This window comes from Mustela nigripes, chromosome 12, assembly GCF_022355385.1.
Source record: "Mustela nigripes isolate SB6536 chromosome 12, MUSNIG.SB6536, whole genome shotgun sequence".
NCBI lineage: Eukaryota > Metazoa > Chordata > Mammalia > Carnivora > Mustelidae > Mustela > Mustela nigripes.
The window spans coordinates 49,236,811-49,380,989 of record NC_081568.1 but is presented as its reverse complement, the minus strand read 5'-3'; the positions used below and the strand labels follow the sequence as shown (position 1 = coordinate 49,380,989).

Below are 144,179 nucleotides of genomic sequence, written 5' to 3'. Positions count from 1 at the left end.
CCACACAAGAGCCAGAATGATCTTTTTAAAAACAAATAAGGTTCTAAAATTAGATCATGGTGATGGCTGCCAACTCTGTAAATATACTAAAAATCACTGAATCGCATACTTTAGATGCATGAATTTTAGGTTGTGTACATTTGATCTCAATAAGGTGATTAAAAAATTATCATTCCCCTACTTAAAACCCTCCACTGGTTCCCCCTGTTTCACTTAGAATTCACCAGGTTACTTATGGTGACCTGCAGAATCCTATCCCATGGGCTCTGGCTACCTCTCCCACTACCTCTCCTACCCTCTTCTCCCACCAGCCATCACTTACCTCTCACTAGTCTCTGAACCTGCCTACCTTGCTCCTGCCTTAAGGCCTTGCCCATGCTCCTGGCTCTACCCGCACTACTCTTCTCCATAATATTATGAGTGATGCCTCTTTGCATTCTGGTCTTCCCACTCTGGCCCATGCTATTGCCAATCACCAACCTCCCAACTCTACTTTCTATCATATTGTTTTTATAGCACTTCTCACTCTCTGAAAATTACCATATCATATTGTTCCCTTTACTCAAAGACAAATTCTGTGAGGGAAGAGAATCTTTTTGTGATTACCTCTGAAGAACGGCACCAACATGCAGTAGGTATTAACAAATGTCTGTTAAATGTGGACTGCCCGGTTCCTGCACAGTTTATTCTGCCAAGCCTGTCCAGAAAAAACTAGTATCTACCTTAGTACAGCTTTACAAGAAAAATAATGTTTAAAAAAATTCTTATTGCTTTGGAATATTTATTTTTTATATGCATAGCAAAATTAGTTAGCTTCTGTCTGCAAACAGCTGTTCCCCAAATTTTCCACTATCACAAAAGTGTGAAGTGTGTAATTTTATATATACACATATATGTGTATATATAAAATATTTAAAATTATACACTTCACACATATATACGTGTATGAGTATATATATACAAACACATATACATGTGTATATATATACACATAAACGTGTGTGTGTGTGTGTATAGTGTTAATATTCCACTATACAAGCTGTAATTACCATGCCCCTAACGTTTCAAACATACCTATTTTGGGGGGTTAGGAACAGGGCTGGCAGATCTTCTAGTCCAGACAATTACTAAAAGCAGCTGAATACTTAGAAAAACATGTAGACTGTAAGAAGTTGTCCTCATTCTACTTTCCTTGTTTGGAACTCTCAGAAAGCCATGGTGATATTTGTAAAATACACGTATTTACAAAAACATATACATATTTACAAAAAGTTTTCCTTTTACTACTACACTCTTGGTAATTATCACTTCAGGAATGATGTAACTCAATCACAGTTACATCCTCTGAACCACTTCTAATAACATCTAAGATTCACATAAGCTCGATCTCCTTCAAAGTACTTCCCCATGAATTCTCATTTGACCTTTGCAACAGCCTATGGCAAAGAAAAGTGTTATTACTAGTACTTTTTTGAGGAAACAAAAGTTCAAAGAATTAGAGAGACTTGTGCAAGATCCCACCACTCACTGTTAGGAGGGATTCTAGCCAAGGGTTTTTCTGACAAATCACTTGCCTTTTCTTCTTAAGGCCTCATCTGGGAAACTATAGCTGTTGCTACATATTATGTAATAAGTATTAGCAATCAAAAGTGCTCCAGGGAATTAAGATTTGGTAATAGGATTAAGATGGATTTATGGGGCGCCTGGGTGGCTCAGTGGGTTAAAGCCTCTGCCTTCAGCTCAGGTCATGATCCCAGGGTCCTGGGATCGAGCCCCATATCGGGCTCTTTGCTCAGTGGGAACCTGCTTCCTCCTCTCTCTCTGCCTGCCTCTCTGCCTACTTGTGATCTTTGTCTGTCAAATAAATAAATAAAGTTTAAAAAAAAAGAGGGATTTATATTCAATTAAAACGGTTTACTTCATTTTAATAATCTGTATTTTCCTAAAAAGTCCTCAGCTTGGCCTTTACTCTCACAAATTACACACATACAATGTAACTCTTTGTTGTAGCCATACTGACTTATACTGACTTATGGAAATAGCACTATGTTTAAGCAATCTGTTTTTGTTATTTTTAATGACTGTGTTCCCATTGTTTACAAATGGTTTTATAAACAACAGGTTGAACTTTTAAAGGAAATAAAGTTTTAATAAGTAACACTTTATATCAGAAAGTTATCTTTATATCAGCACTTGAGAAGTACTTGCTTACTTCCAAAGAGTTTTAAAAAATCATTAGTGTCAGAGATTTTGTACGTTTTACATTCTACATGGAAACTCATGGATATTAAGTAATTGACAGTCTTTTTTTAAAACCCACAGGATGTTTGACATTTCTTTTCTAGTTCTTATCATGCATTAATTTCTCATAAGTCTTTGATAAATCTGTCAACCTAATCTTCAAGGATTTCTCCTTAAGCTCTAAACACTTAGCATTCCCATCAAGACCGACACAGCTTCTCCAAAGCAATTCCAAAAACTAGTATATCCTTACATAAATTTCTAAGTGTTTATCCTCTAGAGATAACTCTTGGGCTGTTATTCCAGTTAATAAGAGTAAATTCTGATGTAAAAAATACTTCGGGGGAAACTGCAACAATTTCCACCTTGAGAGTTCTGTTGATTACCTGGGATGAGAAAATCCCTCAACCAATTTAGTCACTATTGGCGTGTTTTATTACTATTCTTGGCAACCAACTGTCATTTTAAAACCAAGCAATAACCTAAGTAATTTCCGTTTTCCTTTTTTCCTTTTTGCATATCCTTCCTTCCCAGCCCCGCTCTCTCTACACAGCTCCACCTCCTCCACAAACTGTGAGTCATTTCACTTTTTGTGAATTAAGAACATTTCAGTTGCTCACTGTAATGATCCGTGTATCTATTCTTTGCCTTTAAAATGGAGTAACCCCTATGGGTATCATTAGTCCAAATAACTGATTTTCATAAAGGACTTGAGGAGCTACTAGATCTCAAAGTGCCCTCTGAATCAAAGTTTTAATGGTGTTCTGCAATTTTTAGATTAAATATACTTTACTAAGAGCCAACTGCTTAAAAGTTTGGAACGTAATATATCATAGAACTAACTTGCTGTTTCATCAGCCTATGAATCTGAATTAAGTCATCTCCTGGTTCTGTGGTATGAGCCACATACACAGAGATAGACTGATTGATCTGCTCAGTAAATCATGAGATGCAGAAAACAAAGTAAAACTCCAGTACTCTATTAGAAAACACGTGATCTCAGTAAGTGACAACATTCCCCCAGAACTGTTAAATTGTGCTTATCAGCTAATAAACTTTGGTTTGAGCACCACCTAATGGCAGAGGATGTTTTCTTAAAAAATCCTACTTTGCTTTCTGAGGCTTGCTCACCTTTGTATTTTATATTCATTTAGAAAACGTTCTGTTCTTTATTGAACTAAAGAGTTCTAAGTGTTCAGTTTTCTCAACAAGATTAAAGCCCTTTCCATGCCTACCTTGGAATGATAAACTGCCTTTTATAATGGGAAAATGCCCCAGTGAAAGGAATATTCCAAAAAATTCTACTCCATCTTTTAAATATTTAAATTTAGCCTCATAATTTACTAATATGTTTTTAATTGAATCATTTTAATTATTTAAGTGTTCTCAAACTCTTCTGCACCGTATATCTTTATAATAACTTGTCACAAAGAAAACAGCTTATCTTCTGGAAAACATGGTACTTACTAGAACTAAGTAATTTAACATATCTAAGTAGCTGCTAAAACCAATTCTGAATGAATAATGATAGGCACACTTTTAAACCATACACGTTCAGTTTTTTTTAAGAGGTCCTGCTTCAGCCTAAAGTTTGTTTCACTTTGTGATTCAACAAAGAGGCAAAATATTTGGGACAGTAGAGAGCAAAACCAACGTTTTAAAAAAAAAGTATTTATTATTTACACCACTGAAATAGTCCCGTAAGAACAATATACACCAAGTTTATTTGAAAGGGTCAGATTCCTTTCAAATACAAGAACTGTATAAAGCAATACTGTCAAGACAAAACAGTGGTCACATTACATATCTGCAGGCGTAAGCATTGCAAATAATTTTTTTTAATCTTATGGCTAAATATTTTCACTGAGACACCGTGTTTGCACTTAGACAAGATATAGGTGGAACAGAACAAAAACTTTTTGTTCATGCTTTCTAGGGCTGAACCAGTGAGATGTCCCCTTAAAAATGTATTGCCTTTAATTGCTCTTATGACAATGGTTTTAGGCAGAAGTGCTTCTACTTAGCCACCAAAAAAATAACTTTTGTTCCTTAGTTTTTATTCTTCAGTCTTATGTTTTCTATTTCTCATACTATGAGACACACTTGTATCACAGCTGACGTTTTCCAGTTTTACTCAAAGAACACAGACACACATATAGACCAAGCTGGGACAGCTCAAAATTTAGATATGTAAATAGTGCACAGTAAGAAGAGAAACTGTGTCTATGACAAAAGAATAAAAAATTCTTGGTGATTTTAAGCATACCAAACTAGATTCCTTACACACAAAAAAATTTTTTTGGTTTTAAAGGGAAAAGCAGTAGTTTCAAGATGGATTTGGTCTTAGATTTAGTCAGACAATAACACAAGGAGACAAAAAAACAAGACATAACTTGTTTCCAAAGCCACAAAATGACATTGTTGAGTATACATTTTTGTCGACTTGTGTGTGTGTGTGTGTGGAGGGTGAGGGGGGGGACTCAGTACTCAATGCTGGAGAAAATATTTTTTAAGAGTAACAGTATATTCATATAGGGGAAAAAAGGATTTTTTTTTAGCATATTGCTATGATCTTCAAAAAATATAAAATTAAATTTACAAAAAACTGGAAGACCAAGTATAAGCAGTCTGATATTCACTGCAGTGTCCAGCACTATCATAATGATTTCTAGCATAAAAGCAGGAAGTTCGTGATCTCAAGTATCCTCAATAACTGCCAGTACAACTTGTAACTACTGTCCTTGCTTCTTTGACAGATACCTGCAAGAAACAAAGATGTCTTAGCTGTATCATGATATATTCACAATAACAATCTAACTCTCCTCCCAAAAGCAGAGGTTCATTTTAATAATAAAACTTCTCCAGATGAGTAATAATGGTTAGTAATCGCTCATATGCTGACTGTTTTTATGTGCCTATCACTATTTTAAGTACAGGTATTAATTCATTCATCCTCACAATAGCTCTATGAAGAGTTTTCTTTTAGAACTTATTCCTATTTTACAAGCACAAAGAGGCTAAGCAATTTGCCCAAGTTCAACCAACTAGAAAGTGGCAGAGCTGAGATTCAAAACAAGGCTCTGAAAACTGTGCTCCGCTCCCTTTGTACTGTCCGACTTCCTAAAGTGAAAGTGATCTATTAACAGTATAATATCTGAAAAGAACCTCAAACTCATTTAAAGATCTTATTTTTCTTGAGTAAAGATTGTGGGAAACAGACACTAAAGGACTCTGATCAAGAGTGTAAAAATAAAAAGATGTTTATTTACTAAGTAAACAATTTTTCCCTCATATTATTTTACAGGAATCTACCATTAAATTCAAATTTTTACATTTCTATTTCTCACATTTACAAATTACTATACTCAGTAGTATGGGAGGTGGGGAATGAGGTCTTAAAATCAGAAGACCTGGACATGTTTTAATGGAGCAAAACTTGCTTACTTTGTGGCATTTATTAACTTCATGCCTTTGTTACATCATCAATAATAAGATAAGATAATAATAATAAGAGAAGATAAATAATAAGATAAAATAAGGATAAAAATGCCTGCCTTACCTTCCTAATAGGATTATGAGAATCATCTAATAAGAAGCTATCTATCAGTGATCTGAAAAGCTAAACTGTTGTTATTACATGAATAATTTCTTTTGTTGCTGTATTAATGCAAGCAGATCTTTAAAAATCAAATTCCAAAAACTGACTTGCAGTATACTATAACCCTGTCCACTTCCCCAGAGATATTCCCTGCCTCAGAATCTTGATGTTCATATGCATGCTATATGTAAATGTGTGCATATGTTTGTGCTTAGAAAAAAGACTAGAAGACCACACATCAAGATAATGATAGTGGTTCTCTTCAGAAAGGAAAATCATTAAGTAATTGTTTCAATACTGAATTACAGTTTTGTAATTTTTCTGCTATACAGAAAGGTTACCTGTAGAGTTATTTTAACAGGAAACTTTTTAGTCTGTTTTATCGTGACTTTATTTTATAGTATGAGAACAGGGACTACCTTCCCATATGATTCATAAAACAGTGACCTATCCAGTGTCACAAAATAATTTGTAAGTAGCAACACAAATGTATACCAGTCTCAAATCCTCTCTCCTTGAAGTATTAAAGATCTTAAGAGATGCAGGTTTATGAACAAGGTAGAGAATAAGATGAAAGGGAAACAAACTTTTAGGAGAACAGTTATTGCATTAGAAAATAGTTTTAGAATTCACCTATCTTAAATAAAAGTTCAGAATTATGTGTATACCAGGGTCACCAGACAATGTTTTCATTCACTACCATGAAAGGGAAATGAATAAGCATTTAGCACTTACCTTTCCCAGTATTTGTGATTAAGGTCCAAAAAGTCATCTAATTTTGCTATCTCCTTGAGGTACTGAGTTAACTTTAAAAGTTCTTTGTCTTTATCTCGATTTAGGTGCGCTTTCATAAAAGGCCTTATCTGTTAGAAAACAAATATTCAACACTTCACATTGCAATAAGGAAACTAGCACAAATCTACACTATCCTCTCATTCAAATTCAGTTAACAAGATGAAAATATTACTAAGGATGTCAGTACTAAAAATGACTTCTGCACTATCTCAGTGTAATAAACTGATAGTCCATGTACAACATTTACAGTGCTCACTTAAGAACCCATCTACCTCATGTACCTTACTGTTATCTTTGCAGTTTGAACCTGACAACACCAACTTTCTTCTAGCATTTGAGCCCTATGTGGCTTCTTAGTTTACAAAACTGCTAGATTTTTTTCTCTTCTATCAACTCAGCTGCTTCTTACTAAATAAATACCTTAAATTATGTCACCCAGTTTATAAAAAGTTAACCCAAATAGAAGCATGATCCAACAGGGGAGTGAGATAAATTTTAAGAATAATGATCTTCATTTCAGTATTTTTCTATAAAATTTTATACAGTTAATATATCATACATTTATATAATGTGTCCTCTCACATTTTATCACATTATCATTAAAGTCTCCATAAAAATATTTTTTAATTATACAAGAATTTTCCCATAAAAAGAAGTCTATTTTCCAAATTTTAAAGGCTGATATATTTTATGATTAAAAGTATTCATTTCAAAAGCATGAAAGTCAGGATGGTAGAGCAGAATTGTAATTAGTAAGGGATATTAATACCTTGACTTGGGTAGTAATTATAGATAGATAATAATCATTATCTTCTTAATGATTTATTAAATTACAGATTTTTTAAAAAATATTTTATTTATTTATTTGACAGAGAGAGAGAGCACAAGTAGGCAGGAGAGGCAGACAGAGAGAGAGATGGGGAAGAAGTCTCCCTGCTAGGCAGAAAGGCCAATGCAGGGCTCAATCCCAGGACCCTGGGACTACGACCAGAGCCAAAGGCAGAGGTTTTAACCCACTGAGCTACCCAGGTGCCCCTTAAATTATAAATTTATATATATATATAATTTTAAGCACTTTTCTTTATGTCACAGTTCAAACAGTTTTGCTTTTTCAGATATCAGCTCAAATATCTTTATAAAACTCAAGACAGCCTTCCAAAATTTTTTAATTAATTTCAGATAAAACGATATTCTGGGATTTGCTTCAAAATATTAGAGAGGGAAGTAGGTAGCATACTGAGCAAACATAATCATCTGTGAATTTATAAGTCGTTTAAGCTGAATGATGCATAGGTAGGAGCTCCTTGCATAATTCCTATACAGTTCTATTTATATTTGGATTTTTTCATTTTATAAAAATTATTTTTTTATAATCATGCTCCTAAAACACACATATAAGGACTGAATAAATCATACTTAGTAAGGCATTAATATATCCTTATTGTAATTTAGAGAAAATATAAACTGCCTATTAGTTATTAATTTTACACAGTAACACTGAAAAACAGATGACATTTAATTCTGTCTCTGGTTGAGAACAATGAACCTAAAGAAGTCCATACCCTATCAAGAACAGGAAAGGTTTTAAGTATTTCTTATATACTTTTCTATTATTGGAAAAACACACCACTATTCTTCCACATGTTCTACTCCCATCAGAACAGCTTGGTGCCAGGGACCTCCACAGCTATCAGTCAGCCAGGCTCCCATAACTTTAAGGGCACCAGAGTGAGTCTGTGCAGAAGCAAGCATCTGTAGGAGATCCTGCTTCCAAATAGGGAGAGTGGGCAGTGCTGCTTCACAGCAGCAGCAATGAATGTGGGAGATCAAGACAAGGTTCTCTTGAAGAATCAGACCCTGCTTAAGTCCTGGGGCTGGAAGTAAAGAGTAAAGAGGCATGATATCATGATTTGTGAAATGAGCTTCTACATAATCCTGAGTAATATTATAATATTTCAAAGTATTCCTTCATTCAAATAAGAACTGTAACAACAACATGGTAACTTTTAAACTATTAAGATACAATGTACAATGTGATCCCTAGTTTACCAAGGCCCTGCTAAGTTACTTTTACTTTCTATACATTTGGTTGTAAGCACTATTAAATTGCAAAACTAAAATATTCCTATGACTCTGGATTCAAAAGTTAAACTAGTTAAGTGGAAAAAAGTCTACTATTCACTTAACTTCACTTGTTCTAGCATAATCACTTATTACTCTATCATTCTTTAAAAATGATCTCACTAGGGGCGCCTGGGTGGCTCAGAGGGTTGGGCCTCTGCCTTCAGCTCAGGTCCTGGTCTCGGGTTCCTGGGATCAAGCCCCACATGGGGCTCTCTGCTCAGTGGGGAGTCTACTTCCCTCTCTGCCTGCCTCTCTGCCTACTTGTGATCTCTCTCTGTGTCAAATAAATAAATAAAATCTTTAACAACAACAACAAAAAAGATCTCACTAGTAGGGCAGAATATATATGACCACTGTAGTCTCATATCAAAGAAATTTTTTTTTTATCTCATATCAATTTTTAGGAACTTAAGATAGTCTAGATTATCTGCATTCTCTTATATCATCATTTCCGTATATAAATAAAAATGAAATTTTCAGGGTGCTGATTAATCCACGACCAAAACTTAAGTTTTTTTTTAGTTCAGTACTGTACTCATAATTCACAATGCCTTCTATATTCTGTGTCAAACTTTAGGATTAGCAAGTTTATATTATTAGAAGTTTACTGTTCTAAAAATAAGCAGTCATCTTTAAGATCTCTGTGAAATCTCTTCTATCAACATTATGAAACCATGACAATAAAACACAGAATAGTTCTCAATTTCAAAACTGCTTCTATGTCAATGTGGGCAAATCATTAATAACTACCTTATTAAAAGAGGTCTTCAAAAAGAGACATGTGAGAGATTATCAGTGGAATGTTTAAAAATACCTCCCCTGAATTAAAATTTGGGGGGATTGTAGACATGTATTTTTAGAAATTCCTTCAATGATTCTATGGAATACCTAGTTAAAAAAAAAAATCCTGCTCTAAAGCAATATGAAAAACTAGACATTTATATCACCTCTACCTCCAGAGATAAGTAGGGCCTAAATATGGGCTGGGAAAATAAAGTTTGTTCTAAACACATATGAAACTAATGATTTTTTTTTTTTTTAAGATAAAGCTTTCCTCAAAAAATCATCCTTGAAGATCATTACTTCATCTCTTTTCCTGAACAGGTATTAAACATTAGTTTCATAGAGAATTTGGTTTCGAGCAATTGAAACTTTTCTCAAGAATTTATTCCTATACCTCATACCTGGTAAACTACACACAAGACAAACACTTCACCCAAAGCCTCAAACAGAAACTATTTTTAGAGAGCAACATAATCACCAATCCACCTCAAGTTCTCTTCTTCCAAGTCAGCAGCTTTTATAATGGGGGCAATTCACAACCAAGATCAGCATTGTCTCTAATCTTTCCTCACACACTAAAGACCACATCCAGAAATGTCAAGTTTCAAAAGTTTATCTTACCAATTTTATGTGCTACCAGTATTAAATATTACTATCATGCCTACACAAGATTGCATATGACTTCTTGCTAAGATCATCATTGGCCTTAGGAATCAAGTCACTTAAGATTCTAACTCAGATTCTGTCACCAACCAGTTACATACATGATTTTGGGCAAATTACAAATTTTCTGATCCTCAGATTGTTTATATAAAGTTAAGAAGGGAGACAAGGTGTCTGAAATTCCTAGCTCTGGCATTTTATAACTCTAAGATATCTAACTGACCTGTATGAATTTTCAAAAACCTTAGTTTCAGTTTAAAAAAGAAATAATAAACCCTTACTGCCAGCTTTCCAGCTAACCAGAACATCAGAAATCCTAAGATTTGTATCCCTAATAAACTGTCTGCTGCTTTTACTTGAGATGCTGAAAGTCAATGTGAGTAAGCCTATGTTGTTCCACAGACGTAACTAAACAGAAATCACCTGGGTGAGTTGGCAAACCAAGAAGATATCAATGTGGGAGAGAGAATATTCAACTGTACATGAATTTTCTAAAGATGTAAGCTTTCTTGCCTGTGACCATAATACAATAGTTCTGAAAACGTATGAAATTCAACAGCGCTCAAGTTCTAGTATAAACCCCAGATTACACAGGCATAGCAAGCAAAATTATGTCTTACCTTTAGTCCATTCTGTGGGTTCATTAGAAAATTTCTTCCTATGTCATCAAACATTATGGTGTTTTTTTTGCTGTAAAACTCTGAAAACTTCCCCCATATAACACCAAGAGGCTTTACCTTAGAACAAAAGTTTAGATTTAACTCAAATTTTATCAATAGTTCATCCTTTCTTAAAAGCAGATATACTTCAAAATGCCCAAACTATATCAGAGGACTCCGTTCCTCCTGCAGGACACTGACCACTCGCTGTGTGAACAGACCACAGCTGAGACGCAACACACCGGAAAGCACAATGCATCTCACAATGTTAACTTCTGAAAGGTCTGCTCACGTCTACCTAACTAAACCCACTACAAGACTTCCCATAATTTTAAAATGAAGATTTGGGGTCAAAGGAGGAGTAATTATTTAAAATATAAGAATTTAAAGTAATTGTCTAATTGTCTGCTGAGCAGTCACATGACTTCCTAGGCTAATACATGCCCCTCAGAGCTTGAGTGTCACATGCGGGTGTGTTTTCAAAACTAGCAAACCGTTAATAACAAACAATGTGCCCGGTTCTATTAATACAGAACTTAATTATTTTGTAGAGGAAAACCGATTGTCTTAAATTCAGTGGCACAGGTGCACAATTTCCACAGGGCAACTGGTTAACTTCAAAAGCACTATAATTTGCAAATTACTACTTCTATTTCTGAGTTGTTAAAATGAGCCTTCAAAAAGATAACTCCTTACATATTCTTACCTGTTGGTACTTGCATAAAGTCTCTGTAAGACCACACAAGAACAGTAGGAAGAGAAGACTAAGTGGCTAGGACCAGGGGGAGGAAGACTTCTCATTACATACTTTATTTTTATTTTTGAATCATATGAGTTTATTTCACACAATCAGACAATTTTTTTTAATAAAGTAATTTTTAGAAAGTACTTTTTGCTGAAGACAAGAGTCTATTTTATGGTAATATGAAGTTATATGAGAATAATAATTATAGGAGATTAAATGGTAGTAAATAAAGGGTTAAAAGGTTGTCATTTAAAAATGTTTCTTTTTCTTTCTAGAACTTATTTTAATATAGAGAGACACTTTATTCTTAGTGTCCTAGCTACCTTAAAGAATGTTTTTTAAAATTATTTTATTATTCTAAAATATTTTCATTTGCCTTAGTTTTTACTGTTTACTACTGAAACAAACCCCCCAAATACTTCAAGATAAATATGGAACTGACACAGTAAACCAGAGTCTTCATTTTCTTGGCTAACAAAAGCTTCAAGAAATAGGACAAGAACTTTAGTTTATGACACCCAGGGTTAAATTCCTACATCCTCTTAAATAGTGCTGTCATTTTCTAATTATGCCAAGTGCCATTTGTTCCCTAAAATGTGGACTACTTTGTTCTCAGTTAAAGAAATAATACTGCTGACTGTTAAAAACAAAACAAAACAAAACAAAACAAAAAAACTGAAAACACAGAAAAGCACACAGGAAAATTTTTAATTACCTATAATCCAGTCATTACCAAGGATATATTTACCTCTGGTCTTTTTTTTCTTTTAAAGATTTTATTTATTTTAGAGAGAGATATGGAGAGTGCAGGAGCAGGGAAACGGGTAGAGGGAGAGGAAGAGAGAGAATCTCAAGCAAACTCCATGCCTACCACACCCCTTGTGGGGCTGGAGCCCAGAACCCTGAGATCATGACCTGAGCCAAAACCAAGAGTCCAAGTTTAACTGACTGAGCCATCCAGGTGCCCCTCCTCCACTCTTTTTTATAAACATCAATAGCTTAGAATTCATAGATCTTTTGTTAAGGGGAAACCAGAATGGAATAAAGGTTAAAAACTACTTCTAGGGGCACCTGGGTGTCAGTAAGAGTGTGCCTTCGGCTCAGGTCATGATCCCAGGATCCTGCAACAGAGCCCCGCATTGGATTACCTGCTCAGCGGGAAGCCTGCTTCTCCCTCTCCCACTATCCCTGATTGTGTGTCCTCTCTCACTGTCTCTCTCTCTGTCAAATAAATAAAATCTTTACAAAACAAAACAATTTCTAACAGTCTGCAAATATTGCTAAGTACTTCTTTATGAAGAATCATGAAAAAATTTTAATCACTAAATATTCTGTTATATCAAATGGCTTCATTCCATTTTATGGATGAACAAAAATTTTTATATCCAACTCCCTACTACTAGATATTGAGGATTTATTCATTTTTTTCTTTAAGTATAACAATCATACAGTGTTATATCAGTTTGAAGTGTACAACATAGTGACTGGACAATTCTATACCTTACCCCATGCTCACCATGATAAGTATAGTCACCCTCTGTCATCATACAACGTTATCACATTACTGACTACATACATTATTCTGTACTTTTATCTCCATTATTTATTTCATAACTGGAAATTTGTCTTTCTTTATACCCTTCATCTTTTTCATCCATCCCCTCACCTATCTGCTCTTCAGCAACCACCAGATTTATTTTTATTTTTCTAATTTTTCACTATTATAAACACAACTACATTTAACATTCCCCCAAAAAACAGTGACTATCACAACACCTTCGAGTAAGAACTCAATAATAGGACTGGTTACTTGATGAGGAGTAAGAACTCAATAATAGGACTGGTTACTTGATGAGGAGTAAGAACTCAATAACAGGACTGGTTACTTGAGGAGTAAGAACTCAATAACAGGACTGGTTACTTGATGAGGAGTAAGAACTCAATAACGGGACTGGTTACTTGATGAGGAGTAAGAACTCAATAACAGGACTGGTTACTTGATGAGTAAACAAAGTAAAGAACCCTCATCTTTTTAGCTCAACCCTTTTCTCTGATGGTAATTGTTGCACTTCTCCAGGGTTACACATATATCACACCAAATTACATGATTTCTGCTTTTATTTATCAGTTTTATATAGGGCAGGGTGAGTATGTTTTGGGTTTGCTTCTAGTATCTTCCTTGATGGTATTTCAGTATTTTTTCTCACCTACTCTGTTTTGAGCAACACTGTGCTACCATCATCAAGGGACAATTATCCATGATCATTCTTGACAGTCTTGCTCAAGATCCTTAATTCTATCATTAATATTCCAATCTATTAACCTTACATACATCTTTCCATGTCCAACTCAACTGATACTTTACTATCCACTGATAGTTAACTGATACTTTACTAGTATCCAGATGTACTTCTCAACTTTTTCTGTACTTAACTGCATCAACATAAATACAAAAAGTATACTAGAAAAAAGTCTTTAAACAGAAGTAAAATGATTTCTTACATCTATTAATCCTCTCCTTGGAGTATGCACAGTTATCATAGCAGCACTGTCCAACATGAAGGTAATCTTATAATTTGCATTTGTGCTCACTCCCAGCTCCTATAAATCCAAATATCCATGTGGTTAAAATATAGTATGAAAAATTCCAGGTTTTCTGAATATTCCAGCTATAATTTCCCACAATGCCAACTTCTTACCCAACTGGCCACCACACCTTGCTCAACAACTACCAAGGTTGTTAGTTTTGTTTAAGCCAACAAATCATAGTCCAAAGAATATAAACTAGAAATAGATTACATCCCACTATATATTTCAGAAGAACATCATTTCTTCATTACACACCAAAGCAAAAGTAGGCAGAAAAAAGGCATTGTTGTAAAATGGGGGTAAAAAGGAGTGGAGCTCTGCTGTACTTTTTGTTGAAAAACAATTACACAATACATTCCACGATTAATCAGACTTTAAACACACCTCTACTCCTGATAATGGTAATTGTTTATCTATTAAATGCCCTCCAATGAGAATGAGATTAATTCAACTTGGAACTTCTAAAAAGACATACGCAATTCCAAAACATTCTTAAATGGATTGTCTAACACTTACTTTCATTTTAGCTTCAATCCACTTCATATTTGTTGCGGCTAAAATATGAAGAATGATAATACGATACAAATGAAAAGCTTGAATTTCGTTTAAAAACTTTTTCTTCTGTATAAATAAGTTTTCTAAGCAAGATTAAAAGTTCAAATGCATCACAAATAATAATTTCTAATATATTTAGGATATAATTAAATTTTATTTAGGATAAAATATATTTATATATAATTCCTAATATATTTATGGTAATTTTAAGTTTTTATAAACTTACTTTTAGTGCATCAATGCAGAATAGAATGTTAACAACTTTCAACTAAAAGATACAGGTAACCAACGTTCAAACGAATTTTGAATCTAGGAAATTTATAAATCAAGACCGAAATTCCTGTTTAAAAACAGCCCTGACACAATTCTCTACCAATCCACATATATATAGGGTGCCTGGATCTTCAATTTACTTCCATGTCGCCACGGCCACACAAGGCACTGGCATATATGTCAATATAAGCAGATTAATGTTATGTGCCAAAAGTTGATGTTAAATATCACTAGGTCCAGGGGCACCTGGGTGGCTTAGTGGGTTAAAGCCTCTGCCTTCGGCTTAGGTCATGATCCCAGGGTCCTGGGATTGAGCCCCGCATCAGGCTCTCTGCCGAGCAGAGAGCCTGCTTCCCCCTCTCTCTCTGCCTGCCTCTCTGCCTACTTGTGATCTCTCTCTCTCTCTCTCTGTGTCAAATAAATAGATAAAATCTTAAAAAAAAAAAAAATCACTAGGTCCAGTAAAAATCAACATTTTGCCAGGCTCAGGAAACTTACTCAGTCTAGGAACTTTAAATAATGAGACTGAGACAACTAAATTCATAAATTCTGTTACATACATATCTGCTCACTGTCAGACACCACGGAGTTTTGAGATCACTGATATTAAAATTCAACCCTCAGTTTTACATACCCTTCTGGTCCCAAGTTACTGGATTAAACTACATAGCTATTACCAAGTAAAATGTTTAAAAAGGGAAAAGGAGTTAAAATGTTTACAGCATGTTTATGTGTGCATCTATTTTTTTAAGGATGAGAGAGGTACATGAGTTCTCAAAATAAAAATCTTTAGTACACAAACACAAACTGAAAGAATCACATTACACATGAAACTGGTCAGTTGAACTAAAATTTTAGAGACTAATATATCTATGATGACAAGTCATGAGATAGCAAAAAACAATTTTTTAAATTCACTATCTATTTTAGGTCTACAATTTCCAGATGAAAAGCAAAAATATTCATAGCTAATAAAAAGGGTTTCCAATTAAGTAATTATTATATGTCAGACATAGTACTAGTTGTTATACTGACACTTATTTTTAAAATTACCCTATAATACAGTTTACTTATCTTCATTTCTAATGAGGAACTTATGGCTCAGAGATAACAACTGACCTGTCGAGTATCGCAAAGTAAGGACAAAGTCAGAATTAAAACTTTAATTTATTTAGCTCCAAAGTGAAGTGCCCCTTTTCAACATACTACCATAAGATATCATAATTTACACAAATAACTTATTTTAAATATAAGATTGTAAAAAGTTTTCTAAATTTCTAAGTCTACTTTAATAATATTTAGAAGAAAACTTTTTTCTCAAATGTTATCTCAGGTGTCAGCTGAAGAAAAATTTGTTCCCAAGAAGCTTTCCTCCCTTAAATTAAAAACCAGAAAACCGGTATTTATTCTAAATGGTTGTGAACTCATATTCATACTGAACAATGGAGATACTCTGATTAAAAAGAAAAGTACAAAGAAAATTTAAAGACTGAAGTATTATCTTTGTGGTCACTCATCTAAAACCTAGTACAATTAAATGTAGCATTTTTCATGAGATTTTATTTAATTCACAATCAGGATAGCTCTTTTCTGCCTACGGCTTGCCAAGAAGCAACTTTAAATGTCTGTGGGTAGGTAAGATATAAATTAATGCACTGTTTTCCTTCTCAATAAACTCTTGCCACAACAAAATGTCCATTGAACTAAACAGTGTGCTCAGCAATGTAGTAAATTTAGTTTTTGGAGCAAACTCATGATCTTATCACAGACCTGTTAAGTTCCTGGAATGGTCCACAGACCACAATTTGAGTAATACTGCTTTAGTCCGTTTAATTTTCCTTAAGTTAATTCATATTCCTTTAATTCTGAAGAACATCATTGTGATTTTTTTTTATACGTCTTTCTCCAAGTGTTTTGAAACTAGAGTAATAAAGAAAGGATAAAGCAACAAAATCCTGAAGCATCAAAGATTCTACAGTAAAGATAAGAAAGAAAAGGTCCTAATCAAGGAGGGGTTTATGAAAATAAGATCATTTTTATTCTGACACCACAATCTACTCTTTTCCCATATTTATCTACTTCAGTGGTACTGGCAAATACACGTATAAGTTTATATTGTGATGCAAGAAAGTCAAATACGTTTCATCAGCAATTTGCTGAGACAAACGAAAAATTTATCATATTTAACCACAAGTCATTTTAAGTCATATTTTACAAAGCAGAATAAGTTATAGAACAAGTTTATTTGCATGGAAATCTAAACAAAAACTATAGCTTACACCAAATAACAATGTCATAATCCTCATATGCAGATGTTAGGAACTCGTGAAGATATGGCCGCATTAATTCTACTCCAGTCTCTGCACAAGACCTATGGTCTAAAAGAAAACCAGTCATAGATGATTACTAGTTTGTTATCCTGGACAAGTACCTGATATATGAAAATTATGAAATGTAATATAAACATTCAAATGCAAACTACTTGAGACTGAATTATATTGGTTGACAAACAGAAGTCTTTGAAAACATACAATTTAGTATCACTGTGATTCCATTTTAATTAATCAATTTTATTTATTTTGGAAAGAGCAATACCCAGAATTCAGGCTTATATAGTAAATTGCAACAGTAATAGTAAATTGCAATAGTAATAGTAAATAGTCTATAAAATATAGATGTTATTTTGTGATATGAAAAACAAACTGCTTGTGTTCTGTCAAATAAATAAAATATTTTTAAAAAAAGGATCTGAACATAATTAAATGAAAAATCAGTGGAAAAATATAAAAAATGATTTTTAAATAATCCTCAAAAAATTTAAATGTTAATCAACCGAGAATGATGTGGCTAAATTAAGATACATCCATAAACTAGAGTAGTGGTGACCAAAAAATATGTAACTTTAATTCATAATGAATAATATTAAATGACTGAGATACTCAAAATATCATTAAGCAAAAGTAAAAAGGATATAAATACAAACACACCCTAGAAGACACACTTCAGAATATAATAGTTATTTCGGGGGTTTGAGATTACAGATGACTTCAGTATCTTCTACTTCTCTTCTATATTTTTGTAATAATGTATTAATTTAAAATATAAGATATTTTATATTGGAAGGAAAAAGATGAGCAAAATGTACTTCAAAATATAATATACATATACACTTCAAAATATAAGAATAGTTATTTTGGGGGTTTGGGATTACAGATGACTTCAGTATCTTCTACTTCTACTTCTGTATTTTTATAATAATGTATTAATATAAAATATGAGATATTTTATATTGGAAGGAAAAAAACGAACAAAAGGAAAAAAGAGAATTGTTATGGGTAACAGAAGATGCACAATTTTAGCTGACTTACCAAATAATGTATAATCAACATCTAGTACCAAAAGCTTTTTTCCTTCCCTGGGAGGATTCAAAATTTCCACTTTATACTCTTTTACTCTGCGAGAAATTTTCAATAGGTTTTCTTCCCTAATGGAAAAATAAAATCAGGTGAAACATTCACTTTTTTATCACATTACAACCCATTTCCTTTTATAGTATCAAGCACTTACCTATTTTCTACTTCAACTACTTCATCTTCAATATCAAAGTCGTTAACAACATCATCATTGTCAGGAGGTGGACCTAAGACATCTTCCTATTAAGATGAAAAAAAAAGTTTTGTTTTACTAGATTGTCTTCAACATAACAAATACATGCACAACATAAAAAGCAAATAAAAGAAACAGTCTGAGTTCAAGAATCTTTCAAACACACACTGAGAAAATTTCCATATTTTGTGATTCACCGTACACATTTACTGGGCAGATTAACCATGTTAAATTTTACCATTTGTACTACTACTATGCTTATGGCTAACTATATAGTAACAAGTTCCCTAGTATTTGTTTTCTGCTGAATTAATACCACGTACACTGAAGTTTTTTTCACTGACTGCCAAACTGACAATTTTACCACAATTAAAACCATGATACAACAATGTAATATAAATCATATCTTCAAAGGGACAAATGGTAACAAAAGTAAACATTTACCAAGCTCTCCTCACGAGTTCCCATCATCATGATTTTAGTATTTGGTTTCAGTTTGAGAGCTCCAAGCTTAACATCATTTTCTGCAGGTTTGCCTACAATACAAGCAAATGACTGTTTTCTCACTAAAGTTCAGGTGCTAGTTTCACTATCCCATTATACAAAACCCTAACATTAAAAGTTTTCGTACAGATTTCACAGCAGTTTTTTTTCCCTTAAATTAACAAACGGTCACTGCTGAATTAGCAATGCCTAACACACTAAGAAGTAGCAACTAATACAAGATTTGTTTTTTCCCCAACTCCATCTCAGAGGAACACCTTTATTCAACCAGCTAAACAAAATAAATCCATGTTTTATTTTGTTATTCAAGATAAAGATGTTCTCCAGAAAGTCCTGAACATTGAGCACAAGATAAAACTAGAATTTACTGCTATCCAAGATTCACCTTTCAGTGATATGACAAACAAACACCATGTAAGTCCCTTTCAGACTGGATATGAACACTACTTATAATTTTTAAATCATCATTTTAAATCATCACTACTTCTGAAGCAAAAAAGATAATTTAGGGAGAGTACAAGAACCAAGCTGTAATGAAAAATCTGTGCTAGAACACAGATGTCAGAAATTAAACTGTTTTGCCTGAGACTTCGTGGGCCAAAGATTTAACCAGCAAACACCAACTGTCACAGGAATCAAAAGTAATCTTAATAGTGGTGGTATTTTCAAGTAATTTTTAATATTCTGACTTTTATCATAAAACAATTTTAGGAATATCCCTAACAAAGAAATCTCCAAGGGGAAAACTTAATAAAGAGAAAATATAACTAACATAAAAATTCATAAATATATCAATGCAAAAAGTTTAAAGTGAGGAGAGAATTACCTTTAACTTTAAGTCCAAGTAACTTTTGGCGTTCTGGTAGCACTCCTGTAAGGGTCTTCAGAAACTGCTTGAGATCTAGCACGGTATCATCTTCTGAAAGTGTGGTCACTGAATATTCCTGTCCACCCCATTTTACGATGATAGGGAGGGCCATCCTTGAAACATATGATCAAGCAGCTTTCCCTCAGAAAAAGATACCTAAAAAGAAAGGGACATAGAAGTAATTAAGTTAAAATAGATATAGCAAAGGTGTAGCTAAACTTGTAATTAAGTTTTAGGAGCAATGCAGTTTGATGGTGGAATTTACAATTTGATGGTGGAAAAATAACATTTTCTCCTTACAGAAATGCTACTAGAACACCCAAAGTAGTTAGGGCTCAAAGTTAAAATAACTCTACCCTCCCAATTTTTGGCTTAAAGTTACTACTTCCTAAAGATCTGTCCAATTCTCCCTGTTCGACTGTTAAGCTGCAATGATCAGCTACCTATCCCTCCCTCTCTGACCAGGTTTATGCTATAGGTAAGTTCCTCCATGATGGAACTTTCATACCCATTTAATGCTTGAGAAGTGGCACAGTGAGTTGTTAAAACTCTAGAGCCAGAGTACCTAGGTTCAGATCCCAGCTATCCCACTTATTAGCTATTTGACTTTGGGAAGTTGTCTAGGTTTCCTTATCTGTAAACTAAAGATGAGAATACTATCTACTTTGGAGTTCTTACGAAAATTAAATTAGCTAATATCTATAAGTCACAAAGACCTGGCACATAGTAAGCACTACATAAATAAGTACTGGCTAGATAAATTTTCTTAACAACTTGAGTAGAAGTGTTCCAGGCACTGTTCTAAATGAAAAGTACAGCCATTACGTGTTTCATATTTAACAAACTGGACAGTTTTAATACAATGTCATTTAACAAGGTTTATAAGAATTGCCCCTCTTTTATAATTAAGGAAATGGGACTTCAGAGAGGTTAAGTAATCTGCTCAGGGGCACACAGCTGGTAACAGGTCTTCTGACTAAATCTCATGTTTCTTCCCCTACATCACAACTGCTTTTAAATTGGGACCTACAGGAGGCAAGGTGTCAAAGATCAGTAAATACAAAACCCATAGGCACAGATACAAGCACAGATAAGTCAAGTCTTGGGTGTTATACTCATCAACAATAGCATGTAGGTCTCTTCTTCCTTGAAACTTTCTATCAATTTTCCTAAATCCATTCCTCCACCTCCAGTTCAGAGAACTGAATTTCCTAATCTCCATTTCCAAATGTTATTGCTTGTTTAATGAAATATTTGATGGCACTCTCCCTGGATTATGACCAGCTGCAGGAAGGCAAATTGTGAATCATAATATGCAAAAGTAACTTAGAAACTTAAGATGTCTTCAACATGTCCATTGGAAGAGAACACCAGAAAAATCATTTATACTTATGCTCTTATGTGTTTGTTTGTTTTTAAATATTTTATTTGACAGAGAGAAACTAGGCAGAGAGGCAGGCAGAGAAAGAGGAGGAAGCAGGCTCCCTGCGGAGCAGAGAGCCCGTTGTGGGGCTCCATCCCAGGACCCTGGGATCATGACCTGAGCCGAAGGCAGATGCTTTAACCCACTGAGCCACCCATGCCCCCTCCCAACCCAATTCTCTTATGTTTTATCTGCTCTACTGAAATTTACATAAGGGGTTAATTTAGGGCAATGTATTGTTAGAGATAACTTTCCCTAGCAAATGTTATGATTCTCAATAAAGAGCCAAAGAAGCCTTTTGAGCCAAACTAAAATATGGTTTAAATATTACTTCTCTGTGAAAGTGGAAATAAAAATGAAAATCTCTAAGAGCTGAGAGTACAAAGAGCACTTACACAGTTTATTGGGGGTAGGGGGGGGTGTTGGAGATCACTTGAGCTCTGTCTGGGTGAGCCTGGACAAGTCATTTCACCTCTAGACCAGTATTCTCAAAGTGTGGCCTCAGATCAATCAGCAGCATAACCCTACACGGTAACTTGTTAAAATTACAGTTGGGGTTGGAGAGAAAGGACCTAGCAATTTGTGTTTTAACAATCCCTGCCCCAGCCTCCCCCTCACCCACATCTCGAGACATACTAAAAGTTTGAGAGCCAGTGCTCTAGACTTCAATTTTCTCAGCAAAAAAAAAAAAAAAAAAGAAAGAAAATCTGCCAGATGGCGTGGGCTCTGCATGCTTAGTAAAGTAGTACACAAATGTTATACATTGTACACCTACACCGCTAGTGGGAATTCCAAGTTGGCAACTGCCCTACAGGACCAAGCATAAAAAAAAACAAACCCCACCCAAATTTTAAATGCACAGTCCTTAGAACTGCTTTTGAATCTCCTCTCTTCAATATTCAGATCATTCACAACAAAACACACAAAGCAAATCCCTGAGTCCTTTTATGTTTTCACATTTGACCTTCTTACTCACACAATTCGAATATTTTGTATCATTCTAGACCCTATCAGATTTATAAACGGAAAACCGATTGGGGGAGGGGATGGGAGTGGTTGGCAATTAAACCCACACAAGCAAGGATCTCATCTTTACGGTGAACCTCGAGTCAAGGGCAGCTGCTGGGATTAGTTCTTCTGCCTACCATACGGTACTGACTTGCCTCGTCCATGCCAAAACTCCTGCCTCGAAATGAGGCGACTGATAGTTACTTCACAAGAAGAGTTGCTAAGGCGCGAGGTACCACCCGTGACAGCACTTCGCAAACTCTGCAGATGAACGGTGGCGGGGACGGAGGAACGACAGCATGCTCCACAACCTTTCTCCCTTGGTTTTCGCAATCCTCATCTCATGACTGCTGTCCGCATGAGACACGTTAGAAAACTGAGAAGGAACACAACTTGTCCCAGACCACACGACTAAAACCGTACAGCAAAGGCGAAAATTTGAAAGTAACAGCAGCAAAAGTTAACAGCTGGGGGACTGAGACGGGAAGTTCTCCACAAGCCTACAGCCCGCCGGCCGCCCGCCGCGAGGTAGCGCAGAGACGACGGCTGTGGGGAGTGAGTGGTCTCGGACAGCACACACGCAGGGGAGAGGCTCCAAACCCCCGAGGCCGGTGAGGGTGAGGACGACGGACGCACAAACCCCAGAGGGAGGGAGGAATGAAGTTAGGGGATGCAAGACCCACTGGGGATCGAGAAGCCCACGACAGAAGCGAGAAGGCCGGATGGGCGGGCGGAGGCCCCTGCGACGAGCTGGCCGGGGCCGGACGCCTGGGCCGCAGACTGGGTCGGACGCGGCCCAGGGCGCCCAGGAGCAGCCTCCAGCCCGCCGCGGCCCGCCGCAGCGGTGGCCGCGGCGCGCGAACAGCGGTACTGCGCTGCGGTCCCCCGGCCCCAACGGCCTCTCCATGGGCAGCGCCCCGGGGTGTCCTGCGTCCCCTCACCTGGAGCGCGGCGGAACCGGCAGCAGCGGACGCAGGAACCGGCCGCAGCGGAACCGAGGGCGACCGGAAGTGAAAAACGGGGCCCGGAACCGGCTCACGAACCGGAAGTTCAGGTTGGAAACGGAAACGCGCTGGAGACCGCGCGGTTCTTTCCCGCGTTGGTCTTTGGTGGGGGTAATCCTAGAGAGCCGCTGCCAGGGATCTCCTCACCGGGCGAGGGAGCCAGGCCTTTCCGAGACTTTTAACCACGGTGCAGATAGCTAGGGCCCCGGCCGGCTGCCGGACCGCCCCTGTTTGGCGCATGCGCCCGGTAAGGGGCGCCGAGCTGGGCGGGTGCTTCAGGTGTGTGACGTCTCTGGTATTGTTTCGCCGAAAGTCGGAGGTGGGTCCGTGGCGGTACCCAGCCAGCGGGCTGCTGGCTTCTCAGGTGTGCGGAGACCTTCGTAGGACTCGTGTGGCTTTGTGCTGTTCCGGATGAGGGATGAAAGGTGACTTTTTAAGACTGAAGACTTCACACACACACACGCGCACACACACACACACACACACACACACACACCGCCGCCACCCTCCCTCCCGCCCCCGCGCGCCGGCACCGGAGCCTCCAACCTGAGTAATTTTAGGAGCTTCGACTTCTACCCATTTTAAACAAAGCAAGGGTAAACTGAGGACCTGCGGGGAAAGGGAAGGGGCCCATCTAAGTCACTCAGAAAACCAAAGACGCAAATCTCAATACGGCAGCTGCCTTCGAGATCACTAAAGTATTGTATCGAATTTTATCTCCCCTTGCCCATCCCCGCCCCACCTCTGAATTTGAGGAAGCCAATTACAAACCCTGACCAAAGAATTGTAGACTTTAGTGGAAATTCAGAGCAGTCCCCGTCTGATTCGGACAGCAAGCTTTCGGCAGAAGAAGAAAAAAGTCATGGCAGCTAGATTGTTCTTTATGGCACCAGACAAGACTTCGATTTTGAAAAGGAAGAGGAAATGCGAACATAGTACTGGCTTCAGATATGCACCTGTCTTTGAGTTACGTATATTTTTCCTTCTCCTGACAGTGATGTAACTGATTCATGTTTCCCTTTTGGCTGTGATGGAAGGGAAGCAAAGAGCCAAGTTTTTGTGTCCTAACAGTTTTTTTAGTTAAGACAAACACTATTTTATGTTCTCCGTACCTCTGTCCGTTGGTAACTTTTATTGCATGAGTAGTGCATGAGAAGCTGCTCATTTTTTAAAATGAAACATTTTCAGTGAAAATAAAAAAGCACCTTCTCCTTAAAAGGGGCGGGGGGTAATGTCTGAGTGGTTTGGTTGATTAAGCATCCCAGTCTTGATTTCAGTTTAGGTCATGATCTCAGGGTGCTGAGATAGAGCCCCCCACCCCACCCAACCCTCTTGGCTCTATGCTGGTCTTGGAGCATGCTTAAGATTCTATCCTTCCTCTCCCCCTCCACCTTGGCTTCCAAGTAACCCACACAGATACAGACACACACACACACACACACACCCACACTCACTCTCTCAAAAAAAAAAAAAAAGGAAAAATCCCAAATTAAAAGAATTTGTAGAAAAATCACACTTTAACAGTCCAGTCAAAAGATTGTCAAAAAACAAGGGACTGAACTTCAGAATTAATTGTAGTTTTCTTTCAACCCAGTCTGTTCCTTGTTCATGTGCTAACCAGCTGCTTGGCCACATTATATTTTTTAATGTTACTAGAGAACCTTGGTTTTGTTAATCATAAATGTCAACTAAGACCATTTAAATTTTAAATTAAGCAAAAGAATACATAAAAAATTCTTTTTAATTATAAAATAGCCATTGTGCAAAGAATCTGATAAGTTTGATGTTACTCAAGTGTAGATAATTTAATGATTGCAAGTGTTGAACAATGATATTTCTTAGAGAATAATGGTAGCAGCCTATTTTGGACAAATCATCCATTTAACAGATGATTTGTCCCTATCTCTGTTTTTCCAAGTCCATTTCTGCTTATCTAAACATTCATGAAATAAAAAATTATCTTAAGAATAAAGGAGCTGGAGTATTACGAAGAAAGAAAACAAACGTTGGTGCAAATGGGGAGAAATGGGAGCCCTCTTACACTGTTGGTGGGAATACAATCTGGTGCAGCCACTATGGAAAACAGTATGGAGGTTCCTCAAGAAGTTAAAAATAGAGCTACCCTATCGCCCATTCTACTACTAGGTATTTACCCCAAAGATACAAATGTAATGATCCAAAGGGGCACGTGCACCCCAATGTTTATTACAGCAATGTCCACAAGAGCCAGACTATGCAAAGACCCGAGATGTCCATCGACAGATGAATGGATAAAGAAGATGTGTTATATACACACACACACGCACACACACACACAATGAAATATTATTCAGCCATCAGACAGGATGAATACTTAAAATTTACATTGATGAGGATGGAACTGGAGGGTATGATGCTGAGGGAAATAAGTCCCTCAGAGAAAGACAATTACATCGTTTCACTGGTATGTGGAATATAAGAAACAGCACAGAGGATCATGGGGAAAAGGAGGGGGAAATGGGAAGTCATCAGAGAGGGAGACAAACCACAGAGAGTTAACTATAGGAAACAAACTAAGAGCTGCTGGAGTGGAGGTGGGTAGGGGGTTGGGTAATTGGGTGATGGGCATTAAGGAAGGCATGTGATGTGATTAGCACTGGGTGTTACATGGAACTGATGAATTATTGAACTCTACATCTGAAACTAGTGGTGTAATATATGTTGGCTAGTTGAATTTAAAAAAAAAAAAGGAGCTGGACTCCTGGTAACTAGTAATAAATACAAAATGAACTTTTAAAAAAAGGTGCTCAGAGCAACTCACAAGTGTCGTTAGGAAGAGAATAATTAAATTTCTGCCTCCTGTTGCTCACTAGATCTTTCCTTCTAATGTGTGGAGAGTAATATACTTGTGCCTCACTCGTAATTCTTTGCAACAACTAAAGATGCCTAGGAATTCTTCCCTAGGTTTCACTAAGTTGTTAGTTCTAAGAGACTAGAGGAAATATGGAACTGATTTCATAAAGCCAGATGATAAACTGCTGACATCACTTTGATCATGTTTGGATTAGAAGGCTAAAGGACTTTCCCTGCACACAAACCAGAAATCCACCACCACCTTACTTTTATCCCCACGTTCCCCTAACCCATTTATTTCCTTACCCTTTTCTCAGGATATTTTCACTCTCCTCCCTACTGAAAACCTATCCTTTCTTCCTCCTTCCCTTTCTTGTCTCTCTCTTTTCTTTTTTTCTTCCTTCCTTCCTTCCTTTCTTATTTAGTTACTATAGCGTTTAGTTTCTCCTGATACCTGTTCCCTTGCCTTTTCTCTGACTGCAGTCAGTGTGCTGAAGATGATTAGAATCTGCCCCGTAGGGCACACTCTACAGGCTCTTAATTCAGCCTGGCAAGTTTACTATCTTTCTCTATTTAGCTTGCTTTCCCAAATGACAACTTAAAACCACAACTCTCTTTAAACCTCAGATCTTCCAGTTTACATCCTTGTTCTTGGCAGATGACCTTGTCTTATATTTTTTTATAAGAAAGTAGAAGGTCTCTGGGCACCTGGGTGGCTCAGTCAGTTAAATGTCTGACTCTTGATTTCGGTTCAGGTCATGATCTCAAGGTCATGGGATTGAGCCCCATGTCAGACTGCACTCAGCAGGGAGTCTGCTTGAGGTTCTCTCCTTCTCCCTCTTCCCCTCCCCGCTCAAGAAAAAAGAGAGAGAGAGAGAAAGAAAGAAAGAAAATAGAAGATTTCAAAGAGGAATTGCCTTAACTTCAGACCTCTGAATCTATGAACTAAGTTACATCCTGCACCTGTCTTTGCTTATTTTGCTTCTGTTTTTATATGGCAATTTCCTTCTACCTGAAACCAGCCCTTATACTTGTGCTCTGGCTCCTTACTTGTCAGCCTTCTTTAAATCTGGCACCTGTATTTTTAATCTTTCTACTGGTTCATTTCCATCAATGATAAGCATGTGATGGTATCTTGCCATCAAGATATCTTTCCTTTCACAGTTGGACATTTCAAAACATTGTTTACCTTTGTCTAAACTTGACACAATCTGTAATTCCATGTTTATTTCAGAAGATTATTTTTAGTGGCAGTCTCTCACTGTACTGTAAGCTTTGTGAGGAACCAGACCATGTCTGATTAATTCACCATTATATTCCCAGAGTCTAGCATGATGTGGGTTAAAGCAATGGATGAATGTTCATGAATAGAATGTCAAGTAATGAGAGCTTGTTATATATGATGCATATAATAATGTATATCCATGAATGATTATAATATGTATATGGCTCCTGATGCACAGGAGTTCTGAAAGTTCTGAAATATACACCAAAATATTAACAGTTCATGGCACCGTAGGATACATTCAGTATTCATTAGTGAGTGAATTGAAATTATCTCTTGATGGTATCAGAGAAAGTGTTTTTTCATCTTGTTTATGTTTTGCTATATTTGGATTTTCTACAATAATTTTGCATTCTTTTTCTTTTTAATATAAAAAAATTCATGAAGGCATTTTTTAAAAATTCAAATAATACAGATATATCCTTAACACATAATTTTTATGCCTATCCTTGCAAATCTTTTTTATACTTTAGATGTATGTACATTTGTATATACAGTTTGTATATACTTTTTAAAAATAATTATAGATTTATAGGAGGTTGCAAAGAGATCATGTGCACCCTTCACCGTTTTTTTTCTAATTATTATTTCTCTCATAGACTTAGTATCAAAACTTGGACATTGGTACAATAGTATATGCTTATAATTCTATATCATATGTTATCAGACATAGATTTACAAAGCCACTACAATCAACATACAGAACTCTTCCATCACTACAAAGATACCCTTGTGCTACCCATTTATACCAACCCCCAACCCCATTCCTCTTACCATTTCTAACCCTTGGTCAATAATCTCTTTCCCATCTTTACATTTTTGTCATTTCCAGAATATTATGTAACTGGAATCCTACATATATGCCTTTTGAGTTTTTTTTTTTTCACTCAGTATAAGACACCTGAGATTATTCAAACTATTGTCTGTAGCAAAAGTCCATTCCCTTTTATGGCTGAGTAGCATTTCCTGGTATGGATTTACCACAGTTTGTCTAATTATTCACCTGTTTGGATTTTTTTTTTCAGTTTATGACTTTTATAAACAACATAGACTGTTTGTATGTAATATAATTGATATGTTAAGGCTTCCAATTCATTGTTTAAGTCTGCCAGTTGTTTTCTATTTGTTCCTTCTGTTTTTGGTTTTTCTGTTTTCTTTTTCATGTCTTTCTGTTGGTTATTTGCACATGATTTTGCAATTCCACTTTGATTTGTCTGTAGTGTTTTTGAGTATATCTCTTTGTATGATTCTTTCAGTGGTTGCTCTAGGTATTCCATTACATATACCTAACTTAGCACAGTTTACTGGTGATGGTGTTTTACTAGTTTGAGTCAAGTATAAAAACCTTAACTCCAGGGCGCCTGGATGGCTCAGTTGGTTAAGCATCTGCCTTTGACTCAGGTCATGATCCCAGAGTCCTAGGATCTGTCCTGGGATTGGTCCTGGGATGGGGCCTGCATTGGGCTTCCTGCTCATGAGGAGCCTGCTACTCCCTCTCCCTCTGTCACTCCCGCTGCTGTGCTCTCTCCTTCTCTCCTTTTCTCTTTGAAATAAATATATAAAATCTTAAAAAAAAAAAAAAAACCTTAACTCTATTTATGTTTCTTTACTCTCTACGGTTTATAATTGTCTTAAACATTTCTTCTACATACATTGAAAGCCGTATCAAACAATATTACAATGTTGGCTTCTATCATCGATTATAATTTAGAAAATTTGAGAACAAAAGTCTATTTTAGTTACCCATATTTTCACTCCTTTCATTGTTCTTTCTGCCTAATGTCTCAAATTCCTTCTATCATTCCCTTGTTGTTTAGAGAACTTCTTTTAGCCATTCTGTTAGGATAGGTCTGCTGGTGAAAAAATGCCTTGAGACTTTCTTCATTTGAGAATGTTTTGACTTCCCCTTTATTACTAAAGGATAATTTCGCTGGATTTAGAATCTGGGTTGATATTTCTTTTGGCACTTGAAAAATGTGCCACTCTCTTCTGGCCTCCAAAGTTTCAGAAGAGAAATCTCATGTGAACTGTTCTTTCCTAGTCTTTGTAAGCTGTTGTTTCTTTCTTACTGCTTCAGGGTTATTATTGCTATTATTATTTTTGTCTTTAGTTTTCAGAAGTTTGACTAAGATGTGTCTTGGTGGAGATGTATTTAGATTTATTGTTTGAAGTTTACTTAGCTTCTTTAATCTTGGCTTATGTCTTTTTCTAAATTTGGGAAGTTTTTCTGAAATTATTTAAATACCTTTTCACGCCCACCCTCTTTCTCCTCTCCTTCTAGGACTCTACTGGAACAAATATTAGATCTTTGAGAGTAGCCCACAGGGGCCCAGAACTACTCTACTTTCTTTATTGTTCAGATTGGGTCATTTCTATTCTCTGTGTTCAGGTTCAGTGATTCTTCTATAATCTGCCATTCTTCTGTTGAGCCCATCCACTAATTGTTTTAAAATTTCATTTTAGGATATTGTAATTTTTCAGTTCTAAAATTTCCATTTGCTGCCTCTTTATATCTTCCATTTCTTTTCTGAAACTTTTTTGTTTGTTTCAAGCATGTTCCTAATTATTTATTGAAACATTTTTATGCTGGCTTTTTTTTTTTTTAAAGATTTTATTTATTTATTTGACAGACAGAGATCACAAGTAGACAGAGAGGCTGGCAGAGACAGAGAGAGGAAGAAGCAGGCTCCCCACTGAGCAGAGAACCCCATGCAGGGCTTGATCCTGGGACCCTGGGATCATGACCTGAGCCGAAGGCAGAGGCTTTAGCCCACTGAGCCACCATATGCTGAACCACCCAGATGCCCCATATGCTGGCTGTTTTAAAATCCTTTTTATATAATTAATTCCAGCATCTCTCTTATCTCTGCTGACATCTGTTGATTGTCTTTCTCATTCAAATTGAGATTTTCCTGGTTGTTAGTATGACGAGTACCTTTCTGCTGTAGACGGAATATTTTGGATATTATGTTATGATACTCTGGATCTTATTTAAATCTTCTGTTTAAATAGGCCTTCTCTGATACCACAGAGTGAAGTTAGAGAGATGCCACTTTATAACTTCCTGTTTGGGGTACAAACTCATATCCCTGCTAGGCCTTCTTTGTTACCCCCAAATGAGTAGGAAAGGGCACCTCATTACTGTTGTGTAGGAGTGGGAGTTCAGGTTCTCCACCAGGCTTCCACTGACGCCACCTGCCTAGTTGGGAGATTGAAGGATGCCTCATCATTACTCCCTACACGGCCTCCACTGACATTATGGGTAGTGTGGGGGAGGACCTCATTACCACTGGAAGATGGTAAAAGTTCTGGCTTCCCACGCAGCTTTCTCTGACACTATCCTCATAGAGGGGTTGGGATAACTCATTATAGTATGACATGAGTGAAAGTCTATGTTCCCCCAGGAGCTATTGCTGATAGAGGTAGGGGTGGGACCATGACTTTTTCTGTGATATTTTGTTGGAGTATGGCACTGTGGTGGGGTCTCCACGAACACTCTTGTGTACTCACTGGACTCAATGTATGGTTGTATTCACTGATGACATTTTCAGCAAAAGGTTACAAAGCACAATCAACAAAGGGAAAAGTTTTATAGAGTGAACTCGAGCCAAAACCAGGCACAAAATTCTAAGAGTTCTCTCCCAATAGAATTGCCCAGGATGCACTTAATTTTTCCATCAGTGAATTGGGGCAACAAGTATTGAGTATTGTATTCCAGGGAGGTTTTTATTTTTAATTTTTGGGGGGGAAGTTTTTATTTTTTAAGATTTCATTTGTTTATTTTACAGAGACCACAAGCAGGCAGAATGGGCAGGCACAGGGAAAGGAAGAAGCAGGCTCCCTAGGGAGCCTGATACAGAGCTCCATCTCAGTGATACCCTGAGCCGAAGGCAGATGCTTAACTAACTGAACCACCCAGGCACCCCGAGTCTTCCAGGAAATTATTAGAGACTCAGTACCAAAGGGTGTTTAGTATAGTTTTGTTTTGTTTTGTTGCAGTGTCCTATATATACCCACTGCCTAGCACTAATCCCAGACCCCCAGAAGGAAAGCAGGTGTACAGCATAAACCATTATCATTTGCATGAATAGTCTAGGCATAGTGAGATATCCATATCATTTGGAGAAAGTTTAGTATCAATGTAGGGAACAGTTTAATCAGTGATGCTTCTAGACTGCCTAAAGGCCAACCTTCAAGCAAGATTTTCTATGGCTCAGGCCTCCCCTGTTAATTTTTTTCTGCATGAGTGGTTATTAAACAAATGTTTTTTTGTTTTTGTTTTTCCTTGTTAGGCTGTGCCTTTCCCGGTCCTTTGTCTAGAGAGAGCAGACTTTTGGGAGCATTTTTTGTCGGAGCCTGCTGACATTTCTAGGATGCCTGCATCTATAGCACCCAGTCTGAGGAATATGAAGCAAAAGGAAAACCTAGGGAACTCACTGCCATGTCTTTTGAGGTAACTAGCCAGTCTGCTTTGTCTCTATCTTTCAGAGTCTTCATGTTTTTGTTTCCTAATACCATCCAGAGCTTTTAGTTGTATCTAAGAGAAGGAATGGGGAGAAGAGCAACAACTCCATCTTGTCTGTGACCTGCAAGTCTCTGTATTACTTTTATAATTAAGAAAAAAGAGATTTTAAAATTTTTCATTGAAAACAAAATGTGTATATGACATAGATTTAATTTTTTTATAGAATTAAGAACACTTAACATGAGATCTCTCCTCTTAAAAAAATTTCAAGTGTACTTTATAGTACTGTTACCTATAGGCATAAAGTTGTATGGTTGATCTCTAGAACTTAATTTTAAACCTAAAGTTGATAGGCTTAATTTAATATGGGGTCTAAAAATTACCAGCTCTAGGAAAAAAGTCATGATTTGATTCTACTTATGCTAATAGTAAAGTTTATTTTTCCCAATTATGAAAATCATACATATTCATCATAGAAAGTTGATTTTATTTTTCTTCATTTAGTAAATGGAATGAGACTTTTAAAGTCAGGGTGACAGATGATCCAGATTCATTTAACTTTGCCATCATCTTATAGGGAAAATATTAAGAGGAGTTGAAGTATAAAAGTTGAAGTATAAAACCTTAAACACAGCCCCATATTTGACTCTGCAGACAGTTTCCTATACCAAGTGTTAATAGCAAAACCTGTGCTTCTTGTTTATATCCAAAGTTCATGCATAGGAGATAATACCTTTTCAACCATGGGAGAAATAATTATGAATGTCCCTATCCACCAATTATAGACTAATGAACTATTTCTGAAATGAAAATTTTAGTATGATATATTGCTAACTAATCAACATTCAACTTGAAATCTTAAACAAGAACATCAAATTGTCATTATGTTGTAGCATATCACATTATGAGGCAATTTCATTTATTTGTTTTTTATATCCATGGTGACTCATAAGCGGATAAATTAATATCTCCCATTCTTCAAGATATATTAATGAAATGTCTAGACTGTTACAATCTAAACATTTACAGCATGACAAAGCAAGCTTTGATCACCAATAAGCTATCTGTAATGAATAGGCTACCATTATTTTATTCATTATAGTTCTAATTGTCAGGAAACATTTCTTTAGCAATGTGTTTATGTCCAAAGAGCATTAGACAGGATTCTAGAAGCATCCTTGCCTAAAATTATCCTCCTGACCTTGAGGTAGTCAATTTCCCCTGACCTCAATCCCTGTTTATAAAAATGAGCTTATTGAATAACCAACAGATTTTTTAAAATTCTGTATTTCAGAATCTCTAGGGTTTAATTCAATAGTTCCCAAACAACAAGTTATAGACCTCTACTAGATTTTAGCATAGTTTCCATCAGTCTTCCACTTACAAAATGAGAAAAAAAAAAGATCATGTAATGCATTGGTCATAAAGCCAAATGGAAAAACCATGTTCTTTCTTTTTACTGATAACTATTATTACCTCTCTCATCCACATTTATCTTTCCTGGAATTTCCAGAACTTCATTACTCATTTTGAAATAAACTTCATAGAGAATCTATATTTACTATTTAGAATTTCATTGGTAATGTAAAAGTAGTACATTTTTTGATGCTGTTTATTACTTCAAATGATTTGTTTTTAAATTTTGTTTTAAATTTTTAAATAATAGAAACTTAATCAGCTAGCTTGGCCTAAAAAGATGGGGCTGGAGAGAGAAGAGAGGTGTCAGGAGGGCACAGTACCCGGCATAGGGAATTCATTGAATGTTGTTGAACCAAGAGCCAGGGCAAGTTTAAGGTCCTTAACAATAAATCTATATAACACCTGATTTATCCCTAGAGTACCACTACTAATATCACTCTGAGTCCCAGTCTCTCTGTCACTCAGCTCCAAATCCCTAAATCCTGAGATAAGATCTTAGTAGCCTAACTTAGATCACACTGCCTCTGAACTGATAACCTCCTCAAAGTGCATCCGGTTCTGACTGAGCCTGCCCCTGATTACTGGGGAGGGTTCTTGGGGAAGAGGCTTCTCTGCAGGCCAAACAGCCATTCCTGAAGTGGCCTCTACACTGACAGTTAATGGGGTCAGTTCTCTTCCTGACCATTCTCAATATTATTCTTTTTCTCTTCTTAGCATTCTAGCTAAGTCAGTATTCATTTTTCCATTCTCTCGTTTAATGATAGTTACAATTTATCGATAAGCAAATCATTCATTTTCTTTCTCTCCATCCATATCGCAGCTTTTGAGATTTACATTAATTTTAAATTTGCCACCTGCAAATGTATTTTATGCTGTCACTTACTAGCATTTATAAGAATTATTGAACCATTCCAAATTAATTCATGGTTCTCAAATATTAAAATGTTTCATATTTTAAATTAATGTGAGTCTCTCCATTAACTTTTCCTTAGAACTGTGCCCTCTGAATTTGATTACATTTTAATCACTTCAATTTTGACATGAGTCACGATTACTATTCTCTTTTTGGTATAGTGAATCTGACCTGTAGTTTTTTTCTCTTCATTACTTTCCCATAATAACATTTCTAACAATGATAGATCTAATAATGATACTCCTGCAAGCACCATATTTGTGTTATTTCATTTAATTCTCACAGCAGCATTATGGATTCAGATTAAATTTTTTTTGTCCCAAAACAAAAAAAGGCGGCAAACTATGTTCTGTATTTGGCTATGGTTTGAGAAAATCATTGGCAGCAGTCTGTTTAAAACTAGAATCAGTTGCTTGGTACTCTGCTTCTGACCTTGATTCAATTCAGTTTCTACTGGGGAATGCAACCTTAGGACTCCATTTAACATCCACAGATATCTCATTGGCATTGCTTTTTACATGTATTGATTTTTATTTACAATCAGCTGTTAGCACATCTGATGTTCGATACCATTCCTTCCAGATTTCTTTCATAAAGAACTAATATGGACATGGTACTTTTATGACCATATTACTGGGAAGTTTAAGTTAAACAATTGAAATACTATCTTCAGACTATCTAGACACAGAAAAAATGACATTCACTTTTAAATAAAATTATAAACACTATCTTAAAAATTACAGTTCTATTGAGCTTCCATTTGCACAGTTGTGTAATCACATAATGACAGCAGAAAAACTAAAGAAGGGAAAATTGAAAAATACTTTAGGAGACAAAATTATTGTGTTTTTCTGAGTCAGTAGAAGAGGCTTGTTGAGTAGCAACATCAAAAATACTATACTTTATGTAGAAATTGAATAAAATGCAAGCAATTTACTAATGAAATTCACATTTATGTATTGTATATTTGTGAAACACTGTCCTAAGAATTGTAAGTCTATCATGTTTCCACTTGAGCACTTGTGTATCACTTAACTAATGGTAATAAAGCTAAAAGAGAAAATACTCAAAATTATTGTATAAGGTAAAATTCTTGCTGTGTTCCTGGATTATTTTAGTGGACTTGTCAACAACAACAACAAAAATAGTGTAATAACCATACTTACAAACAGAATAAAATGGAAGCAATTTCCTTTTAAGATTCATGCTTACATAATCTACAATGGTAATACACTATCTTAAGATTGGCAATTCTCTCCATCTTCCACTTGAAGGCTGGAATGATCACTTAATAGCAGTGAAACTAAGAGAAAATATAAAAATTACTTTAGGAGAAATCAAAAGTGCATTTTTCCTATGATTCTGATTTTCAGAAATATTAGAAAGCTAGATACATTATGATTTCTGTTTTCATGTAGTGTTGGCAAAAAAAAAAAAAAAAAAAAAAAAACCAAAAAACAAAAAACCCAAATCCAGCACTTGTTTAGAGGTGTTTCTTGTTGCCAGTGGAAAATGTACTAGGCTATGACTATCCCTCTGTGGAAAGGATTCTTGGGGAGGCCCAAATTGGATTTCCAGAAAAAATGACCATGAACAGGAGGTCTCTTGTCAGGAACCGTTAACTGGGACCCACCTGTGATACCTGACCTCTGATAGGCGGATGACTTAGAAACTGGGTCAACTGCCTTCCATTCAGGTGAGAGGATTGAATTTGGCATATTTAAATGGCCAAAATCATATGTTTTATCTTTCTATTGGCCTGTATTTCTGAAAATTTTATATTTCTTAGAGTTGTCCAAGGAAGATCTTGAGCATGAGGCCAGCATGAGGAGCACCAAGACAAGTTTTCTGTCTTGCTATTATGTTCTGTCTTGCTGTCTTGCTGAAATGTGTCAGGATGGAGCTGGCCTGATTTGAGGAATGTGATCCACACAGGCACAAGATTCTAGATCTTTGAGCCATCATAATTTAAGGACATCCTTCCTCATACCAGGGAATTCCAGCACCTCTTTGAACCTCTTCGAAGTCCTCTTTTGGAACCTCAGGGACATAAAGATACTTTTTGCAAAGTTGAGATTTAAATTCTTCCTAAATCATTATTGCTCTGAAGTATGGATTTTATTTTCTTATTGAATTTTTTTTTAGCTAACAGGTACCTCACCAAATATCATGAGCCTTTTTTCTCATGATAATTGATAGTCAAAGACTCAATGATTCCTTCTGGTTTTCTAAAAGGATTTGACTTATATTCTGTAGATGTCCACCTCTTCGCATGCATAAAGGATATTCTCCTCTGCTTTGGACAGATTGTTTTCTTCCTTTCCAAAGTAAATCACTTTAGGTGGAGTGCTCCATAGTCATTTTAATTTATTGATACAGTTTAGAAATTACTAAGTTTCTGCTGAAGCTCTGGAATCTCATTTTTCTTTCTTTTTTTTTTTAAGATTTTATATATTAATTTGTTAGAGAGAGAGAGAGAGAGAGAGAGGCAGGTAGAGAGAGAAGCAGGGAGCCTGATACAGGACTTGATCCTAGTACCCTGGGACCGTGACCTGAGCCAAAGGCCGATGCTTAACCAGCTGATCGACCCAGGTGCCCTCCAAAACTGGATGTTCTGACTGCAGTGAAGCTTGTGAGTTTTTGCTGACTATTTAATATGATCTCTAAGTACACTTACAATTTTTACTTCTTTGGATAATTTAATGTATATTTTGTTGCTTTTTTTTCTTTAAGTCTTTAAAGTCACATTTACTTTAGCCACATAAATCCAGTTTATTCAAAACTCCAGTTGGCCAACATAAATAAATCTTCATGACCTTAGATTAGGCAGTGGTTTCTTAAATATGATACCAAAAGTGCAACCAACTAAAGGAAATATTGGTAAGTTTCATTTCACCAAAAGCAAAAACCTTAATCAAGGACAGTATCAAGAAAGTGAAAAGACAATCTACAAAATGGGAGAAAGTATTTGCAAATCCTTTAAATCCTATATCTCATAACAGTCTAGTATCCAGAATATACAAAGAGCTCTTACAACTCAACAGCATAAAGACAACTCAATTACAAATGATCAAAGGAGCTAAATATTTCTTCAAAGAAGACATATAGATTACCAATAAACTTTAAAAAGATGCTCAACATCATTAGTTGTTAGGGAAATGCAAATCATACCTATAATGAAACTTCACGCCCATTATGATGGCTATTAAAAAAAAAAAAATAGAGGCGCCTGGGTGGCTCAGTGGGTTAAAGCCTCTGCCTTCGGCTTAGGTCATGATCTCAGGGTCCTTGGATTGAGCCCTGAGTCGGGCTCTCTGCTCAGCGGGGAGTCGGCTTCCTCCTGTCTCTCTGCTTGCCTCTCTGCCTACTTGTGATCTCTCTCTGTGTCAAATAAATAAATAAAATCTTAAAAAAAAAAAAAGATTAATGTTGGCAAGGATGTGGAGGAAATGGACCCTTGTAAACTATTGGTCAGAATGAAAAATGGTACAGCTAGGGAAACAATCTGGCACTTCCTAAAAATGCTAAACATAGAGTTACCGTATGATCCAGTGATTACGCTCTTAAGATGTATACCCAAGAGAATTAAAAACATATTTTGAAACAAAAATGTATATGTGAATGTTCATAGCATTATTCATCATAGTCAAAAAGTGGAAACAACCTAAATGTCCATCAGTGGATGAATGAGTAAACTGTAGTAGATCCATGCATTGGAATAGTATTTGGTCATAAAAAGAAATGGGACTGATACATAGATAAACCTTGAATGCCTTAGGTTAACTAAAAGAGGCCAAATACAAAAGGCCACATATTGTACGATTCCATTTATATGAAATGTCCAGAGTAGGCAAATCCAGAGAGATAGAAAGCAGATTAGTAGCTGCCAGGTGGTGGTGGGGGCAAGACTGGGGAAGCAGTCGAGTACTTATTGAGCCTGCGGTTTCTTTTTGAGGTGATGAAAGTGTTCTGAAATTAGAGAGTTGGGATGATTACACACATTGTGAGTTTAGTAAAACATTGTAAATTGTAGTGTTGTAAATTGTAAACTTTAAATTGGTGAATTTTGTGTGAATTTTACCTCAGTTAAAAAAATTTGTTAATATCCTATGAACTCTTCATTGTCTGATGCATTCATTATATCCAGTTCCAAGATCTTATTCATGTTCGTTTTTTCTAAGAACAGCAACCCTGTCTCCCATCTTTTGCAAGTTTTTTTTTTTTTAAGTTCATTCACTCTTTCTTTCCATCCTTTAGCTTCTTAGGGAAGCAGATTTATGCTTTGCTGCAGGTATGCATTTTCATCCAAATCATGCTTTATTGCCACTTTGAGTTGTTCATTAGCTGTTGTATTTTTAATATTGTTTTGGTTGCAGCTACTTGAAACTGGATTCATTCTGATGCATTTTTTTTTTTTTTAAAGTAGGCTCCATGCCCAGTGTGGAGCTCAACGCGGGGGAGTAGGGGGACCGGGGGTGATGGGGAGGGCATTGAGCTCACCATCCTGGGATCAAGATCTGAGCTGAGATCAAGAGCCAGATTCTTAACCAACTGAGCCTTCCAGGTACCTTGTTCTGGTGCATTTTTAAAAGATTAAGTCTCTCTTATAATATCAACCATCCGCTTAACTTGTTCCAAATGCTTCGATAATCTCTTCAAAGTCTCTCTTTTAGCCCCAAGTAAAGAGTTGGATATTTCCAGGTATTAATTAGTGGCCACCAGTTTTTGTATTGATGATCTTGTTGTCAAGCCGGGTTTACAGTAAAAAAGATTGAAGACCCCCAAATTCTCTGTGAATAAGGCTAAGCTTCTGAAACTATTGATGCCTTTTCTCCATAAGGGCAGGAACTCTGATGGGCAGTCTTTTGTTTTTATTTGCATAAAACTGTATTTTTAATGAAAATCTGACTATGACTAGAATTACCATTATATCTCACAGTTACTGGTGGAGATCTGTGAGAAGCGTTGTTCTAATTGACTTTTCATTCTTCAGCTCTTAGCTCAAATCCCTGTTCCTCATGTAGGCTTTTGTGAACTCAGAGACTAGATGATTATGAGCTCCAGAGAAACACAATACTTTCCTTCAGAAACTTAGCATAGTTCATAATCACATGCCCCATCTCCACTGAGAGATAGCCATCCTCCTGAATTTGGTGTTAAGCATGCCCTTCTTTGCTTTAGAGCATGCCACGTATGTATGTACTTCTAAACTATTATTCAGTTTTGTCTAATAAGCTACATCAGTTAAATCGTGTATGGCATTCTCTGACAACTTTTACTCTTTCAGGGTTCAGCCATTTTATGGGTGTGCTTGTATTAATTTTCACAGCTGTATAAAAAAATCCATGACATTGATAGATCTCAATTTTATTGTTTATTTTATTGTCCATAGAAATTTAAATCTTTCCAAAGTCTTTGCCTATTGGGAACTATTATGAGCTATTATACATTGGAGTTTCTTATGGTGTCTTTTGCTTTACATGTAGATAGATATTTTAAATTGATACTTAGGGAAAGAATTGCGTGGTATATGATCCGTGCTTATTTGACTTTACCGGGTGATGCCACATTGCTTTCCAAAGTTGTTCCAACCTTTATTTCCATGGAGAGAATATGAGTTCACCCTGTCCTAAAAACCTTGGTAGTGTCCCATTTGTGCCAGTCTAGTGAGTTGAGTGGTTTCTCGTCATGGTTTTAATCTGCACTTCCCTGATTACAGATGGGATTAAGCTTTTTTCCCCCCATTATTGACATTTTGATTTCTGCTTCTGTGAAGAATCATTTTGCCTATTTTCTATATGGTGGTTTGTCTTTTCCTTATTGGTTTATCGGAGTTGTAGATTATGGATACTAATATGTTGTGCATTGTATGTGTTGTGAACTATCTTCTTCCAGTTACGCTTTTCCTTTTCATTCACTTTATCATGTCTTGTTGAACAGGAGTTCTTAATTCTGAGCATGTTCAGTGTTTTACCTTTTCCATTATGGGTTGCTCTCTTTGTATCTTGTGTAAGAAATTTTTCCTTAGCACAGGTCATAAAGATATTCCCTATTTTCTTTTAAAGCTTTTAAATTTACCATTTATATTTGATCCATGGAAATTAAATTTTGACTATGGTATTAAGTAGGAATCCATTTTTACATGGTCTTGTTTCTCTCTCGTGTAAAACAAGTCTGAGGGTAGGCAATCTAGCAATGCTACTCCAAGGTATATACCCTGGAGAGAGAGAGTACTGGACAGATGGACCAGGAGACATGAACAAGTTCATTGCAACATTATTCATAGGAGCAAAAACAAAACAAAACAAAACAAAACAAACAAACAAACCCTGGAAGCAACAGAAAGAATTTAGTATTTAATATGGAGAACTAGTTTAGAGCACAGGCAGAGCTGAAAATGAGGTGAGGCATCTCCAAAATCAACAACTGCAGGGAGCTGCAGTCTTCCCTAGGGAAGAAGAAAGACAAAAGGAGAGAGAGTGTCATTAGAGCCTAGGAACCAGGGTATATGGCAGGATATGGAGGTTAGAGGAAGCGCCTCCAGCACCACTGGAGCCTAACTATGCAGTCAGAGTTGCCCCAAAATGCAGGAGCCATGGTAGGGTATGGACAGCAAGAGCTGGACTGTGGTCACTGCCAGAGCTGCTGCCCAAAGCAGAGAGGGAAGGAGAAATACTCTGCCTTCTCCCCCTCGTTCTGCCATCTGTTACCTCTATTGGCCAAACCTAACCAGAAGCTAGTGGGTAAGGCAACCCGAGAAATGTGGGCTATGAAAGTCAGCACCCTGTGATACAGAGGTAAGCAGAGGGACGGGGAATGGATCTGAGCACTAACAGGCCCATAACAGGCACAAGAGACCTCTCACTTCTGGCCCTGATGTATCTTCCTTCTCATTTCTATCACTCCCTGCCCCCTTGTACTATTATCTCAGTCATATCAGGTTACTCAATGTTTCTAGGCTATTCTGTGCATATTCCCATTCTCTAGCCCTTTGTTCAAACCATTCCCTCAGCTTGGAATGCTTCCTTGTTTCCCTTGAAGTCTTACTCATCCTTCAAATATTAGTTTATGTCCTCATCCTTGAAACCTTTCTTCCCAATCACATTTCTAAGTTTCTCCCCTTTCAAACATTTTTAAAGTATTGGAGTTCCTAGGATTCTGTCTTTGGTCCTCTTTTTATCTCATGTAACTGGGTGACCTTAGTGAGTGATTTCATCCATCCCCATGACTTTCAACTTCCACTAAATTGTGATGATTCACAGATTGTGTCTTTCCTAAACACCAGACCCACATATATAGCTACTGATTAGACATTTCCACTTGCCTTTTTAAATAATGCCTCAGACTCAGTATGTCTAAAACTGAACTACCAAATTTCTTCTCCTTGTATACTTCTACTACATTTTACTCAGTAGCCCATGGCCAATATTTAGAAATCTCCCAGTGCTACTCCTTTCCTTTACCCTGCCCCAACTATAATCAGTCATACCAGGTTCCATCATTGCTACCTCAGTTGCATTTCTCAAAGATGTGCTCTAAAAATTTGGCAATGTATATTAGGGATCTTAAATATATGTCATGGGTTGAATTTTGTCTTCCTAAAATTCATATGTTGGAGTCCTAACATTTAACACTTAAGAATATCATTTTTTTTAAGATAGGGCTATTGTAAATGAGGTCATACTGGAGTAGGGTGACCTCCTAATACAATATGGCTGGTGTCCTTAAAGAAAGGGAAATTTTTGACACAGAAAGGCAAATAGGGAGAATGTCATGTGAAGATAAAGACAGATTGGGACAAAGCAATAGAAGACAAGGATGGCCAAAGATTCCCAGCAAACCACCAGAAACCAGGATAGAGTCATGGAACAGATTCTTACACACAGCCTGCAGAAGAAATCAACCTTCTGACAGCTTGCTCTTCAATTTCTAGCCTCCAGAACTATGAAACAATAAAATTCTATTGTTTAAGCCTCTTGGCTTGTGACAATCTGTTCCAGCAGCCTAGAAAATGATTATAAATATGTGTACTCTTTGACGAGAATTATCACACCTAGTAATTAATCCTTTGAAAATAATTGCACAAATGAACAAAGGACAGCAATAGTGTTCACAATTGTATAATGGGAAATAAGTGTCTTAACAGTGGGACACCAAGTTCATCAATTATAGTATATTCAAACAGTGGGATGCCATACAGTTTTTAACAGTAAAGTACATATAATGGTTAAGAGAAGAAAATATTCACAATATAATTAAGTTAAAGTGGGCTACAAGAGCTATTATGAGGCTCTTGTGTTTTTGTGTAGCTTAAGTGTATGTGTGTTATAAGTGCATAGGAAAAATTCAAAGTATAGTAGACATATTTGCATCATTTATTATAGACATTATTTAGAGTAGTAGAATTTCAGGTAATTCACATTTTCATCTTTTTGTTTATCCACCTTCTCTTAAGAGATGTGGTTTAAAAATTACCCAGTGTTTCTAGTTTTCTTTTCCCACTAGTCTTTTATAAAAAGGATGTGGTCTTTGCCTGGTTAGAGTCATAATCTCTCCCTACCTTGGGAAGGAGGAAGGAAGAAAGAGTAGGAGGGAGAGGAGAAGGGGAAGAAGGAAAGGGAACTTAAATTGAGTAAAGAATTAGGATACAAAGATTAGGAATTTAGAAAGCAGACTTGTCCGTGTGAACTGTAGGAGAAAAAGTTTTGGGGAGGTAGAGTTATGAATGAGAGAATCCAAAGCAATACAGGTTGTGGGAGAAATGTGGAAGAAAGAAAAAGGACATAGGAAGAATGCACCTGGGGGTCAGAAATGAGATCCTCTGAGGATGCCTGGGTGGCTCAGTTGATAGAGCACATGACTCTTGATTTTGGGGTCATCATGAGTTCAAGACATTGAGCCTAGAGCTTGTTTAAAAATGAAAACTCTAGAAGAATAATAACAAGGGGGGTGCGATCCTCTGTAAAGATTTTTGAGCAATGGCAATTAAAGCTCAGAATTTCATTTCATTTTTTAATCATTCTTAGTTGTTTAGACTATACTTTTTTTTTTAGATTTATTTATTTATTTATTTGACAGACAGAGATTACAAGTAGACAGAGAGGCAGGCAGGGAGAGGAAGGGAATCAGGCTCCCCGCTGAGCAGAGAGCCTGATGTGGGGCTTGATCCCAGGACCCTGGGATCATGACCTGAGCCGAAGGCAGAGACTTTAACCCATTGAGCCACCCAGGTGCCCCTAGACTGTACTTTTTTGAATGAAATGTCCATTGAGAGAAAAGACCCAATGAGTCTAGGATTTATAGTTTATTATCTTCTATAATAAACATACAGACTCCAGTTCACAAACTGAAGTATGCAAGAAATGTGATTTTATTTTTCTTTATCTGAGCTTAATTTTTACTTTTTTGTAATTATGCTACCAGTGGCAGATGTTGCAAGTTTTCTGTGGTAACATTTAAGTGGAGGTAGGGGGTAATCACAGGCTTAATTAGTGTGATCATATAGGAGGCCCACCTGGCCTTCAGTTCTTAGGACAGTGGCATCTTTGAGATGGGCATCATCCCACCTTCTCTTTGGTCATTGTCCACCCATGTCTTTTCTGGTCTGGTGAATCTCTTTGCTAGGGACATGCTGTTTTTGAGGCAAAGAGGACACTCACTGGCTCTGCTTTATTCCCTGAACCACACTGGGCCATTTTTACTTTACTCCTTACCACATTGGGCTGTGGGTAAACTCTGGGGTCTTGTCACATTCAGAGCTTAATATGGGACTGGAGTAGAGGCCCATAAATCCACTTAAGTTACCAAATGAGAGTCTGTCACTCTCAATTCTTTCTAGGGTTTCTGCCATTACATCTTATACTCCCTAGCAACCTCCCAGCACATGCCATGAGTCCTTCTGACTTCTTTCTCAAGGACACTTATCAATATTTATCTCTTTTGCATTATCTCCAATTCTCCCCTGCCCCTTGGCCCTGGGAAGTTTTGTCACAATTTGTGCTTTCTAGATTTGTCTTAAGCTTCTGAGCATCCCTACAGTGTCTCTTTCTTAGACTCTTATTCTGTCTTCTGTCCATTAAATACTCAGCTTCCTAGCATTCCATCATTGGCCCACCAACTCCCTGTTTTTCCAGGTTCCTCTTCCACTCCCAGAGATTTAACTCCTATTTCTATGCTGACTCCTGAACGTACAGTTCCAGCCCAAAATCAATGTCCAGTTTTTATATATCTCTTCTTGATCTTCCACAAGCCAATAAAAACTCAACTTCTTTCTGTCTTTGTCCTGCATATTCTCTCTCTCTCTCCCCGCCCTCTCTCACTTGGATATGATTTTAAATGATGAGGTTATTAAGGAAAAGTGCTTAGTGCTCTGAGGGTGTTCAATGGAACTATTTGTTGGAGACAGGGAATGGGGATGCAAAGAAAGGATTTCTTACTTAGATATAACTGCAGCTGGAGTTTCTGTACCTGTACAGCTCAGGAATATGGCCATGTAATTTCTTTGCTCTATAACTTGAGGAAGAACATGCAGTGGTCTACCCAGGGGAGTGGCCACTTGACAGGCTATTTTATCTTGTTTAGAATTGTTGGTGATGTAATCATTCTTAGTATTTTTTTCAAATATTCCATAGACAAATCACCCCATTTTTGTCTTTTGGTCCACCCAGGATGGACCATTCTTTTTTTTTTTTAATATTTTATTTATGTATTTGACACAGAGAGAGAGATCACAAGTAGGCAGAGAGGCAGGCAGAGAGAGAGGAGGAAGCAGGCTCCCTGCTGAGCAGAGAGCCCGATGCGGGGCTCGATCCCAGGACTCTGGGATCACGACCCGAGCCGAAGGCAGAGGCTTAACCCACTGAGCCACCCAGGTGCCCCAGGATGGACCATTCTAGTTGCCTTCTCTTTGGTATGCCATTGAGAACCTGGAGGTCTCCAGCCTCTTCTCCTTATTCCCTTCTGCCTTTCCAGTAAGGATCTGAAGATTGCTTTGCTATTTCTCATTTCTCTGGTTTTTATCATGCTCTCTCCTCTGCCTGAAACTCCCCCATTCCATATACATACTTCATTTGGTTTCCCCCTACTCTTTAAGATTAAGTTCAGTGTCCCCTTATCCAGGAGGCTGCCTCACTCAAATCTGAGTCCTATGCCCCTTCTTGGGCTTCCATAATACCTTCTAAATACTGAACTCCTGCATTGTCCACATTGTACTCTAATCTGTTCATGACTCTGTCTTCCTTGGTTATTATGCACAAAACCAAGACAGTCTTATTTATTTATATCTCCAAAATCTAAGGAAATACTTGTCACTTAGTATGCCTTCAACAGAGGCTTACTGAAAGAATGAGAAAATGAAACCATTTTTTATGTTTCACTTTTTTATATTGATTAAGGGTTAACACATTTAGTGTTTCTGAACTATTAGATGTACAAGCTGACAATAAAGGGTGTTCAGTATTATTCTTAGGACATAGGTTATAAATTCTACAGAACACTTATTTTCATGGAAAAAAAATGTTTGGAGCAGTCTCTTAGTATCTTAGATACTTCTTTTCCTGATGCCTTTTTAAAACCCTTATATGAACTTTCCAGATATCTTTTTTTTTCAAAGATTTTATGTATTTATTTGAGATAAATCACAAGTAGATGGAAAGGCAGGCAGAGAGAGAGAGGGAAGCAGGCTCCCCGCTGAGCAGAGAGCCCGATGCGGGACTCAGTCCCAGGACCCTGAGATCATGACCCAAGCCGAAGGCAGCGGTTTAACCCACTGAGCCACCCACGTGCCCCTCCACATATCTTTTTAAGGCCTGGGTCAGTCTTTACACAGGCTTCCTTGATTCTGCAACATTCACAAACTGGAGGACATTTTTGAGTTTTAAAGACTGTTCTCTAGACCTCTACAGAGCTTTTGTTTTAGCAATACAGTTATGCTCAATGACTGAAAGTTTGGGATTTAATTATTATTCCATTCATTTAACTATACCAGTAAATGGTGATAGAATTCAGAATTCTGAGCTACAATAAAGTGAAATTTTAAAGAGACACTTGAAATCCTCATCAGCTGAAGCAGGGAAATTTAAAATACACATGTCAGAGAACCAAATTTTGAAATATTCTCTTTGTAATCTTCTCCAAAGAGATGTGCTTGGAAATGACTCCTTTCTCCAGGGGAGAAAATACAATCTGCTTCTCTTTCTCTATTGCTGCCATTAAGAAACCACCAAGTCCTAGAGATTTTTTCTCCCAGTGTCCCTCATAACTATCTCATGTATTTTAACTACAGCAGCCTTATGAATGTTCCACCACTTCTTACCATATTTTATGTAGTGATTCTTTAGTGTTGAAATATTTTTAAAAAGCTGGAAGCAGTGGTGTTCTAGTAAATATATCACAACTGGCTCTTTGGGGAAAGAAGCTCTGTTTGTAGCACTTGCCAATTTCCATGGTGTAAACACTCCCACCAAGGCAGATTTCAAGCTACCAACTTAATGTCATTGAATGAAGAGTTGGAAAGAGGTGCAAACATTCAGCTTTCACGAGCCAGTGCAAGCCGCTACAGGTCCATTCCAGCACACCACTGGTCTGGAGATTAATTTTTCTCAAGCACCATTTAAATCAGGCTACTCTCAAATTCAGGAATCTGCCTGGACATCTAATGCTGATTGTGGAAACTGCAAATATGGTCTGTTCACCTTTCTCTATCACAAGTCCTATGCAGGCCACTTGATTGAAGACTGCATTAGCCATTTAGATGACCCCTCCCCCCACTCTGGCCATAAAATTCTCCAGACAGCACCCAGAGTGATCTTTTAAAATGCCTTATTTGATTATGTCACCTGCAGGGAGGCAGTGTTGTGCCAAACCAGGGACTCTGCCAGCTGTGTTCCGTGAAGTTCTGTAGCCCCCAGGCTATACACTCAGCTTTTCTTAGCACCTCTGGCCTCTGCTTAAAATCCTTGGTGGGTTTTCTTATCTTCTGGGATTGTGTAATACTTGTATTTGTGTAATAGATGGTGTAACGTGGCCTCTGAGGAGCTATATGATCTGACCTAAGGCCCCTCTCAATCCAGCTCCGTCTATTCTGTTCCAGCACATCAGGCCTTTCCAGGACCCCACCTCAAACTCCCCTCTCCTTGATCTTCCCATGGCAATTCCTTTTTCTGAAGTCTCTGCTCTTGAGACACTTTCTAAGGGAAGCCTTCCTTGAAGCCCTAATCTAAATTAAGTCCCTTTAATTAGTCTCCTTTTTCTTCTAGACAAAGACTATTTATTAAAAATATGAATAATTTTATTTTCACAAAAGCAGACTTTGTAGTTTACTGTTGTCCGTTCTTACATGTAAGTTAAAATGAATGCAGGGGCTCCTGGCTGGCTCAGTCAGTGGAGCCTGTGACTGTTGATCTCAGGGTTGTGAGTTGAAGCCCGATGTTGGGTGTAGAGATTTCTTAAAAATAAAATCTTTAAAAATAAAATAAAATACAATCTAGGATTTTTTTTCTATTAGTCTCTTCCATGACACCATATTCTTTCTCTTTCAAGACACTAGAGTGGGTACTGTCAGTATGAGTTTTTTGGTGTCAATGGCAGTTATGTCCTGTAAAGATTTTATATGATTAGTTTTTTTAAAAATATTTTATTGATTTATTTGACAGACAGATCACAAGTAGGCAGAGAGCCAGGCAGAGAGAGAGAGGAGGAAGCAGGCTCCCTGCCGAGCAGAGAGCCCGAGGCAGGGCTAGATCCCAGGACCCTGGGATCATGACCCAAGCCAAAGGCAGAGGCTCTAACCCACTGAGCCACCCAGGTGCCCTGATTAGTTTGGTTTTAAAAATTAATATTCTCCTTAAGGTTATAAGATCAAAAATCTATTCATCTATAAGCTTTTAAATTCCAAATTAAAATGACATCATTCTATTTATAAGTAAATAAGACTTTTAACATTCCCCTTTATTTAAAAAAAAAAATTTAATAGCCAATACACAGTGAGTATTACATTAGTTTTAGGTGTACAACTTAGTGATTTGACAAGTTTATATATTATTAACATTTGCTTTTAAGAGGGACTTGATTAATATGTAAGCCCAGTTACAAACTTAATTTAAGTTTCTCAAACATCTAAATTACATTTATAAGTTTAATGTAATTGTTTTTACTTGAAGACATTCAGTGCCTAACAAAGATACCTTAAGTAGGTGTAATATATTAAACACATAGATATGGCGAATATGAGGTTCTCTTAAACATTCCAGTGCTGTCTTTAATAAAATTTTCTTATTAACTGAACTTAAAAATCACAAGTCTAATCAACTGTTCAATTACATAGTATAAATTGAAACCACAATTGTTTGATTCATTAATATACTAATATCTAAAACATAACAAGTATTCCAAATAGTAAGCATACCCCTATTATTCCTCTACTTACCACGGATATATAAATACAAAGGGCATGAATTAATCAGTCATCATCATTTATCCCATTATCTTTAATCTCAATTCTAAATCTTGCTGGAATTAAAATGGACATATAGAGCAGACAGTTATACTATACCACACAATTTAGGGTTATCTTTTGAGGAGGAGGGCACTGGAGATACTTTGACCCATGATTTGCCTGGAACTCGGGACTTTGTGTTCTCCCAACACGCCAAGGCCTATCTGAGTTCACAGTAACAGGGATTCCATAGCCAGCAAGGGTCCCATGTGCACTTCTCTAATTCTTGTCAAATCTGAATCTATAGCCCTTCACCTAGGTTGTTTCATTTAATGATTGGATTCATTTAATCTCTTAAATTGTTTTCTAAATTAAGTTATTTCTAAATTCTTATTCTTCCTAGCATGCCAGACTCAGCTCTTTCTGATATTTAAATAGGATTTTACCTATCTCCTGTAGTTTTGTTCACTATTTAGTCACAGGGTTAGATCCCAATCTACAAACTCAGGTACGCAAAAACTCTTACTTTTTATATATACATAACACCTTAATCAATAATTTGACTCTTCATTCAACCAGGAATTGAAAACAATATTTAAGTCAGTACTCACCCCTCCTTTTCTTCCTGCGGTTTTATCTAGGTTCCTGGGAGCTTATTGAGTGCCATGACATTAGGGAAGAGGAATCTAGTCTCTGACAGCCATCCATTCAAGCTCATCTCTGCTGTGAAGTCCCTCATCCCCTCAGTTTCACAGGAGCAGCTCTGCCTTGCTCCTTCCAAGCACCCTGTAGACCTGAGACGATCCATTCTGCTGCTCCTGCACCTTGCTGAGCTATGGAAAATTCTTTGAAAATCCTTCTAACAACCAGTATGTGCTATGATAAATAAAAGTATATGTATTTGGCCTTTGTTTCTGGTTCCTGGCACAGTGCTCCTAAAACTCTAGAAATTTCCTGATAGTATTTAGTGTCTTTGGTCATTCATAACAAACCCCTTTCCACCAAACCTGAATTTATTCTAATGAGATGATTCTTGGCCTTTAGATAGCTCCAGGATGGGGGCTGTTTACCAGAGGAATCAATTACATGATTAGAAGGTTGGAAATTTCTGCTGCAGCCCCAACCCTGGTCAGTGGAGAGGGGCTGGAGATTTGAGTTAATCACTAATGCCCAATGATTTAATCAATCATGCCTCATCATTAAACTTCAGTGAAATCGCTAGAACAAGAAGTTTTGGCGATCTTGCAGGTTGGTAAACACATTGTTGTGCTGGGAGGGTGGCAAGCCTGGAGAGGACATAGAAGCTCTGTGTACCACTCCCCACTCCTTGCCCTATGCATCTCTTTCATTTTGCTGTTTCTGAGTTACATCCTTTATAATAAAACTGTATCGGTAAGTAAACAATAGTTCCCCCCCTTATCTGTGATTTTACTTTTTGCGGCTTCAGATACCTGTTGTCATCTCTGGTGGTAACCACAGTCTGAAAGCAGATGGTCTTCCTTCTGATGAATGATCAGGATGGTAGTAGCCTAATGCTATATCACAATGCCTATGTCCTTCACCCCACTCCATCTCATCACATAGACATGTTTTCATATCACATAATCACAAGAAGAGTGGTGAGTATAGTACAATAACATATTTTGAGAAAAAAAACACATTTATATAACTTTTTTACAGTATATGGTAATAATTGTTCTATTTCATTATTGTTGTTGCTCATTTCTACTGTGCCTAATTTATAAATCAAATCTTATCATAGGTATGTGTATATAGGAAAAACACAGTATATATAGGGTTAAGTACTATTTGTGGTTTCAGGCTTCCCCTGGGGGTCTTGAAAAGTATCCCCCATGGATAAGGGGGACTACTGTAGCACTTTCCTGAGTTCCTTGAGTCATTCATTCCAGTGAATTGACAAACCTGGGTGGGGAGGATTCATGGGAACTCCCAAACAGGTAGTGCCCTGGGTAGGTGCAAGTAGCGTGGGGACCCCATTTGTGGCAGGCATGTGAAGTAGGGTCACTTTTGTGGGACTGAGCTCTCAACTTGTGAGTCTGGCTAACTCTAGGTAGTTTGTATCAAACTTGAGATGGATTGTTGGATGGCCAGTGAGTATTAGAGAATTAGAGAACTAGTCATCAGGAAATAACAAGAGTTGCTGTCAACAAAACAATGCAATGCTTCTTTGGAATATTACTCCTTTTTAGATCACTTTGAGTTTCTGCACCAATGGGAAGCACAGGTGATTCTCTGGGGCTCTAAGGGTCAGGTGCTTAGACCTATCACAAAGCCATCTTCTCTGAGGGTCAACTTTCTGAGAAGGGGAGCATTGTTCTTCTCCACTCTCATGTGCCAGAAACCTATCTTGGATTTCTGTCACTCAATGAAGTATGACATGGGCAAGGAGATAGGATTGAGGCTCCCTTTTCCTGAGATCCAATAGCACCTAAGCTCTAATGACTTCCCTTCTGACCTACCTCTTCTCCAGTCTTTGGAAATATTTCTAGTCTGTAGACCCAGAAGCCTTTCTGACTCATCAGGTATTTTCCTGTTCATCCCATGTTCTGTGCCTTCTGAGACCTAGATTTTGAAACTCAAGAGCTAGGACAAGATTCCTGTTAGTTGTGTATTATATTCCACTGTGTCATACCTTTTTTGAGTCATTACATACAGAACACTGGGCTGAATGAATGGCTAAGGGCCAAAGGGAAACAGATAGTACTAGGGATAAAAAACACATTGATTAATGTTACAAAAATATTAACTTAGCATACACTTTGGCAGTTTGTTTGGCAATTCCAAAAGTTCACAGAATACTAATATTTGATGTCAGGGTTACACTAGATTATAAACATTGTGAGGGCAGAGATCATGTCTCTTGTTTATTATTGTATTAAAAATACCTAGAATAGTACCTAACACAGTAGAAATTCAATATTTGCTGAAGTCATAAATAAACTTAAACCCCTTAGGTTGGTATTCAGTATGTTTAACCAAATGATGATAAACCCTTGCTTTGATAAGTTAATTTTACTTCCGTATTGACCAACTTTCCGTGTCATGGTCTAGTTATAGCTTCTGTTTATCACTTATTCAAGACTACCATCACTATTTTGTTTTCCTTGCTAAAATTATCTCTCCTCTTTAATAGTTAATCAGCTTTTCTTCTTTCAAACTATGCCTTAAAACTCACCTTCAAAAAACTTTCTGTGATTGACCTTACTTGTCTACTAACTCAGTTTCATTCATTCTTCCTTTTAAAATATATATATTAAACAGTTGCTATGTATTAGACAGTTTGTGGCATTAGAGACAAATATAGCATGGAGAAAGCCTTTGTTCAAATAACCAAATACATAATTAAGGTATTTCCAAATAGTAGTGAATGCTTTTAAAACAGAAACATAGGATAGCGTGTTAGAAAGTGACTGGGCATAGCATTAGGTCAGGATTTAGGTTGAGAACCTCTTGAGTTATGCTTGAGGTGATGTTTGAGCTCATGGGAAGATGTGACGGTGCAGCATTTTCAACAGCATTTCTGGAGTGAAAGCGAACAGGTGCAAAGTGGCTGGTACAGGCGTAAAGAGCTTCTGGGAATGTAGGGGTGAGATCATGACTGGAGCTGCATAAGCAAGAAAGGGAGTGGTAGGAGTCAGGGTAGAGAGGCAGACAGTGCTGGATCAAGCAGGGACCTGTAGGTTAAGAACAGGAGTGTGCATTTTGTTCTCAATATAAGCTGGCATTTTGAACTCTTTGAAACTTGGGCATGTCACGTTCTGATTTATGTTTCAAAAAACTCATTTGGCTTTTGGGTTGGTTATACAGACTGCAAAAGTGGAAGCAGAAAGACCAGGTAGAAGATACTTGCAGTCACTTGTGAGATGGAACTAGGGTGGTAGCGAAAATGGAGCAGACAGATTGGGGATCTATTCTAGAGGTAAAGCAAATAGGCTTCCTTGGAATTGTTGGGGGTGGGTGGGAATGGAGGCTGGGATGGATGTGGAAAGAGAAAAATCAAATTTGATTTCCAGACTTTTTTTATTTGAGCAACTGGGGATTGGTGCCATATACTAAGATGTGGAAGCAGGGAAAGAAAGATTGAGATGGAAATGGTGGGAGGGCGTGTCAAGCATTCTATTTAGTTCATGCCTATGATGCATATTAGACATGTAGGAACAGATGTCAAGTTTGAAGTTGAATGTATGAGCCTGGAGCTCAGTGGAAAGCCAGAGTACGTAGCGGTCAAGAGAAACAGCTATGGATCCTGCCTACCAAGTTTTAAATCCTGGCTCCTTTTATGTGGGCCTGAACAATTTACTTAACCTCCTTATGCTTCCCTTTCTTCATGGGGGATAAAATAATATGCCACAATTTTTTGTAAGGATTAAATAATTAATATACGATTAACTACAAGCTTACAAGCAGGTCTGGCACATAGTAAGTATTCAATAAGGGTTAACTACTATTAACAGTATGGGTACAGGTAAGGACCAGAACATAAATTTGGGATGATGGAACATAAAATTCCATCAGTGGAATTTTAAAACTGTGGGATTAGATGATTTCCCTCCAAGAGAGAATGTATTTAGAGAAGGCAAGGGGCCCTGAGCCAAGCCTTATTAGGTACCTACAACATTGCTGAGATAGAGGAAGCAAACTAGCCCCAGAAGGAGAATGGGGAGGAGCAGCCAGGAGGAAGGAGGAAAACCAGCAGTGTGCAGTTACGGAAGTTATATTGAGTTGAATAGGGCTTGCCCCAAGTCATGTCCATCTGGAATCTCAGAGTGTGACCATATTGGGAAATATAGTAGTTAATTCAGATAAGGTCATATTGGATAATGGGATAATGGTGACCTCTGAATCAATGACTGATATAAGAAGACCATTTGTGACAGGCAGAGATTGGAGTAATGTATTGTCTCTAAGTCAAGGAATGCCAAGGATTTCTGGGAGCCATCAGAAGCTGGAACAGGTGATGAGTGGTTCTTTCTTGGAGCCTGGCCCAAGAAAGAACATGGCCCTGCTGATACCCTGATTTTGGACTCCCAAGTCTCCAGAACTGTTGAGAGAATAAATTTCTGTGGTTTTTAGCCTCCCGACTTGTGGTTCTTTGTTACAGCAGTCCTAGGAATCCACTGCAGAAATCAAGAACTGGAAGTGTTTTCGAAAGAAGATGACAGACTCTCTGGAATGCTATTGATAGTAGAAGTGAGTAAGATGAGGGCTGGCCAGGGACCACTGGGACTGCTGATGAGGAAGTCTTTCATGACCATGCTGGGAATGGCTTCAGTGAGGTATTTAGGGTGAGTCCACCCTAAATTGAGTTCACTTCAATACCAAGTGAAGTAGGTTGAGAGGCAAATGGAAGGTGAGGAAGTCAACACAGTGCCTGTAGGCAACTTCTCAGACAACTTTGTACTGTTTTTGGGGTGGTGGTTGTAGGACATGAAGTTAAGGGAGGGATTTTTTTAAAGCTTGCCATCCTAAGCACGTTTGTATGCTGGTGGCAGTAATCTATGAGAGATGAAGAGAAGTTCATGGTACACGGAAGAGGGGAATTATTGCAGGTTCTAAGTCCTTGAGACAGCAAGAGAGGCTGTGATCCAGATGGCTAGCAGAGGGTATGACCTTTTAAAGGAGCCAGGAACCCTCTCCTATGGAGGAGAAGGAAGGCCTAGAATATCACCACAAAAGCTGGTCAATCATAGCAGAAAGACGAGGAATTTGATTGACTGTGTCCATCTTCTTAGCTACTTACTAAGCTACTACTACTAAGCTACTTACCACGCTACTACTTGAGTGGAGGAGAATGGGTGATTTTGGAGGTTTGAGAAGAAAGCAGAGTGAGCCACTCTGGGGAGTAGAGAACAGTCTTACCAAGGCAATGCAGTGGGTTTGTGGAGCAGTGCTGAAGGATAAGCCTTGAGATTCATGGTTGCTTTTGTGGTTTATCCAGAAATAGTAGCCTCTCAGGTGCAGCTGCCCAGCAGATGGTGGGGAAGAAAATTAAGGACCTTTATAAGTGAGAAATTTAAAGGATACACTGTAGAGTCTATGCTGGGTACGGAGAGATGTAAGGACATAAATGTATGTAAAGAGTTGGTAGAGTCAGTGGATTAGAAGCTTGAGGCTGAGAAGAAAACATGAGTATATATAGAAAAGAATCACAATATTTATAGGAGTGATCAGAGAAAAAGATGCTCAAAATTGAGGGTTTGGAAATTGATGTTAATGACAGTTTAGGACATAACTATGAGAGAAAATGAAAGGGAGGAAAAGATCATTTATGTGAGAGGGTTAAAGGAAGAGATTAATAAGGGGAGAATGAGAAACAGCTGCTTAATAGGCATGGGGTTCCGTTTGGGGGCAATGAAAAATGTTTTAGAACTAGGTAGAGGTGGTGTTTGCACAACATTGGGGATATATTAAATACACTCAGTTGTTCACTTTAAAATGGCTAATTTGATGTTAGGTGAATTTCACCACAATCACAACCACAACCCTTTAAAAAAAAAAAAAAAGAAGGAAAAGAAAAATCCCTATATGGATTATCTATGTTGAAGTCAATAGGGCAATTATCTTCATCCTAAAAATGAAGGAATATAAAAGTCAAGTCACTTGCCTAGTGTCACACAACTAGTCAAGAGTAAAGCTTAGATTTAACTGGAGTTAGGGTTCTAGACTCCGAGATGTGGGGGCACCTAGGTGGCTCAGTCAGAAGCATCTGACTCTTGGTTTTGGCTCAGGTCATGATCTCAGGGGTCCTGGGATTGAGCCTCCTGCATTGAACTCCTGCTGAGTGCAGAGTCTGCTTGTCCCTCTCCTTCTGCTTCTCCACCTACTCATCCTCTCTTCTCTCTTTCAAATAAATAAAAATCTTTTTAAAAATTAAAAAATTAAAAAATAGACTCAGATGCGACTCTGCGATTAAACTAGTTACTTCTGGTATGGTTAGTCTGACAGGAAGCAGGGTACAGTGTGGTAATTCATGTGAACCACCTAGTACAGAGCCAAGAACACAGTAAATCCCCAATAACAAACTCTCTGGCACAAACTCCTCAGTATTGCTTCATTTCCAGTTAAAGGCAGACTCCATAGCATGGCATGGAAAGTCTTTCCCCAGGTTCTAAATTTCCTTCATCTCTCCTAACATTCCCTCTGTATACAAAATCTTAGATCTGGTCATAATTGTATTGCTTTTCATTTCTTGCATGTACTTTACACTCTGAGGGGTATCTGACTTTGTTACCTGCCAGCCCTTAACATTTTTATTCAGAAAATTTATTTTATTTTCCCTGCCCTCCAGTGCAAACTTGGACAGATTCCAAGACTTCTTAATTAATAGGTAGTCCTACTCACTTTAAGTTACAAACCGCAGTCTTGATTTGGTAATTAGAATGTGTCTAGTCAAGAGATTAATTAAATGCTTCAATCTCCCTTCAAACATTGAGGGTTCTCTCCATATGTGAAGTGGTGGACTTCTGCTCTGTCCCCACCTCCTTCCTTCCTTTGTACCAGCAGCCCCATCAGACCCCACCTGGGTGGAAGCTGCCCCAAGCAGGGCAGGTCAGGGATGGGGAAGTTCACACTTGTTGGTGGCCTTCAACTTCTCTGAATCTGGCAGGTAGCTAAACTTCAATCTTTCTCTCCTGGTGACTGGTACACATTCTTCTTCCTCTTTTTTTTTTTTTTTTCCCCACTAGAAGTTGATTGAGAAGTATATATGGATAATACACCAGGAAGTGACATAATTGATGAGAGAGGACCGACAATATCTCTGATTTGCTAATAGCTCCAGGATGCTAGCCCGTGCAGTAACTTAGAAGGAGGACCTGGTTATAAGTGTACTTAGGCTGCTTCTAGAGTGGTTACTAGTTATTTTGTAGAGTTGGAATGATCAGTGACTGCTACTGATATATCAACTAGGAGAAGCTAGCTTGTGTTTTATAACTGATCAACTAAGGCAAGAAGCTGGTGACACTTCATGGGTTGTTTGAAGATTCCTCATTATAGTATCATGGTATTGGTGGAAGTATTGGTGGAAGCATCTCAATTCTAGGTGGTCACATGTGACCCTTGAAATTTTTTTAAATCTCTATCCAACTTCCTACTGTCAGGCCCCTCTTCTTTTAGTCCTGTTGTACAGGACCCCAAACAACTGGGGCCAGACCTGTTTCCCATGTGGTGCACATCTGTCCCATGGGAAACACCCACATACCTCTTGCTTCCTTTGACAAACTCTAACAATGATCATCTCCCCCAACAGCCAAAGGTGGCTTTCTCTCTCTCAGATGTGCAGCAGGCACCAGCCCTTTGCAGGGGACGCCTTTCAAACTCTGTGAATGGTCCCATTGAAGATCTCAGCACCATTAGACCAGAGGAGGAGGCAGTGTCCCCCATTATGTCTCCTTTGCTTGGCAGTACTGAGAGCAGTAGCTCTCTCTAAAGAAACCTTTACCAAAAGTGCTCACACTTTTATACCATTTAATAACCTCGTCTGGCTAAATCGGTCCAGGAATCTTGAAACTAGCTTGCTCACATTCCTTTTATAAATTATGCCCACAGGAGAATTTGCTTCACACCCATGCTGACATCTGATTCTATTGTTTTGGCACCTCACTTGACACCGAGGCCGGAAGTGTCCCATGCTAACATCCTGAAACGTGGATGTGAAATGTGTGCTCTTCCCTTCCTTGCCTCACTCTTTTCTCACCAGCTGATTCCTATTTTTCAACACTTAGAATGCCTTTCCCTTCCTTCCAACCCAGGACCCCACAGAGTGGGCAAGTCCATCCCATTTGTATTTCCATGGTCACTTTTGCCCACCTTAGTATAACCAGTCCATTTCACTTTATAGTAAAACCATTTATGTATCTGTCCCCAAGCCCAAGAGATTGGAAGTTGTTGGGAACAGGGACTCTTGAGATTTATTGTTACATATTCAAAGACTAACATAAAATGTAAATTACCATTAGCAGTAGCACCCAAAACATAAAATTCTGGGCGCCTGGGTGGCTCAGTGGGTTAAGCCGCTGCCTTCAGCTCAGGTCATGATCTCAGGGTCCTGGGATCAAGTCCTGCATCAGGCTCTCTGCTCACCAGGGAGCCTGCTTCCCTCTATCTCTCTCTCTGCCTGCCTCTGATCTCTCTCTGTCAAATAAATAAATAAAATCTTTAAAAAAATCTTAAAAAAAACATAAAATTCCTAGGAATTAATGTGATAAATGGTAATATAAAATCTCCAGGTTGAAAACTAAAAATCTCAACTAGATCTCAGGAGACTTGACAAACTTGACAAGCCAAAATTCTAAATTTGATTCTAAAAGTGACAAGAAAATGAAAAGAACCCCTTCTTTCTCTTGAAGAAAACAAAATAAAACAAAGAAACTCAAGGGAGAGAACTTGCTTTACCACTTCTGAAGAATTCTTGTTTAGCTATAGTAATAAAAACAGTTTGGTATCCACACAAAGATAGACAAAAAAACCTGTGGGATGGAATATTAAGTTCAGAAACAGACCTACTGAAATATACACACCAAACTTGAGATGGCACTGTGGAGCTGGGGGGAAACAGACTCAAAAGAAGCATTCAACATAAAAAAATACATTAAATTAAGAATTTATGTTCATTAAAAACACCTTATAAGGAAAGAAAAGGAAGTTATGGAACAAGAGATTTCTGCAGTGTATATATTTGACAAAGGGCTTGCATTCAGCATATAAAGGATTATAAAACAAAAAGCAAAAGACAACCTAGGAGAAAATTGAGCAAGAGACCTGAACAGTTCACAAAAGAGGAAGTCCAAAAGGCCAGTAAACATATGAAAAGGTACTCAACCTCATCAGCAATTGGGGAAACGCAAGTTTAAAACCCCACTAGAGTGTTTAAAATTTGGAAGATTGACAATATCAATTGTAGGTTAGAATATAGAGCAATAGGAACTCTGAGGGATTGCTGTTTGGAGTGTAAATTGGTGTAAGCACCTCAGAAGACAATTTGGAGTCATGTAAGAAAGCTGAATACCCGCAGACTATGGCCCAGCCATGCTCTTCTAAGGAAATGTGTGCCCGTGTGCACTGGAGACAAGTGCAAAAATGTTGATAGCAGTGTAATTTGCAGTAGCCCCAAACAGGAATTTGGGTGTTTGTGAACCCAAATGTTCATATATAGCAGAATGAATCAATACATAATGTTCTCTGTGTGTGAGAGAATTGTATGGTGCGATGAAAATGCTGAGCTACAGTTTCACATAAAAATATAATTGACTCTCAAACACAAGGTTAAGCAGAAAAAGCTGGTCACCAATCATACATACTGTGTGAGTCCATGTATATAAAATTCAAGTACACGCAAAACTAAACAACATTGAGAGATTCACACTTAGGTGGTTAAACAAAGAAAAGGAAGTGACTATATTAAAGTCACTTGGTGACTTTATGGTTACCTTTGTGGTGAGATATTGTTATGGGAAAGAGTATGTGGGGGATTTTCCAGAGTATTAGCAAGCTTCTATTTCTGGAGAGTGGTTAAATAGTTGTGTCTTATAATTTGTTAAGTGGTACAACTGTGTTTCTACTTATCATAATTTTTTAAAGTTAAATCCTATGTCTGTAAGAGCATATTACTCTAAAAAATTAAGAGGATTGAATGCCTTAGGATTCTTTTAACTGCAAATAACAGAAAACACAACCCAAACTGACTAAACAAAAAAAGGTAATTTATCAGCTATTATAGTTAACAAACAGGAGGGGGACATGCTGGCTTCAGATGAGTTTTAGAACAGGACTCAAGACACTATGACCAGGTCCTGGTTTCTTTTTATGTTCTTTTACCTGCATTGAGACATTTTCAGATTCTTACCTTTTGGATCCAAGATGACTGCCTGTAGTCCCTAAAATTATAGGATTCCTTTTTTAGATCTAGCAGGAGAGAGAAACTTTGTTCTCTCAATAGTTCAGTCACAAGTTCTGGTGTTAAGTCTTGCCCTGAATGACTCAGTTCATGGGTTTTTCCCTGGACTAATCCCAGATGGGATAAACTGATTAATCCACCAAGAGATATGGCTAGAATCTTCAAGGTGGTATTAAAAGAGAATAATAGATGTTGGGGAGGCAACTAACAAATGTCTATGACAATCAGTATCCACTTTATTTAACTGAATATCATCATGCTTGAAAAGCAACACACAATTTTGTATTACTACCCATCTCAATCTCCATCAGAATCAATACAGAGAATGTGTCTGGGTTAGGATAGAGGTACAGCAGCAGAGCTCAAATCTGAAAATAACAACAACATACATTTTCTGCCCTGGTGATGTTAGTGATTCAAAACAGTGACAAGCACTCAGGTTGACTAAAAGGAAAGCCGGTTTGTGTAAGGTGTACCAACTTGAAATGAGCAAAACTTAATTGGATCTTGGTTAGGACAAAAGTTAACCTTTAACAGGTATTTCAGGGAGAGCTGTGGTAGATAAGTAGTTAAAAGTAGTAGGAAATTAGTAAAAGATGAGGGAATTCTAATTCATTTTTTTAGGTGTGGTAAGGTCATTTGGTAATATTGGAGAAAGCTGTTATTTTTAGAAGAGGCAGGCTGGAGTATTAAGGGGTACGGTGTGATGTCTGCAACTTACTCTCAAATAGCTTAACAAACAACACACACATACAGATAAAGCAAATACTCAAAACTAACAATTGTAGCATCTAGATGGTGAGTATATGAGTGTTGATTGCAATTTTAAATTTGCAATTTGAAACTCTTCAAGATAACAAGTTGCGGCAATAAAAAAAGTTTGGGGGAAAATCTGAAAAATCCAAACCAAACAAAAATAGGACCTGTTTCTGTATATTTTTTTCTTCCTGTAGTCTCGGGCATTAGGTCTACAGGAGGTAGAAAAAGATAAGTTTATTTTGTTATTAAAACAGGATAGGGGCGCCTGGGTGGCTCAGTGGGTTAAAGCTTCTGCCTTCAGCTCAGGTCATGATCCCAGGGTCCTGGGATTGAGCCCCACATCGGGCTCTTTGCTTGGCAGGGAACCTGCTTCCCCCTCTCTCTGCCTCTCTCTCTGCCTACTTGTGATCTCTGTCTGTCAAATAAATAAATAAAATCTTTAAAAAAAAAAACCCAACAACAGTGTAAGTTCTATTGCTTTTCCAGTTGTCTATGAAAAGTATTTATTTAGCATCAACTGTTATTTAGCATTTCTTACTGTTAATAGGGAGTTATTTTATCTCTATCTGATTTTATTACAGAATAAATGTTGCCAACCAGATGCCAAAGACAGAGGGAGCCACTAATAACATATATTGAGGGCTTATTTTGTGCTAGGAATATTAGCATACATTGTTTTATTTTTTATTGTAATCCTGTGAAAATGTCATTATCCCTGTTTTACAGATGACACATGGAAATGTTTGTAAATTATGAACACTTGGCATAACACTTGGGTCCCATGTCTAACAGGTAGGGGTATATGAATCTAAGAGTAAATCTCTCCTCATACACTGCTGGTGGGAATGTCAAGTGGAGCAGCCGCTTTGGAGACTAAACAGTTCCTCAAAAAGTAAAACATAGAGTTACCATATGAGCAGGTAATGCAATTCTACTCCTAAGTATATATCTAAGACAAATGAAAACAGGTGTCTGCACAGAAACTAGTACATGAATGTTTATAGCAGCACTATTCGTAAGAGCCAAAATGTGGAACCACCCAAATGTCGATCAACTGATGAATGGCTAGGCAAAATGTGATATAGCCATACAAAGGAATGTTACTTGGCAATAAAAAGAAATCGAATAATTATACAGGCTACAATATGGATGGACCTTGAAATCATCTTGCTAAGCGAAATAAGACAGACACAAAAGACCACCTCTTGTATGACTTAATTTATACGAAATGTCTGGAATAGAAGGATTAGTAGGTGCCTAAGGTTGGAGAGAAAGGAGGTTACTGTTAAGGGATACAGAGGTTTGGGGGTTTTTTTGTTTTTGTTTTTGTTTGGAAGGGGGGGTAGTGTAAATGATCTGAAATTGATTGTGATGGTTGCACACCTCTGTGACTCTATTAAAAACCATTAAGGTGCACACTTTAAAAGTGTATTGTATGGCATGTGAATTATATCTCAATTATATGGCAAAAGGAGTTAATTTCCCCTTTACTGAACCATGCTGCTGAAGAAAATATAGTTTTCCTTTTAGAACTGACTTTCAAAATCAAACCATGAGGGTAGTCAGGTTGAATGAAATTTTTATATTATCATTTAGACTCTTCTATTCAAGAAAGGTAACTAATTTTGGAATTACATAGAGAAAACCTCAAGGTGCCCAGAGGAATAAAGTGTGGAATAAATGAATAAATAAGTCTCATTTCCCCCATATTTCCAGTGTTGGCTGTCTGAGTTTTTTGGATTTGGGCCCCATTATATGAAGTCTGCTACATGAGCTCTTATTTCTGGATCTAGAAGGCATAGTGAATTGGCTTTCAGTTATCTGCAGATTTTCAACAGAGGACAATTTCCATGGGATTATTAGCAATAGTTTGTTTTAAAAGGCATTGAGGGGTTAGTCTTTTGGAATGGCTAGGGCTGTAACAAATACGCTCTCTTCTAAACTTTATGCTGACTTTCCTTCTCAATGTTGGATACATTTAGTGAACAGGAAGATAACCTTTGGATTCCTGAATGGTCTTCCATTCCACAGTAATAAACATTCCAGTTCTTTCCTTCTAGTCCTGAAGCTAATTCCTTTTATGACTAGGTTGTGGCATTTGGGCATTTTCTTAAGCCTGGCCCCAGGTACATTTTGTTTCTGACCTTTGCTGTTTTGGGTGCATTTGGGTGCCTCTAGAAAGTACTTTCTATACTGTGACTGCTTTTCATTTGAGCAGTCTTCTCTACAGCCCCACCCCCAGTTTTTCTCTCTGCTTTTTTCCTTTTTAGTTTGATTTGGTTACCTGCATCTGGCAATGGAGAGCTTTCCCAAAACTGGATTAGCAGCAATATAATAGCAGTAACCCTTTCATTACCAGAGTAATTGTCTTTACTTGTTTTGAACTTTAGCATTTATAGGCAGCTGCTATAAAATTCAAAGGTGAAAAAAACATGTGACTTTTTCCTGCTTTTACAAGTCCAGAGTACTTATTAGTGAGGGTTATAGGACTTTGAAGCCATTTTTTTCCTCTTTAAAAAAGTAAATGTGAGAGCTGAGGTAAACTTTTCCTCCATTTAAACAAAACATACAAATCTGGTAACCATACTAAAGGAATATTTTAAAGATTCTGCAATTTACCCTAAAAGTATAAATAAATCCAATTAGAATTTAAGGTTATGTAGATTTTGACTTCTTTGAAATCTGTTTCTTGCCTTACATTTTCTTGCCTGAGGCAATAGTAAAGTTGTTAAAATGGGAAGGAAACCAAGGAATAAGGCTTTGCTATCTTGGGCAGTTTTCTAGTCTAGTCATTAGTCATGTGGCCTCTGTAATTTCTTACTTACTGGGGTACATATAAAGAGACTCATAAAACTGCCCCTCTAGGCTTGATTATTCTAAAGTAGTCTAAGGCACCAGGATGGAAGGTCTCTTTAGAGAGTTATGAACACACTTCCCAGAAATTCTAAAGCTTCATTTCTATAGAGCTATCAAACTAGTGGAAGTTCCTCTGAATCTGATTGATGCCTCCAGAGTTACATTTGCTAAATGTAGAGCTTGCTTTTACAATTTTAGTAAGATACAAAGGTTGTGAAGAATTGGAAGTTTAACATTTTAAAACACAGGACAGAGACATGAATTTCCAAGGAGGGACCCCAATGCAGAAATCTAGATTAAAGTACATTAATTTCTCTAGTAACATGCAGAAGTTGAGGTTTCACAATTTCAGGATGATCCAATATAGTGGCAACCTTTTACCTACTACTGGGTGTGTATCTTCTGTGTACAGAAGTCTCTGCCAACATCAAAGGCCAGACTAGTTTCTAGTAGCGACTGGCTCTCCAGGAACTAACTGAAGACTCAGCAAGGAACAGTGTAGGGTTTTGTTTTGTTTGTTTGTTTGTTTTTTTCCGGGGAGAGGGGGTCAGGCGGGGGTGAGGAATTTGTGGAGAGTCGGTGAGGTCCTAGAAAAATTGGGGAATAAGGAGTCCTGGCAAAGCTCAGAAGGCTAGTAACATTCTTGTTTTGTTCTGTGCACGCACAACGTGCTTCAGGGCTTTGTTTTGGGAAGTGGGGAACAGTTTCTGCCCTTAAAGATATGCTGACATTTAAATTAAGGGAGGCATGCTGGTCAGTGGGGCCCTCGGGAAGGGGTGTATACACTGAACTGTTTTGATCCTTGAAATAAAATAAATACTATTTGATTTCATACTACAGTAAATTTCTTTGAACAAATTCTTTAAACCAAGGGGCGGAAATTTAAAATTAAAGATCGTGAACATTTACAATTCATTTATTCATGCATCCACTCACTTAATTCAACAGAGGCTTATTCTGTGCTAGGCATTGCCGAGCCATCACAGACTTGGTCCCTGACGCCATGGAGCTGACAGTCTAGCCCAGTCAGTGAGGGAGTTAAAAAGAATTCTGGTATCATTGGTACTGCGGTTGCACCGAGTGAAGATCAGCCCCTCCAATTCTCCCACGTGGTCCCGGCAGGTGAGTGTGGGTGCGAGCGCGTGTGGCTGCCGGTGTTTGAGGAGTGTGAGAGCACACGTGTGTCAGAATGGCGCGTGTCACAGTGCGCGTGCAGGTGTCGGCGTGGTATGCGTCTCCATAGCTGCCTGAGCCCCGCGGCTTGGGCCGCTGGAGGCGCGTGTCTCCCGCCCACGTACTGGGGGCGGCACGGGAACCACCCGGCCCGGGCGATTGTGAGTGAGCGCGGGCGCGCGCGGGTGCGCGGGCGGGCGGGGTCAGGGGGGAGGGGCGCGGTGCGCGCAGGCGCAGAGCGCGAGAGCGGGCAGCGGCCGCCGCAGAGCGCCGGGGGCGGGAGGAGCGAGCGCAGTAGGCCATGGCTGCCACCGGCTGCTGAGGGGCTCGGCCCGCGAGCGCCTGCCGCCGCGGACGATGGTGACCGCACGGGTCGGGCCGCTGCCGCCGCCGCTGCCGCCGCCTCCCAAGACGCTGCAACCAAGGCCCGGCGCGGAAGAACCGCCGCTGTGAGCCGCGCCGTCCCGGCCCCCGCCGCCCGAGGAGAACGGGAGGGCGGGCGAGAGAGCCGGGGAGTTGCGGAGCCCGCCTGCCCGCCGGCGGCGCCGCCCTGCGGGGAGGGAGGCCACAGCCCGAGGTGACCGAGCCGTCCGCCCCGGCCGGCCTCATCTCATCCCGGCGCGTCCCCGCCCCCCGCCCTTCGCACATCCTCCCTTCTCCCCTCCCCCACCCCTTTGCCGGCTCCTTCCTCTTCTCCCCCTTCGCCCTTTCCTTGGTTCACCTCCCTCCTTCTTCCCAGCTTCGGCGGCGTCCCCATCCCCTTTTCACCCGTTGCGTCCCCTCCCTCTCGTCTGTCCTCCCGGGGACCTCTCCCCCGCCCCCCCGCTCTTTCCGACTTTGCCTTCCCCTCCCGGGGCCCCGCACTAGAGCCCCCTCCCCCAGCTTTGGTCCTTGTGCGCCGCCTTCCCAGCTACCCACCCTCCTGCACACATCCCTCACCTACCGCGGCCTTCCTAAGATGCTCTCTCTCTCTGAGCTCTGCTCCGTCGCCTCCCCAGGACCCCATTTCGAGGCCTTTTCTAAGCCCCTTCCTGAGCTACCCATTTCCTAGCTGCGCCTTTCCAGTTCCTTTTCTCCAGTTCCACTCCCAACTTTACGTCTTAGGCGTCTTTGTCCACTTTGCTTCCAAGCTTCCCTCCCATTTTTCTTTAGACTTCTCCTTCTTTGGTCTACTCAGCCTCCTCCTTTCTCTTTTTGTGCGGTTTGAGGTTGTTTGGGAGTTCGGAAAGGCCTGCCAAGCCATTCGAATGGGGGCCCATTTGTTTTGCATCCCATCTGTCAGCCCTGTTTTACCGTGAGAGCGCTCCTTATCCTTTCCTTTTTGTCCCCATCGCTTCCTCTCTCGCCTGCCATCCCTTCCTTCTCCACCTTATTCCTGTTCTGCTTTTTCCACCCAAGACCCTTGCCCTCCCTTTAGGAATGAGTCCCCTCGCTACTCGGCGATGATGAACTTCGCCCGCGTCTGTGTTTGCAAGCTTTTTGATGCGTGGCGCCGCGGAGCCAGCACCCTTGGCCAGACGAAGGGAGCTCCCTGGCACGGGCCTCTCTACTGGCGGAGTTTTTGCGAACGTAATCCCCTAGCCCCGCGGCGGCAGCGGCCCTGCTGCTGCGCTGCCTGCTTTGCAGCGAGCTGGGTTGGGGTTACTATAGTTCAAACGCCGCTGAGATCAGCAGGCAGGGCGCGGGAAGGGGCGGGGGAGACGGGGGAGGAGGTTCGGGGAGAGAGGAAGGGGGCTTTGCAGTGAGAAGGCATCAAAGATTAATGGATGGCTTTGCATCGCCGTCTGCAGTAAACAGGAAACTAGTTTGAAAGGAAAGGAGAGGACTGTGTGTCTTTATTTTTTAAAATACGGACTGTGCCGTTCTACTGAATCTTGAATCGTGCCCAAAGGATGAGCTGTCGGTGCTGCAGTCGTGACCCAGGCTGAGCGCCCAATGGCAGAGATAGCAGTTTTTATTCCCTGTCTGGCCTCTTAAGAATTGAAAGATGGTCCGGTTATTCAGAGTGGACTTCATATTTTTGCCACTTTGGAGATACCGAGAAACCACAGAATTGCTAGTAGTTTATGTGGAAATCAGGTACATACAAAGTTAGCTGGCAATAGTGTGGGAGTGGGGAGGACCAGCTATATTTAACACATGTGCCAATGCTTATGTAAGACGTGGCGTTCTCCTCCCGGGTATCTCTTTGGGGCTGAGTTTACTTATGATTTTAGCCTCTAGTTTTGCCCTCTAACATTTTCAGGGCTTACCGTCCTAACATATGGACAGCCAGAAAACCTTTCTTGAGATGGGTTTTAGCGATGGTAGAATTTTTTTTTCATTGGATGGATAAAGAAAAAATGATGATTTTTTTCTTTTGATGGGAGAATAAGGTGTAGAAACTTCCAATCTTAAATTTTCTATTGTACTGAATTTAAAATTGGATCATACAGCTTTCTTATATTTGCTTTTTTCTTTCTTTCTTTCTTTCTTTTTTTTTTTTTTTAAGGAGTTTATCTAGGAGATGTGAATATCCTCTTTTTGGTAAGATCGAATTTTCTGTTTCTTTTTCTTAACATAATTCTTCAACAGACAGGCTATGATTTTAAAAATGTACATTTTCCGAATTGTTCAGGATGATTTGTTTGATTTCTTCATATTCAAAACCCAAACACAGTGTTTTTAGGAAAGTGTAGAATGAGACTCCTGTGTTTCTTAACCCACAGATATGAATGGTGAACTGTGCAATGTTATACTTGCACAGGACATTACTGTGTAAGTAGTGATTGCTGCTTCCAAGCCTGGGAAAGTCATTTAGGGAAATCATTGTGGTCGTTTTTGGTTAGCATTTGTTGAGTCTTTTTTTGCTGTTTTTGGAAAGGATTTTTTTTTTTTTAAAGCCGTCCCTCTGTGTAAACCATTTTTAAGTTTGAGTCACATTTAGTTTATATTATTTGCTGAGATGTTGTTTTGGCATATTACTTTCCCAGTTCTTAAAACATGTAAGGAGAAAATACAAAAATCTTTCATGGAGGAGAAAATTTGTGTGACTGTACAGGGCAGGGAATAGCTTATATATTTGGCTATAGGACTATCAGGGCTTTAAATTTTCTTTGCATTCAGTACCTTTGCTTATTTTTAAGGATTATCTAGTATTGTTTTGATTTTAAGAGAAATTTAAGCTCCTTCTGACTTGGAATATGCTCATTAGTTCTGAGAATAAGTTTCAGAAAAAAATAAATTAGGCTTGAACCAAACATCATAGAAGTACAATCTTTTTTACCCCAGGAGAGAAATCTCCATTTTTCCTTCATGCTTCTAATAGAGTGGCTTGGCAAATGTGGATGATTTCAGTGATTTTATTTTATTTATTTTTAAAAAGATTTATTTATTGAGAGAGGGAAAGGGGGCAGAAGAAGAGGAAGAGAGAATCTCAAGCAGACTTCCTGCTGAGTGGGGAGCCCCAGTGGGAGGACCATGCTGGGCTGGATCTCAGAACACTGACATCATGACTTGAGCTAAAATTAAGAGTCAGACACACCAACTCGGCCACTCAAGCACCCGATTTCAGTAATTTTAAACAAGATACACGTTTCCATGTTTTGTTTAGATGTTAATTTAGTGTGGGGTGCTGGAGTGTAGTATGTGGTATTTATTTGTGATGGTGATCAACATACCATGTGGCCCTTATACTTCAGAAAGGCTCAAAATTATAAAGTTCAGAGGGGATTTTTTTATTTTAGTTTTTAAATTTTTTTGGTCTTTCCACAGCTTTTATGGGTAGCATTTTAGATTTTTTTTTTTTTTTTTTTAAAGTAAGTTCAACATCCTGTGCTGGGCTTGAACTCATGACCCTGGAATCAAGACCCGAGTTGACATCCTGTTGGATGCTTAACTGACTGAGCCTCCCAGGTGCCCTTATGGGTAGTGTTTTAGATTTGGTTTTCCATATATTGAATTTGTTTCTCCTGTGTCCATATACAGGGCCAGCTTGCCAATGACTTGCTAAAATGTCACTTACATACAGAAATAAATGAAATGTTTAATGAGCAGTAGAGTTGTTATTAAGTGGGCATATTTCTATCCAAGGTCCTCCTTAATTCAGACATTTGAGTCTTGGATATACTATACAGTAGAATTTGGGGATCATTCTCCAGTATTCTTCGGTAATGAGAGCTTTAGGAATTCAAAATTTTCTTTTTATTCTATTTGTTAGGCAGGAATGGTGATAATTGAGAGGGGACTTCTCCTCTGCTAATGGCCCGCTTGTGATAGAGATGATCTTGTGTAAGAATTAGGGAGCTTCCCCGCCTTGTTCAGATCTTGATTTGTGATACAGGAGTGGTTATTTATTTATTTATTTTTCCTTTCCCCTTTTGAGAGCTATAGCAAATGGTGAAAGTGGGTATATTTAAAAAAAGAAAAACATTTAAAAAGAGATAAGGCTCCTTGGGGCGCCTGGGTGGCTCAGTGGGTTAAGCCGCTGCCTTTGGCTCGGGTCATGATCTCAGGGTCCTGGGATGGAGTCCCGCATCGGGCTCTCTGCTCAGCAGGGAGCCTGCTTCCTTCTCTCTCTCTCTGCCTGCCTCTCAGTGTACTTTTTATTTCTCTCTGTCAAATAAATAAATAAAATCTTTAAAAAAAAAAAAAAAGAAATAAGGCTCCAAGACAGATGAAATAAATATAGACTATAAGTATTAACTGAGTAGTAGTCCCTACCAAAAAACAGTAGTGATTAATATTGGATTCTAGAATATGGGAAGAGTTACTTTTCCGTTATAAAGCCTCTCAGTGATGTTACTATCTCAGTCTATGATAATTTTCACACATACCTGGTGGTTTGTGAGAAATATCTGTTGTTTTTTGTACTTTGAAATAAACCTAGCTGAGTTATCTGTTTGACCACCTGAGTAAGTAGTTAGGTTCTGTGTGTTTTCTTAGTCATCTAGATAGCTTAGATATATTAACACTTTTTACAAAGGAATTTCTATTTTTGAAGCCCAGTAATGGATATTCTACAACATTTGGCAAACAGAAAAAGAAGGGAATAAAAATCACCGTAGCCCTACTATTGAAAGGATGTTAATGTGATACTTTGGTGTATTTCTTCTCAAAAAAAATTTTTTTTTTTTTTAGTAATATCATGAACTTTGAGAAGTTGAGGTTCCCCAATGCTGTAATTTGCAATAAATGTTGATTAGAGTTTTTATTTTTCAGTGCTTTTTTTCCTGTTAGGATACAACATTCAGTTTTGACTCTCACAATATTATTTTCTTATGTAGGAAAATTATTAAAGTGGTCTTGTTCATTTAAAGTAATCAGAGTTTAGTTTATGAAAATGTTTATTTTGCAGTAATGGGAATGATAAATGATCACTCAGTGATCAGTACACTCAATCAGTTTTTCAGTGAATGAAGAACTTATAATGGTTTGTTGAACTTTTTTTTTTTTAACTGAGCTAGGAAGCTATGAAAATTAGGGGGTAAAATGGAAATACTGACAAATATTTAACCATGGCATAGCAAACTGTCACTGTAATTTTCTTCAGAAGTAAATATTTTCATTTGTCCTGTAATGTCTGAAATTACTGCCAAAGCCGGAAATTTTAGCTCTGTCAGCAAAATACTTAAAAGGATACTTTCAGAGCCAACAATCCAGAATTATCATTACTCTTAAAATTGTCTTTAACCCACTTCTGTTTGCCTTAGTCTCATAATTTCTTGGATTGATTTAAAGCTCTGTCTTATAAAGGAGTGTTGCACAGAATTGTCCTTTAAATAATGGATTGTCCTAGATATCTTTCATTACCTTTCTGCCTCCCCACCCCACTTTTTAAATTGTTTTAAAAATTCTACTCCTACAACTCATCAACAGCTGAGCAAAGATAGGGCTACAGACTCTAAAGCCTGACTTCTTCTTTGTGCCAGCATATCTCTGAATCACAGGAAGAATTTGATGAGCATTGTTTCCCCACTTTGAAGGCAGATTATGGGAATTTCAGATGGAGATTTTAACTTTAATATTGAAGGAAACAATATTGCCAACTATGTTGTCTTTACCTGTATCATGAGTTCTCTGAATTATACCTATGTCATGTAAATTCAGTACTTCAGTTTTAGTTGTAATACAGCAAAGAGGATAGACTGTGAGATACTGCAAACTAAATATGTAATCATCAAATTTTTATTGAATCTTGGGCTTTTTCATATAATAACCACTTAAAATTTGCTCTTTTTTTTTATAGCTACATAAATCTCAGTTTTTTAAAGAGCTACATAAATCTCAGTTTTATAGGAGTGAATTTTTCCTTTCAAGTTAATTGGACAAATGCTATAGTATTATTAGGGTGTTTTATTGCTAGTGCCCAGAGTTGAAGTTAAGCGTTTTAAAAATAAATTTTGAGGCCGTACCACTTAAACAGATGGGAAGACCTAAAAGGGTCAATGTGAAAACACAATACAAGGCTTATTTTATGGATACCTGGAAGTAATAGATGTGATTAAGAGTTTTACACGTTGTATAGTATGTGACAATCCATTAGATTCGTAAGAGGTTATCTAAAAGCTATTTGAGGTGACTTATTTTTGTATATTATGTCTCCTGAATTTAGGTCTGCTCCAAGAAAAAACATGGCTGCAAAGGAAAAACTGGAAGCAGTGTTAAATGTGGCCCTGAGGGTGCCAAGCATCATGCTGTTGGATGTCCTGTACAGATGGGATGTCAGCTCTTTCTTCCAGCAGATCCAAAGAAGTAGCCTCAGTAATAATCCTCTTTTCCAGTATAAGTATTTGGCTCTTAATATGCATTATGTAGGTAAGTGTCTATATTACCTTTTCTTTTCTTTTTTATTTGTTTGCTTGTTTGTTTATTTTTTTAGAGAGAGGGAGCATGCTTGGGGTTGTGGGGAGCAGAAGGAGAAGGAGAGAGAATCTTAACTAGGCTCCATACTCAGCACAGGGCTCCATCTCACAACCCTGAGATTGTGACCTGAGCCGAAATCAGGAGTCGGACACTTAGCGGACTGAGCCACCAGGCACCCCTACATTACCTTTCCTAATATTTTAGTGAGCATTCTGATTGATGTCTATATAGGTTTTAAAATTAGAGTAAAACTAAATTTGTTTACATTGAGATGACAGTGATACAGTCATTGATGAATGATTAGGAGTCTTGTTTGTAGTATAATTTGTTTTACCATTGCATATGAGTTATTAAGGGTAGAAGAAAACAAGAGAGTGTTGGATTTATTTTACTGGATGAAGCTAGAAGGCAAAAAGAAACATTTTAGATTTTAATATGATGAAATGTAAATAATGAGAACTACCTTTTAGGCATTTGGCCTGTTCTGATTTGTCTGTTTTGGGTTTTGTTCGTACTTCAGAGCTTTTTAAATATAACTTTCTTTATTGTCCCAGAACATTAACATCAATTGAACACAAGGCATTTATTTCAGTTAAATGAAATGTTGGAAATAACATTTATAATATTTAAAAAAATACTCCTTGGAATATAATTGATGTGATTTGAAGTTAGTAGTAAAAGCAATATTGAGAGGTTAAAGAAGTTAAAGTCAAGAAAGTACAGGCAGGAGGGGCACCTGCTTGGTTAGTCAGTAGAGCATGTGACTCTTGATCTCAGGGTTGTGAGTTGGAGCTCCTCCCCCTTGGGTGCAGAGATTACTTAAAAAAAATCTTAGAAAAAAGAAATACAGGCAGGAAACAAAAAAATTCATCTAGAATGAAAGTCCAGATTTTTAATTTTTAGGTTAATTTTTCATTTATATGTAATTGATAGCAATAATATAATTTAATTTGACATTGCTGTTGTAGAACCAAAGATGCGGTTTGAGTGATGTACTATAGTGGCTTAATAATATTTTTATTACTAGAATTGCCCATGCAGGTATATGTTTTATAAAATTGTGAAGGGTTTGTCCTGTTTCTATGAGATTTATATTTATGTATGGAAGGACTTTTTAGGGTTCCAGATCTTAGTCCTGAAACTCCCTTATAGCTCTAAGAGATTTCCAAGTAAGCCATTGTGGGAAAAAGTGTGGTATAGTAGAAAAGGCAGTGCACTAGAAGCAGAACATCTGGGTACAATAAATACTTCTCTCTTAGGTGGCACTACCTTGGGAAATTCTTTGAAATGAGAAGGTTCTTTTATGCTGCAAAACACTATAATTCTCAGCCCTTTATTAAATGCTTTGTATGTTAGCCAATTTATGGAAAATAATTCCAGTCTGTTATAGAAGAACAATTGGGTACTACTTGGCTTAGATTTTTAGCTTAATCAGCAAAGTAATTCACACTGTGGTTTTAAAAAATGTGCTTATCACATACATTATTTCTGAATAGATTGAAATATTTATTTTAAAAACAGCTGCCTAATAACCAGAAACATTAATTTTAGCAATTGAATGGGTTATCGTACATTAAAGTTCATACTCTGGCTTATAACTTTGGGAACTCAACTGAGCCTTCTTAAATACACTTATTACATGCTGTGGTAGAATAAGCTGAGTGATTACATGAGTAGACATTTTCACCTTGAACAGTTTTTTGGTTAGAGTAACTTCTGTGTCAGAGTATTTAGGTAGTTACATAATAATGTTCCAGTTTACTAGATTTCACCCTTAAATACATTTTTAAAATTCTTTTTCTTTTTCAAAGATTTTATTATTTATTTGACAGAGATCACAAGTAGGCAGAGAGGCAGGCAGTGAGAGAGGAAGAGAAGCGGGCCTCCTGCTGAGCAGAGAGCCTGATGCGGGACTCGATCCCCGGACGCCGAGATGACCTGAGCCTAAGGCAGCGGCTTAACCCACTGAGCCACCCAGGCGCCCACATTTTAAAAATTCTTTTTTATAAAAATTAGTAATGTGCTTATACATTTATGTTAGAAAAATATCAAAACATAAAAAGTGTTGAGTGAAAATTGTGTTCCTCCTTATCTCTGGTCATCATCCACTAAGTTTTCTGAGCCCAAGCAAGTAGCTATTTTTATTTCCTTGTGAAAAATTCTAGAGATCTTTTTATGTATATATATCAATATAAAGATATTGGTAAATATAAATATGTAGCAATAAATGTATGTATGTCTTCCTTTTTGTATAGATGACAGGATAATATACACTGTTCTTGACCCGTTGTTTAACTTAATGATGTATCACAGAACCATTAGTACTGCTTATATTATATTTCATATTCATGAAATAAAGCTTTGTACTCTGTTTTTATGTTGACTCTTTCTATTATGCCAAATTTTAAGGTTCTGATTAAATGTTAAGGCCTCATTCTCCCCCCAGCCCTCCAGTTCTGTTTCTTAGTGGCAGAGTATCCTTGTATGGTTATATCATAATTCATTGAACTAATTATTCTTTTTTGCTTTTTCATTTAATGTTGTACTAAATAATTTTATATAGCTATAATTTTGATAGGTGCAAATATAGCCTTGAGATAAATTACTAGAAGTGAAGTTTCTGGATGAAAGAGTAGACACATTTGTAATATTGACTGATACTGCTCTCCATAGGGTTTTACTGTTTTGTACCTATAACAGACAGTGGTTGAGAGTTCCTGTAGTTTTATATCCTTACCTAAACAGTGTTATCAAACTCTTACATTTGGTTACTCCAGTAGGTGAAAAATGGGTGTGTTCTAACTAGTTTTTATTTGTTTTTCTCTTAGTATGAGAGAGATTATATTTATCCACATGTTTAAGAAAAATGTGTGAGTTGTCGGTTTATGTCCTTTGTTCATTTTTCTATGGGATTTTAGCCCATCCCCCCTTTTTTCACCATCCCCCCCTTTTTTCAGCTCAAGCTGAAAAGAGACATGGCACCAACAGAGAGTAGTTAAGCTGGCCTTCTCTGGATTTTAACTTTTTCTTGCTGATTTGTGGGAGTTTGGTATACATTAGGGAAATTAACCCTAATGTAGGGAAATTACCAGGTTGAATTTCAATTTGGGTTGAAATTATTTTTTCCAGTGTTGGTTGTCTTGATTTTTGGTTTATGATATGTATTTTTTTAATGCAGAATTTGTTTTAATGTGGTCGAATTTTTTTTTAATTTCTTTTTTTGTAACTTGGAATTTTGACTCAGTTACTAGAAAAGACTTCTTTATCATGTTCTATTCCATTATTTTTGTTTCATTATTTACATCTTCTCTTCACTTAGGATTTTATCTGCATGTATATTGTGTTACAGGTAAAATTTTTTTCCTCAGATAACTATCTGGTAGTCTCCATGTATTTATTAAGTAGTTCAGCTTTTCCTAACTGATTATTATATATTAAATTGTCATATCTATTTGGTTTCATTTTTGAATATTTTTTTCTTGTTCTTTCAGTGTGTGGGCTTACTGAATACCTAGACTATTTTATTGTCTGGACTTAGTCCCTTTGTCTTTCGGAGTTTTTCTGACACTCTTTGCTATGTGAACTTTAGAATTACTTAGTCGAAGTTAAGATGAAGAGATAGCTTAAAGATGCTAACTCTACTCTGTATATGAACATAGAGAGCCTCCCTATGTTCCAGATTTCTTTTGAGCCTTCTGGAGTGTTTTAAAGTTTTCATAATAGAGGTCTTTGGCATTTATTGTTAAGTTCATTCCTAGATATTTTATTTTTTTTATTGCAGTTGTGACTTTTCCTTTTCCCCTTTTTATATCCTTTGTTATTAAGAGCTTAAAAATCAAGGTGGGGTGTGGTTAAAAGTTCATGTTTATGGAATATAATTGTACCTTCAAATTGAGAAGCTTTCCAGTGTGAGTTATGAGAATAGCAAAAAGAAGTGATTGTTTAAATATAATTGGTGGAATGTTAATTATTGAATTGTATTGTAAAGTGTAGGATATAAAAAGGGAAACAGAAATAATGTTGAAATGTATTGGGTATTACACTTAATTTGGTGGGTAGTGATGGTCAGCAAAGGATTTAGAGCAGGTGAACCGCATTTTAAGAAGAGTGATTAGTGTTGTACAGACTGCTGGTTTGGGGGTGGGGATGGGGGGGCAAGTGGAGAAACCAGAGGTAAGAAGACCAGTTAAGGGGCGCCTGGGTTGTTCAGTGGGTTGGGCCTCTGCCTTTGCTCAGGTCATGATCCCAGACGAGTACCGCATAGGGCTCTCTGCTCAGTGGGGGACCTGCTTCCCACTCCCCCTCTGCCTGCTTCTCTCCATACTTGTGATCTTTCTCTCTCTGTCAAATAAATAAAAATAAAATCTTAAAAAAAAAAAGAACAGTTAAGATTTTAGGCAAGAGGTAATGAGAGCCAGAATTAGCCTTGTTGAAGTTGGAAGGGAAAACGTGGGTATGAGAATAATTCCACTGAAACTGCAATCACTAATGTGATTAGTGACTAACCTAAAATGTAAAACTTGAGCTTTATTTGTGTCCTCATTCTGCAGACCCTCCCATGTTTATGAAGTTGTTGACTACTTCCTCAGAACAGTGTTTCTGTTTTCTAACTTTCTGACCATTCCTTCTGACTCTCTTGGTTTTCTCTTTAGACTTCTTAAGTGTTGATAGGGCCCAGACTTTGTGTTTAATTTTCATCTTTTGTTGTGTGTGTGATCTCACATAGTTTGGCCTGTAAATCTCTATGTCCACTTTCCATTGCTTTTTTGACCACCTAGTGTGTTAGTGTTCCTCCACTATTATCCAGTGGTACCCAGTTTGTTCCTCTACTATGCTGCATTCTACAAATCCTTGTGTTATTCTACCTTCTTAACTAGATTGTGAGCTCCTTTAAGGTAGGAATGGGGTGGTTTGTTATCTCAGCATTCCTAGCACCTCGCTAGTGCCTGGTACTGAATGGATTTCTAACTACTGTTAGACATCTTCACCTAAATATTCTGTAGATGCTTGAGTTTATGGTCACTGAACTCATCATCTTTACTTCAAACCTCCTCCTCCTTCTGTGTCTCCTGTCTTAATAGCAAAGCTGCCCTCTTGATTACTAGCCAAGCTAAAACATCAGAATCATCTTCACTTCCTTGTTCTAAGCCACTCACCCATAGATCTCCACTAAGACTTATTTAAATATCTTATAGCTGACCCTACCAACTCCATACCAAAGTTGCTGATTTATTTCAGGTCCTCAGCTTTTTCCCTCACTACTAAAATCATCCATAAATAGCAGAAATTCATACATGGTGTTAGAAACATTCATTAATGTTATTTTAGGTAGGTCATCATTTTTAAGTGCTGCTGGTCTTGGGTTTTAATTGTAAATTACTGTTGCATTAGCTTCATCATTATCAGTAGAGTTTGTTGTAGTTTGTTGAAGAGTGACTAGTGATGCATATTTGTGTTAGCCATAGTTTTGGCATTTATTTTTCAAGTAGCTAGATTACATACATGTTGTAGTTCAGATAACTAATTCATATTGTTCTTGGTTTAGCAGAATTCATCATTGCTTAAGAAACTTCTCGTGTGATATATTTTGTAGTTATCACAGTTATTTTCCCACTGGAATATGAAATGGGCATATAGGTGAGGCATAGCGTTTTTGTTGTTTTGGTTTTTGTCTTTTTTTTTTTTTAAGATTTTATTATTTATTTGAAAGAGAGTGAATGAGAGAGCATGAGAGGGGGGTGGGTCAGAGGGAAAAGCAGACCCCCTGCTGATCAGGGAGTCAGATGTGGGACTGGATCCTGGGATTCCTGGATCCTGATATGAGCCGAAGGCAGTGGCTTAACCAACTGAGCCACCCAGGCGCCCTGTTTTTTGTATTCTTACCTCACCTATAGTGTATCCAAAGGATTTGAGAACTGATGGCCTAGTCTGCACTCCTTTATTATTGTGTACGTTACTGAAGTGTTTAGTCACCAGTTCTGTTAGATCATCTGCCAGTACTTTTTTATTTTATTTACATGAAACTCTAGTGTAACCTACAGAGTTAATTGTTTTCTGAAAATATCCTTTATTTTTTTAATGGTTTTCATGCCTGCTATTCTCTTATCCAAGGATGCTGCTGCTTTTTCTTACCCTGGTAAAGATCCATTCACCCTTCTAGGTCCAGGTCATACTTAATCATTTAATCAACCACAGCCCTTCTAATATTTGTTTATTGTAACACACTTTTGTTCATGTTTATTTTTGCACTAGACTATGATTACTTTATTCTTTGATCTTCCATGTCTAGGAATGCATATGGGTCATACTTTACATGTAATAATTGGTTGAGTGACTGGATAATTGAAAGATTGAATAAATCATTATGTTCAGTCTATAGGATCTTTTTTTTTTCTTTTGAGATTTTATTTATTTATTTGACAGAGATCACAAGTAGGCAGAGAGGCAGTCAGAGAGAGAGGGGGAAGCAGGCTCCCTGTTCAGCAGAGAGCCTGATGCGGGGCTTGATCCCAGGACCCTGGGATTATGACATGAGCAGGAGGCAGAGGCTTTAACGTACTGAGCCCCCAAGCGTCCCATCTCCAGAGGATTTTTTATGAGATGTGCGTGAGAAGGGAAAGATAAGAATATCTGGAAACGAAAATGATAGTTCGTTAAAAGAAAATTTAAGGAGAGATTTCATGCAGTAGATTGAATCCTTCAGCTACAACCACTGAACATGCTTGCTTAATGTAAGAAACATCCTTTTAAATACCTCTGAAGTCCTTTGAGATGGGGATTAACAAAATAAATTGGAAAAATTATTTTAGGAAATTAAAAGCAAATAGGAATACCTATCTCTAATTTCTGTTGGATTGTTCTTAAAGTTTGGATGTGCAAGAAATCCGAATTCTACCTGTTTAGTCTCCAGCATATTGCTCCTGTTTCCATAGCTTTAAGCATGATTGATTTCTTAGCTTTAAGTATGAGAGGAGCACTGGGTACTGAGAAGAGATAACCATGCCCTAATAAAGACTCATTAATAAGTAGAAAAGAGAGAAGATTAGACTGGAACCAGATGTCCTAAGACCTATAGTGTCAGACTGAAAAGTTAAGAATTTTTGAAGGTTTTTAGAACAAGAGAGTTGTCTAGACAAAAGGGTTGGTTTTGTACTTAAATGCAGGATGAATGAGGATGGAAAGAGATTGCAAGAAGAATGGCATTTGGTACACTGCCTATTACAGAGTGCACTGGGTAGGGCATAGGGACTGGAAAGGATGGGTGACACGAGAGACTTATGGGGAAGACTTGGTGGTGACAGAAAAGATAACTTGGGTTTGAGTCTGCGTGAATGGGATTTAGGAGAAAAAGAGGCTGAGCTAGCCTGTTGAGGGAGGAGGGGGGGAACTCAGTTTGTACATGTATGTGAGATCATTTAAGCAGTATATGTCTGGCATCATGAGACATGAGATGTCTTAGAATAAGAAATGATGCCTTTTGTGTGTGTGTACTAGGTAGGTTCTCAGTAACTGTTGATAACATACCTTTGGAACAGGCTATTTGAAGGAACAACATAAATTCTTTGAGTTAGATACTTTTTGGAGAGAAAAGCAGTTGTTCAGGGACTAAATTTCCTGTGTTCATTTGGGGGATTAAAAAGAAAGTGGAGGGTAGAATTTGGAAGTTTAAAGAAAATCCAAGGAGCCAGTTTTGAGGGTGGCTGCTTGAGGTGCTGGGACAAGGATAAGCAGGATGTTTTAGATTTGACAAGTAAGCAGTTGACTGCTGAGGTTTTTTAGAGTGGACGTTAGTAAGCAGGGCTCTGTAGAGTTTGTAGGTTGTAGAGAATAAAGAGGGAATGGTGGATGGCTAGAAAATGGAAGCACTAGTAGAGATAGTTTATAACATTGTCTGTGGAATGAGAAAAATAGGTAATAGAAAAAGGAAAAATCAGCACGAAGAGAACTTTTTCTTCAAGATTGGAGGAAGAGCATTATACATCCATTGAAAAGAGAGGTGAGCATTGGTGTCAGGGAGAAGGAAGATGTAGGAGATAGGGGTGTTTAGGAGTTGGAAAAGTAAGACCTTGAGTCAAGTGGAAGAGGCAGCGTCAGGGACATTAAGGACAGTTCTTCCTCTGGACTAGAGAATAAGAGAATTGATACAGAAAAAATAAGCAGACATCAAGGAAGGGTAGATCATGAGAGGAGTCCTTTTGTACCTTTTGTGTTGTTTTGATTATAAAGTAGAATAATCTACAAAAAAGTGAAAAATGCTTTATTTTCAACAGATAATCCATAGCGGTTTTTACTGTATTAAACTTACTTTGGTAGTGAAGTAAAAAACTCAAAGTTGTGAAACCTAATTGTAAAATAATTTACTTTAAGCTCTTTTTTTTAGTGTGATTAATTGGGAGACTAAATTAGCATCATATTTTATTTATAATCTCTTTTTATTTCTATTCCAGGATATATTTTAAGTGTTGTGCTATTAACCTTGCCCAGGCAGCATCTGGTTCAGCTTTACCTATATTTTTTGACTGCCCTGCTCCTCTATGCTGGGCATCAAATCTCCAGGTAAGAATGTGATCTCATTTTTGAAATGTATGACTGAATTTAAAGTTTTTCATTACTGAAAATATAGGTTTCGTGAACACTGTTAAGAAGCTATGGCTTTGCTAAGTATCCCAAACTGTTTTTTTAGTATTTGTTTCCTAAATAAATATTTTTGTATTGAATTAATAGCTGGGGTTATGCTTAAAATTTTATTTCTGCTTTTAAAAAAACGATCTTAACATGAAGTAAGCTTTGAGATTATGTTTACAGAGATACTTATGAGCTTTTCTAAATTACCTAAGAAAAGAATTTATAAAGACAAGCTGTAGAACATTTGAGCAATTATGGACTTGATTACTTTCACCATTTTAGGAAGGCAGTTTATGCTGCTTGAGAATCGGTGCAACCATGTATATAGTGGATTTATATAAATTATTTGGTGAGGTTCATGGTATAGCCCAGATGTTCTGCAACTTTTAATACTGTGTTAGCTTAGGTCTGCTAGTCTTAATTTTTAAGACTGTGGTCTGCTAGGGAAAATGAGCTTCCTCCTTTGGAACAGAGTGTTAAAATACAGGGAAACTAAAAGCCATACAGTAAATGTAATGGGCAGAAATAAATTTGCTGGGTATAATTTCTTTTCTTTTCTTTTCTTTTTTTTAAAGAGAGTGCATGTGTAAAATGTGGGGGGAGGGGACAGGGAGAGAATCTTAAGCAGACTCCACAGCCAGTGCAGTGTCCCATGCAGAACTTGATCTCACAATCCTGAGATCATAACCTGAGTCAAAATCAAGAGTCAAACACTCAACTGACTCAGCCATCCAGGCACCTCTAATTTTTTTAATCTTGTTTGAAATGTATAACCATAATGAAATATATTTCCAGTCCTAAAAAGAATGATGGTTACTTTGCATATTTAACAAGATGTAGCTGTCTGGAGGTCTGAAAAACAGATTTTGGTGTGGGCTTGAAAATCTTAAAATAGCATTTTTATATTACTAGAATTGAATGGTAGAAACTTTATTTACTCTCTGATTATAAAATAACATTGTTCACTATAGGTGACTTGGGAAATACAGAATTTAAAGGCAGTAATAGTCAACTGAAATTACACCACCCAGAGAGAGACCTGTTAAAATTTTGGCATTTCCTTCCAATTATTTTTAATATCTTCCAGTTTTCACCACTTTCATGGATATGAAAGAGTGAAAGTAATAAAAGTCACTGACTCTCGTCTCTTGTTGTTCAAGTAGGACCTTCATCCTCCTTAATACTTACCCAGTTATTTCTCAGAAGTGCCAAAGTGCTCTGTAGAAACTCAGTCTTCTCACATTCCATTCCTCTCTTCCTGTCTGGCCAATTTCCTCTACTCAAAATGGTACTTGGAAGGTGGTGTTTTGCTCACTGACATCTGCAGTTTTGCCCAGGATATGTCCTCAGGTGTCAAATTTGCAAAATCTGGAGCTACCAGGGTAGTTCTACATTTCTTACAATCCTAACAGTGCTTCAACTGAGCTGCATTTTACCCTAAAGTGAAGACATGAGTTTTCTAATTTTGTGTCACACGAGTATGTCTTTGTGTCTTGGACTCCTTCATGGGAACATGAAGTAGATTTGTAGCATCTTTTTCCACATAGCTTAGAGTAGGAGTCCAGGGGCTAGTACTAACACAGACAACATGATGTCCTTCCCACTGCAGCACCACTGCAGCACCAAACCCTACATAGTCTCTTCCTGTGGCCTTTCCCAGGACACCTCTGAATGTGAGCTCAAGCTCCAGAGGTAGAGATACTTCTCTATCTTTATTCATTTTTAAGCAAAAATTGTGTCTGTAGAGTATAATACAGTAGAGTATATATGCTTTTGATTCATCATTTTTGTGTGTAGATATGTGCCTGGCCACTTATAAGTGCCATATCTTTTGGATAAGTGGATGGGTGACTGGAGAGTTTCAAATACCATGTTCCTTATTTATTACTTTATAACCTCAGTGTCACTTACTAGAAAGATAGTTCTCAATTTCCTTACCTGTAAAATAGTGGTAATATCTTAAGGGGCTATTATAAAGATTCAGTAAGATAAAGCATATAAAGCTCTTAGCATAATTTTTGACATGTAAGTTCTCAGTGAATCTTTTTCCTTTTTTTGAAAAGTTTTTTTAATTCCAATACAATTTTAATATACGGTGTTATATTAGTTTCAGGTGTATAGTACAGTGATTCAACAGTTCTATACAGTACTCAGTGCTTATGATAAGTGTACTCTGTAATCCCCATCACCTGTTTCACCTGTTCTCCCTCCCTCTGCCCACATCCCCTCTGGTAACTTTCAGTCTGTTCTCTATAGTCTGTTTCTTGTTTTGTCTCTCACTCTCTTTTTTCCCTTTTGTTTTGTTTCTTGAATGCCACATATGTTTTTTAAATGTCTTTCTCTGTTTTGCTTAGCATCATACTCTCTAGCTCTATCCATATTGCAGACGGCAAGATTTCATTCTTTTTTTATGGCTGGATAATATTCCTGTGTGTGTGTGTGTGCGCACCACATCTCCTTTATCCATTCATCCATCAGTAGACAACTTGGGCTGCTTCTGCAATTTGGCTTTTGTAAATAATGCTGCAGTAAACGTAGGGGTGCATATATCCTTTTGAATTAGTGTCTTTGTAGCCTACTGTGAATACCCAGTAGTGTGATTACTGGATTGTAGGGTAGTTCTATTTTTAAATTTTATTTTTTTAAAGATTTTATTTGACAGAGAGACACAGCGAGAGAGGGAACACAAGCAGGGAGAGTGGGAGAGGGAGAAGCAGGCTTCCCGCCAAGGAGGGAGCCTGATGCTGTGCTCGATCCCAGGACCCTGGGATCATGACCTGAGCTGGAGGCAGATGTCTAATGACTGAGCCACCCTGGCTCCCCTATTTTTAAATTTTAGAGGAACCTCTATACCGTCTTCCGCATTGGCTGCTCCAGTTTGCATTCCCACCAGCAGTGCAAGAGGGTTCCTTTTTCTCCACATTCTTGACAACCCTTGTTGTTTCTTGTGTTTTTGATTTCAGCCATTCTGAAATGGTATGATGGGATATCTAGCAGTTTTGATTTTTTTTTCCCCCCTGCTGATGAGTGAAGCTGAGCATTTTTTCATGTGTCTATTGGCTATCTGTATGTTGTCTTTGAGAAATGACTGTTCGTGTCTTTTGCCCATTTTTTTAGTTGGACTACTTGTTTTTTGGGATGTAGTGCTCAGTCATTTTTTTTTTTTTTTTTAGAGAGCAAGAGCTCGAGTGAGCAAACGGGTGGAGGAGCAGAGGGGGAAGGAAAGGGACAAGCAGACTGTGCACAGAGCACGGAGCCTGCCATGGGGCTTGATCCTGCGGCCCCTGACCACGACCCAGGCGAAAATCAAGAGTGCTCCCTCTGTGCTCAGTGAATTTTAACTAACATTCTTATGTTTTGTTTTTATTGAGCAGCAGTGTTTTATGAGCATTCTTTTAAAAATGACTTTAAATCAGAGTATTTCATGGTACCACTATAGAATGATAGCCCTTTAGAGTTGATATGGTTTCTTTGATTAATCTTCAAAATCCTAAACTTGAAGATAGAGGTATGAAAATTGTTGCTTTTATTATAATTCTGGATGAGAAAACAATGATCCTACCCTCTCCCTCATGCTTTTTTGGTTTCCATGTGGTTTAATGGTGTAGTGATGACTGAAAAACATGTAGCTTTGTTTTTATATATAGTATTACCATACAGACTTTTTTAGAGGTCAAACTTCTGTTATGTAAGGATAAAGAGAACCCTGACAATGTCACAAATGAAGACCAGCCTCTTTCTGACCATTCTTTTGGTGGAAGTTTTAACTTTTTATTTTTAATTTATAGGAATGTTTCTTCTAATGTTTAAAGTTTATTTTTATTAGAAAATTAAACTTATTTTAAGTAAAAAGAATTATAATAAAATTTTACAGTATACAAAAATATTTCCCATTTTTAATTTCATTTTGATCCTTATTAATAATCCTTTTGGATTTATAGAAGAAAAAAAATGAAGTGGGCAAATAGCTGGGAAGGAACAATCTCAGACTTTAACTTGAATAAGTTTTCTGATTGTTAGTGTATTCCTCATAGGGAGGCACATTGTTAAGGGAAAGAAAATGAATTTTAAATTCAGACTGGGTATGAACTAGTTTCACTACTTAGTATGTTACTTTGGTAAGTTGCTTTTTTGAAAATGTAAAGAAAGACAATGCCCATTTTATGGAGTTAAACTAACAAATTTCAAGATGTTTTAGAATTTTCTAAATTCTAAGCATGTTTAGAATTTTATTATGCTGTATAGTATATGGTGCTGTCTCAAGTTTAGCAAGGATGTATTATCCTTAAATTATTCATAATATGTTACATTAATAAATATTGAGGCTTGAATGTATTACATTTATGAAATACTAAGGAAATACTAATTATGAAATTCTAAGGCTGAAGTTTTTAGTTTTAAAAAATGTAATGGTTCAGATTTCATGTGGCAACTTTATAACTATAAAGTTATAACAGCTTTTTTTTTTAAATAACAGTTTTAATGAGATAAAATTTACATACCTATTTAAAGGATACAGCTCTACAGCTCAATGGTTTTAGTATGTTCACAGAACTATGGAAACCATCACTATGATTGATTTTAGAACATTTTCATCACTCCAAAAAGAAACCCTGCACCCATCCATGGTCACTCCCCATTTTCCATTAATCTTCTTCCCCTCAAGCCTAGACAACGGTCAGTCTATTTTCTGACTCTATGGATTGGCCTATTGGGGACATTTCACAGAGACACAGTATGTGGTCTTGTGCCTTGGCTTCTATCACTTAACATGTTTTTAAGGTTCATCCATATTGTAGCATGTATCAGTACTTTTTCTGTCCAAATCATATTCTGTTATATGAATATACCACACTTTGTTCGTCTATTTATTGATGGACACAGGTTCTTTACACTTTTTGGCTAATATGAGTAGTGCTGTGAACATTATGGGTAGGTTTTGTATACTGTTTTTTCTTGGGCATATACTTTAAGGTGAAATTGCTGGATCATATGGTATCTGTGTTTAACCTTTTGAGGAACTGCGGTACTATTTTATCTTCCTCTTTTTTTTTTTTTAAGATTTTATTTTTAATTTCTACACCACGTGCAGCTCCAACCTACAACCCCAAGATCAAGAGTTGCATGCTCTACCTGCTAAGCCAGCCAGGTGCCCCTGCCATTCTATTTTCCAAAGTCGTACTATTTTTACCAACAATGTATGAAGGGTTCAGTTTCTCCATATCCGTGCCAACACTTGTTAAAATCTGTCTTTGTTAGTATAGCCATCATAGTAAGTGTGACATGATATTTCATCTGGTTTTGATTTGCACTTCACTGTAGGCTAATGATATTAAGCATTTTTTCATGTGTTCATTACCATTTATAAATCTTTTTAGAGAAATGTTTATTCAGATCCTTTGCCAGTTGTTTAATTGGATTGTCTTTTTTTATTATTGGGTTGTAATACATCTCAATTCTAGATAGAAGTCCTTTATCAGTTATATGATTTACAGGTATTTTTTACCATTCAGTCTAGTTATATCAAGGCAGAGTGTAGTATGGTACTAAGAAGGAAAATCAGTATTTGGCTAATTTAAGTAATTAATTATTTAAGTAATTTATTTGGTACTTCAGAAACTGGCTATATAAAAAGTTATTGCAAATTGAAAATTTCATAAGCTCTTGAAAAGCTGGGTTTCTCTTTTCCCTTAAGGCATGTACTCAGATAGGGGCACCTGGGTGGCTCAGTTGGTTAAACATCTGCCTTTGGCTCAGGCCATGATCCCAGGGTCCTGGGATCCAGCCCCACATCGGGCTCCCTCCTTAGTGCACTGAGTCCGCTTCTCCTCCTTCTGCTCCTTCCTCCACTCAAATAAATATATCTAAAAAAAAAAAAGACATGTACTCAGATAATGAAGCTGATTACCCTTAAGTGAATAAAAACTTGTTTAGAATATGTCTAGAATGGATATTGCTTATAGTTCAGAGGAATTAAACTTTAGAAAATCTGTCACCTCAGTTGATGTAGTATGAACATTTAATATTTTATTTTCTATGTTTCAGGTTCCTTAACTCTTAAAATTACTAAACGTGTTTTTCATTTTGAGTAATGTAAGGAATATATTTTCCAGGATCAATCCTACTTTAAAATTGAGACTATCCAGAACTATAGGAGAAAAAAGAAAAACTTGACAACTGACATGACCTTTCCTATGGGGGTATGGTCTTGATTTACATCACAGTTGTGTGTTTTTCTCTAAAATTTTTAAGCTCTAGTATTCTTTTTTTAAATTATTTTTTAAAGATTTTGTTTATTTATTTATTTGAGAGAGAGAATGAGAGAGAGAGAGAGAGCATGAGAAGGGGAAGGGTCAGAGGGAGAAGCAGACTCCCTGCCAAGCAGGGAGTCCCCTGTGGAGGACGATGTGGGACTCGACTCAAGGATCATGACCTGAGCCAAACGCAGGCGCTTAACCAGCTGAGTCATCCAGGCACCCCTAAGCTCCAATATTCTTAAATTCCTTGTTTTATTGTTAGATTTATGAACTAACATGTCTGTTTTGTATGTGTGTAAGTTGAATTAGGAGACCCTGGGTTTCATAAGATTGAAAGTATACTCCTTTTCATCCTGGTCTCTGGTATATAAGTAGGATTTCAAATGTAAAACTTCCCCAAAAGTTATTTGTATGTAAAATACAGATAATAAGCTCCCCATTTCACGAAAGTTTGTCTCATTTAAGGTTTCTCTGTTATAGGACTATTAGCATTTCGGGCCAAGTCATGCTTTGCTCTGGGGACAGTCTTGTGTATTATAGTATGTTCTGCTCCCTAGATCACAGAGCACACCCTCTCCAGCAGTTGTGAAACCACACAGTATCCCATTGCCAAATGTGCTTACCTGAGGAACAAGATTTTCCTCTGTTGAGAACCACTGCTGTTAATAAATGATATAAATGAATTTTATCATTCTATACCCAGCTTTTAATTTTGACAGGAATAAAATTGACACATTTCAGTGTTTTATATATTTTCTTCTTTTGAACATTATCTGCTCCAGACATTAAATATTTCTGTAGGGGGTCACAAAGAAGCTAAGAAAGAACAGTGTAAGTAAATGAACAATTACTAGCACATTGTTTAGGGTATAGTAGATACTCAAATCCAGTGTTAGAACATCTCAGTATCTGGGATCCCTTAAATTGCAGTGCCTTTTGTTTGCACATATTGCATAAGAAAGCTTTGAGAGCTCACGGCTTAATTCTCTGTAAAAGTAGATTAGGTTTCTCTGGAATTAACAGTGTGAAAGCATTAAATGGCCAGAATGTACAAATTGTTCTAGGTTGTTAGGTTCCTTAAGAGATTGTTACAGGGTCAGTTGGTGAGTTTTGGTAAGCTTCTAGATTTTGTTGTTGTTACTTTTTTTTTTTTTTTTTTTGTAATTTGTATGCTTCTCCTTATAGCAAGAATTTTTCTAATTGCAAGCTATCCTTGAGGCCCTTTTCATATATCTCACACATTCGTATGCCCCCAAACAGTTTTAGTCACTGGAGAATAGGCTAGCACCAGGGATCAGAGAAGTAGATTTTCAGTGTTTATTAGTGCTCGGGGTTGATTGTTGTATTGCACAAATGAAAAAAGTTTAAGAAAGGAAGGATTTTTTTCAGTTATAAGTAGATGGCAGGGATTCTTGCTTCTGACCAGTCTAATATATTTTACTATTTAAATGTTCTAGATTAAAAAAAAAAAAAACTTTTAAACAGCTTTAAAAAAATCTAAATTGAAAAATCAAATACTGCTTTTGAACGTTTCATCTGATTCAGTTTTTTTTTTTATTTTGACAGACAGAGACCACAAGTAGGCAGAGAGGCAGGCAGATAGAGAGGAGGAAGCAGGCTCCCTGCTGAGCAGAGAGCCCGATGTGGGGCTTGATCCCCGGAGTCACCACCTGAGCCGAAGGCAGAGGTTCAACCCACTGAGCCACCCAGCTGCCCTCATCTGATTCAGTCTTAAAAGAATTGTTAAATTTTTTTAAAAATTAGAATTTCATGGCTATTGCATCAGATTAATTTTTGGCCTAAAATGACTCATGGAATTTTGCACAATACCTTCTCTGGATCCTTCTTATTTGGCTTACCATCTTATTTACATTGTGAGTGACCCACTCTATTGAGACACTTGAGTAATCAAGTTTTCATTCTCAGTGTGGGGTGCTGTGAAGTCGTTCATAACTTAGATATAGAGATCTTTGTTCAAACATTGATTCGTGTTTTAGTTCTTCCATACAGTTTGGGATGCAGTCCAGATTCTTCTTTCAGAAGGGACAGCTCATTGTTCCTTCTGAGACCAGTAGTTCAGCCCTCACTGAAGCCACTGCCCTGGCTCTAGCAAGCCTAGCTCAGCTGGCCCAAAGAGGGATTACAGGCTTTCTGGGCCTGGCCCTCTTTGCTGAGGTGGGGCTTACTGCTGAGTCAGCCAAACAGGGAGGATTTTGAAGGACTGTCTTGATAGATAGGAGTTGAACAAAGGAGAAAGGGTCTAAGTTGTCTAGAGAAGGTGTTAATTTCTATTGGTTCAGTGGCTCAGGTCGCACATAAATAGGGGAGGTTGCAGCATTGAGGAGAGCTATTCTTAGGGTCCTAGAGGATTGCACCACAGAGAGCTAATGGGAGGAAGCTGCTTAATACCATGGTGTTGTCATTAGGGCCTGAAGGTTGGTTATTCTTCTGGAAGGCACATCTCCCTTAGTGTCCTATAATCTTGTCAAATCACAAAGTCATGAAGTATGGATACCGAAAAAGAATTAAAATGAAAATCATTCTCTGTTTTTATAGCATTTATCACAACTGTAATTAATTATTAGATTAAATAGTATGTTTGATGTTTGTTTTTCTTTCTGGTTTGTTAAACTCCATGGCTAACAGGTTTGTGTCTCTCTTGTCTGTTGTAGTGTTCCCAGAGAGTAGCGGTGTGCTAGCAACATATTATGTATATAGTAAATTCTTTTTGAGGTTAAAAGGAAAAAGTATAGAGAATGTTAATTTTCCTTACAAATTTCATTATGTGAAGTTAGAATTTCTTAAAAGGCAAAGAAGCTGTAAAAAAAGGTAAACTATAGTAGGAAACAATACAAAAGAGTTAAATGTTTCAGCAATAAGAAATTGTGAATAGTGTTTGCTGTGTTATATATAAAACATCACTAATATGATGACAAAAGCAAACAAGGGAGAGAGGACATGTCAAGGAACCCAACCCTGCAATTTCTCTTCCCTCCCCCATCCCACTTGAGATTGCTCCTGGGGACTGAGCCCTTTGGGAGCAACTTTCGGCTCTTCCTGAGAGAGAGAAGTAGAGCTTTTGTAGGTACCCCTATTGCCCTTTTATTGAATTGACATAAAATTGAAGTGAACAATTCATTGGTATATATTAAATTCGTAATGTCATGCAACCATCACCATTATCTAATTCCGGAATATTTTCATCACCCCATGGTAAAACTCAGTACCTGTTATGTGTCCTTTCCATTTTCCTATCCCCCAGGCCCTGCAAGCATCCATCTGCTTTTTGTCTTTGTGGGTTTTCCCTCTTTGTAAATGGACCTATTGGAGAGGGTTCTGCTGTGGCCACAAAGAAATTATTTGGCTTTAGAGGCCTAGGACTCAGGTTAGAGCTCTTTCAAATATAGATTTCTTTCTTTAATAGTATTTTCAAAGACTTCATGAATGTTAAGTGATATTTTATGTGTATTTTAATTTATATTTCATAATTCTCTCAATTCTTCAGTTTTCTGTCCCCAAACTTTGTAAAATATGATAAATTCACATTGATAGTTACCTAGTAATCAGGTATGCATATGTAATTTGCATATGTAGTATTTATGCCTCTCACAGTTTCAGCCACTGACGTCTGGACTGGGTAGTCCTTTGTTGTGGGGCTGTCCTATGCACTGTAGAATGTTGTGGCAGCACTCTTAATCTAGGCCCTCACAGCAGCCCCAGCCCTTCTAAATTGTGACAACTAAAAATGTCTCCAGACATTGCAAAATGTCTGTCAGGGTCAAAATCACCCCTGATTGACAACCACTGCATTAAAATCATTGTTCTTGAGAATTTCAGTAAAAAGAGACTATTGATTTATTATTTGCTATAAATAGTCATCAAAGAATGATAGAGAATTGCCAAATCACCCATGAATCTAGGTCCATTATTGATTTTTTATAATTGTCTCCCAAACTACTTCCATTCATAAAATATATTTTAGTTTTTAATTTTGATTTTTTTTTGTTTTTTTTTTGTTTTTTTTTTGTCAGTACTCTCCTTGCGGATTATGTAAGAGTCATGTCTTATTTGGCTGTGCTACCCTAAAGGATTTCAACTTTATTGCCTAATAGGAAGTAATTTCATGATAAAAGTAAATATAGCCATGGGTTTGTTCAGATATACTAGAAACATTCAAACTGTTTTAAGTACAATGAACAAAACATTCAATAATTGAAGAAGAGAATTTTTTTACACAAATTTCCTTATCTGTTGTCAGGAACTTAAGACCATAATCTTCTAGTGTTACTACTTAGCTTACTGATAGTAAGTTAAGTTTTTCTTTCCTGTGCTTCCTGGATGTGCACTGGAAGTTCTGTTTTCACTGGAAGTTCTGTTTTCTGTTTGTAAAGGCTCTTTCCTACGTATATCTTATTTCTCAGTACTCACATGTTAAATGAATTCAATTTTAAAAGAAATAGTAGATGTGATTTAAAATTTATTACAAAATGGGGCGCCTGGGTGGCTCAGAAGGTTGGGCATCTGCCTTCAGCCCGGTCATGATATCAGGGTCTTGGGATTGAATCCGGCATTGGGCTCCTTGCTTAGCAGGAGGCCTGCTTTCCCACTCTCTGTGCCTGCCTCTGCCTACTTGGTGATCTCTCTCTCTGTCAAATAAATAAATTTTAAAAAGTCTTTTAAAAAAATTTGCTTCAAAATAAATCTTAGCTTTCTTACATGTTATAAACCTAATTATAGATTCTTGAAAGAATCAAAAGTGACAGTTTTTAAGGGTTGTTCTGCTGTGAGCCAGTTTTCTAACTAGTTTGTGATTTACTTGTAACTAAGTACAAGTGGGGATAAAACTTTGGGGAAAATAAGATAGACAGGATGGTGGAAGGGAGCCAAAAGAGGGGAAATTTGATGTAATACTATTGATGTAGTATTATCAGTTAAGCAGTAGGGTTGAGGGATGGTGTCTCAGTGTTTTTTGTTTTTTGTTTTTTTTTTTTTTTACTGGGAATAGTTATTTAATAATGCCTTGGGAAGAAAGAAAATCCCATAAAGTAGTGCTTTGGCTGTCTTTTCTGCATCATAAAATTCACTTTTTGGTAAATTCTGATCCAGTGCATAGAAGAAGGAAATGAAGTCCATCCTTACATAATTCTTTATACCTAATTTTTTTCTCATATATACGGAGAGAGATGTCATTAACATAATACTATGCTTTTTATAAGAATACTGTACTTTAGCTGCTTTTCTTTTCCGTATGTGCTTGGAGTGTATCTAAAACATTTTTACTATTTTACTTATTTAGGGACTATGTCAGGAGTGAACTGGAGTCTGCCTATGAAGGACCAATGTATTTAGAACCTCTTTCCATGAATCGGTTTACCACAGCCTTAATAGGTAAGTATTATAAAAGAATTAAAAGTATAGGTGGGGATCAGTTAGTTTTACTGTCTTCTTTACATGCTTAAAATCATACATAGTCTATAGGTACTTGTGTTTTTTAATGATATTTTAACTATTTAGAAGGTTAATAAAGCTGGTTATTATTTTGTGAGATTAAAATTAAATATATAATGTTTTAAAGTTATTTATTGTTATTGAAAGCCATCACTGTGGTCAAAAATAAATTGCCAGAAACATCAAGAACTTGAGACATGATTGAAGTATTTAGGTAGCACAATGTTAAAAATAGGCATGTTGGCTAATAACCCCAAACAATGTAGATACAGTCCAAAGTGACACTACCTATGTGACAATTGCAAAAAAGGAAGTGAGAGAAAACCTATTTTGTGACTCTTAAACTCATCCATCTAGAGGATGATAAAAGGTTGAATATTAGAAAAGGAGGATTTCTGTTGAGAGCTCTTTTCTCTGAAATACCTCCCCAACCGTTCACATGTCAAGAATTCAGCAGTAGACTATTTGGAGAGTCACATGTCTTCTGTGGCTTAGGGGGGATACTGTGAACTGGTGTCTGACCCAGCCTGTAAAATCTCAAGCTGCGCCATCTAAAATTAGCTACATGTAGCTATTGAAATGTGGCTAATCCAAATTAAGATACACTGTAAGTCTAATACACCCAATTTCTAAGACTTCGTATAAAAAAGGTTGCAAAATGTCTTGTTAATTTTTTAATGTATGTTGAATGTTTATGTGATAATATTTGGGGTATATTAGGTTTAATAAAATATATTGTTAATTCCACCTGCTTTTTTGTTGTTGTTGTTCTTGTTTTTTTTTTTTATAAAATGAGGCTACCAGAAGGTTAAAAAATTAAAAATGTGGCTCATAATATAATTCTAATAAGATATCAGTGCCAGCAGTGGGCTGGCTGGCTCTTGAATTTTCTGACCGTGGATGTAGTGAAAATGTCTTGTGGAGTTCTCTTGTATCTTCTAATGTATGTGGGCAAACGGTATTAGTTTCCTGTGAACTAGAAAAGGGCCCCCAAGAGTTCATGGGATTTTTTTAGGTCCTTCTAAGAGAGCCTTTAGAAGGATAAGAAGACTTCAATGGGGATTGAATTTTCAGGAGTTAAGACAAGAACTGAAAACGGAGGGTATATAACAAGCAGTAAGGTTAGGAGAGCCACAGTGATGGGAACAATCTCAGAAGAACCCACACAAATGCACAGGAGAAAAGACAAGGAGTTAAAAAAATTTTTTAAGTCAGGGGGCAGTACGTATGGGGAGTGAGTGGAGGGTCAGAGGGAGAGAGAATCTTAATCTAAGCAGGCTCCATGATGGGTGCAGAGCCCAGCGCAGGGCTCTCGATCTCATGACCCTGAGATCATGACCTGAGTAGAAATCAGGAGTCACAGCTTAACTGACTGAGCCACACAGGCGCCCCAAGGCGATTTTTTTATGCTCCAGCTTCATGTGCACCCACACCCTATCATTGTAAGAGCATAGGCAAGTAAGAATTTCCTACTTCTCTCTCCTTCTTCCCTACATGCTTCAACCCTGGATAAGTTAGGAAGAGTGGGCATTGGTGCTCTTAGAGAAAGAAGACAAAGCCTGTCATCCGCTTCCCACCTCTCTCACAATTGTGGGTTTTCAGTCTTTAGCCCTGTAGGAGGCCTGAGCTGTGGAGTAAGGGAAAGGCCTCAACTTTAAATCAGTTTCAGAGTATTGGCTATTGTTCAGTTGAGACTATAACCTCAGCTAGATGAGAAAAATTACAGGACTTGCCTTAGGGACAGGGGAACACTAGTCTTCACAGAGTGGATTTTAAAAGACAATAAGAGAAAAAAATGCTGAGTTATGACTGTATCCTAGGAGTTGGTATATTCAATAGTGGTAACATTCAGTGTGAAAATACAGCTGACCCTTTAACAACACAGATTTGAACACGTGGGTCATCCACTTAAAATCCAGTACTGTTAATGTATTTGCTTTTCCTTATGATTTTTTAAAATAATATTTTCTTTTCCTTAGCCTGCATTATTGTAAAAGTACAATATGTATTACATATAAAACACAAAATGTGTATTAATTGACTGTTTATGTTACTGGTAAGAATTCCAGTCAACAATAAGCTATGTTAGCAGTTAAGTTTTTGGGGAGCCAAAAGTTATGCAGGTGTTTTCAACTGTGCAGCTTGTTGGTCCCCCAACCCTTGCATTGTTTAGATGTCAGCTATATTTGCTAGGTCAGAAAGCTTGTCAAATATTATTTTTTATTCTGTGATGGATGCAATATAGTATAAATTTGAAACATCTCCTTAAATTTTCCTATCAGTGGCTATGATCCTCTGTTTAACCAATTAAGATTCAGTTAATTGGAAATAAAATCCATAAGTAAGTATTTTCTACTCATTTTTTCCACTTCATTAATGAACTTTTAATGAAAAACTGAGTAATATTGATATGCCATCATTTCTTAGAGTTGTAGACTTCTTGGAGCTATTTCTAATAGTGGAATTTTGACATTAAGAGCTTACTTTGTGATTTTGATTTATTCAGAATTGCTGATTGGAATAGGCACATCAACTTAAACAGCTTCCAGTTCTTCTGTTGCTGCAGGAAAGATTTCCACTCCTTTTTTTCCACCTAAATAGGAGGAGAAGTGGTCTTCTCTTATAGAGGATCCTAGCCTATGAGTCATATTCTTCTATGAAAGAAGATAAATGAAGGCTGTAACCCCAGAGTTGAGTACTGAATGTGCTGGCTTAGACTTGGGGGAATTTTCGGAGTGTAAAGGAAGTTTACATCATGCTGAACAAGGAAATTTAAATATCAGCTATGAGTACAGTGAGAGAAATAAGATATGCCAGGGTAAAAATTCCTAATCATTCCTAATGTTAAAAGCATTTCCTCCAAGTACTTTCTTTTAGAGTTTTTGCTAATTTTTTTTAAAAGATTTTATTTATTTATTTGACAGAGATCACAAGTAGGCGGAGAGGCAGGCGGTGGGGTGGGGTGGGGGGTACAACAGGCTCCCTCCTCAGCAGAGAGTCCAATGTGGGGCTTGATTCCAGTACCCTGAGATCATGACCTGAGCCGAAGGCAGAGGCTTAACCCATTGAGTCACCCAGGCGCCTCGAGTTTTTGCTAATTTTTTAATCAAAGAAATACACTTATTTTTAAAAGCCAAGGCCTACCACAATTTTATGATGAAAATTCGCTCTGTCCTGCACCACACCTCTCTACAGTCCTGTATCAATTCTCCAGAGGCCTTTCTCCTTTCTAAGTCACAATCATATCTTCCCTGCTATTACCTCTTTTGTTCTCTGGAAATTCTGTCAACTCCTCCTACATTGACTCCCTAATTATCTTACTGTTCTGTTTTCCTTCCTCTCTCTCTGTCTTTTGTTTTACTTTCCGAGGTTTCCCAACTTTATCTTCCATCCCTTTTGTTGTACCTTTTTTGTTTTATATTTTTAATATCCAGGAACTTGTTTTCGTTGAATGCTTCTTTTTACTAGGACAGCCTTTTTATTTCTTCGATATATCATTTATCTATTTGAAGCTCTCTTTGATTCCTTGAATTATCCATTTCCCCTGAGATCTTTCTTCTCTTTGTTTTGGTCTTTGTGTGTCATGGGATAGTAGTGTTTCTCAAACCTGGATTTGAAACACCTGGTTATATTAAACAAGGATTTATAAATCCTGATGCCTAGGCCTCACTGAGGCTGATTAAAGCATAAGTTTTACTTAAATACCTAGGAGTCCTTGACTGATCATTTGTATTAAAGTAAGTTAAGTTGTTGATTGGAATCTTTAGATTTACCAACTGGCATGTTTCACAGTTGATGTTCAAGTGGAATTGGCTGGTTTTGAGTATTTGTATGTGTTTTTACTTGGACTTGATCATCTTCCCGGAAATGGAATCTTTCTGTCTGTCCCTTGTAGGGGAGGCTGTTGTTAGAGACTAGAATGTGTGACAATAAACATGGCAGCAGTGCTTGGATATCTAGAGAGATCTTATCTCTCAGGGTGCAGGCTTTTGTGTTAATCCCCTCTTTTCATATGGGCATCTCACTTCTGCTTTGGTGTCCAGGAACCTGTTCTTGTTCTCTTCAAGGTGTAGGCTTTGGTCTTCCTTCTAGGGTATGGGAAAGAGTAGTGGCTGGTAAAGTTAATTGCCTGCTATCTCTTCATTCTCTGTTCTTTAAAATGTTCTCCTAATTCAATTGATGGCCTGTCCTCTGCTTTTTGTTTTTTGTTTGTTTTTAGTAATATGGGTTTTCCTCCTTTTATGCCTTTATGGCTATTTTTCACATTATTTAAATATCAGCTCTTTAAAGGTGAAGATTAATACTTTGTGGAAGAAAATACTACATGTTACAACATGGTCTTTTTTTTTTCTTTTTTTTTTTTTACAATGTGGTAGATTTTTAATAAATGTTCAGCTTTGTGTAAAAATGAATGCCATTTTTGTATTCTTTTTTTTTTTAAGATTTTATTTATTTATTTGACACAGAGAGATCACACGTAGGCAGAGAGACAGGCAGAGTGAGGGGGGGTAGGCAGGCTCGCTGCTGAGCAGAGAGCCTGATGTGAGGCTCGATCCCAGGACCTGATCATGACCTGAGCCAAAGGCAGAGGCTTTAACCCACTGAGCCAGCCAGGCGCCCCCATTTTTGTATTCTTTTAATAGTAATATAGACTGAACACAAAACTAAAATCTCAGAGCATTGTTTTGCTTTTCATTGGCAAGAAGGAAGAGAAATTGACTCAATGATTCTCAAGTTAATCTGGCAGATAACAGGTTCAGGGATTTTCACAAAATTCTAAAGGGATCTATGGAGGTTTGTCTAGTGAGTGAAATGGAACAAACAGTATGGTACTGTCATCAGAGTAGATCATTGAAAAGAATAACAAGGGGCAATCAATAGCCATATGTTAATACTGTGTCATATGGATTTAGTGTAATAAATCATACAACTAAAAACAACCATGTATGTATACTTCCTGGTATAGAGAGAGACATAAATGCATTATATGTATTACCTGAAAAAAACTGATTGTAAAATCGTACGTACACTGTAATCTCTTAGAAAACATTTTTGTATGTTCACATGCATAGAATAAATCTGAAAAGAGTAATAGTATGAATAACTGATTTTTAAAAAATATTTATTTGAGAGGGTGAGCGAGCAAACTTACATGAGCAGGAGGGGCAGATGGAGAGGGAGAGCCAATTTCAAGCCAGCTCCGCACTGAGCATGGAGCCAGATGCCGGAGCTTGATCTCACAACCCTGAGATTGTGACCTGATCTGAAACCAAGAGTCAGACACTCAACCACCTCTGCCACCCAGGTGCCCCCAAATACTAATTTTTATTGAGCATACCTAGGTTTCAGATACAATGCTAAGGCTCTCTATGCAGTGCTCCGTTTAATGGACCAAAGGTATTAACAAGCTATTTTTGTGTGATAGGATTATAAGAGATTGAATATGTTTCCTGTTTTTATTTCTCTGTATTTTCTAACTCTTCCATAATGATCATACATAATCCTCTGGGAAGAATTTGTTGCTTGAATTTTTTAGTGTTGACTTTCACTATTGAGTCATATAGAAAGAGGGCTTGCATAGTCCTGTAAAAGCAATTAAAGCTTGAAAATCTCAGAATGAGTTTTGTTGGAGGGTGATCTTAGAGAAGTAACTGTATCTCTGGAATTTTATGCTATCACCTATAGACCAGGACAGTTAAATATTGAGGACCCTTGTAAAAAGAGCTGTATATAAACACTAGTAACTGAATAACTATAATATTTAGTTAGATGTTAAAAAAGCCTTTTTCTATATTATATATGTCATCCAAAATGTGGTGAAGACCAGTGGATATTTTTGCTGCTTTTTTCATATCAGTACCTAGCTAGGGAGTTGATGCTCAAAAGTGACAGAGCCTGTGAACATGTGATTTTGGTCAGGTGAGGTAAAAATTTGATTTAAGTTATTAACTAAGAGATCTTAATTAGACTTCTTCAACAGCTGTGTCATCATTTTCTTAGCAGTGTCTTTTGTTTTTATTTTGTGGATACCAAATCTTAAATATGTTCTCCCCATTTTAGGTCAGTTGGTGGTGTGTACTTTATGCTCCTGTGTCATGAAAACGAAGCAGATTTGGCTCTTTTCAGCTCACATGCTTCCCCTGCTAGCACGACTCTGCCTTGTCCCTCTGGAGACAATTGTTATCATCAACAAATTTGCTATGATTTTTACTGGATTGGAAGTTCTCTACTTTCTTGGGTCTAATCTTTTAGTACCTTATAACCTTGCTAAGTCTGCATACAGAGAATTGGTTCAGGTAAGACTGACAACCACAGACAGCTAGATAAAATTCTACATAAAAATTAGTTCTATTAAAGATTTAGTTCATTTCACAGTGGTGGTCATGGTAACGTTCTGTTAGACAGTTTCTAAGTAGCAACTGTTTTCAACCTAATCAGGAGTATCTGCGATTATGAAGAAGTGTTCTGCAGAGAGGCAGTGAAGTAAAGTGAATTTGTGGAAGCAGAGTGTCTGGGTTTTTATTCTGGCTCTACTGTTTACTAGCTGTGTAGCCTGGGGATGACGGGTAATCATTTAAGTTGGCTTATTCAGTAAAATGGAACTAATAGTAAGAGTCCTACTTAACTTGTAGGGCTGCTGTGAGATTTAAATGAGTTCAGTGCAGCAGACAGTATTCAGTCTGTATTAACCATTACAGTGAAGATGAAAATAATACAGAATTGAAAACCTAGAGGTAAAAATCTATATTTTTCTTCTGTTTAAAGTCCTACTGTGATTACAGGTTTTTTTCCTTGTATTTGCCAGTTTATGTAAACTGAGAAGTTAAGTAGTTCTGGGCTATCATGTGATGGATTTTGTTTAGATATACTGATTTTGCCAACAGGATATGCATCTGCCTTTCCTACTTCTTTAGCCTTTGCTCTAAAACAGATTATTCCCAGATAGAAACAATAGATAAGTATTTCTATTTGACTTAATGTTAAGTATAAGTATGTAAAATAGATATTAAAGCTGACATTGATATATAAAGAGTGCTAAAAGGGACATTCTTTTCTACATTTTGACTGTGTGTATATGGCCTTAAAGTACAGGAGGCTCTCAGATTGATAAACAAACTACTGAGAGAAGTGGGTTTTTTTATTGTTGTGCTCCAGGGCAGATTTCCCAGAAAAATTTCCCTGAACTCTTGGCTTTAGGCTGATTCTGCCTTCTTTGTTCATCTTATGTAATGATTATCTTGAGCAATTTTCTTGAAAGTAGGTCTTTCAGAGAAGAGGAAGTTATTTTCATACTCCATGAAGAGCTTTTTTATGAGGAATGGTTATAGTTGTATTCAAAGTAAGAATGACTAAAATATGTATTTTTTCTTTGAAATAAATCTACCCTAGTTTGTGGGAAACAGAAGACAATCAGTAATCATTAATTGTATACTGTTTATTTAATCACTATAAGGACAGAGCCCTCATTTCTCAGTGTCCTGTTTACCTTTTTGTTGCCTTAAGATTCATGCATCAGTAGATGTCATGGTTGAAAATAAATTCTAGGTTATGAAATCCACAACTTGGAAAGGATTGGATAGGTAAAGAATGGAAACTATCAGGCTTTTTAGTCCTCTTTTCCTTGAATGGAAAGGAGAAGAAGTGCCCTCTACCTCTCAGTGATCAATTTGCTGCTAATAATGATTTTGCAACTAGTTGGACAACTTGCTTTTTCTTTCAATATTTTTTAGTAGGGAAAAAATAGAAGTTAATCTTGACTGGATTTTAGAGAAAGCATTTGATTTATAGATCAAAAATTTAAATTTGGATTAACTAGGTCATTGCATTTTAACTTAATAAAAAGATCTAGATCTACCTAGAAATAGGTGTTAATTAGAAATCAGAAAAACCTGAAGTCCATGTATTTTAATTTAATATAGTTGTATTTTATTGAAACATTGTGCTATCCTGTTGAGAGTTCTGGCAAGATGATTTGGCTGTGTAGGTTAGAATTTGTAGCCTGCCTTGCAGAACCCTGTTGTGTTACCAGGGTCTAGTCCCTGGCATAGTAACTCTAGAAACTTGGTTACATGTATGCTCTTAGGCTTAATCAGATTATGAGAACTAATTTCTCCTAATTAATCGCATAAGAGATTGTTTTACAAACTGGAAAGCTAATTTACTGATTAGTAGATTAATAAACCTTTTTTTAGTTGTACCTTTTTTCCTGGTGTTAATGCACTAAGCAAATCAAATAAATTGAGAAGTGTTTGATAAATACACAGGAGTAGCAAGGGGAATTGATCTGTCTGGGGGAAAAGACTTGCTAACTATCTCCAGTGGAGTAAACTCCAATGTTTATTCTGTCTTCTGTCGATCAGTTTCTCCCCTGTGACATTTCTTGAATACACCCGGAAAAATTCTTCCTTTTACATTGCCCCTTTTTCTGGCCATTCACACACTATTGCTTCATTTATGGTAGTCTGGATCATTTTGATTTAGAGATGAGTAAGTTTACAAAGTCTACTCAACCTACCTTTGATGCAGTTTTACTTTGAAAGTAACTTTACTCTGAACTGTAAGGGCAGTTTATGGTTGTCATTTGATGAGTGTGTGCAAGTGTTAATAAGAACGCAACATCAGTGAATTTTAGAGAATGTACTAACTGTATGTACAGAGCTAACTTTAAAGGAATTTAATTGAAACAATCTTAAAGTGAAAGAAAAGCAATTTAACTTCTCTCTTTAAGTACTTTAAACTCTTTTGTGTTTAAAAGTGTTTATTGAAATGATAGAAGATGTTTTCCTATCTCATTTTCTTATTCAGGTAGTAGAGGTATATGGCCTTCTAGCTTTGGGAATGTCCCTGTGGAATCAGCTCGTAGTTCCTGTACTCTTCATGGTTTTCTGGCTCGTCTTATTTGCTCTTCAGATTTACTCCTATTTCAGTACTCGAGATCAACCTGCATCCCGGGAGAGGCTTCTTTTCCTTTTCCTGACAAGGTAATTAATGGGAACATGTGATACTATACATAACCTTAGGAAGAGAAGACTTTGATCTAGGAATAGCTAGTTTTGCAAATTTCTAGTTACATTAGAGTGTACCCTATATTTAATTAAGACGGGATTTTCACTTGGTGGATGCCTGGGTCTGGCAGTGCAGGCAGGTGCTAAGGTAATGGTGGTATAGGTGGCTTTAGCAAATGATTTGTGGAAAGGTACATAGCAAATTTTAAAAATATTTTTCTAATTTCAAGTTAAATTATTGGTTGGGTAAATAAAGCATATGTTACTAAAAATAATTGTCAATTATGGAGTATTTAATATGTGCCAGCCACACTCGTAAACACTTACCTTCACACATAATCTTGACCACAATCCTGAGAGATAAGTGCCTTTATTATCATTTACCATTTTCATAGCTGAAGAGACTGTCCTGAGAGTACTTTGCCCCAGGTGTCAGAACCCTTCTGAGTTCATACCCTATGACTTAATCTTGCAGCTAACGCTCTGTTTAATGTTTTGCTTCATTCGATATCGTCAAATAATTGGAGAAGTGAGTATATCATAATGCTTTGCTGTTTGCCCCAAAGGAATTCCAAGACTTGGTTTTTAAGATTTAGTTTAAAAAAAAAAAAATAGCCTTAAGTCATCGGAGTCCTTTATTTTACTGAAGTATCTTAGTTGGGAACTATATCCACATTTGTCATTTTTTCTTCTCTTTGAGTTTGAATCTCAAGCCCTCAGACTCTAGCACATGGCTGTCTATCTTCATTCCCTGACACATACAGACAAGAATAAAACTCTGTCCTTCAGGAGAGTGCAAAAGTACAAAAGCAGACAAAAGTGTTGAGTTTTAGTTAATAGAGCCATTGTTTCTCAGCCAACCAAATGGTGGAGCACTGTGCAGTAAGGGGCATAGGAAGAATGTTACACAGTGTTAGATATCAATAAAAATGTCATAGGGCAGTACCTATTTCAGTAAATAAGCAGAATAAACTTATTGGCATCGAGACAGCTTTTGTACTTTCTAAAAATAACACTTCTGGTTGATAAGTAGCTTCTGTAAGCATGCAATAAATTGATACCCAATACATTTTAATACCCAGTTCATTATTCATGAATTGTCACTGCTATTGTTTTTTAATGTAAATAATATGGAAGTTTTGTGAAGAATTTTTAAATGATCCAAAAAGTAATTCAGTTTAAAGAGAGAAATATAATCCTTTGGTTAGGATAATAACCCAAGTGTGGGATTGGGATTGGTCATGTTTTAAACCAGATTATTACCCATTAAAAAGCACAGTCAGATCAAGTGTAGCATAGTGTAATAGGCTTCACAAATCAGTAAGCCTGTGAATGAATTTAAACTTATTTACAAAGTTTGAATGTAATACTGAGATTTTTAGATGAGGTTTAGGTGTCTTTTCAAAATGATTTTTCTCTCTCTTCCTTTTTATACATAGGCTAGATTACCCCTTCTCAAAATATGAAGTTTAAATTTGTTTTTTAACAGAGAAGTTTCCTTATGGTTCTTCTGTTAATTTCCATTCCTGTAAGCGTTGTTCATTGTCCTTGATGCTCCTTCCGGGTTACAATGGTGTGTTGCCTTGCCAAAGAACAACTTATTTACCAAAGGAAGATTGCAAGTTTATCAGCATACCCTCACTAAACAAACTGACTAAAAAGCACATGTAAACAAAGGGCTTGTTTTTGCAGCCAGAAAAGAGAAACTAAAATCAATAAAACATCTCACTAAAGAGAGAGAAGAAGAAAAGTTTTATCAAGTTTTCCCAATTCTTTTACTTCCCCCAAATTAGATTGAAACCTTTTACTTTCTTAAGTATGTTCTCTTTTGAAAAATATCCTCTTGAAAATATAATTAAATCATACGGTTTGGATGTAAAAGATTTCTCCAAATATGGAGACAAGAATAGAGAAATAGTATGGAACATCAGTAAAATTTTCAGACTTCCAGTGAGAATGAAGTAAAATTTTTAGTATATTTTTATTTATGATTATCACTTTTTAGTTACTAGACAATTTGTTTAAAATCCTATATAGGGATTTCTTTGAGAAGAGGTCACATCTTGGGAAATTAGATTTGTAAGAATGCCATACAGTCATTCTTTTAGCTATCAACCACCATAATTTATAGATATTTTGACTCCTAAAAGGACATTTTTTTCTCATCGTAATGTACATCGGTCTTTGGAAAAGTAGATATTTTCATTTAAGAACTTATTTATAAAGCAATTAATTGTGTAGGAAGGATAATTATGTAGCAGAAGCACAGAGCTACATAGTAAAAGATAGGTATTGATTTGCCTGAATGAATTCCTCATCTCCTGAATGAAGTTCTTAACTGAAATTCTAAAACTTATTTGAACATTTGTTAAATGCTGTATAAATGCTAAATCCAAATTATTAGTACATAATACTACATATGTTTGTAATATACTTAATAAGTTAGTATCTAAAATGTTCAGTGAAAATATTGAATGTATTGCCATAAAGTGTGAAAGTATTTACAAGTTTTAGGTAGTGTAAGGTTTTCCAATTCTTCTTGTAAGTGGTATTCATAGCAAACTTTTATGTTAAAAAACGATATTAAAATTATTTTTAAGTGGTCTTAGGCTATATTCATGGATATGCTTTTGAAATAACCCAGAAAAGAATGCAATTATGTAAACCTAAATTAAATTAAAATTTAAAGTATCAATAATATGGAAAGTACAGTTATACTGAGAGGAGTTGGGAGCTGCAAAGTCAGTATGGGCCTTCCCTGATAGCAATTTGGTCATATAAGGAGTTTTGACTATTAGCACAAATTGTTTACAGTCTGAATAATTTGAATAGCTAGCATTTTTCAGAAGGAACTATGGGCAACTATACGAGTCTTTTTTGAATATTATCAGCATGTTAATTATATGTTTCTTAGGGTTTGAAGAAAATTTAAACCATTACTGCTTTTGAAATAGATGATAGATAAATAAAAATAGATAAGACTTTGTTTCAGATATGGTGCTATGTACGGAATATTTGCCAGAGATATTTTTTTTAAAAAGTAGGTTAGGATAATATAAGAATGAATTTAAATTATTAATGGAATGGTTAGGTGATTTTTACCTCAAATTTTGGTGTGGGGTGTTTTAATTGAAGAGGATCAGATCAAGATTGGTGGTTTTGAAGGCTTAAGATGGTGTTATTTCAAGTGGAAAATTTTTATCTGTCAATATTTCCCCACCCCCCTTTTTCTAGTATTGCTGAATGCTGCAGCACTCCCTACTCGCTTTTGGGTTTGGTCTTCACGGTTTCCTTCGTTGCCTTGGGTGTCCTGACACTCTGCAAGTTTTACTTGCAGGGTTATCGAGCTTTCATGAATGATCCTGCCATGAATCGGTAAGTTCTTGACTATGGATATCTCTAGACATTAAATATTGTATAGAACTTGAAGAAATAGTGATGAATTTCAGAGGAAACGGAATTTTGAGATTTGTTTTTTCTTGAATGGTTGCAACTGTTTGGATTTAAAATACTTTGAAAATATAACTGAATTTCCATTTGTAAAAGATGGAATTTTACTGTATGTACATAACAGTATATCTTGGACACATTCCTAGATTTAAGAGATTTTGGGGGTAGGTGGGGAGTAAGGGGCAGAGGGAGAGAGAGAATCCTAAGCAGGCTCCACACTCAGCATAGAGCCTGACATGAGAGGCTCAATCTCACAACCTGAGATCATGAGTCATGAGCTAAAATCAACTGTCTTAACTGACTGAGCCACCCAGGTACCTTGAAAGATTTTTGATAGCCTGCTTTTTCCCATTGAAGTTTAAGTGTAGCCCTGTTAAAATCAAATTTCTATATTTGATACTTGAAAAAAATTTTTATGTGTGGACATAATTTTGATACTGATTGAAGTTTCAAGGGATACATTAATGAGAATGTAGAATGGTTAATATAGTTACTAAATCACCAAGATCAGATATTGGGAAACGCTATTTCTAGAACTTATCACAATTTCTGTTAATATAGGAATTTTTAATGATTTCATTTATATAACTTTATATAAACTCTTAAAATTTTAAGTCTTTATGGAATGTTTAAGAATTAGTAGATGGGGGTACCTGGGTGGCTCAGTAGGTTAAGCCTCTGCCTTTGGCTCGGTCATGATCTCAGGGCCCTGGGATCGAGTTCCACATCGGCTGTCTGCTTGGCAGGGAACCTGCTTCCTCCTCTCTCTCTGCCTGCCTCTCTGCCTACTTGTGATCTCTCTCTGTTAAATAAATAAATAAAATCTTAAAAAAAAAAAAAAAGAATTAGTAGATGGTGAAGTACCTTGTAAATTGGAGGAAACTTTTTTTAGTGTACATTATTTTTTGTATGACAGAAGAGAAAAAAACCCTAAGCTTTATAATCTTCCTGCTAGTCCTAGCTAACACCTTTATAATGACAAAAGAGGGAGAAGGGCAGGAAAGAAAAATAATTCATGTATAAGCTCATAAAATTCACACCATTCAGAAAATGTGAAATGGGAAGTGACAACTCTTTTCCCCCTGCTTGCCATTTCCTCTCCCTAAAGGTAGCAGCTTATAATGGTTATTTTTAAATTTCTTACGGGGAAAAGTACACATATATATTTTTGCTACTCTTGTTGTTTTTATTTCATTTCCACATAGTATACACAGTTTGGCCCCTTAGTTTTTCACTTAAATATGTTTTGGATTTTTTTTATATCAACACAAAGGCATCCTCATTCTTTCTGATAAAGTCATAGTATTTCAAAATACTAAAGTATTTCTTTTTTTTTTAACCCTTAATTAGGAAACTTTCAAATTAACCAAGTTGAGAGAATAGTAAAGTGAACTTACATATACCTGTGACCCATCTCCAGTAATAACAGCCAGTTTTCTGTCATGCATGCCCCTATCTACTCCACTTACTTTGTCCCCTCCATAATCCGCAGCTGCCCTTGGTGCAGATCCCAGATATAATATCATTTTACCCATAAATATTTCAGTCTCATTTGAAAAAGCATAACTATAATAGCACATTCATTCCCAGTAAGAGAAGAATTCCTCGACATCGGATTCCCAGTTGTGTTCATATTCCCCACCCCTTTAAAAAAAATTTTTTTTTTTTTTTTGTTTGGTCAGCTTCAGATCTAAATAAGGGCCATATTGCAGTTGGTTAATACTTTTTAAGCCTCTTTTTTAATATTTAGGTCCCTGTTGTGTCTGTATTTTTTCCCTTTCATTTTATTTGTTGAAGACACCAGATTGTCCTGTTTAATTTTTTAGAGTTTGGATTTTGCCAGTTGTATTCTTGTGATACCACATAACATGTTCTGTTATTCACTATATTTTCTCTTACATTTAAGTTTTTTGTAGTACATCCATAGGGTAAATTATTACCAGTAAGATTATTGAATTGAAGGGTATATACATTTTTAAATTTATTAGTGAGTTTTTCTCTAAAAAGGTTTTATCTGTTTTATCTCAATATTTTGTTTTGTTTTGTTTTATCTCAATATTAGTCTCCCCATTTTTTTCTCATAATTCCTTGTTGGTGGTTGGGTCATCAAACTTTGATATATTTGCTCATTTGTGGTTTTGAAAAACTAGATTTAGCCTTGTTCATTTATTTGTGAGAGTTCTTTGTAAATCAAGTGATTAAGATAAAAAAGATCTCAGGATTTTGTACAAATTTTCCATATGGAAACAGAATTTCAAAAAAAGTTTATAGTCTGCTTAAAGAGACCTTTCTACTCCAAGACTATGAAGACGTTTACCTGTGATTTTTTTTTAATAATCAAGATATAGCTCATAACAAATATGTATAATTCAGTGAATACCTAAGAATGGGAGAGTATCTGGCTCATTTATCTTAGAAGTTGCTTTTTAGGGGCGCCTGGGTGGCTCAGTGGGTTAAAGCCGCTGCCTTCAGCTCGGGTCATGATCTCAGGGTCCTGGGATCGAGCCCCATATCCGGGCTCTCTGCTCAGCAGGGAGCTTGCTTCCCTTCCTCTCTTTGTGCCTGTCTCCCTGCCTACCTCTGATCTCTGTCTGTCAAATAAATAAATAAAATCTTTAAAAAAAAAAAAAAAAAGAAGTTGCTTTTTATCTCCTCATTGTATGCTCAAATAATAGCTGTTAACGTTTTGCATGCATAAAATGGTGTATTATGACTATATATTACTATTATATTGGTATTCTATAAAAGTTAATATTCTGATGAGGTTTGTTGTCTAAGTCAGACCAGATCACAAATATGTAACAACAATGTAAGTCTTTGAATTATTTTTTCTTGGAATGAAATGAGGTTCTGACTGATTGCTTTTCTGAAAACATATGCTTTTTCTAGGGGCATGACAGAAGGAGTTACGCTGTTAATCCTGGCAGTGCAGACTGGTCTGATAGAACTACAGGTTGTTCACCGAGCTTTCCTGCTCAGTATTATCCTTTTCATTGTCGTAGCTTCTATTCTGCAGTCTATGTTAGAGATTGCAGATCCTATTGTTTTGGCGCTGGGAGCATCTAGAGACAAGTAAGAAACTTCCTAAAAGAAATTTTTATAATATTCTTTATATGAGTTTGTTGTCTAAAGATTTAGATAATGTTTAGAGACAGAAAATGAATGAATAATTGGTATTAGCTTAAGGTGACAAGTTTACCTTTTTATTTTCTCTATGTGTTTTGACTTTTCTGTTTATTTCTCTCAAAAGTCTTATAGTTAGAAATCACATCAAAGGCCAATTACAAGTCACCCTTTTCGTCAGAGAAATTTAATGCTTTTTATGTTTGTTCAGTTTTAAAATGAAGAATGGAGAGGATCAAATTTAGTCCAGGAAATATAGTAAATAATAGATTTTCTGTGTAATGCTAAAGCAGAGAAAGCACTGAGAGAACAGAGAAAATCATTTGAAGGAGAGAGAAATAAAGGCTCTTGGGCAGTCATAAAGATAGGCATTTATGGAATAACGGCCTCATGGGATGGCCTTTAGACAGTTTTAACTTACTGAGGTTTTAGTGGGGATTCCTGACACCTTATGGGACCAGGCAAAATTAATACAGCTGCATTTATGTTCATGTCATATTACAGAAGTTTTCTTAAGGAATAAAAGTCATTATTTAGGTGCGTCTGGGTGGCTCAGTGGATTAAGCCTCTGCCTTCAGCTCAGGTTATGATCTGAGGGTACTGGGATCGAGTACGGCATCCGGCTTTCTGCTTGGCAGGGAGCCTGCTTCCCCTTTTCTCTCTGCCTGCCTCTCTGCCTACTTGTGATCTCTTTCTCTCTGTGTCAAGTAAATAAATCTTAAAAAAAAAAAATGTTATTATTTAGCTCTCTAAGATAGAATTAGGCTTACTGTAGCTTCTACAAGGGCATTCTATAACGAATTACTAAAAATTCAGCACCGCTGTTTAGCATCTGTTGGTATTCCATTCTGCTGAGTTTTGAAATACCTGAATTTATTGCTTCTTCAGCAATGTTTTATGAGTAAGGGAACAGGCGATCTTTTGGGAGATAAATTTTTGACAGCAGATTTTTCAGAACACTTAAATCAACATTTTAATTACAGTTCATCAGATTTGTCTTTTTATCCCCATATCCCACATTGCTGAGCATTCTGAAAATTTTCTCAAATGGTGGCTGCAAGAATCAATTTAATTTCAATAAGCTCAGAGGTCTTTGATTTGTTTCAGATAATCTTTTTAATTATAGTTATTTGAGGTTTGGTTTTGAGGTGTAAGGCATCTCAATAGGAGCATTTCAGTTGTTGAACTCCGCTGTGAGCTCGGTTAAGTAGCCATTTAAATGGGTTGTTTTGACCTAAGTACAACACTATTTTGTCATTTCTGACAGTATCATTTAGTAGTATTACTTATACAAATTAATTTAGCATATACTGATAAGACTAATATAATACTATAGAAAATATTAGAAAAGAGAAAGACATATATAGTTCCACTACCATAAGAACCAGTAAATCGAGTTCTGATTTCCACCAGGATGTTGAAGTAGCTGCATTACTGGCTTTTTTCTTCAAGGTCAAATGGAGAGGAAGTTTAGAAAGGAAAGGAGAAGCCCTGTGTGTGGGTGGGCGGTGGTTATTTTGCATTGGTGTCAGTGGTGTTGGTGTCCACTGCAGTGTTAGCCTAAGCCAGAGTGGCTCTTGGCTATGAAAGCATGAAAAAGGGTTGAATTGTTAGCGTTAGGTTCTTCTCTCTACCATTGCCTGCAGTAAATAAGAGAGTCCTATCAACAGCTATATGCCAGTACTTTTTTAAAACAAGTGAAATGGAAGAGTGTAAGAAAAATGTAACTTACTAGAACTGACTAAAGAATTAAAAAACTTGGATAGTTCTGTAGCTGTTAAAGAAGTGGAAGTAAATGGCAAACCTCTCAACCCAGATGGTATTACAAGCAAGTTCCAAACTTTGAAGGAACAGATTATCCCTATTTGAAATACACCTTTCCAGACAATAAAAAGAATGCTACTTAACTCAATTCTTTGAGGCTAGTATTATCCCTGTTTTGAAATCAGACAGACGACTTGAGAAAGATAAAGTTTTATTTCACTCGTAGTAGGAGGTACTATGCAAATTTTTAGTATTAGCTGGAGTATAGACGGCTTGAGCACGGGAGCAGAGAGCCCCCAAACAGACCCATCTATGTTGGACTTTGATATATGACAGGGGAGGCATGTCCAATGAGTAGGACAGGTGGCACTCTTCCATAATGTTGCTGGAAAAAATGGTTTCTATTTGGAAACAGATGGAATGGGTTCCTCTCTCACACTATTAAACATAGAATCAGCCCTGGAATGTTAGAAACCTAAAATGTCAAAAACAAAAAATTAAATCTCACATACAGACTTTCAAGTAGGAAACAGTTTCTTAAACTGACTGCTGTGGAAGAGTGAGAGTAAGTATTAAGACGGGCCATGGTTATGAAAGGGAAGAGTGATAAATCTAATGATTACAATTAATAACTTTTTAGACCTAAAGTTAACTTCACAAACTGGGAGAAGATATTCATAGTATTTGCACTTGCCCAGGAATTGGTATCAAAGTACAAACAGCTCAAATGAGCAAGAGAAATGGATGAAAAACATTTTTATCTTTAAGTTTTTAGTGAGAGAGACACTTGGAAATGAAGAAAGGTTCAGTATCATGTAAATCAAGACCACTCTGAGGTGCTGTTTTAAACCTGTGGGATTGGCAAGGAATAAAGGAAGGAAGGAAGAAGGGGGAGAGAAAGGAAAGTCGACTGAGTATCTAGAGTGGAAGAAGGTCTAGATGACACAGTATCCCCAGTTTCTGGTGGGAGTATCAAGTGGCGTAATCACTTTGGAAATAGTGTGGCCATCGCTCCTCCTACATATATACTCAAGACATTCTTGCACATGTTCAGTAAGGACATACAGAAGAATGTCCAGAGCACAATTCACAGTAGCAAAAATCCAGGAACAAGCCAAATGACAATAGACAGGAAAGTGGGTGAGTAAATGTGATGATAGTTACTGTGGAATGTTAGAAATATAGTGACACAGAAAACAATATGCACAAGTCATAGCATTATAAAGTTAGAAAATAAATCCCAAGAGATGACAGTGTAGCATGTTATTTTTATGTTAAAAATTTAAAATATACCCTTTAGGAATACGTACAAATTAATAAACAAAACTGTAAAAAGGAAAGCAAGCGAGAGTAAAGAACACAGATTCTAGTTAATGCTTTCAGGGTACAGGGAGGCAGGACGTGGAATAGGCAGGCCTGCTATATGGTTAAACGTGGTTAATTGTCCAGGCCCTCTCTTTTTTGTATGGAGAGACGGGTTCGTGAAGGCTTGTTACAATATTTAAGATAGCTAATTAGATTACTAGCTCAGTAGAAAGAGGGACACCCACAGACCAATGGTGACAATGCATCCTGAATCAAGGATTATGACTAATTCAGAGTACTAGGGATTGAGAAAGGAAATGAAAAGTATCTTAATTCTCAAATTAGAGAAATAATTAAGAGATAATATTGATAGTTCATAATAACACTGCTTCTATCATTTAAGAAATAATTATTAGAGGGAAAAATGCTTCACATGTCTTTGGAATAGCTTGGACTAGATGTAATTTCCAGTGTTTAACCTAAAAAGGTGTCTCAGATTTAGCCATAGAGATAATTGTTGCCTTTATCTGTAAATTTTATTCAGTTTTTAACAAGGAATTTTAGGATAATGGTCTACTTACTCAAATTATGTAGTAGATTTTCAAATGACAAACGTTTTTAAAAAAATGGATTGGGTGAATGGAAAATTTTTTTATTTTATAGTGCTTATTAATGGGATAAGATTTCAATGTTTTCTGCTATTCATTTTATATTTAATTTTAAATTAGATTTTAATAGAATTTTAACTGCTTAAATAAGGATATAAATATATCTGTATATAATATACACACTATGTGTGTGTGTTTGTGTATATTCATACTTATGCCAAAATTAGACATAAATTATAACTCTTGGGATAATAGGTGTTCATGCTTCTCTGTGTAATTAAAAATACACATTGTGTCTATATGTAAATATATTCCTATTTTATATAAATAGATCACCGCTTAATTTTGAAAAATATATTTAAAGCTTTAAGGCAAATTAGCCTGTTAAAGAAAATGATTTATAATTTAACATCTAATGAAGTATAACTACTGTTACAGTAATTCCTGCCTGCCTGCCTTTCTTTAAAAAAATAAAATAGAACTTTTTAATGTTTTGGATCTCAGAGCAGAACTACCCGCAAGTTTATGTTTGTCCCATAACTTTGGGAGGTGGAAAATGTTTGCAAGAAAAGGTGTAAAACAGTTCCAAAGTACCTAGCTTTAATTTTTACTATAATAATAATTTTTCTCTGAATTATTAATTATAGAAAGTCCCATACAGTCTAGCATTTAACTTTGTGTGTGTTTTTTTTCCTTATGCCATTTTTTAAAAAATCTTCAGACTGTATAGATTTGAGATCACATATAATGATATTTAATTAAAACTTAATTTTTTTGCAGCCATGAGCTCTTAAACAATTTGGTTGAAATCTACATTTCCTCAATGATTAAATGAATAAATGTTCATGTTTTATAGGAAGTCAGTAGTAATTTTAAGTCTTTGTTACTCAGTTTACATAGATTTTAATTGCGTTTTGTGTTTTGAGAGGGAGGAAATCTGTTTTGGAAATGAGAGAGGAAATTTGTTTTTGTGAACCCCACAGTGATTTCTTTCTAGATTTGTGATCAGTGTATTAAAAAATTACCCTACCTTTGGCTTTTATTTACCCATGAAATGGAAATATCTATTACCTTTTTAAAAAATACCTTGTGGCAGCCCTTTATCTTCATAAAGTAACTATAAGTAAACTTAAAGGGCGTGGAATTCCCCTTTTCTCTGTTGAATGGAAAGCTTTTTCAAATTTCTGCTTAAGGCACTTGTTAGGGAACAACCTAACTTGTTAGGTTTGTGTATCTTTTAAAACTTGGTATACAATCTGTCTTAAATTGTGGTGTATTTAAGGAATGATTTAGTAGAATATTTTGATATGTGAAGAGGTACACAAGAAAAAATTATGTTCCTCCTTCTTTTGCCATAACTGGGGCTTCTGTATATGTATTCCACCGTTGACAAGTAGGGTTCAAGTGGAATCAGAAACTGAAATCTAAGTCTGAGAAGTCTCTTGATTTGTTGGGTGTCTTAAAAGCATAAAGTCTTCTTGTATGTAAAAAGTATACATATAATATATTAAGACACACACTAAGCTGTATATAAAGTATATGTATACATTAAGCTATGTATATGAAGTTATATTTTACTTACATATATAGTACTCCCCTTGATATAACCATGATCACTTTTGTCCTGCTTATATCATAGGGCTTTGCATTTGGGTGGATAGATAGGTAGGTTTAAAAAAAAGAAAAATAGATGGCAGTAGATGGAAAATAATTTGAAAATATCAAGCAGAGAAATAAATTTTCAACTTTTCTTTGCCCCTTCAAACAAGTTGAGCTTAAAAGCTGAGTTATGTGAGGAAGGAGATATTGTTCTTTTTTTTAAAGGAGTGTAAATTTGGGTGATAAGACATTTTTATGTATATGTACATATGTATTATTTAGATAATAACTTTAGATAAAAAATAAAGTATAAATAAAAATATTTAGGCATACAACATATAAATATCTGTATGATTGAAACAAGACTATAATTTTGGTGTATGATTGCTGGTACCAGTATTCTGAGAGGATCAGTGATTCCTGGAGAAGGGATTCATGCTACCTGATTTGTTCAGCTTGAGCTAGCTTAAGGGGTTTAGAACAGGAGAGAGTGGGACAGAGGTGTTTCTAGTGGGATGTAAGAGTGCTTGTGTTTTTCTGGGAGTACAGTTAATTAACCATCTTTGTTTATAGTGAGGAATAGGGATTGACAAGTTTGGACCAAAAAAATGGGAGTTCAGATGCAAGGCTAGGAAGTTTAGAGAAGGCATTGACAATATTAATGCTAGTCGAGCTTTAGGAAGATTAATCAGGCAGGCAGTATCCAGGATAGATTGGAACTAGGGGAGGAAGACCAACTAGTAGGTCCTAAAACACAGTGGTTCATAGTTTTTCCGCCCCCAGCCCTGACAGATGTGAAGATTAATATAGCTGTTGGAGAACCATTCCTCTTAGTAATACTGTGCTTACGGTTGCAGAGATTTCCATCACAGTGCAACAGGTGGGAGGAAGATGTCTTATGACTTAAGATCATACATTATTGTGTAGGGTTAATGCTCCAAAAGCCTGAAATCACTTTGAAATTTGTAGGAATGAAAATGGAACTGAAAGTTAACTATTAAAACTGATGGTGCTTGGGAATTTTGACTGAGTAGAGAGAAAAGGTGACTCAGGTGGCTTTGAAATACCAGGCCTATGACCCTTGTCCTGAAACCTAGTCTATAGTGACTGGCAAGGAGAAGGATGCTTAGTAAAGCATTTGGGAAATGTCAGCATGGCCCAAGACCTATCCATTGCTAACAGGATTGTTGTGGTCCTGGGTGACAGGTGCTTTAAAGGACTGTTTTTGTTTCTCTAGGAGTTTATGGAAACACTTCCGTGCTGTGAGCCTTTGTTTATTTTTGCTAGTGTTCCCTGCTTACATGGCTTACATGATTTGCCAGTTTTTCCACATGGATTTTTGGCTGCTTATCATTATTTCTAGCAGCATTCTCACCTCTCTTCAGGTAAGCCTAGGAATAATTAACTTTACATAATAATTGAATTTACTTATTTTTCCTTCCAGAAAAAGAATTAAACTTTTTCAAGATGAATGATTATAAGTGACCTGTTTAGGTGATTACTTCCTACCTTACTTATCAGAATAACATTACACTGATATGAACATAGAGCTTAGATAGTAGGTTATTAAAATATCACACCTATCTGTGTCACTGTATCTTTTTTTTATCGAGGTAATTAAACTTTGCAAATGTATAAAATGATACAGAGCTATCATGTAAAGCTTAAATTGATAAGTAACTATAAAATATTAAAAGATTTTATAGCTTGTCTGGAGCACATTTTCTTAGTAAATACCCGCTCAAGAATATTCTTAGTTTCATGATTTATGTGAATATGTGACATGTGTAATATACACATAGATACATACAACAGATAATATTGCCCTGGAAATAATAAGCTTATTGTAACTTGAAAGTGGATCTTTGCTGCCTGATCAGTAAGAAGTAAAAGAAAACATAACACTGGCAACAAAGATTTATTCATTGTTACTTTAGAGATAAAGGTTCTTTGAAAGTTGACTACAGGATTAGGAAAATTTAGAGAGAGTTTTAATGGGTTTTGGTGATCTCTGGGGAATGAAAGGAAAGGGTGAGTCAGAAAAGTGATAACTAGTCAGAATTATTTTAAGAAAGTTACATCTCAAGATACGGCTTTTTGGTATCAAATGCTTGGATCACTGAGATTACCTGCATTTTAATTATACCATGGTTTTCTCTGATATTAAATATGGCATCCTAAAACTGTTAGGAATGTTATTGCTTAAAGTCTATGAAAAGCCTTTCTTAGTGGTCATACTCTGTTTTAAAATACATGTATTTTACAGGTTTTGGGAACACTTTTTATTTATGTCTTATTTATGGTTGAGGAATTCCGAAAAGAGCCAGTGGAAAACATGGATGATGTCATCTACTATGTGAATGGCACTTACCGCCTTCTGGAGTTTCTTGTGGCCCTCTGTGTGGTGGCCTATGGTGTCTCAGAGACCATCTTTGGAGAATGGACCGTAATGGGCTCAATGATCATCTTTATCCATTCCTATTATAATGTGTGGCTTCGGGCACAGCTGGGGTGGAAGAGCTTCCTACTCCGAAGGGATGCTGTGAATAAGATTAAATCATTACCCATTGCTACAAAAGAGCAGCTGGAGAAGCACAATGATATATGTGCCATCTGTTACCAGGTAACTCATACAATAGGAATCCATTTGGGTGGGTTGGTGTATCGCTTGGGACTTTAACCACATTAACCAAATTTAAGTTAAATTTGTAGGCAGAATTATTTCCTTGGTTAAAAAAAATAGGTCTCAGGTGGCGCCTGGGTGGCTCAGTGGGTTAAGCCGCTGCCTTCGGCTCAGGTCATGATCTCAGAGTCCTGGGATCGAGCCCCGCATGGGGCTCTCTGCTCAGCAGGGAGCCTGCTTCCTCCTCTCTCTCTGCCTGCCTCTCTGCCTGCTTGTGATCTCTCTCTGTCAAATAAATAAATAAAATCTTAAAAAAAAAAAAAAATAGGTCTCAGAAATTGTTAAAGACCTGATAGAATATTTCCATTTTATTTCTGAGTTAAGTTTTTAATTTAGTCCCTCAAGTTCTAATTTATTGTTATTTTCAACATTGCTCACCAATAAATAAAGGAAAAACAGGTCAGGTGTATTTTATATTTACTCCCAAATATACACACACACACACCACACACACACACACACACACACACACACACACACACATATCCTGTCAAATATATACGATCGTTCAGGAGTCAGCAACTTCTGAAAAGTGGTGTGCCAAGATTCTGACACTTTTCCTTCTGGTATTTCCAGGATGGGAAGAAGTATTCATTTACTTAACATAGGTAGAGAGAGTATATGTTTACCTGTAGGTTGATGACTACCTGAGATGGATACAAGCCTTTGTGTCTGGAAGTGGGAACTAGAGGGTATGAGAGAGTCACCTAACCCATATGCCGTTGTAGTTGGCCTTCCTGGCATCTTTGGCATGTGTGTTATGAAGAGCTGATGTCTGCCTCCTATTAAAATTGAAACGTAGTATTGAAATGAGTTTGGAAATATCACTGCAAAAAATAGGCCTACAGTTTATCGTCACCACTAACTTGGGCAGGGGGGTGGTTGAGGAGCAGCTTTTTATAGCTAAATTGTGCTATTGGAAGTATGGATAGAATAAGGGCAACAACAGAAATTGTTTAAAATCCCTCTTAAAGAGTGTAGGCTGGTGGACTAAAACGAGATAATAGAGTCATTCAGTATGAGGGAATGGTCTTTAGCCAAGGTGCTTTACAGTTTAGATGGGAGTGTGTATGTATTGGTGTGTGTTTAAGACTGCCTAGCTCAAGAATTTAGTCTTAAGAATAAGATGCAACTACCACTTTTTTATTCTTGTTAGAACATACCTTTGGGTACTCACAAAATAATGTCTTCCGAGTTGTTTTTGTATTTGGGGGACTAAGGACAATTGTAGGTTCCCCCCAAGTGAAGTGGCCATTGTCTTAGTTCTGCTTCCTTTGTGCTTGGTAGCATCGTTGTATGTGGGAAAGAGCACGTCAAAGACAGGGCACATCAGCTTCAGCAGCCAATGTCTAAATATTCTAACTCCGGGATTTAAGAGTCTCCTTTTTGTATTTCCTGTTGCCACATCACTTTTTTTGAGGTGCTAGAACTACCTGCTGATATCACACAGAAAATGAAAGTCAAATTGCTTAACTTCCCAGCTGGCTGCTTTTCCTTGAATGGCTTTCTGCTTAAAAGTTGACTTCCAGGTGTTACCAGTTCTTGGCAAGGAATTTCTGTCACAACTACAACTCCTTGTTTTGGGACTTTAAACAAAATTAATGGTTGAGTCACTAAATGTATATTCTTAACAATTAAATCATGTCCTCAGCCTTCCCTCCCTGAATATATATTCTGCAAGGAACATTAATGCAAAGTAAACCACTTCTTAATCCGGTGGTTATCAAACTTGAGTGTGCCTAAAACTTACATGGGTGGCTTGCTGTAACTGTAGATTTGTGAATGCTGTCTTAAGCTATTCCAATTCTGTAGGTCTTGGGGGGCTCAATAATATGCCTGGTTATTAGCAAGCACTCTGGGTGATTGTGATGCAGATCGAGAAGCTGTGGCTTAGACAGACCCTATCTTGAAGACTGCATTACATACATTCTCCTTAATGAAATTGCCACTTCCTTGCCAATACCCTGGTGTTATGTGGCTGATTTTGTCTCCTTGCCAGTGATTTCATCATGGAATAATCTGTTTAGCTGTGTTGAAGCATAACTGTGGGAAGTCCTGTCTTCATCAGATTTTCTTAGGTTCTAATTACATGCGTGCCATGCGGGGGGAAACCCAGTGATCACACTGCAGTAGTTATGTGATGCTTGTGTTCCATATGAAGGCAGAAGCCAGTTAAGAAGTTTGTTGCTTTCTCATTTTTTATTTTTACTTCTTTTGAAAACTGCTTAGCCAGTGGTTCTTGCATTGTTGGTGTAAAAGTGTCTCTGAAGGCAGGAGGATTATCACTGTAATCTAAAATGAGTTTTATTCTAAAATCTGTGTTATACCTTTTCTATGGGGAATTGTGGGAAAGAAATGTTGGAACTAGAACTTTTGGGATTAGCAGCAAAGATTTTAGATAATGGGCATTTATTGAGGTATCTTTCCCTCCCTTCTAGGACATGAAATCTGCTGTGATCACACCTTGCAGTCATTTCTTCCATGCAGGCTGCCTCAAGAAGTGGCTATATGTCCAGGAGACCTGCCCTCTGTGCCACTGCCACCTCAAAAACTCCTCCCAGCTTCCAGGGTTAGGAGCTGAGCTGGTTCCACAACCTCATGCTGGAGTTGAGCAAAATATGCTTCAGGAAGGAACTGAACCTGCAAATCAAGAGCATCCTCCAGGGACTGGGATGCAAGAAGGTTCCAGGGACAATAATGAGTGCATTGCCACTAGATCAGATAGCCAGGAAGGGACTTGTGATCCTAAGGGATATCCTTCTAGTGTGAAAGATGAAGCATGTCCTGTTGAGGTCAGCCTAGAAGAAAAGAAGCAGAAATAATGCTTTGATACTCTGGAGAAGTTAACTCACTATGAAATTTGAGCTCAGATTTGAGGAATGAATGTATGAGATGATGAGGCAGGAAACTTGACATTCCAAGGGTCTGATCCAGGAAGTAATCTCAGTGGAGACTGCTTGCTTTCATCCCCTTGACATTGTGGGAGAAAATTGCAATGTATGCTAATCAAAATGTATTTATATAGCCCATGCTGATATTTTGTAGAGGTCTGCCAAGAAAACTCAACCTCAACAACTTCAGAAACTGCCCCTGATTTGTAAGGGATACATAAAATCAGATTTGAGTGCTTGCAAGGGGCTAAAGAAAGGATAAAGAGCATGAAGACAGCATGGGAAGAAGCAGGCAGAAGCGGAACTGACATTTAACTTTCTATGGGACAGAATCATTCTTACTACAAAGTATGAGTAGTGACCAGCCCTTTTCACCACCCCCCTTTCCCTCAGTTAATTGGAACTCAGTCAGGTGATAATTGAGTTTTGTACAGCACTGAAATGAAATCAAAGATGTAAGAGCATTGATTGTATTCCAAGATTGAAGCACGCTCATACTTCGTATGTGCTTTAGGGGAGGGGGTGGGTGGGCACTGGGCCTTGCGGGTGCATTCATGTAATCTGAGACTCTTGAACTTTATGATGGAGTCTTCAATATTTTGATGTATATGGAACTTTTGTTAATATATTGTATACTGTGTTGGCTGTGTGACGTAAACTAAAACTCTAATGAACACTTTGGGGTCCACGTTAGTGTAGGAGACCAAAGTGGGAGGGGTTTTAGGGCACTGATAAAGGCCCGAAGTGTACTTTTCAATCCTGTGTAATGTTTAATTCTTGCAACTGAATCAAAACAGTGTTAAATTCTGGCAATATTTGCACTTGGGGAATGAGTACATAACTGTATGATCACACTCTGCAAATGCCACTTTTAAAGCTGTTAATAGACTTTGCACCTTTTCTTTGACAAGTTTGTGTCATATTTAAATTTTTACATTCATCATGGCTACAGGTAGAACTGGGGAGGGGGGACTGTAATTTTTTATGGGAATTTTGATATGAAAAGAAACTAGTCATTTATTTATACAATAGGCTTGGCTCAAAAAGTGTTTTTCAGACTCGATATTCCTAATGTGGGATGTGACTTTATTTTATTTTTAGTAGCAAATTTGGATGTAGACTGACAGACATAGCTGAATGTCTTAATAAATTTAAATTTGAAGATAACGGTGTTTTGTTCCCGTGATGATTATTATTGGAAAGTGAAATTCTGTTCTTAGGAGGTTTTGTTTTTATCCACCCAGGTTTCTTATATCTATTTCCCTGTCAAAATGCCCTGCAGGTGGCAAAACGTTTTGATTGAAAATGACCAGCTCTTTGAAATCTACACTAGTGGAAGCAAACCTAGCTTTGCATTAGATGCCTTTGGGGAGTTTTTTTTTTTTTAAAGTACACATTTCATGGATGGACCTCGAGGGTGTTATGCTAAGAGAAATCAGACTGAGAAAGACAGATGCCATATGATTTCACTCCTGTGGAATCTGAAAAACAAAATATGAATAAGCAAACAAAAGCAGAATCACACTTAAAAATTGAGAGAACTAATGGTTGCCAGACCAGGGGGAGATAGGGAGAAAGGCCAAATGGGGGAAGGGGAGTTGGAGGAAGGGCTTCTGGTTAGGGAATGAATAAATCACAGGGACAAAAGGTACAGCACAGGGAATACAGTAGAGAATACTGTTGCAGCGTTGTGTAGTGTGCACCACAGAACATGCGGAGATGTGGAATCACTGATGTACACTGGAAACTAACACAACATTGTGTGTCAACAATACTCCACAAATTTTTAAGAATTACACATATATGAACCTGACTTCAGATCTACTGACTCGGGCTTTGGGGGTTTCTGCGAATGTGCTTTTCAAAGCTTCCTGGGTTATACCAGCAGTTTGATGTTTGGAAAAGAAGTCTAGAGTAGAATGCATTTCTCCCTCCGCCTCACTGAAGTGGCTCACCGTCGTTGGCAGATGGCCCCCTCTAGTGGTAGGCTGGCAGTAATCTCTGATTTAAAACTGGATCCTTTGAGCAAAAGGTGCATGTTCAAAAGTGAAACTTTTTGGTTCTTTGTCTGAAGGGAAAAAATAGTTAAAGTTGAAATCATTTATGGCATAGCGAACTTGGCCATTTTCTTTTTAATATTTTATTATTTTATTTATTTGACAGAGATCACAAGTAGGCAGAGAGAGGAGGAAGCAGGCTCCCTGCTCAGCAGAGATGAGTAGAGATGAGGGGCTCGATCCCAGGACCCTGGCAGAGGCTTTAACCCACTGCGTCACCGAGATGCCCCTGAACTTGGCCATTTTTAAAAATTGTTTACACTTCCGTCCAAAGGATTCTGTTCCTACAGACCATAGGGAAAGTAGTCACCTGTAAGTAGAGACTTCTTTGGCATCAGTTTAACATTTAATACGATTTTTACCTCCTCCTAGCATGGAGACGCCAGCTCTACTTACCAAACCATATGGCCTCTCCGTTCAGCAGTCCTGGTGGACAAAGAGCATTCTGTTCAGTGTAGGTATCCTTTTGTTTCATTCAGGAAAGCTATATTATGTAGTAACAACGCCCCTCCAAATCTCAAGTGGCTTTAAAGCATCCAAAGTTTCTGTCTCGCGCACCCTGCCTATGTGACTCCGGAGTTGGCGGGGTGCCCCGTGCAGGGCAGACACTTGGATGGAGGCTGCTGGAACAGCCACTGTTGAACTTTCCTCATGGTCATGGCTAAGACGAAGGGCTGGCAATTCACTGGACGTCTGCCCCTTCTGTTCATCCCCCCCACAGCCTGAACAGTGGACTCACCAGCACAGGAGGCTTTAGAAGTTGGGTGTCCCCGCTGGGGCTTGGACAGAGAGCACGTGAGCAGTGCTGAGGCCCACCACACCGTGGCTGAAGCAACGCCTAATCGTCCTTGCATGGTATTCAAACTTTGGGAGCACACCTGTTCGAAGTACACTGGGAACCTCTGACTTCATTTACTCCTTGCTTTGGTAAGCTGGGACTGTGCCACTGTGTAATGCCATCTGTATTTCAGATTTTTTTTTTTAAGATTTTTATTTACTTATTAGATCACAAGTAGGCAGAGAGAGGGTGGGGGAAGCAGGCTCCCTGCTGAGGAGAGAGCCCAATGTGAGGCTCGATCCCAGGATCCTGAGAACATGACCTGAGCCGAAGGCAGAGGCTTTAACCACTGAGCCACCCAGGTGCCCTCAGATTTGTCTTTTGATCATTTTTGGAATAGTTTACAACTCATAGACTTTTGACTTAACACAAAAGTTTAACCATCTCTACTACTGAAGAGAAAGTTAGATTTAATTTCTCTTCCATTCCACTTGATCAAATTTAAGTGAGAAAATATTACATCCTTTTTGGGGGGGCACCCTTTCTGTGTCCACCTACTGATTTCCACTGTTTTTCAGACCATGAGTACATATATTCACTCATAACCAGTTTTCTCTTAAAAGGCTTTTTATCACCTTACAAACTTTGACCTCAATGTTAGTACTCAACAGTCTGAAGAGTCATACCAGTTATTAACATTGCATTTCCACTTTGTGGTGTTTTCATGCTGTAAAACTTGTTCCAGGGGCGTCTGGGTGGCTCAGTGGGTTAAAGCTTCTGCCTTTGACTCAGGTCATGATCTCAGGTTCCTGGGATCGAGCCCCGCATCTGGCTCTCTGCTCAGCGGGGAGCCTGCTTCCCCCTTTCTCTGCCTGCCTCTCTGCCTGCTTGTGATCTCTCTCTCTGTCAAATAAATAAATAAAATCTTTAAAAATAAAACAAACAAAAAAACAAAAACAAAGAAAAAAAACTTGTTCCAGGGATCTAAACCATACTATTGGCACAGTGTGTCTCGAGAAGTCTGATTTTCAAACACTGGCCCAAACACGAGGCTCTGAGATCCCCTCATTAAGGTTCCCGTGTTTGTCTCTGAAGTATACCATGTTTTCATGAACACTTGACACCAGAGACATTCTGCTTTCCCTAGAGGTTTTGACGTTATGTCAAATTGTGTATTTAATTAGTTAGTGGAGAAGGAAAATTTTGTAGTTTTCAAGTTTAAAAGGGAGGCCTTTTTTCCTATGGCTCCAGTAATGGGATAAGAGCCTTACAGAGATTGAAAGATTAATAACTTGAATATCAGAAGTTTTGGGAAAAACACCTTTAAGAAAATCAGTTTTATACTCTAGTTGTTTCTACTCTGGCTTTCATTTAAAAAAAAAATAACAGTCTAATTCTAGAATCATGGCAGGTTGAAGGTAAGAATTACTGGGTTTCAATTATTTTTTTAAATCCTATTTTTTAAAAATACTTCATTTTTAACACTAATGATTTAGAAACAAAGTTTTTTTTTTTGTTTGTTTGTTTGTTTTTTAAGATTATTTGAGAGAGCATGAGCAGGAGGAGAGGCAGGGGGAGAAGTGGGCTCCCCACTGAGCAGGGAGGCCATCGCAGGGCTTGATCTCAGGACCCTGGGATCATGACCTGAGCCGAAGGCAGGCGCTTAACTGACTGAGCCATCTGACGCCCCAAGGAAATCAAAATATTTAAAAAGAGTAAAAATCACCCATAATTTCACTTTTGGAATTAGTTTTTCAAACAGAACTCCCTTTTGTTGACAAGTACACGCCCTCTCACTTAGGAGTCATTTTTGCTTCTATTTTTAAAGTCTGCTGCCTGTTGTTCCGGTTCTGAAGTTCAAGCACATTCCAAACAATTCTGTAATTAGTCCATTAAAGTACACCTGTTTCTCCCAACTTTGAATGTATTGAATGCTATGCCTAAAAGTTGCATTTACTAGATAATGCTTGCTTGGAAAACAATAAAAAATACTAGGAGCAGATTACAGAACTAATTTTTCTTGTGGCCACTCAGCAAAAGACTTCTTTCTCCAGCAGATTTGACATTCGGTTGCAGTATGGTTCAGAGCAAAATCGGGCATTCCTAGTAAAGACTGAGTAAACACTGCTATTAATCACACTTCCAGAGTCCTATCCATTTTCCTTGCTCTTACTAAAACTGTTGGTGTTCTTCTCCTATTTTTTATGAATGTTGACTGTTTGACCCTTAGTTTTTCTTTCTATTCTTAATAGATATAAGTAACGCCTTGCTTTTCTGTTGTTTTATATGTTCTAAGGTAAAAAGAAAATGGCTTCTGACCAGCAGGAAATAATAACCCAGATGAATCTAGAAGAACTTCTGTGTCAACTCTAGGTGGAATATTCTATTACTTTCCGACTAACAATTTGCCAAACTGAAGTCATCTCTCTCAGTGGCACTGAGCCTGCTGGTTTCCTCTGACAGTCATTTACTGGGCTCCTTGGATTTAGGAAGATCGGCATAGAAGAGATGAGACGAGGCTTGACTAAAAGCTAGAGCTCTGGGCTATAATTTTTATTCCTGTATGAGCTGTGTGATTCTTTTTTTTTTTTTAACATTTATTTTATTTATTTATTCGACAGACAGAGATCACAATTCAGAGAGAGAGGAGGAAGCAGGCTCCCCACAGAGCAGAGAGCCTGATGCGGGGCTCGATCTCAGTACCCTGGGATCGTGACCTGAGCTGAAGGCAGCAGCTTAATCCACTGAGCCACCCAGGCGCCCCTGAGCTGTGTGATTCTTGGCCAGACTTTTTTTTCTGGGCTTCAACTTCATCTGGCAAAATGATCTCTCAGGTATCATTCTGCTCTTAAGATTTTGCTTATCTGTTTTTAATCTTTACCATGGACTGAGTGATAAGCTTCATGTTTTGTTTTCTTTTTCTTTTCTTTCTTTCTTTCTTTTTTTTTTTAATGTGCTGTGTCAGATATTAAACGTAGCAAAGTTTTGGGTTACTATGATGTTTCCAGTGCCTGGGAAAGAGCAGCAGCTTCCTACATATCTGAGTGAAGAAATGAACTTTATATGTGACTCCTTGTATAAACCCCAGAGTTTAAAAATGGCAGAGAACTCTGTTACTTCTAGGGGCAGAGAGTGTAACCCTACATGGCAGTGAGATAAGGTCATTTCTGTGACTGGTTTTTGATTACCTGACTGAATTCAGATAGAGAACTCAGAGATTTCTAGAATAGAGATTACAAATCTGGGGCATTCAGGTGCAATCTGGGCTGATGAATTCTTTCTTGGCTTTTTTTTTTTTTTAAGATTTTATTAATTTATTTGACAGACAGAGATCACAAGTAGGCAGAGAGGCAGGCAGAGAGAGGAAGGGAAGCAGGCTCCCCGTTGAGCAGAAAGTCCGATGCGGGGCTCGATCCCAGGACCCTGGGATCATGACCTGAGCCGAAGGCAGAGGCTTAACCCACTGAGCCACCCAGGCGCCCCTTCTTTCTTGGTTTTATTGTTTGGCCTCAAAGGTGCACTTTTAAATGACTTAAAAAAAAAACAAAACATTTGAATTAGTTGCCAGCCATTTAAAAATTGCAAGCCTATACATACAGATCCAGTTTCTGGCTTTTCTTGGAAAATCGGAAGAGCTGGCTGCACAAGGTTACCCATTCCTGACTGACAACGGTCAGCAGGAGTAGGAGTGGGTCACGTGGGCTCTCCCATTCACCCCAGTCCCCCTCCCCACCACTACCTGCCCCTAGAAATTTGATTCTTATCATCAGACTTCTGTCCAAGTAGGAGATGACAGCTCAGATTATTGGCAAGTGTGGCTTCTCACTTAATGACATTCTAGAGTACAAATATTTTGTATGAATCAGAGCAAAAAAAATAAAAGAGAACCTGGAACACTGCGGATAAATTTGACGTTCACTTGAGAAAGTGTAGAATCTGTATTTTCATTTTTCTTTTATTAAAAAAAAAATCAGCGACCAAGTGTCTCATTTGAATGTATTTGCAGTTTGGGTCTACACTTGACGTTTGTGTTTCCATCACATGATTGCATAGACCTGAGCCCGTGTTCCTCCCTCATTGCCGGGCACTGGAATCTGGCAGGAAGCTTGTGAAAACTACAGATGCCTCGGCCCAAACCCATAGATTCTGACTGGGTACGTTTGGAATGGAGCCCGAGTACTTGTTCTTTTTAGAAATTTTGTACATTCTGGTCCATCAAGATGTGAGGGCCTTTGATCTAGGGCAAATAATCCTGCTATTTTGGTGGTGAGGGGGGCAGTTTCTTGTTTTCAGAATCACTGCTTTTATGGAAGAAGTTTCTGAAAGAAGAAACACGCATCGAGATGTGTGCCTCCAGGGAACATTTATGGGTGAGGACTCCAGCAGCACACAGGGTTCCCACAGCCAAGCGGCAAAGCCTGGCGGGCACGTCAGCACAGGTGCACATGAGGCCTGACCTCGTTTACCAACCACTGTGGTTGATTAGCCACCCAGAAATGTCTGAAACTATTTATATTTTCAGTTTCACATTTTCAGGGTTTCCTCCCCCCGCCCCCAAACATACAGAATTAAAGAACCGTAGAATTTTGGAAATAAACCAGCCTTCAAGAGATCTAAAGCCCTTGCCTTATTTTAAAGAGAGCCCACTTTTCAGCTTGTCCAAAGCCACACGCAGCTGACAGCTGAGCTGGGGATAATTCTTAGATCTCTGAATCCCCACCTAGGGTTCTTCCTATTTCTCCTGCTTACCTCAAAAAAATATTGAAATATACATGTGTGTTCAGTTGTATTCAAGAGAGCTGCTTTGTTAAATATAAAGGGATTATACTTGAGCTTTGGTGAAAAGACGAAACTGCAAAAGTTTCTGAGGTAGTATATTATTTAAAACTATCACTCTGACATTATTTTTAAATAAATTATTCGAAAAGAGAAAACAAGTTAATAAAATTTAGGCTGCGGAATGAATCTTGATCTGTATGGCAAGCCACAGACCATCAGGACATGGAAGTTGGAAACTTGGCTATCAAATGTCCTTGCACTACTTAACAGGAAAATGCTCTCGGTGTAGTTAGAAGCCACCAAAAGGCACAGACCATGCAATCGCACTGTTTGCGGGAAGAGATGGGGCCGTGTTTGGGACTGGGGAGTCAAGTAAGCCATGGTTTGGAGAATTTTAAAATATAAAACTACTTCTTTCCCAAGAGAGGTATTACATCACTGAGAGGCAACACGTGAGGGATAGATACATTACAAATTTCCGTTTTCTTTCTAGTTGTTTAATAAGTCTTTTCCAAAACCCACTCGTCTTTCCTAAATTACTCTGAAACTCTTCCCTCTCCCTTAGAAAAGATGAAGCAGTGCTGAAAATTTAAGGGACACTTTTTGTTATTATGAGCTATATTGCGCAACTTGCAAAGAAGGGACCTCGGAAGATGGGAGCCTCTGTGTTTCCGTGTTGCAGCCGGTAGAGGACTGGTTTCTGAAGGATCATGTGTGTTTCTCCCCCACCCGACCCTGAGCCTTTGTATTCTCAATGCCCAATCTTCTCAGTCTCGAGCAAGCTGATCACTGAGGCCTCTGCCAACGTTCCGGCTCAGAACTGGTAAGATGTCGCCTGGGGGAGATCAGTCTCACTGGAAACATACTTTGTTTTGCTTAGACAATGTTTCTAAAAAAAATAGAGCTAACATTTAAAAATTGCAGGCTTTCACATTAAAAAGTCAGGGTTCTTGAGTTCTCTGGAAAAATCAGAAAATCTAAGTCCATTCCCATGGTAATATTCAATAGAAGCTTAGGAGTTCCTGCCCCTTAAACTGACATCTACTCCCTTCCCCCTAACTACCCTCTTGATGATGCAGCTCAATAGAACATTCTATGATGACGGAAATGTTCTGTAACTGCCCCTGTCTAACGGGGTTAGCAGCCTTTACCAAGTGTGGCTTGAGCACTTGAACTGTGGCTAGTGGGACTGAAGAGTTGAATTTTAAATTTTATTTAATTTTTGTCAATTGAAATTTAAATAGCCATATGTGGCTAGTGATGACCATATTGGAATGAGTCTAGCTGATTATTGCTGAGCAGAAGTGAATGTGGGGCCAGTGTTAACAGACATTCTTTTTTTCCCAGAGCATCCAGAAATTCAGGTTTTTAATGAATTATCTTCCATTTAAAAATTTGGCTCCATTTTAAAAATGTGAAAGCCAAACGAAACACATTGATGGCACAAATTGTGGCCTGGGACCACCCATCGATGCCCTCCACCCATTGGATTAAAGAGCAGCCCAGGACAGAGAGAAAAGCAACTTGTACATCTGCCCATGGAAATCAAAAGGCATGGTTAAAGCATTATTATTGCTCCAAAATAGAGCCTTACTTCCACAAATTAAGGTTGGTTGAAATCGTGTCAGTGGCAGAGATCACATGCATCCCATCCTATAAAAGCGCTTAATAAAGTGCAGACAAAGGACAAAGAGAAGGTCTTTGAATAGGAGGGAACAGCAAGGGCAAAGGCCCAGGGGCAGGAGAGGGCATAGTTCGTTGGCAACCTTAAGAAGTTTCATGTATCTGCTTTGTCCAGTATGGTAGCCACTAGCCACATGTGACTATCTACACATAAATTTAAGTGAAATTTCAAAAATTAAAAATGCAGGTTTGCAGTCATATTAGTCACCTTTCAAGTGCTCGATAGCCATGTACAGCTAGTGGCTACCATCTTGGACTTTTGAGATAGAGAACATGTCTCTCATTGCATGAAGGTCCCCAGACAGTCGTAGAACTTAGATCCGGAGATAGGCCAGAGAGATACTTGAGGACAAGGCCATGAGGTCCCAAGAGGGCCAGCGCCCCACAGTAGGAAGTATGGACTTGGAATGAAGATTCTCTTTTAGGAAGGTCATGCTGCTGTCATGTGGAAAATGGGTTGGAAGAATTCACAACCGTGAATGGAAGAGCTCCGGTTAAGAGGCTGGGGCAGTGCGGGGAGGAGATGAGGCTGGGATCTCATCTCAGACATCATCCATTCATCTCCCACCACATCGTGCTGGGCCCCGGACCTAGAGGGCAGTCATTACCTACAGTGCCAGCTATAGAACACACACCCAAAACAGCTCTCATTCTGCAGGCGAGACGCCGGGGTTCATAGTAGTTAAATCAATCAATCCCATAGACCACACAGCTAGGAAGTTCCACAACCGTCGATTGCAACCCATGGCTCTTTAGTTCCAAATCCTCAGATTATTTTCTATTTTTCTCTCTATACGATTTTTGCGACAACTTCCCCCCACATCCAGTGAGTCGCTTTCTCCAGCTGGATCCTTGCCCTTTTCTGTTCCTTTTAAGACAAGAATGATATTTCAGCGCACTTTTTCTTTCATAGCTTCTATTATTCCAAATTAAGGGTAATCACAGCTGGTTGTTCGATGCCAGAACCCAACCTGGGTAAGAGGCCTTCGTACGTGATGGTATTAAATGTGTGAGGTTTTATAAAAGTATCTGAGCCTTTGAGGAACTCTTCAGACATCTGGGGAATTTAAACGAGTAATTTAGAATAGATTTCCTTGACTAGCGTGATAATTCCCTAATGAAAAAAGTGGTGTTTTACCTCTAACTGTATGCAGCGGTGGGAAGAAACTTCGTAGCTGAGACTTTGAAATTCTCAAGCCTCTAGGTGAGGATTTACTGATTTGCTTTGCCCCTGTTTCATTTATTTTTCAATAAATAAAACATTTAAAATCTGATAAAACTTTATTTCCCCCTTTTTTGGATGTAATTTCAGACTTAACAGGAAAGTTGCTGGAAGAGTTCAAAGAACCTCTAGGTACCCTTCACTGGGATTCATCATTGTTACCATTTTGCCACGTGGGCTTATCGTTTTCTCTTTCAACACACACACATTTTTTGAACCACTTAAGAATAAGCTGCAGACATAATCATGCTTATCCCTGAATATTTTAGTGTGCATTTTCTAAGACAAGAACATTTTCTTATGTAACCAGAGTAAAATGATCAAAAGAGGAAATCTAACGCCAGCATAGTAGTAGTATTTAGTCAACAGTATCCAATTCACAGGTTGACTCAAAGTTCATCAATTATCCCATTAATGTCTTTTTAAAAAATATTTGTTGATTCATTTTATTTTATTTTTATTTTTTAAAAAAGATTTGATTTATTTATTTGACCGACAGAAATCACAAGTAGGCAGATAGGCAGGCAGAGAGAGAGGGGGAGGCAGGCTCCCTGCTGAGCAGAGTGCCCTATGTGGGGCTCGATCCCAGGACCCTGGGATCATGACCTGAGCCGAAGGCAGAGGCTTTAACCCACTGGGCCACCCAGGCATGCGTGCTGATTCATTTGAGAGAGAGAGAGAGAGAGAATAAGCACTGGAAGAGGTAGAGAGAGAAACTACGACAGACTCCGCGTTGAGTGCCAAGCCCCTGGGGGGGCCCTCTCATGACCCTGAGATCACAACCTGAGCAGAAACCAAGACTCTGATGTTCAACCCACTGTGCCACCCAGGGGCCCCCCATTAATGTCCTTTATAGCTGTTTACAGCTCCTTTCCCCATACCTTGTGCAGAATCTAATCCAGGATTATGCATTAGACTGAATAGTCACATCTCTTAAAATGGAACAATTCCTCATACTTTTTGAATTTTGTGATGTCTATATTTTTGAATAGAATAAATAGCAATAGGGATAAAAAATTTATAGTATAAACCTGTATATAATCTATAATCTATTGATTATATAGTCCTATATACAGACTTATGTTATATAGATTATAGTCTATAACCTATGCATGAATACATAATCCATACTCCACATAATATTTTACATATCATGTCTAGTATAAGATACATACATGAATATGCTCATGAATTCTTACACACTATCATCTATCGGGAAGAGATCTTCAAATGAGAAGAAAAAGAGCAGAGAAGCAGAGGCAAGAGAGGACATGGTTGGTTGGGAATCTGAAGAAATTATGAAATTATGGTAGCCACAAAGGATATCTGTATGTGTAATCTATTAAGTAGAGTATAATAATGTGTAGGAATTCATGAGTCTATATGAATAAATACCTACAAACATAAATAAGAGATGGGAAAAGCTTTTCTTTCAGTAAAATGATAACTAATAAAACGTAGAACAGTGTGACGGAACTGGAGAAGTCCCAATTTACAACCATTACCATAATGAAAAGTTCAGGCGAGAAATGTCAAAGGATACAAAAACTGGTGGCAGAAAGTTTGAAGAAGAAAAAGACATTTATATATTTTAAATAATTTAAATATTTAAATATAAACATAAACATTAAATATTAAATATTGCCCCACAAATCACTTATTAGTTAGAAAGGAAAGGGCAATAACTAGGAGATAGCCTCTTAGCCAAGCAGTCAAAATGAACATCATCGGTGATGGACGATGAGCAACTCGTGCCTCTTGATATGATGCCTAAGAGGCACGACTTCACCTATGTTGTATTCCCGTTAAAAATAAATCTGTTCATGAGGACACAAACCCAAACAGGGATGTTCTATAAAATGTTTTTAATGAGAAACTTGCTTAAACCAAGGGTTGCATCCAGAGTTGCACTATCAAGAAAAACCACTAGATGTCACTGTAGTTTCGCAGGTTGCTCACGTCTTGGCTGTTGTAGTAAATCCAAATTTCCTTTGTGGCCTGCCTCCTTAAACTTTGACACTATTGTGGACCGGACGCACGTCGCCAATTCCAGCGCAGAGAGCTTTTGAGAAGGCTACAAGTTAAGTAATGGCAAAGCAATGGAGGAGGAGGCAACAGGCTTAGATGAAAGCTTTTCTCTGCCATTACGAAATCCCAGGGCAGTTCTTCGCAAACCCTGCTCTCCCTGAGTCTTGTTCTCTGCCTGAGTTCTCTGCCTGAGGGGATTAGGATTGCTGGCTCCTAGTCACCTCTAGCTTTAACAGCTTATGATTTTAAGCTAATGTTTTCTCAACTAAAGTCATTTCAGGACCCCTTGAAAGATTTTTGCTCAACCATATTGGACCCACTACTGATTTCTCTGGTTTTTGTTTTGTTTTGTTTTTGTTTTCCACTCAATACTCTAATTTATCTAATGCTTGTCTTTAAGTTGACTTGGTTTTTAAAAATGCAAATAAAAAATAATTTATGGGTCGATTACAAATGGAAACCAGTTCACTTGCCGTAAATAGAGGGTAACCACAAAAATAAATATAATAAAAACAGCATAATTAAATTTGAGTAGATGTTATTGTCTGCCAAAGGCTCAGAGCCTTTGGCCTGCTCTGTTTGTCCTTTTTAAAGTGAGGTTTGGAGGTGTTAAAGAGAAGCTGAAGACAGATTAGCCCTGAGAATTCCCTCTTGATGTAAGCAAAAGAATCGAGGCTGAGAAGATCTTTCTGTCTTTGTGGTTTGGTATTACTTAATTCTGTATCTGTAACCAACCACAGTATTTCATATACCACCTAAAACCAGCTCTTCATTCCCATAAGTTGTTCTAAGTTTGTTCATCTTTTCTTTTCTTTCAACTCTTGAGTCTTCAATATTTCTAGTAGGCTCTAAAGAGTATGTTTAGAAATCACACGTTATTGTTTCTTTTGATCTGTGTTTAAGCTTTCATTTTACTTTGATACTCCTTTCCGTTTAGTATTGGTTTAGCTTCCTTCTCGTGTTTCTTTAAATTTGCTTTTAGAGTCAATCTTCTTCCATTTGAAACACTCACTCCCTTTTTAGCAGACGGGATGATGTATGTCCGTCTGCTGTCAATGTCAAGGCAATTATAAGCCACCAAATGGCTTGTGATTTGGCATCTTCTGCTGATAAAGGCTTATGATAGATAGGATGTGGCAGAGGTCAGGAATTCTGCTGAGTACAACCTGAGGGTACGCTTCAAATTGCTTGAGCTTTATCCAAATCCCCTAGGACGCCATCAGAAAACTGGTCCCCTTCAATTTTGGTAGAGCGCTTTCTTCTTCATTCTTCACAGAGATTCCGAGTGAAGATGTCTAAAGCTGGGCCATCTAATTGCACGCTTTGCTCCCTGGCATTCGTTGAGTCCTTTCCTGCTTTGTATAATCAGCTATAATTACTAATTTGCTGTCCACAATTAGCATAGGGAGTTTAAGAGGAGCAGAGACAATTTCTTAGCTATCCAATGTCACTAAATAATTTAAAAGGGGAAGACAAAGGATTTCTATCAAATGTGTTTTGTTTTCTGAATGCCGGTGTTGCCATTAAGGAAAACTCAAAAGGCAAAAAATAAAAATCAGGAAATTGATAAAGATCAAGACACCAAATATTTCCTGCATTGTAAAAGTTATTTTTTTATAATTTAATTTCCTTGGTGAGGTGAGTTTAATTTGCCACTAGAAACCCAGAAGCTGAGAGGTCAGTTTCACTGTATAATGGGACAGAATGCTTTTTGTCTCACATGAAACCCTGTTCCTATCTGCAAAAAAAACCTAGAAGGATTTCTATTCAAAAGAAATTTTCATTTAAAGATTGACTTTGAATCAACAGAAACTTTAAAAATATTTATTTATTTATTTGAGAAAGAGAGAGAGAGAGAGAGAGAGAGAGCACGCACACAGAGGGAGAGGGAGAAGCAGGCTCTCCGCTGAGCAGAAGTCCAAGGCTGGCTCCATGCCAGAACTCCAGGATCATGACCTGAGCCAAAGGAAGATGCTTCACTGACTGAGCCACCCAGGTGCCCCAGAAAATTTTTTTTTCTATGTCAAATTCTTACCACCCATTCACCCCAATTCAGCGTAAAATCCCACTTTTCCCCCTCTGTTCATTACTGTACCTAAGTGGAAATCCAAACTACAGTGAGCACATATAAGATTTCCCAATGCATATAAGAGACACTGTCTATGCTAATGATGATCAGATATGAAGCATGGTTATTTTCTGGGGAGCTTCGTTAAGGAATTCTTCAGGTTTTCTTTAGCCCCGTTTGTTCCTAATGCTGATTCAGGTTTACGTTTACAGATTTATATTTACAGATTCCTGTCCCATCCCCCTACAATAGTCACTCAATTATTTTATTATGTGTTGACGTCATTCTCAACGGAATGGATGGTGCTGTCCTGGCAGAGTCTCCTTCCAAGTTTTGCTGAGTATCACTAGTCAGTGTACTTTGAGCCAGTTTCTTGAATTATATCCCCAGGGCTGCAAATTATACTTTATTTCATTGTTTTAAAGTGTGTAGAGCTGACATGTGTGTTTGAGATACTGAGTCAAGTACTGTCTTCCCAGCACATCTAGAACTATTGATTCCTATGAGAGAGGTCCCATTATATTTGTGCTTTTCTTCAGACACAGCCCCCAAAGAGGCATTAAAGATCCTTTCATCCCATCTGGTGCCCAGCCTTCTGTGGTGCAAGTAATAAAAACCAACTCTGGGGGGCGCCTGGGTGGCTCAGTGGATTAAGCTCTGCCTTTGGCCTGGTCATGATCCTGGGGTCCTAGGATTGAGCCCTGCGTGGGGCTCTCTGCTCAGCGGGGAGCCTGCTTCCCCTCCCCCCATCTCTCTCTGCCTGCCTTTCTGCCTACTTGTGATCTCTCTCTGTCAAAGAAACAAATAAAATCTTAAAAAAAAAAAAAAAGAAAGAAAGAAAAAAGAAACCAACTCTAGGTCAGTTAAACCAAAAGGGTATTTATTTTATGAATACAGGGTGGCTCCTAGAATTTAAAAAAAAACAAATTTTGAAGAACCAGCTCAGAAAGATCAGGGCTGGTGTGGACTCTGGGGATCTAGGTACCAGGAACTAACTGGCAATGTCTTTAGGAATTATCTACTGGTGACTCCAAGGGTATTTTACAGGGAGCTTTAACTTCCCCATGCCAGTTCTTAGTCTGGGTTGTTGAGATTTCTTACATTTATTCAAAAAGCTATGTAAAAGTAGTTAAAAAATTTCCCCCCAAACTTGCCCTCCCCCAGAGGGGTACCCCCATCCTTTCTACACAGAAATGTTAAGGCTGCCACTTACAATAGATAAACATTTGCATTTTCCACAATTTGTGTGATTGGAATCCTAAAATGTTTACTGTTTTTTGTTTTTGTGGTTTCTTTGATGTTTCATAGTTACTTTGAGATTTATCTATGATATTCTCTGAGTGAGCTCATTCTTTGTTTGTTTTATTTAGTGATATTCTCTGGATATACCTCTATGATATACCATTATTCCTTCACCTGTTTAGGGACATTTTTGACTATTGAAAATAACACATATACAATATCTGTGTATAATTATTAAGCTGGGGGAAAAGGCTTTTTTTTCTGCCTCAAAGCAAATCTTTATTAATCATGTATGGTTCACACATGTTCTCTTTATTTATTAAAGATTTTATTTATTTATTTGACCGAGAGAGACACAGTGAGAGAGGGAACACAAGCAGGGGGAGTAGGAGAGGGAGAAGCAGGATCCCTGCTGAGCAGAGAGCCCGAGGCAGCTTGCTCCCAGGACCTTGGGATCATGACCTGAGCCAAAGGAAGACGCGTAACAAGTGAGCTACCCAAGCGCCCTCACACATGTTCTCTCTACAAAAACCTAGCTTTCTAGGGGCACCTGTGTGGGTCAGTCACTTAAGTGTCTGACTCTTGATTTCGGCTCTGGTCCTGTTCTCAGGGTTGTGAGATCCAGTAAATCTCCTGGGGCTCTGCACTCAGTGGGGAGTCCACTTCTCTCTCTCTCTCCTTCTGCTACCCCCCCACCCACCGCCATCACACGGGCTCTTGCTCTCTCTCTCCCTCAAAAAAAAAAAAAATCCTAAAAACAAACAACAAAACCCCCAGCTTTCTAGGAAAGCTCAATCTTCAAGGATGGCTTCAGCTATGCATCGTGAGTCTTGTATTAAAAGAAAATTACCGTGGTAAAATTTGTTTATACTATGATACCTCCTTTCTTTTTCTAAAGTTTATTTATTTATTTTTAGTAATCTCTACCCCCAACGTGGGACTTAAACTCATGACCCTGAGATCAAGAGTCACATGTTCCACTGACAGGGCCAGCCATGTGTCCCTATATTATGACGCTTTCTAAATGAACTTAAACAACAACAACAAAAAGTCTGGTTGATCTTTCCTTAAATGTTACACAAAGAAGATGTAAGATAGACAACAAATTAGAGTTTATATTTACAAAAAGCTGTAAGTGCAAACAGTTCTAGATCGTGCATGCCTCATTTAATCAGTTTAGTCTGAAAGTGGTTACCTGGTACATGAGTGTGAAAAAGACATTTAAAATACTCTAAGGGTTAATCAGCATCTTCCTTTCTACAGAAGAAAACTATGGTTTCGGGTCAGAAACAGAATACCCATCCAAACTCATTCCTAAAGTCTTGGTTTCCTTGGTGTTTCTATCTCCCTCCCTCTCTCTCTCTCTCTCTCTCTCTCTTTTAAGATTTTATTTGTTTTATTTGACACAGAGAGAGAGAGATCACAAGTAGGCAGAGAGGCAGGCAGAGAGAGGAGGAAGCAGGCTTCCCGCTGAGCAGAGATCCCAGGACCTTGAGATCATGACCTGAGCCAAAGGCAGAGGCTTTAACCCACTGAACCACCCAGACGCCCCTCTCCGGTGTTTCTAGCACTGCAACCTGGTGCATGGTACAGCCGAATGTGAAGAACCATTCTACCGAGAGAGGTGACATATTATGGCCAAGGCTTCTGGTGTTAACATGCTTTTCAAAGAGCCATTCCAAAAATGAAGAGGTGCAGAATTGCTTTCACATGGTACACAGTTAAGACGATGACTATAAAAACACTTGGTGCCCCTGGCAACCTCACCTCAAAGTATGAGGGGCCTACCTGAGTTCTGAGAGTTCAATGGTCACAAGTCCTGCCCTCTTCCTTGAGTAGGATTTGGTCTTCCTCGATTTTCACTCACTGTCTCTCCCTCTACTTCCTTGAGTTCCTCCAGAGCCAATCCTTCAGATGAGGATGTCAGCCTGCAAGTTCCTCTCATGTCACTCTCTCCTTCTCCAGATGCTTCTGAGTTTTGAACTTACCTTCTCTCTGTGGGAGGCCCTTGCTACCAATCTTCATAGGGCCCACCCTTTCTTGGTCTTCAGATCCTGGTTCAGATGTCATCTCCTCAGAGAGACCTGCTCTGATAATCTGGCTCGAGGCCCTCATTCTCGATGCCCGCCTCTACCCACCATCTCGCTTTTCAGACTCTTCAGTGTAATCCGAAGAGGGGGGCTTACTTTTTGCTATCTCTCTTCCCACTGAACTGTAAGCCCCGTAATAAGAATAGAGAAATTATCTTCTTATTACTGTATACTTACTGTCCAGAACAGTGTCTTTCATACCAAAGTTGCTCAATAAATACTTACGGAATAATTAACAAATAATTAACAAATTAGTAGCATGTTTTATACAAGTTGTACTATAAAGTGTAACATACATAAAGAAACACGCATAAAACTATACATATTCTTTTTTTTTTGAAAGATTTTATTTATTTATATGTCAGAGAGAGAGAGAGAGAGTGAGCACTGTCAGACCGAAGCGGAGGGAGAAGCAGGCTCCCTGCTGAGCAAGGAGCCCGATGTGGGACTCGATCCCAGGACACTGGGATCATGACCCGAGCCGAAGGCAGCTGCTTAACCAACTGAGCCACCCAGGCGTCCCAAAACTATACATATTCTTTAGGAAACAGTTGTAGAGTGAACTTTGTTAACCACCATCCAAGTCAAGAAATAGAATGGTCTTGGCTTCCCAGAAATAATCCGTGCACTCCATCTCTCCATTTCTACCCACGACCCTTTCCCCTTAGAAGTCACTATATCCTCCCTTCTGGGAGAGTCGTTTACCTACTTTCCTTCATAGGATTACCACTTACACGCTCATTCCTAAACCACGTAGTTCAGTTTGGCCAGCATTTAGGAAGTTGCATGTGTAGAATGATACTGCACAAACTCTTCTGCACTTTGGATATTTCATTCAAGAGTATGTTTGAAGACCTCCAATTTCTGGCATGATAGAGTGAGAAGGCTGACAAATATTGCCCTCGAAAACAACTATTCGGGTGGTTAAAAGTTCAAACACAGTCACTGCAGCGCTCTGGCGATGGATCAGAGACATACCACACACTGATGAGCTCCCTTGAACTCTGGGTGAGATTTATGAATCTGTGACATTGTTGCAGGAGTTGCTCTCATCCTTTCCCTAAGCCCCAGGTCTGTGGCGGTTGTGCACCCCGGGGTGGAGGGCGGGGAGAGCCAGCGGCACTGCTGCCGCCACCAGAATGGACTTCTGGCTTTGGAGCATTGTCTTTGTGAGCAGCAATCTTGGTGACAAGCAGACAGGGAGAGCCAGCAGTGGGCCACTAGCCTGAGCTTATGGCCCTATCTGGGACAAGCAATGGTCTAGCAAGCTGCCCACGACTTAACAGGAATGTCTCCAGGTGACACAGTCATAGGGGCAGAATGCGTGTTTTGTTCAAATGTACATGTAACATTCTCCCATCTAGACCCTGTAGTGAGTCACAAAATAAATCTCAGTGCATTTTATTTTGATTTTTATTAACTTTTTAAATTTTAATTTCAGTATAGTTAACATACAGTGTTATATGAGTTTTAGGTGTACGATATAGTGATTCAGCGGTATGTGTATATCTCACATCTTTATCCATGCATCTATCAGTGGACACTTGGGCTGCTTCCATAATTTGGCTATTATAAATAATGCTGCAGTAAAGGTAGGGATGCATATATCCTTTTGAATTAGTGTCTTTGTATTCTACTGTAAATGCCCTGCCCTGTAATGGGATTACTGGATCGTAGGATAGTTCTATTCTTAATCTTCATACTGTCTTCCTCAGTGGTTGCACCAGTCTGCATTCCCAGCAACAGTACATGAGCATTCTTTTTGCTCCACATCCTCACCAATGCCTGTTGTCTCGAGCATTTTTTTGATTTTAGTTGTTCTCACAGGTGTGAGATGATATCTCATTATTGTTTTGATTTGCATTTCCCTCCCAATGAGTGATGCTGAGCATCTTTTCATGTGTCTGTTGGTCATCTGGATGTCTTCTTTGGAGAAATGTTTGTTCATGTCTTCTGCCCATTTTTTAAAATGGATTATTATGGGTTTTTTGGGTGCTGAAATGTATAAGTTCTTTATACATTTTGGGTACTAATTCTTTATCAGCTATATCATTGCAAATAGCTTCTCCCATTCATTCATCTTTTAGTTTGGTTAATTGTTTCCTTCACTGTGCAGAAGATTTTTATTTTGATATAGTCCCAATAGCTTATTTTTGCTTGTATTTCCCTGGCCTCAAGAGACATATCTAGAAAATGTTGCTACAGCTGATGTCAGAGAAATTATTGCCTGTGCTCTCCTCTAGGATTTTTATGGTTTCAGGTCTCCCTTTAATCCATTTTGAGTTTGTTTTTGAGTATGGTGTAAGAAGATGGTCCAGTTTCATTCTTCTCTGTATTTGGTTGTCTAATTTTCCCAACACCATTTGTTGAAGTGACTGTCTTTTTCCCATTGGATATTCTTTCCTGCTTTGTTGAAGATCAATTGACCATATAATTGTGGGCTTGTTTCTGGGCTTCTTACCCTGTTCTGTTGATCTATGTGTCTGTTTTTGTGCCAGTATCATTCTGTTTTGATTACTGCAGCTTTGTAGTATAACTTGAAATCTGGAGTTGTGATATCTCTAGATTTGTTTTTCTTTTTCAATATTGCTTTGGCTATTCTGGGCTTTTTGGGTTTCCATGCAAATTTTAGGATTATTTTTTCTATTTTTGTGAAAAATGTTGTTGGTATTTTGATAGCAATTGCATTAAATCTGTACATTGCTTTGGGTAGTGTGGACATTTTAACAGTATTTTTCTTCCAGTCCATGAGCATGGAACATCTTTCCATTTGTTTGTGTCATCTTGACTCTCTTTCATCAGTGTTTTGTAGTTTTCAGAGCACAGGTCTTTCACATCCGTGGTTAAGTTTATTCCTAATTTTCCTATTCCTAATTTATTATAGGAATAATAAATATAAATATAAATATATATAAATATAAATATATAGGAAAATACAAATATTTCTAATTTATTATAGGAATAAAATATTCCTATTTTATAATTTTTGTGCAATTGTAAGTGGGATTCTTTTCTTAATTTCTCCTTCTGTTGCTTCATTATTAGTGTATAGGAATGCAGTGAATTTCTGTACATTGATTTATATCCTGTGACCTTACTGAATTCATTTATCAGTTCTAATAGTTTTTTGGTGGAGTCTTTAGGGTTTTCTTTGGAGAATATCATGTCATCTGCAAATAATTAAAGTTTTACTTTTTCCTTATTAATTTGGATGCCTTTTATTCCCTTTTTCTTGCTTGAGTGCTGTGGCCAGGACTTCCAGTAATATGTTGGATACAAGTGGTGAGAGTGGACATCATTGTCTTATTCCTGACCTTAGTGGGAAAGCTTTCAGTTTTTCCCCATTCAAAATGATTGATGCTAGCTGTGGGTTCAATACATTTTAAAAGATTGAAATCATACAAAGTTTGTTCTCTGACCAGAAGAGAATTGAATTAGGGATCCACAACAGAGAGAATTCTCAAATATTGGGAAATCAAGCAACACATTTCCAAGTAGCCCCTGGGTCAAAGAAGAAAGCACAAGGGAAGTAAAAATATTTTTTTTAACTGAATGAGAATGAAAACACAATATAACAAACGAATGTATGGGACTTAGGGGATATATTAAAAAAGAACTATGGGGGAAAATTTAGATTTGAATGTCTATATCAGAAAAGAATATATGCCTCCAATCAACAACCTAAAATTCTTTCTTAAGAAATTATAAGCAGAAGGAGATAACTAGTAAAGAATAGAGCAGAAATCAATGCAGTAGAACCCCCCCTCCCAATAGAGAAAAGTCGATGAAACCAAAAAAGTTCAATTTTTGATATTAGCAAAATCGGCAAATCCTTTGCAAGTCTGACATATAAAAGAGAAGACACAAACTACCAAAAATCAGGAATGAAGAAAAGACATCACTACAATTCCTAAAAAACACTATGAGGATGACATGGTCATACTATGAATAACTTACACCAACCAGTAGGACAATGTAGATGAAACAGACACATTCCTAGACAGACACAAATTGCCAAACTGAAAAAAAAAAAAAAATAAAGACTGTGGATAGACCTGTTAGAAACAAAGAAATTGAACAGCCATGTTCATAACAGGTTTATTCATAGTTGTCATAAAGTGGAATTAACTCAAGCATTCATCAACAAAATGAATGGATAAGCGAAATATGGCATATACATGCAACTGAGCGTTGTTCAGCCTGAAAATAGAGAAGTTCGAATACATGATACATTGTGGGTGCAACTTGAGGATGGTATGTTAAGTGAAATAAGTCAGTCATAAAAAGCCATTTCTACGAGGTGGAATAGTCAGAGTCATAGGAATGGAAAGTGGAATGGTAGTTTCCAGAGGCTGGGAGAGAGAAAAGAATGGCTGTTGTTTAAAGGGTTTCAATTTTAAAAGACAACATTCTGGAGTTTGGTTGCATAACAATGTGAATGTCCTTAACGCTACTGAATTGTACACTTAAAAATGGTTAAGATGGTAAGTTTTATGTTAGGTATGTTTTAATACAATTAAAAATAAATAAATAAAGAAAAAAGAAACCTGCCTGGAGAGCACAAGACTTCAACACTTGCCACTCTATAAATGTGCCCCCCAAATTTTTCAGAAGTGAGAAGTAAAGAAATTGAATTAGCAGGTAAGGATATCCCACAGAGAAAAGTCCAGAACCAGATAACTTTGACTGGTAAGTTATATCAAATATTTAAAGAAGATATAATACCAATCCTTCACAACCTTGTTCCAAAAATAGAGGCGGAGGGAACACTTCTCAATTCATTCTATGGGACCACTGTTACCCTGTTACCAAAATCAGACAAAGACCTCACAGAAAAAAAAACTACAGGCCATTTTTCCTCATGAGCGTAGATACAAAAGTTCTCAACAAAATATTAGCAAGTTAAATTTAGCAATATATGAAAAGGATTCTATGTTATGACCAAGTAGGGTTTATCCCTGGAATGGTAGGCTGATTTAACAATCATTTCTATAGAGCATATTCCTGGAAGTGGAATTTCTGGATTAGAGTGTAAAAGGCTTTGTAGATCATGCTAGACCGCTTTGGTTCCTACAGGTATGAGGTATTGCTTGGTATCATCAGACTTTTTAACTTTCACTTACTTGATGGGTATAATAGTATCTTATCCTTGTTTTATTTTGTGTTTGCCTGAATCATAATGAGGGTGCACTTTCTTATCTCATTCTAATGTCTTGTGCATGCGTGTGTGTGTGCGCGCGTGGGTGTGTGCGCGCGCGTGTGTGAAATGCCTGCTGGAGTTGATGAATCACAACAGATAACATGCTATTGAGTGTTTGCTGTGTGCCAGGCACAGTTCTAAGTGATACAGGGTCACTTTATCATCACAAGAACTCTAGAAGGTAGGTACCATTATTATCTGTATCAGTGTCTATTTACTCTTTTGCGAGGTTGATAACATGTCTTTTCTCTTTTAATCTATTAATGTGGTAAATTGTATTACTTGATTTTCATTATGTTGCATTGACCTCAAAATCAAAGGCTAAACTCTACTCATTGATGAGATATCCTTTCTATGTAGTATGTATTCGATTTGTTAATGTTTTGTTAACTTTTTTTTTTTTTTTAATCTGTATTCAAAGGGGTGCCTGCGTGACTCATTCGGTTGAATCTCAGACTGCTGGTTTTGGCTCAGGTCATGATCTCAGGGTCTTAGAATTGAACCCTTAGGTGGGCTTCCTGCTCAAGCGGAAGTCTGCTTCTCTCCCTCTTCCTCTGCGTCTCCCCTGACTCATGCCCTCTCTAAAATAAATAAATAAATAAATAAATAAATCTTTTTAAAAAACTATATTCCTAAATAAGATTAACCTATAATATTCCTTTCTCACGATATTCTTGTTGGTTTTGATATCAATATTATTTTTAATCTTGAACTCATTTACAGGTAACATACTCTATTTCTACAGTTTTCATTATATTTTTTATGGGTTGGATTGTGTTCCCTCACCCTCCAGTTATATTGAAGTCTTAACCCCTGGGACCTGTGACTGTGACCTGATTTGTGAATAGGATCTTGAAGATGTCATCAAGCTAAATGAGGTCATTTGAGTGGGTGCTAATCCAGTACAACTGGTGTCCTTACAAGAAGTGGGGGCAGAAACTCACAGGAGGGAGGTGGCCATGTGAAGGCAGAGATGGAGCTCAGAGGTAGGATGTCACCAGCCTGGGGCTACCCAAGGAAAGACTCTGAAGAGACTTCAGAGGGCACATGGCTCTGCCAACACCTTGATTTTGGATTTCCAGCCTTCAGAACTGAGAAAATAAATTTCTGTTGTTTCATGCCAGTTGGTATGTGGTAGTTTGTTATGGCGGTCCTTCCAATCTAATACATCGTAGAAGTCACAACCTGCATAATTAACGAACCTGAGTCTAGAAGTTCCAAGAACCTTCACCCTCTCCAGGACAAACAAGGAGCACAAGGAAACTGCAAGCCAGAACCTTTCATTCCTTCTCCTTTATCCCACGCCCTTTATTCCAACCCATATGCTTTTGTTAAGTTAATCCCTTTTTTTCCCCACTAGAAATTTTCAGCACTATTTTATACAGTCTATGCTTATCTTATTTAACCACACTCTCCACTTTCTTTGTTCCACTAACTTTCTTGCATCTCAGATCTTTTTTCCAGGACCATTGTCTTTCTGCCTGAAAGACAGGCACATCCATGGGGGTCTTCGAGTGAGAACCTGCTGTTGACAACTTCTCACAGTTTTAGTTGGGTTTTTACTGGGTGCAGAATTCCAACTACGGTGGCCATTGCACTCATTCAATACGTTGAAAATACTAGTCCACTGTCTTCTGCCTTCCGTTCTTGGTGAAGGAAAACTGTCTCTTAGAAGTCAGTCTAACTGCTTTTAAAGGTAACTTGTCTTTTTCCTCTGGCTGCTTGAGGTTTTTCTCTTTACCTTTGTTCCTCTGTAATTTCACTATCATGCATCTAGTTGTAGATTTCCCCCCCTCCCTCCCTTTCTTCCATTTTATTGAGATATTATTTACATATAACATTGCATATACTTAAGTCTACAGCATAACAACTTGGCATTCCTGTATATCGTGAAATGGTTTCCATAATAAGTTTACCTAACATCTATCCTCTCACATAGTTGCAAAATTTTTTTCTTTGTGATGAAAAGCCTAGAACTTGCCCTCTGAGCAGATTTTTAAAATTATTATCTTGGGGTTCCCTAGATCTTTTTGATCTATCAATTAATGTGTATTTTCAGTTCTGGAAAATTCTTGGTGATGTTCTCCTCAAAAGTTTCCTCTGTCTCATCCTCTCTTTCCTTTCCTTCCAAGGCCTTAATCAAATGTATGCTAGATTTCTCCTTATATCCCCCTTGTGCCTTACTCTCTCTTTATCTACTACTCCTTGTTTCACAATGGGTAGTTTATTCTAATTTACATCTAATATATTACATATTATGTTGTATATAATCTGTATGTACAATTAGATATAATTTTGTATCTAAAACCTTCCTAGTTTATCTGTTTATTGCTTCTCCCTCTGTTTTATCCATTCTGCTCTTAAACCCCTTCACTAACATTTGTTATTTTAGTATTTATTTATAGAAGTTCTGTTTCTTTTTCCAATTTGCTATGACAAATTTTATAGTTTGCTACAATATAATGTTTTCAATAATGTATCTGTTTCCTGCAGATGTTATCAGTTTGTCATTTGTTTCTTTAAGCATGGCAATTTTGGTGATATTTTAGTCTGTCAGATACTTTCCAAGTCTGAACAGAGTGCTAGTGTGTTTCTGTTTTCTGTGGGTTCTGCTGGATTTCATTACATACTATTTCCTTGTGTTTCTGGTAATCTGGGATTGCTTGCCTTCTTTCCCTTGCAAAGTTATTTGTAGGGATAACCAAGGCCTGGCCCAGGTCTACCCGTCCCCAAGATGCTTTGGGGTTGCTTTGCTGACTTCCTGGGTGTGTTAGCAGTTGACTCCCACCTTAAACTCTCACAATTTAAGATTCCATAATCAGCTTAGGCTGTGAGTATCTGAGTATAAATCCTCCTGGTGGCCAGTCTGGGGCCAAAAGTCTCCTGGCTTTGTATGAAGCAGAATAGGTTTAGACAAACTTTGCTCTGACATTGATAATGTA

General features: G+C 37.6%; 2 protein-coding genes across 3 annotated transcripts; one reads left to right on the top strand and one right to left on the bottom strand.

Moving 5' to 3' along the window:
- Nucleotides 1-3,892: 3,892 nt before the first annotated feature.
- On the bottom strand, nucleotides 3,893-24,404 carry UBLCP1 (ubiquitin like domain containing CTD phosphatase 1). 2 transcript variants are annotated; one of them, XM_059417274.1, is made up of 11 exons: nucleotides 24,216-24,404; nucleotides 19,962-20,159; nucleotides 19,076-19,167; nucleotides 18,593-18,678; nucleotides 18,394-18,509; nucleotides 17,305-17,403; nucleotides 14,714-14,751; nucleotides 14,111-14,209; nucleotides 10,825-10,941; nucleotides 6,575-6,702; nucleotides 3,893-5,001 (listed from the first exon to the last, which is right to left on the bottom strand). In XM_059417274.1, exons 2-11 carry the CDS (start codon nucleotides 20,113-20,115, stop codon nucleotides 4,974-4,976), a joined length of 957 nt encoding a protein of 318 aa, XP_059273257.1. In that variant the 5' UTR covers nucleotides 20,116-20,159; nucleotides 24,216-24,404; the 3' UTR covers nucleotides 3,893-4,973. The 2 variants fall into 2 exon arrangements, with proteins under 2 accessions (XP_059273257.1, XP_059273256.1); XM_059417273.1 differs by lacking the exon at nucleotides 24,216-24,404 and adding an exon at nucleotides 23,376-23,463.
- Nucleotides 24,405-64,776: 40,372 nt separating this feature from the next.
- Nucleotides 64,777-119,257, top strand: RNF145 (ring finger protein 145). The gene is made up of 12 exons (XM_059417272.1): nucleotides 64,777-65,066; nucleotides 66,981-67,015; nucleotides 71,082-71,284; nucleotides 79,780-79,888; nucleotides 91,511-91,602; nucleotides 97,723-97,958; nucleotides 100,468-100,643; nucleotides 103,902-104,042; nucleotides 107,007-107,189; nucleotides 113,754-113,901; nucleotides 114,783-115,139; nucleotides 117,638-119,257. The coding sequence occupies exons 3-12, from the start codon at nucleotides 71,101-71,103 to the stop codon at nucleotides 118,019-118,021; spliced, it is 2,010 nt and encodes a 669-aa protein (XP_059273255.1). The 5' UTR covers nucleotides 64,777-65,066; nucleotides 66,981-67,015; nucleotides 71,082-71,100; the 3' UTR covers nucleotides 118,022-119,257.
- The last annotated feature ends 24,922 nt before the right edge of the window (nucleotides 119,258-144,179 follow it).

What these genes read in the sequence shown, in the direction of transcription:
- UBLCP1 (XM_059417274.1), bottom strand. Translation starts at nt 20,115, where the DNA reads ATGGCCCTCCCTATCATCGTAAAATGGGGTGGACAGGAATATTCAGTG. An exon ending in TTATGACATTGTTATTTGGT is followed by an intron (nt 14,752 to 17,304) that starts GTAAGCTATAGT and finishes TTCATATTTTAG; the next exon opens with CCGCAACAAATATGAAGTGG. An exon ending in ACCCACAGAATGGACTAAAG is followed by an intron (nt 6,703 to 10,824) that starts GTAAGACATAAT and finishes GTTTTCTAACAG; the next exon opens with ATAAGGCCTTTTATGAAAGC.
- RNF145 (XM_059417272.1), top strand. Translation starts at nt 71,101, where the DNA reads ATGGCTGCAAAGGAAAAACTGGAAGCAGTGTTAAATGTGGCCCTGAGG. An exon ending in GTTTACCACAGCCTTAATAG is followed by an intron (nt 91,603 to 97,722) that starts GTAAGTATTATA and finishes TCCCCATTTTAG; the next exon opens with GTCAGTTGGTGGTGTGTACT. An exon ending in TATGTGCCATCTGTTACCAG is followed by an intron (nt 115,140 to 117,637) that starts GTAACTCATACA and finishes CCTCCCTTCTAG; the next exon opens with GACATGAAATCTGCTGTGAT.